The sequence below is a fragment of the Amblyomma mixtum genome, chromosome 1 (genome assembly GCF_055824585.1).
Source record: "Amblyomma mixtum isolate Tamu chromosome 1, ASM5582458v1, whole genome shotgun sequence".
NCBI classification, from domain to species: Eukaryota; Metazoa; Arthropoda; class Arachnida; order Ixodida; family Ixodidae; genus Amblyomma; species Amblyomma mixtum.
Genome location: NC_143012.1, coordinates 25,438,671 through 25,582,849, shown reverse-complemented (window position 1 = coordinate 25,582,849; position 144,179 = coordinate 25,438,671). Strand labels below are relative to the sequence as shown.

General features: G+C 48.0%; 4 protein-coding genes and 1 pseudogene across 22 annotated transcripts; 3 read left to right on the top strand and 2 right to left on the bottom strand.

Annotated features, from left to right (window-relative positions):
• The first annotated feature begins 20,200 nt into the window (after positions 1-20,200).
• LOC149365788 (uncharacterized) lies at positions 20,201-21,444 on the top strand (annotated as a pseudogene).
• A 6,491-nt stretch (positions 21,445-27,935) lies between these two features.
• On the bottom strand, positions 27,936-137,715 carry LOC149365785 (nucleoredoxin-like protein 2). 19 transcript variants are annotated; one of them, XM_089546193.1, is made up of 15 exons: positions 137,404-137,715; positions 134,782-134,905; positions 131,961-132,058; positions 130,434-130,718; positions 126,417-126,539; positions 125,482-125,573; positions 124,396-124,502; positions 121,468-121,613; positions 119,531-119,696; positions 117,332-117,458; positions 114,247-114,336; positions 112,783-112,840; positions 106,729-106,814; positions 88,382-88,405; positions 86,869-86,969 (listed from the first exon to the last, which is right to left on the bottom strand). In XM_089546193.1, exons 1-13 carry the CDS (start codon positions 137,473-137,475, stop codon positions 106,731-106,733), a joined length of 1,572 nt encoding a protein of 523 aa, XP_089402319.1. In that variant the 5' UTR covers positions 137,476-137,715; the 3' UTR covers positions 86,869-86,969; positions 88,382-88,405; positions 106,729-106,730. The 19 variants fall into 19 exon arrangements, with proteins under 19 accessions (XP_089402279.1, XP_089402342.1, XP_089402348.1 ...); XM_089546170.1 differs by lacking the exon at positions 88,382-88,405 and having other exon boundaries at positions 86,833-86,969; positions 125,482-125,576; positions 137,404-137,714; XM_089546186.1 differs by lacking the exons at positions 86,869-86,969; positions 88,382-88,405 and adding an exon at positions 92,347-93,355 and having other exon boundaries at positions 125,482-125,576; positions 137,404-137,714.
• Positions 74,521-76,008, top strand: LOC149365787 (uncharacterized). The gene has a single exon (XM_089544986.1). It carries the CDS (start codon positions 74,521-74,523, stop codon positions 76,006-76,008), a length of 1,488 nt encoding a protein of 495 aa, XP_089401112.1.
• Positions 94,219-97,439, bottom strand: LOC149365786 (uncharacterized). Its single transcript, XM_089546230.1, has one exon. The coding sequence runs from the start codon at positions 96,737-96,739 to the stop codon at positions 94,775-94,777; it is 1,965 nt and encodes a 654-aa protein (XP_089402356.1). The 5' UTR covers positions 96,740-97,439; the 3' UTR covers positions 94,219-94,774.
• Positions 137,716-139,930: 2,215 nt separating the features above from the next.
• Positions 139,931-143,886, top strand: PIG-V (phosphatidylinositol glycan anchor biosynthesis class V). The gene is made up of 2 exons (XM_089546090.1): positions 139,931-140,083; positions 140,524-143,886. The coding sequence occupies exons 1-2, from the start codon at positions 140,024-140,026 to the stop codon at positions 141,748-141,750; spliced, it is 1,287 nt and encodes a 428-aa protein (XP_089402216.1). The 5' UTR covers positions 139,931-140,023; the 3' UTR covers positions 141,751-143,886.
• Positions 143,887-144,179: the final 293 nt, after the last annotated feature.

The following is a 144,179-nucleotide window of genomic DNA, read 5'->3' as shown; positions in this document are numbered from 1 at the left end:
CTGACCCGAAAGACGCGGGTTCGATCCCGGCCGCGGCGGTCGAATTTCGATGAAGGCGAAATTCTAGAGGCCCGTGTACTGTGCGATGTCAGGGCACGTTAAAGAACCCCAGGTGATCGAGATTTCCGGACCCCTTCACTACGGCGTCTCTCATAGCCTGAGTCGCTTTGGGACGTCAATTCCAATCAACCAAACCAACAATTTGGTTGATGTAAGTATAAGGTTGTCCTGACCCTATTAGCATATTCTAATTTATTTACACAAGAAGCTTGACAGATGCCGGTGCTAAGTAAAAATTAAATTTCAGATGTCCAAGCATGCGGTCAGCGGAAGAGATGACAGATGTAACGTGTGCCTTCCAAGTTAGATCTGAGGTTAGAATGACGACGAGATGTTTGTAAGATGCTAGGGGTGTCAGAAGAGAAAAAGAAATAAAATAGGAAACGTAGCATGAATTTCTGCGACGCAAAAGTGCATGACATTACACATAGCCGCGTTAAGCGTCTTTTGCCACTGCGAACACCAATTAGAGATAGTTATTAGCTTTGCCAGGAGTGATGGAACGTCATTAGTATTTTTTAATTCACTGTAGACCACACAGACGTCTGCAAAGAGTCCTATTGAAGATGTTACATTTTTAGGCAAGTCGGTAATGTATATAAATGGATTAGTGTGCGTGCAGTGGCACATGGTACGAAAACTCCCAACAATGGCAAGAAAAATAGGGTAACGTCACACCAGAACCCTGAGAAGAACGCGAACATTTTTTCATAGAAAAGGAGCCGTCAAGGACTTGAAAAATTACAGGACGACTTGAAGATTACAGTCCGTTGCCTATAAGGTATTTACTAAAGTAACCGCTTATAGTCGGTACAACCTTAGATTTCAGTCAACCAAATGATCAAGCAGGCTTTCCAAAAGAATTCTCCACTCAGGTCATAGAGAAATGTGCAGAATATAACCAAACCCTATATATCGCGTTAATTGATTACGAGAAAGCATTTGACTCCGTGCAAACCTCAGCTGTCACGCAGCAATTGTGGAATCAGGGAGTTGAAGAGTGTTATGTGAAAATATTGCAAGATATCTATAACGACTGCAATGCTACCATAGTCGTAAATAAAGTCAGCAATAAAATTCCAATAAGGAAGAGTGTCGGACAGGGAGACACGATTCCGCAAATGCTATTCACCGCCTGTTTGCAGGAGGTATTCCGATGCCTGATTTGGGGAACAGTTGGGGATAAGACAGGGTTAACTTGAAGGACATGGGAGAGGCCTTTGCCTTGAAGTAGGCGTAGTCAGGTTGATGATGAGGATGTATGAGACCAAAAATGGCTCAGAATACGTCTCTATGAACAGGACGTTAAAATTCGAGAATTGTAAGTCGTGAGCATACATAAGTCAGGTGGGAATTACAGGCGAACTCAGTGTCAAGTAAGGCATCCGAGTATTTAACAGATGAGCCATATGGAACGGGCGAGCGAGTGCAACAGTAGTGGAAGAGTTAAACGTTCTTCAGATGGTTGTGGGAACAAATAAGCTGTTTTAGCGACGTTTACACTAATTGCATTTTGCATTTGGGAGCTTGCGTCTGAGAAGCGGCAACCTTGAGACAAGATAACCGTATCGTCTGCGTAAAACCAAAGTAATGTTCAACAGTCTAGCAAGCGAAAAGCAGTTCACAATTCGTAGCAGGGTGCTGTAAGTGGTGATGGAATACGTGTACTTAGGGCAGGTAGTAGCTGCTGATGAAAGGGAAAGAACTAGAAGAATAAGAATGGGGTGGAGCGCATATGGCAGGTCTTCTGAGATCATCAACGGCAATTTACCATTTGATACCGCACCAGAAAAGCGTTCAGTTTAAGGAAAACGCGGCGAGCTTGGAAAGAAAAATGATTAACGTTAAGACTCCTGAAGCAGGAAGAGTGGGTGAGGGAACAAACGCGGGGTAATGACATCCTAGTCAGAATCACAAGGAAGAAATGGGCTTGAGCAGAGCATGTAATCCGAAGGCAGGATAACCGCTGGTCCTTGAGGGTAATGGAATGGATTTCAAGAGGAGGCAAGCGTAGCAGGGGGCGGATGAGATGAAGAATTTTGCGGGGGTGTGGTGGTCGCAACTGGCAAAGGACAGGGCTCATTGGAGAGACATGGGAAATGCCTTTGCCCTGCCGGGGGAGTAGTAAGACTGATGATGATTAAGCGCCCTTACGACGCACACAGCAAGCCAAGCACCGCGCTTTGATACAATAATATACATTTCGTAAAGACTGGAAGACGTCTATAGCAGCTGCACAGCTACAGTAGTCCTCCATAAAGTCAGCAATAAAATTCTAATAAGGAAGGGCGTCAGGCAGGGAGACACGATCTCGCCAATGCTATTCACGCCTGTTTACAGGAGGTATTCGCAGACCTGGATCGGGAACAGTTGGGGATAAGAGTAAATGGAGTATACGTAAGTAGTCTACGATCCACAGATGTCACTGCCTTGCTAAGTCACCCAGGAGATAAAGTGAAAAGCATGATCAAGGAGTAAGACAGGCAGAGGAGAACGGGTCATGAGAGGGTAATAACTCGAAGAATAAGAAGGGGGTGGAGCGCATACGGCATTTTTTCTCAGATCATGAATGACAGTTTACGAATATCCCGATAGTACAGTGCTGTCAACCTCCAGAGCCGCTTCTCCCCCAATTCGCAACCAAAAATAGTGTTCAGTTGTATATTGAAAATTGCATATTTATGCATCGTTCAGTAGCAAGTTTTATCACGCAGCTACACTATTACCAGACGTTGGCAAGCAAATTAGCTGTAAGTTTGAAATGAAGGATCTAAAATGAAGATCTTCTAAATGAAGCTATAAGATAAACCCTGGCGCTCTTTGAAAATAACAAAATAAACGCTCTATATCACATGTTTTTTTCGCTACGCAAGATAATAGTAAACATACATCGGCATGTGGAATTGACTGAATTTTTTTCCCTCATGTGTCGGTTTAGACTTCTGCCGAAGGATACCACGTGCAAAATGTCTGGAGTTTGCTTGAGGAGTGTACGGGAACTGTGATATAAAAATTACTTGTTCATTTGTTGCGATTGCTCTAGAGGGTGGCTGACGTAACATTTGGAGTCAATTAAAACAATGAAACAGTGATTGTTACAGCTTTTATATGCCTCATGTGACCTGCACTCACTTTGTTCGTCGTGGTGGAACTGGGAATTATGATTTATAATATTGGAGGGTGTAACGTCCCAAAGCGACCCAGGCTATGGGGGATGAAATGGTGAAGGGCTCTGAAAATTTCGACCACCTGGGGTTCTGTAACGTGCGGTCACACGGGCCTCTAGAATTTCGTCTCCATCGAAATTCGACCGCCGAGGCCGGGATCGAAGCCTCGTCTTTCGGGTTAGCAGCCAAGCGCCATAACCACTGAGCCACTGCGGCGAATGAACGGAGCATTGTTCCCCTAGTTAGACAAGCTCAGATTTCCAACACGGCGCTACTTTATCAAAAAAATGGCGCCCTTGTTCTTTCCTGGTTATCAAAACAAACATGTAGATATGCTTACTAAATATGAATTTCACGTCGTGAAGCGAGCTGCAAATACAGCGTGAGGAAGGGGCGCGCCAGATCGTAGCAGCGGGGCCGCTGGCCACGTCAGGTACCGTACACGTCCGACTATGTCCGTGTAAAGGCTGGTTCAGATGCATGCAAGCGAGTAAATTTGGGCAGCGCAACGCGACGAAAAATTTGTAACATCGCCGCGATGGCTCTAAAAGATTTTTGCGCCGCAGCAACAAAGCGTTTTCACTTGCATATGAAACAGGCTTTAGTCGATCGCGTGGCGTTGTGCGGGCCTCCGTCAGTTGTAGAGAAAAAAAAAGAACTCTCCGAGCAAATGAAATTGCCCTAGATTGTACATAAAATCCCTTTTCGCCTAAACGACGTCCAAATTCTCTAGATCCAGGGAAAATCCCTAGGGTTGGGAGCCCTGCGATGGTACAAGGCGCAAGAGTGGACAGGACGAACGAAGAACGAACATGGACGACAAGGGGGGCGGGAAGAAATGAAAAAAGGAAAATTGGGAGATTGAGAGAGAAAAAAACTTTATTGGAAGAGAAATTCGCGGCACGCCTCAGGGACCCCGCACGACCCCACTGCACTAAAGTTTTATGACCTTAAGTTCCAGAACACTGGCAGTCCGGTCGGGTCCTCCATGTCTTGAGGTTGTCTAGGTCCCGCGGGGGAGGGTCCGCCGGGCAGAGGCGAAGGGAAGGAGTGAGGGTGTCTGTAGTCTGTTATCTAGGGACGGGGCAGAGCTGGCGTGAGGCCCCGTAGGCCTGCGTCAGCTCGCTGAACGAGTGTATGCGCTCCCTCGTAAATCCCCGATCCGAGGCCACCTGAGCCCGGGCTAAATGGTTGGCGGCCTCGTTTCCGGGATTCCCAGAGTGCGCGGGCACCCATATGAGCTCCACTTGGCGGGGTGGGGGTGCATCGAGTGAATCCAGTATGCCAAAAGCAGGGACTTAGACCCGTTATTGAGCAATGTAGAATCGCAGTTTCCGAGTCACTTAAAATGTACCGGGCTTCCGTGCGGGTGATAGCAAGTGCAATGGCTGCAGCCTCTGGGGAGGTGTCTGGAGGGGGGATAAAGAGGAGTCCATCACCCGTGCAGGCAGCGTCCACCGATACGGCGTCTGGCTCTGAGCTTCTTTCGCTGTTCTGACCGGTTTCATTACTTTAAACATATCCGGGGACATCTTTTGTTTGTGAAGGAGAGATCTCATCTGATTGTTAACGTCGATTTCGAAGTCTCCTATGGGATCGCTAGTGAGTTCAGCGTAGAAATGTTTATGTTGGAATCGTCAGAAACCTTCCTTTAAGTATTGGGTCTTGTCCTTAACAACGATAGCGTCGCCTTTGTCCACAGGCTTGAAGAGTTAAGGGGTTGGCGTTTGTTGGATAAGAGGTCCTTGTGGACTGCTTTTGGTTTTGAATATGATGATAGGATATACTATTAAATGCGAGTGATGTAGAAATGTAAATGTTTACCTCTGTGTTTGTTTGGAATCCATGACTTGCCGGGTGTCCCTGGCACGTTCATTTCACGGTCCGTTTTGCGGTTTTGGAAACACTCACGCAGGCGTAAGTTCCATGCGAACTTAGCTGGATCCTGGTATAATTGAAACTGACTGAATTTCTCCCATCATCGGGGAGATGGTTAGACCCGTAGAGAGTAACTCTCAGTCCGAAGATTTGAGTGGCAGGCTGGATACGTTCACCACGTTACCAGATCTAATGGAAGACTCGCTAGTAATAGTCGCGCAGTTCTTCTCAGGGCTGACGTGTTTCTAGTAGGAGGCAGGGAACGGGGCATTGTTGTGACACAAGCCTGCCTGGGTTTCCTAAGTACTTTCGTTCTTCGAATCTCTTTTGCTTAATTATTTCTGTCGCCGTGAGATCCGGTTAGCGACGGGTATGCTCCAAATCGAGAGTTTTTCGTTGACTGTTCCGTATAAGTAGGTCTGCAATGCATACTGAACGGTCGCGTAGAATACCTCTCCACTCAGGCTTCTCGTCGGCATTAAGAGCGGGGTTATAGTTGCAACTGCAAACCGTTTGGTACGTTTCCCTCTCATCATCATCATCGCTGATTCTCGTCTTCGGAGGTGTGGCCGCCATTCTTGCAGATTGTGAATAAGAGTATTTCACCTAAAACTCTACACAGTCTTTAAGACTATGCTTTTTTAAGCTAGAGGAGGGCTTCTACCCGACAGCACCTCGTGTCGGTAATAATCGGGGGTTGCGTAAAAAAAAGAAATCGTGTCATGCCAGCCGTTTGCCGCGGAATGTTCCGGATGGTGTCATACGATTCAGCGTTTCGTGCAGCATAAACTCACTATTATTACTATTAGTATTGATCGATTAAGTAGTTGAAACAATTAAAAAAAATGCAAAATCTGTTCAAAGGTGCCAAACTGCCCAGAATGGAAAGCCTAACCAACTATATCCTATCGCGCCACCTTCAAGGTGGAGCTGAAGTGTCCTCTGCAATGTTAGTGGTGTAGCGGCTTTTATCTTTCAGTATCAACCGGCATGCTGCTGCAGGTACCGTAGAAGTCCGCAATAGCAACCAAACACCGACAGGACATCCGAAAGGCACCACGTAGGCTTTTTTTTTTACTGGACGTTTTGTTTATCACGAACGTTCATGGAACGAAACGTCCAGTAAAAAGAAAAAAAAAAGAGCGTGTGTACGTGGTGTCTCTCGGACGTCTCGTCGGTGTGTGGTTGCTGCGGACTTCTGCGGTGCCTGCAGCAGCGTGCGCACTCCTCCCTCGAATTCGGAACGATGGGAAAGAAAAAAAGAAACTTCCTCCCCCGGGGACACCTCCGCAGGAGCAACGGGCATCCGCCCTCTGGATACCCGGGGGACAGCGAGAAGAAGAGCTGTGCTTTTAAGCACAGATCCTCCCCTTGTCCTCCACACACGGCGGCCGAGCTGTGACGCTGGTGGGATCACCAGGCACCGTTTGTTCTACAGCGATCCGCTGTGCCGGCGCTGGGAATCGAACCAACGTCGGTGGGGATATTCGCCCAAGCATTGCCAACTGGCGCGCTAACCACTCGGCTACCGTGCGGCTCTGGCTTTTGACGGCGTTGGCGAGTGCTGATAGAAGGGAAGCGAAGAAGGCCGAAACTGAGCATGCGCGCGGGATGCGGTTATCTCGCGATCAGGCGTGGGAGCAGAAACGTGCTACGCGTCGAACGTGGAGCGGCCGCATTAGTGCGGAAGTGCGATATCGCGTGGGGCCCCAGCCCCGTCATGGTATTTCGTCCGTGCAGATGAAAGAGAGTTGGGAATGCGAATGCCGCAACCTGAAACTCGATTGGTGCCATGTAAGCGCTGATGGCACCAACGTGGCACGGAATACATCGCTGTACACATTCCCCCAAAGCGTTGAACCACTGTGTACTGTTTATTAAATATAATACGGATTTCTGGCCCTTGAAGCCGGACCGAAGCGGGAAAAATATCGCGTGAAATGAACGCTCACACGGAATCGTGTTGCACTAACCCAAAGAGACAACAAAACAGGAAAAGAGCAAATTGGTCGAAAGAGACCAATTACACTGTCCAGTGTTTGAAATGGAAAATGAATAGCGTATACAGATTGAAAGAGACCAGTTAAACTGTCTACTGTCTGAAATGAAAAATGAAGAGTGTATACTGATCGAAAGAGACTAGTTACACTGTCTAGTGTCTGAAGAGTGTATACTAAATACATGAAACCCATCACACTGTCTAGTGTCTGAAATGGAAAGTGAACAGTGTATACTGAATAAATGAAACTCACCACACTATCTAGTGTCTGAACTAGAAAGTGAACAGTGTATACTGATGAAAGAGACCACTTACAGTGCCTAGTGTCTGAAATGGAAAATGAAGTGTGTATACTGAATAAATGAAACCCACCACACTATCTAGTGTCTGAACTAGAAAGTGAACAGTGTATACTGATGAAAGAGACCAGTTACACTGTATAGTGTCTGAAATGGAAAGTGAACAGTGTATACTGAATAAATGAAACCCACCACACTATCTAGTGTCTGAACTAGAAAGTGAACAGTGTATACTGATGAAAGAGACCACTTACAGTGCCTAGTGTCTGAAATGGAAAATGAAGTGTGTATACTGAATAAATGAAACCCACCACACTATCTAGTGTCTGAACTAGAAAGTGAGCAGTGTATACTGATGAAAGAGACCACTTACAGTGCCTAGTGTCTGAAATGGAAAATGAAGTGTGTATACTGAATAAATGAAACCCACCACACTATCTAGTGTCTGAACTAGAAAGTGAACAGTGTGTACTGATGAAAGAGACCACTTACAGTGCCTAGTGTCTGAACTAGAAAGTGAACAGTGTATACTGATGAAAGAGACCACTTACAGTGCCTAGTGTCTGAAATGGAAAATGAAGTGTGTATACTGAATACATGAAACCCATCACACTGTCTAGTGTCTGAATTGGAAAGTGAACAGTGTATACTGATGAAAGAGACCAGTTACACTGTATAGTGTCTGAAATGGAAAGTGAACAGTGTATACTGAATAAATGAAACCCACCACACTATCTAGTGTCTGAACTAGAAAGTGAACAGTGTATACTGATGAAAGAGACCACTTACAGTGCCTAGTGTCTGAAATGGAAAATGCAGTGTGTATACTGAATAAATGAAACCCACCACACTATCTAGTGTCTGAACTAGAAAGTGAACAGTGTATACTGATGAAAGAGACCACTTACAGTGCCTAGTGTCTGAAATGGAAAATAAAGTGTGTATACTGAATAAATGAAACCCACCACACTATCTAGTGTCTGAACTAGAAAGTGAACAGTGTATACTGATGAAAGAGACCACTTACAGTGCCTAGTGTCTGAAATGGAAAATAAAGTGTGTATACTGAATAAATGAAACCCACCACACTATCTAGTGTCTGAACTAGAAAGTGAACAGTGTATACTGATGAAAGAGACCACTTACAGTGCCTAGTGTCTGAAATGGAAAATAAAGTGTGTATACTGATGAAAGAGACCACTTACAGTGCCTAGTGTCTGAACTAGAAAGTGAACAGTGTATACTGATGAAAGAGACCACTTACAGTGCCTAGTGTCTGAAATGGAAAATGAAGTGTGTATACTGAATACATGAAACCCATCACACTGTCTAGTGTCTGAATTGTAAAATGAAGTGTGTATACTGAATACATGAAACCCATCACACTGTCTAGTGTCTGAATTGGAAAATGAAGTGTGTATACTGAATACATGAAACCCATCACACTATCTAGTGTCTGAATTGGAAAATGAGGTGTGTATACTGAATACATGAAACCCATCACACTGTCTAGTGTCTGAACTAGAAAGTGAACAGTGTATACTGATGAAAGAGACCAGTTACACTGTATAGTGTCTGAAATGGAAAGTGAACAGTGTATACTGAATAAATGAAACTCACCACACTATCTAGTGTCTGAACTAGAAAGTGAACAGTGTATACTGATGAAAGAGACCACTTACAGTGCCTAGTGTCTGAAATGGAAAGTGAACAGTGTATACTGAATAAATGAAACTCACCACACTATCTAGTGTCTGAACTAGAAAGTGAACAGTGTATACTGATGAAAGAGACCACTTACAGTGCCTAGTGTCTGAAATGGAAAATAAAGTGTGTATACTGAATAAATGAAACTCACCACACTATCTAGTGTCTGAACTAGAACGTGAACAGTGTATACTGATGAAAGAGACCACTTACAGTGCCTAGTGTCTGAAATGGAAAATAAAGTGTGTATACTGAATAAATGAAACCCACCACACTATCTAGTGTCTGAACTAGAAAGTGAACAGTGTATACTGATGAAAGAGACCACTTACAGTGCCTAGTGTCTGAAATGGAAAAGGAAGTGTGTATACTGAATAAATGAAACCCACCACACTATCTAGTGTCTGAACTAGAAAGTGAACAGTGTATACTGATGAAAGAGACCACTTACAGTGCCTAGTGTCTGAAATGGAAAGTGAACAGTGTATACTGAATAAATGAAACTCACCACACTATCTAGTGTCTGAACTAGAAAGTGAACAGTGTATACTGATGAAAGAGACCACTTACAGTGCCTAGTGTCTGAAATGGAAAATAAAGTGTGTATACTGAATAAATGAAACCCACCACACTATCTAGTGTCTGAACTAGAAAGTGAACAGTGTATACTGATGAAAGAGACCACTTACAGTGCCTAGTGTCTGAAATGGAAAATAAAGTGTGTATACTGAATACATGAAACCCATCACACTGTCTAGTGTCTGAATTGGAAAGTGAACAGTGTATACTGATGAAAGAGACCAGTTACACTGTATAGTGTCTGAAATGGAAAGTGAACAGTGTATACTGATGAAAGAGACCACTTACAGTGCCTAGTGTCTGAAATGGAAAATAAAGTGTGTATACTGAATACATGAAACCCATCACACTGTCTAGTGTCTGAATTGGAAAGTGAACAGTGTATACTGATGAAAGAGACCACTTACAGTGCCTAGTGTCTGAACTAGAAAGTGAACAGTGTATACTGATGAAAGAGACCACTTACAGTGCCTAGTGTCTGAAATGGAAAATAAAGTGTGTATACTGAATAAATGAAACCCACCACACTATCTAGTGTCTGAACTAGAAAGTGAACAGTGTATACTGATGAAAGAGACCACTTACAGTGCCTAGTGTCTGAAATGGAAAATGAAGTGTGTATACTGATGAAAGAGACCACTTACAGTGCCTAGTGTCTGAAATGGAAAATGAAGTGTGTATACTGATGAAAGAGACCACTTACAGTGCCTAGTGTCTGAAATGGAAAATGAAGTGTGTATACTGATGAAAGAGACCACTTACAGTGCCTAGTGTCTGAAATGGAAAATGAAGTGTGTATACTGATGAAAGAGACCACTTACAGTGCCTAGTGTCTGAAATGGAAAATGAAGTGTGTATACTGATGAAAGAGACCACTTACAGTGCCTAGTGTCTGAAATGGAAAATGAAGTGTGTATACTGATGAAAGAGACCACTTACAGTGCCTAGTGTCTGAAATGGAAAATGAAGTGTGTATACTGAATACATGAAACCCATCACACTGTCTAGTGTCTGAACTAGAAAGTGAACAGTGTATACTGATGAAAGAGACCACTTACAGTGCCTAGTGTCTGAAATGGAAAATGAAGTGTGTATACTGATGACAGAGACCACTTACAGTGCCTAGTGTCTGAAATGGAAAATGAAGTGTGTATACTGATGAAAGAGACCACTTACAGTGCCTAGTGTCTGAAATGGAAAATGAAGTGTGTATACTGAATACATGAAACCCATCACACTGTCTAGTGTCTGAACTAGAAAGTGAACAGTGTATACTGATGAAAGAGACCACTTACAGTGCCTAGTGTCTGAAATGGAAAATGAAGTGTGTATACTGAATACATGAAACCCATCACACTGTCTAGTGTCTGAATTGGAAAGTGAACAGTGCATACTAAATACATGAAACCCGTCACACTGTGTAGCCCGTGCAATACTACGCACTCCTCGCGCGATGGCACTGCCGTTGCAGGCTTGTGTTCCTTGAAGTCCCTTATATCCTGCTCTCCCTTCGTGCAGGTGTGGAAGAGCACTGCAGGCTGGGTCGTTGCCCCCCCCCCCCCCCCCCCCCCCCAGGAGTCCACGCACCTCCTTGTCCTCGGCCTGGGACTGAATTCTCCGCTCCTCCCATCCGTGCCACTGCCTGCGAGGGTGGAGATTACATACGGTCGTTACAACTCCGATGACACATTCCCCATTCAATGCACGTGACAGTGCCATTATTAGTGCGGCAGAGTCTCTGTGCGGTATGCCACGCACGAATCAATCATTACTTATCAGGAGGTTACATACGTTTTGCTCCCATAAACAACGCGCATTTGCGCGCGGCGTTATTGACAGGTCCCTTCCCGACCTGTCAGTCTCTGCGATATGGTGCGCCGGGAATTTCAAAGCCTATGTACCAACCCTCCAACGCTGTTGCGTGCTACTGTATACGTGCGCTAAAGCATCCCACAAATTTTTGGGTTGCGCTTCTACACCTACAACAAAGCCGTTCGCGTTCAAAAGTTTCGCGGCCATCTTGCTTCGCCGCGCGGAAACTTTTTTTCACCGCCGAACATCGCACCGATCAAGTTTCAGGTTGCGGCTTTCGCATTCCAGACTCTCTTTCATCTGCGCGGACGAAATACCATGACGGGGCTGGGGCCCCACGCGCTATCGCACTTCCGTGCTAGTGCGGCCCGCTCCACGGTCGACGCATAGCACGTTTCTGCTGCCACGCCCGATCGCGAGATAGCCGCATCCCGCGCGCATGCTCAGTTTCGGCCTGCTTCGCTCCCCTTCTATCAGCACTCGCGGACGCCGTCAAAAACCAGAGCCGCACGGTAGCCGAGTGGTTAGCGCGCCAGTTGGCAATGCTTGGGCGATTATCCCCACCGACTTTGGTTCGATTCCCAGCGCCGGCACAGCGGATCGCTGTAGAAAAAACGGTGCCTGGTGATCCCACCAGCGTCACAGCTCGGCCGCCGTGTGTGGAGGACAAGGGGAGGAACTGTGCTTTTTCGCACAGCTCTTCTTCTCGCTGTCCCCCGGGTATCCAGAGGGCGGGTGCCCGTTGCTCCTGCGGAGGTGTCCCCGGGGAAGGAAGTTTCTTTTTTCCTTCTCATCATTCCGAATTCGCGGGAGGAGTGCGCACGCTGCTGCAGGCACCGCAGAAGTCCGCAGCAAACACACACCGACGAGACATCCGAGAGACACCATGTACACACTTTTTTTTTTTTACTGGACGTTTCGTTCCATGAACGTTCATGAAAAACAAAACGTCCAGCAAAAAAAAAAAAAAGAACAGCGTACGTGGTGCCTTTCGGATGTCTTGTCAGTTTGGTTGCTATTGCGGACTTCTACGGTACCTGCAGCAGCATGTTGATTGGTACTGAAATACATCCGAAAACGCTACGTACGGGTTTCTTTTTAAATGCTCTCATATCCTGATGTTCCATAAAAAACAAGTAAAAAGGGCATACGCAGTGTCTTTCGCATGCCTGCCCAGTGTGTGCTTGCTGCGGTCTTTTACGGCACCTGCAGCAGCGTGCCCTTTCGTAAACAATATCTAGCACCTTCATCAAGGTATGGAATATACAGCGGCTGCACTGTCAACATCTTCGTGTCTTGTAATGTTGCTGTATTTGGGCGCGCACTGCACAATGTAAAATTCACTAGCTCTAGTTATTGCTTTCCCAGCAGATCCATATCGCCTTGCTACAACTGAGCAACGTACGGTGAAGCCTGCAGCCATCCGTTGCAATTGACTCCCCTTATGCGAATGGTTCACCACTTCCAATTGTCAAAGTCTCTTACACCTGCCGAATTGATGTTCAGTTGCCGCAAAGGACTGTGACAGTCCGCTAAGTGGAACCGTTCACACATAGTGAGCCCTCTAATTATTGGACCCAGTCTTCATCGCGCTGTCCAGTGGCAGCAACTAGCGCTACGCAGTTCTAAATTGTGCAGTGTGCGTGATGCTACAGCAGCATTACATGTCACAAACATGAGGAAAGTGCAGAGAGAAAATATGAAGACCGCAGCCATTGTAAACAATGTTTCTTTTATGTAAATGCTTTTACATCGTTATACGAATAGGCATGCCGCTGCAGATACCATAATAGTCCGCAGCGAGCACACATCCGACAGACGCTAGGCGGCCTTTTTTTTTTACGGGACATCAGGATATAAGGGCATGCTAAAAAAATTAGCCAGGAACAAAAAACTAGACGCGTACGTCGCATCTCCGGATGTACAGTCGGGGACAAAAGTCTCTGGACCACGAGTTCCTCTAACGAAGCCGATAGCTCGGCGGCTGGAGACCACACTTGCGGAGGTAAAAGTTAATTTCTTTTTCTTTCATCTCCACAAGTGCAGTCTCCAGCCTCTGTCTGATAGTAGAGCTATAAGCTTCGTTTGAGGAACACGTGGTCCGGAGACTTTTGTCCCTGACTGTACGTTCGCAGCTGTCCTCCACGGCACCTAGAGCACCGTGCCAATCAACGTCCTACGGTCGCAATTAGTAGTTCCCCGCTGAAACTACTCATGCAGCGCAGTCGTCCACATACACCGTATCTTTGGTTTGGCCCGTGGAAACTCCTTTTTCTCCCGCCGACGTTCTGCCGCTCCGATTTTGCAGTTTCTGCATGTTTTGATCTCCATACCGATTACTTCGCTCTAGAGAAGCCTGCAGGCAGCGGTGCGCAGCTGCCGGAGAACTAGCAAAACCCGACCGCGAAGGATGTATATAGTGAGTGTTCAACTTCAGACTTTACACATTTCTTTTTTTTAAGTAGGCTATTACTCTTACAAACCTCGAATATTTAGAGGTCTGCAGCCCACAGTAGCATCCAAAGTTCTTATCATAATAGCGGCTTCCCTCAGCGCTGTGGCACAATTACCGTTGGCTGTTTCGACGAGTTACGTGCACTAGATAGTTTGCCGTGCCTCCAAGCTTCTTGAAAGCGCATGTATATTGGATCGATGTAGCCAAAATTTGTTGGCCCACAGCGTCGAGTGTAACCGTATTTTCGAAATTATAAAAACTGATATAGAGGTTACGATAGGCTACAGGCGTCTCATTAATTAACCAGCCCACTAGTTATAGTTAAGAAAATAGGTAATGCATATTTGTTAATCAGCCAGTATTAGCTGCATTCTGATGTACTACCCAGCTGACAATTCTAAGGTGAAAAAAGTGCTCTTCGAACTCAATAATTTCATTTTAAAAGAATTCTATAAAGTCCTCGGTGAATCGCCCTGTATACAGGCGGGGACACCTCGAAGTCCAGAGTCACACACCACACTAATGGCCTAGCCTTCTAAAACGTTTTCTGCGTACAGTCGTCCACACACCTGTTGAAAGCACTTGCATCATTTACCTAGGGCCTAGGACTGAAACTTCACCTTCCATCACCTCGTAAATGCTCTCTGTCAGCAAATAATTCTTTCTCCGTAGTAAGTACCCGAGGATGTAACATTAACCAGATTGCTGGAAGGAACGTGTACAACGGCCCGTCGATGTCTACGAACAAATCGCTCGAAAGGACATACTGGAACACCAGCTACCAACTTCAGTTGTAGATGATAAAACAAGCAGCTAACTAACGAATCTCTGGCTTTACATCTCACATACAAGGCGCTACAGTTATTCCTCAAAGAGAGCATACTTCGAGCTAGATTGTCCTATTTAGGCCTAACAGTTTCGCAGTACCTTCCGCCCTATACCGGTCTGTGTGTCTCCGCAACAGTCAATGCAAGAACCATGCTCATTTCTTTTTTTCACTAAAGTTCATCCTGCCCTCGAAATATAAGATAGCCCTCTTGTACTTTTCATAATACTCACTCTTCACCGAAAGCACAGCTGTGCACTTTTCGAAAATTCAGTTCGGAGCTGACAGTTAGACTGACCCGATTATTCGGGCTAGTTGCTATACCATTTTCGAACTGGAAACACCAACTTTGACAAAACGAGCACTTAGTTACAACTATTTCATTCTTCAGGCGGGGAAGGCATTTGTAGCATAGCGTTACTAACAACTTTATTTTCAAGCAAAAAATAAAAGATGCTCCGCAAGGATGGGCTCTTGTGGAACACACTATGATTCTGGGCCTCACGGAGAGTTCCTTCCACTAGCCAGGTAGGTGGGCAAACACTTTACTAATGAACCAGGTAAGGGAAAGTGTTAGGGGTGGTTTGATTGCCTTGGTACTTAATCCCGGGAGGCGGTCATCAGTCCATGCGTTCTGGCGACCTTCTCCGCGCATTCTACCAGCCTCTGCTGTGAGGCCGGCTCTCAGCTAGAGGCCGCGATCTCCCAACCTTCTAGGTCTGTGAGGTGGCTGGAGTTCTCGGTATAGGTAGAGTATGCGCTCGAAGTTTTCTCTAGGAGCCCCACAAAGAAAGCATTCGTGTTTGTATTGACCCGGGTTTATTAATGGCGGAATGGATCTGTCCCTTTGAAAAATTTCTGATTGTGGTTTTGGAGCCGCTTATTACGAGTGTGGCATTGGAAGATGTTATGGTCGCCCTTATCGAGCCCGAGACTTTGTGTTTTTGGTCATATGACGCCACGCTTAGGGCGTAGGCTAGGTTGCATGTATATTCTGTCGCGTCTACATGCACTGCGTCTTCGTTGTCCGTGTGTCTTTTATACAGGACTTTGGCGCGCGCTACGCATCTTTCCCGGCTGTGAGTTGCGTGGACGGTTAGGTTTTCCTTGATTTGCTTAGGAATGCTGTGGGAGTTGTCCAGAGGGAGAGCCGTTGGTTGAATCTTTAATGCGGCTAGGATGTGTCTGCCCGCGTTTGTGGAGGATAGACAGTCCAACTGTGCTGTGCGGTGGGCTTCAGTCGGTTCTTGTGGGGTGTTATGGACCCCCAAGCGGAGGAGCCTGTTGGTTGAAGTCCCTTGAGGGAGATTTAGAGCCGATTTCTAGGCCTGTCTTATTAGCACGTTTACTCTTTCCTCTCTTCTCTCTTTATGAGTTGAAAATTAAGGCAGTGAGTAAACCACTTTTCAAGGGGTTTCTCTTTTTGTGGCGGTCCGCGGTCGGCTGGAGCAGCGGAATTCGGTCAGCGAGTATGCAAGGCCTATACAGACCGCACACTCCGCTACTGCTTGGAGGGTTTCATCCATTTCGCCGACATTTGCCGTGGTCGTCTGGGTAGGAGTGGGATCCGCTCTAATTTTCGCCCCATGGGTGTGAGGGTGATGTCGAAGAGTAGTGGGGATAAAACAGCCTTGCGGTGCGCTCCTGCTTTCTAGGGCCAACGAGGGGGATTCCGTGGACTCAAACCATGTCTCCGCCGTCCTGTTATTCAGAAAGGCAGTTATATACGCGTGTGTTCTAGTTCTGCTGTCCACGACTTTAGTTTCCCGATTGTTCCGGACTCGGGATGTGGCCCTTCCGACGTCATACGTGAGTGTATTCACCCGGATCCCACAGATTACAGAATTTATCCCAGTCTGTGATTTTTAGTTGCCTTTTTACAGAGGGGCAGATTGACTTCAGTGCGAAGGTTATTTGAATGATGCAGTGGACGCTGCCTAGGGAGGCCTGCGTGTTGGTTCACTGACACTGTGGGATTGGGTTGGTGTTTAGCTGCGCGTGTGCTGTTGCCTATCGTTAATGGGTTAGGCCCTCATTTCGCATAAATGTCCAGAGTTGCGATTCCTTTCTGCAGTTGTGCTTGTAACCCCAGCTTACATGTCTTGCGTTAAAATCTCCTCGGGTTTTACGCGCGGGTAATTCGCACTTTTGTACTGACCGCGACGAGGGAAGCTCCGCCTTTTTTGTCGCAGTGTACGTGTTGAGGATGACCAAGCTGGGGCTTTTTCTGTTTTGGGAGGGACCTCTATCAAGGACGGAGGGGGAGATGCAGCGGTTTGTCTGGTGTTGCCATCAGACCTCGCTGTATTTTGAATCCAGTGTACGTTGAGGTGGAGGGAGGATGAAACGTCTGTTTTTTTAATAAGTGATGATTTGATGGTATACGAGTAGAGCCCACATAGCTTCCTATGCGATTTTGGATGTCCAATCTTCACAAGCACACAAGCACTGGAGGATAGTTCTCAGGACAGCGCGCTGTTTATCAGGGATCGAGGTATGCTCGTGAGGATTACTTCCCGAGTAAGCATGCACCTTGATGCGAGAATGCATCGGGCAGTTGGTGTGTGTGTAGTGTTATATGGCACATAGGCAACTAAGGGCGATCATGCACCAAGCACAAGGTGCTACGAAAATTTTTCCGCTGAACTTTATAGAAATGTGAAGAATCAGCGGTGGTGTAGGGGGCCTAAAACTTCATTACTACGTAGTGATCACATAGGAAAGAACTACTAGAAATGACTAAAAGTAAAAACTTTAAAGGAGGTTGCTATCCTTGGATGGGAAAGATTCTCGAAGCTCCCAACGAATCAAATAAAGACCTTAGCCTTCTTCTCAGGAATGAGAAAGTGGCTAGTTTTACCAAATAGAAAACCAACGAAGCAGTCGGTGAGAATTCTTCGCAAACAGGTTTGTCTTGTTTTGTTAGCAGGAAGTTGTTCGTAAAGTGCGTGTGGCCTATTCGGAGATGACAGAGAACCACTTCGTTGCAACATTCCTAGTGCACACATGACTTCCACTCACCTAATGTACTTTGTTATTTATTTCGTTGTTCCAAAACGACTGCCAGTTTTTTTCTTAATTTACACTGTACTAAATTCATGCAATCCTTAAAGTGTACATTGTTTTTTTTTCCCACGAGCTTCAGCAGCGCACAAATCTGCTCTGTCGTTGCCTTTCATTCTGATATAACTCGGGACCCAGCAGAATTTTATGTTCTGCCCTTGAGCTGTGGCTATGGTGTGTCACCAAGTGACGGAGTGATTGCACTACTAGAGTGAAGAGATGTAAGTACCTTTAGGGAGTCTGTGTAGGTAATACTGTTCGTGAGGTTCTCGTGTACTATTTTTTTCGGCAGTGAAAAATGGATACGCACTGAGGAAGTCTTAGGGTTTCTTTCCAATTTCCTCGTACCACTGCGCTTCCTATGTAACCGCCCATTTTTGAACCATCAGTATAAAAAGCTACTGTATTTTTTCTTGGTGTGCAAGGAATTCTTATATAGTGCGTTGCTGCGGAGTTTCTTTTTAGAGAGTGAAATTGCAAATTGCAGGACAGCTGTAACATGGAGGTGTACATCTCATCTTTGGGCAATATCAGGTAATGTGTCCTGTGTATTTAGATTCTGGCATATCTCTTCGAATCGCAATACCAGTGGCAGGTAGCTAGCACTTTGTTGGTGAATAATACTCGACAAAGACATTTCGCTACAAATGGATAGTAGATATATTTTGGTAGAGATCTTACTTCAAAGACATATGCACAAGTTAAAGCTGCTCTTCTGTATTCAAGGGAGGGTTCATTTGTTTCTGCGTAGAGGTTGACTATAGGAGGTGTCCTGTATGCGCCACATGAGAGCCCTAGGCCTCAGCTTTGTACTCTATCAAATTTTTCAGGGCATGACAGACCTCCTGAACCGTACACAATGAACCCATAATCTAATGAGGAACGTACCAAACTGACAGTTGCAGCCGGAGTGCTCAGGTGGTCGCATTTCTGATAAGAACATCACCTTTATCTTGTTGCATTTTGATGAGCAAGTGGTAGGAAAGGTGATAACTCAATCGGCTGGTGATTAGGGCGACTGGCATGTTAAGGGTTCCCCTCTCCGACAGGCCGTGGTACGTTGCATATAGCAAATCTGCGAATAAAGCCTGCCGCGAATTTTGGTTTCCTTGTCTAGGAGTTATTCTATATAAAGGTGGCACCCACAGTGTCTTAATATGATTGAAACAGCGCAAGGCCGAAAGCCAAGAAAAGAGAGCGGAGGAAAGGAGGAAATGGACAACACAGCGCTGAACTAGCAACTGACATTATTTGGCACGCTGCGCGTATAAATACATTCACGCACCAAAATAGAAAACAACGCATAGAGCAATTTATGCACCAGGATCCCTGCAAGCAAACACAAACTAAGAAGTGCGATTCAGGAAGCGAAGTTCTTTTTGTGATAAAGACACTGATGCAGCACTTACACATGTATCACCATACTTCTTGATATTCGAAGCCTCGATAATTTCCCGGCAAAGCTGCTCTTTATTCCTAGCAACCACTCGGCAAAAATTAAACTGTGGTGTGCAATCACATTCACGGCAATGCATGCTAAGGTTACGAGACTCTTTGTTATCTACATTGTTGCGGTGCTGCCTGAGCCTATCATTTAAGCACTGTCCAGTCTGGCCAATATAAAACCTATTACAAGCGTGAGGAATAGAATACACGACATTTTTTTTACACTTCACAAATTTGCATTCATGGTTTTTGGGGCAATCGGGGAAAGTTAAATTTCCCTGGGTTGTTGACACGCATACACAAGCTTGATAACTTAACGGGGGCCCAAAAAACAACATCCACTCCGACTCTTTTACTAACACTTTTCAAATTATGTGATATCTTGTGGATGGGAGGGCGCTGCGGTCGCCGAGGTGTGTGGACGTGCTCCCATCGGCTTCATCGTCTTCACATGATTCCGCAGCAATTTCTATCTAATTTCGCCGAAATTCTTGCGCCAGCAGTTCCGTGAGGTTGCAAGGAATCCGTGGATACCAAATTTTGAGGTGGGCCATCATTTCTGACGAATCTACAAGTACTTTTCTGCCGTGTCCACGCCGCCGTCGAACTGCGCCTAGGTGCGCACGCCAGACGCTAGCGTCTGCTGCGCGTCGGTCCAGGAACGCGCTAGCTCGGCGAGACGCCACCCGCCCTTCGCGCCGGGCGCGACAGGAAGATAATGGCAACTTCTACCGAGGAAATGGATAGCTCTGCGGTGGATTTACCAGCAGCGCCGACTACTTCAGCAACAGCTAATGGACAAGAGGACGAGACGGGCTGGAAAGTGGTGACCAGCCGGAAAACGAAGAAGAAGGAACGCGCCCCATCATCCACTGCGCAACTTTCACAGAAAGCAAGCGACGGCAGGTGAGCTCTTCTCGCACGTCTCCTAACATTATGAACAGGGTGATAAGAGCCTCACGCATGCCACCCCTACCGCAAGACAACATCAAAATAGTGCTTCGCCCAAAGGGCGGCTTGAACTTACAAAAGATCGGACTATACCTTAGTGAGCAAAGCCCTCATGGAAGCAGTTGAACTTAATCCTGAGCAGACTACGGAGGACATTATATGTCCCAATATTACGCAGAACATCATGGTGGCGAGCACGCCCTTTCGAGAGAATGCAGACAAGTACGCGGATGTAAAGGCTATCCGAATAGCCGGAAAAGAGTACGCAGTCAGCGCTTACGAAACTGCCCCAAGCGACACCTGCAAAGGGGTAATCAGATACATTGACACTGCTGACGATCACAGAACGATTGAAAGAAACATCGTAAATGACCGCAACCCCTTGGCACTAGCGGCGAAAAGAATCAAGAACTCAGGGTCAGTGATCATTGTGTTTGATGGCCTTCGCGTCCCAAACTTCGTTAGATATGGCCCCGAGTTGGTACCCTGCTACTTGTATCGCAGACAAGTAGACGTATGCTACGTATGCGGCAAGCTCGGACATCGTGCGGACGTTTGCCCCGAGCCGGGCTCCACCGAATGCAGGGGCTGTGGCCTTCCTAACCCCACCTCATCCCATGTGTGCGATCCGAAATGCAAGCTGTGCGGGGGCTTGCACGCGACGGCGGACAAGGTGTGTAGGAAACGTTATCTGATCCCATACGTAGTACGCGCTCGACGACAACGAGCGCGACTGGAGCAACAAGAGATAGCACAGCTAGTCGCAGAAGACAAGCAGCACGCGGAGCGAGGCCGATCTGTGTCCAAGACGTCGTCACACAGCCGCTCCCGCTCTCAATCGCGGAGCCGCACACCTGCGGGGCCAAGCAGCAGTCGTCCACAGGTGCGCTTCGGTGGAAAGAACAACGCAGGTGATGGCACGTGGGCGGACAAGGTCAGAGGCGCTATGACGACCACTCCAAAGGAAAGTGAGTCCCGCAACCCAGATAAAGAACGGATAGCTATGTTAGAGCAGGAACTAAGAGAGCTAAAAGCCGCTTATAATAGGCTAAAACTCGAACTAACTGAAATAGGTAAAGCGAACAGCAGTCAACCAGCGCCGACTTCCGAGCCATCAACCGATATGGAAACTCCCCAACTCATTGAGGATGAGAGACAGATATTAGTGTGGGCTTAAAAATAAATAAGAAAAAAAGTGCCCTGCCCGCACCGTCAGGAAGAACAACGCGAAGAATGCCCGCCTCCTAAGAAGCGCGCTGTAACGCAACCGCGAATAGCCGTGCGATCAAATGTTAAGGATGCCATGGACGCCATGAGCGAAAATATGAGGCTAATGCACGAGAGCATGGTGCGAATGAACGAGAAAATGGACATATTTAGCACGCGAGTACAGAAAATGGAAATGTATCTGAACAATACGGTAGTACCGGCGATGGAGAGGATGAGTTCACAACACATCGGAACGCAAAGCCCACCTCGCGACGGTCTCACTGCAAGCGGAGGGGGCTACAACGGTCAACATGGCAGTGCCAAATAAGACACGCAATCTCCGCGCCTGGCAATGGAACTAATCATCGAAAGCAACGGGTCCAACTCGGCAATGTTGGACAGCATCACGATCAAGATTGCAAACGCGATCCGGATGTTTCGGCGCATCATGAATAGACACAGGGGATTGAGGGAGGACAACGCCATTAGAATGGTCCACGCTTTTGTACTCTGTCACATCACATATGTGGCTGCGATGCTCAACTGGAAAAAAGTACATCGGAAAAGGCTCGAAGTACACATACGTCGAGCTTTCAAGACAGCGTTGGGGCTTCCCGATAATGCCTCCACTGACCTTCTCTTACAGCTAGGAGTGCACAATACCCTTGCCGAAATCATCGAGGCACAGCACACGGCACAGATCGCACGACTATCAAGCACTAAAGCGGGCAGAGAGATTCTCGTCAAGCTCGGCCTGAACACCATAGCAGAAAGGGACAACGTCCTGCAGTTACCTAAAGTCGTGCGAGAAGCAATTAAAGTGTTCCCCTTCCCAAGAAACGTGCACCCGATCCACAATCAAGGAAGAAGACTCGCCCGCGCCAAAGCCCTCGCTGCGGACGCGGCAAGGTTTCCAGACCAGACAGCTTTCGTGGATGCAGCGTACATACCGGGAAAACATGCCTACTCGGTAGCAGTAGTCGACGGACACGGGCAAACGCGTAACTCACTCACACTTTTCACGAAGAAACCAGAGGTAGCTGAACAAGCAGCGATAGCACTAGCTCTCAAAGACTCGAGCTTCACAACTGTGTACAGCGACTCTAGAGCAGCCACTCGAGCTTTCGCCAAGGGCGGAATAGACAAGACGACGCTACGAATTTTAGGCGGAAGTAACATCACCGATCACTCCATCGTATGGTTCCCGGCACACATGGGCAGCTTAGGGGGTGGCCTGCGGAATCTCAACGAGATCGCACACGAGGCGGCGCGAGGGCTCATCGGCCGCGTCCCTCCGGTTCCCCCCGCTATCGAGTACAGGGATCAATTATTCACCTACAACGAGCTCACTAAGCACTTTTATCTAGGCAGACGAGCGTTTCCCCTCCCGGATAAGAAATTAACCCGCAGCCAGTCGGTCACGTTACGCTTACTCCAAACGAACTCATACCCCAACCCCTGGCGCATGAAGCACATCGACCCAGACTACGACGGACAACATGTGTGTGACCAGTGCAGTGAACGTGTAGACTTGACCCATATGCTGTGCGGTTGTGCATGAAGTGACGCCTACGCCCAGAAAAAGGAACACTGGGACAAAGTACTAAAAAGTGCTTCACTTCACGACCAGCTTCGGGCTGTCCAGGAGGCCCGCGCGGCGGCGGAGAGCTTCGGGCTCTCTGTGCCTACGTGGGAGCTGCCCTCTACACCCGGCGCCTAGCCGAGTGTCCTTCAGGACCCCTACTATGGGAAATAAAGTTTTACCACCACCATATCTTGTGGATATAGGGAATGGCTGCTACTCGCTTACTTGTTTGACGTTCAGAACTGGCGGAGCATTTCAGTTTCTTCAACAAAACTTCGGCCACAGAAGAAAGCACGTGAAGCGGATACCACGTGAAGCATGCATTGCCGTGAATGTGATTGCACCCCATAGTTTAATTTTTGCCGAGTTGTTGCTAGGAACAAAGACCAGCTTTGCCGGGAAATTATCGAGGCTTCGAATATCAAGAAGTACGGTGATACATGTGTAAGTGCTGCATCAATGTCTTTATCACAAAAAGAACTTCGCTTCCTGAATCGCACTTCTTAGTTTGTGTTTGCTTGCAGGGATCCTGGTGCATGAATTGCTCTATGCGTTGTTTTCTATTTTGGTGCCTGAATGTATTTATACGCGCAGCGTGCCAAATAAATGTCAGTTGCTAGTTCAGCGCTGTGTTGTCCATTTCCTCCTTTCCTCCGCTCTCTTTTTTGGCCTTCGGCCTTGCGCTGTTTCAATCATATCATGTACAACCAACTCGCCCATCAGCTCGTGCTTCCACAGTGTCTTGTATATTGTGGGAATTTCGGAATGCCGGCGAGGCGCGCCGTGGAGACGGGGGAAAGCGTCCTCCTCATGGGTGAGCAATCAGATGGTCCGCTCGAGAGCACTGCGCTCTTCCCCAAATTGGTCGCAATGGCGCGCCTCCGAAGCGGTCGCTGATTGGCCGAAAGTGACAACGGACAAGTGCGCCGAGATCGCCGGGGACCGGCTGCGGCCGGAGAGCGAACACAGCGAGGGGACGTCAGGTGAAAACCTAGCATTTTTTCCCTCCGTGTTGTCGTCATCTAGCCCCGTCAGCCGCACGACCACGCCAGACAGCAAGGGTCGAATGTCAAGCATCCAGCAGCCAGCGTGTGGAGGGCAGGCGTGTTAGTGAGTTTTTGGCCAGTGGGCTAACGCTATTTTCAGTTGGAGGGAGGTGAGAACTGCACCTTGTGGAGTGTCACCTTTATTTACCCTCTGCATCAAGAACACTCCACAAGATTCAGTTCTCACCTTACTGAAAATAACCGTAGCCCTATCCTGGCCACACAACTCACCAACATCCCTGACCTAGATGGGGAGGGGTGATAAAGGTGATGGTATAGTGCTGGCTTGGATGTAGCGCCATATGCGCGACTCACAGCCATTGGTGGCCATAGTGCGAAGGATATGGTCGTGGCTAAAAGCGTCCAACGCTTTTTAAATATCCAGGGCGAGAATAGCATGTGTGCTGGCTGTGTGCTTCTTAGTGTGGAATATAGTTTCCTTATGGAATAGTGATATGTCTTGAGCCGAGGGAGTGGGATGAAAGCCACACAGGTTGTCAGGTAGGAACCGTGAGGCTTCTGGAAAGGGTTGCAGTCTGTTGAGGACGATATGTTCGAACAGTTTTCCCACGCAACTGATGAGGGATATAGGGCACAGGTTTCGGAGGATGACTGCCATGCTGAGTTTGGGAATAAAAGTGATGTGTGCATGTTTCCAGGTGGAGGGCACCGGTCCATCAATTCCTAAAGTGAGGTGTCGTCAAGGTTGCGGAGGACTCTGCATGTCATGTGGTCTTGTCCGGGGGCTGTAGGGCGGCGTATGGTAATCAGTTGATCATTCGACTTCATCAAGGGTGGTGTCTTTGTCGAGGTTCGGGTAAGGCGGAGGGGCAAGTGGTTCCGTCCCAACTGATAGAATTGTTTTCGCAATGCTTTTTAGTGTTCGGTTGATGTCAGTGCCCTTTTTGTAGATCAAGGAAGAGAGACGGTTCTCGCAATCACAAAGAGAACAACGAAGAGGAAAGCCTCAGGTTGCTTGCCAGCGTTTCGACAAGAGGACTTCGTATGGTCCAGGTGAACACAGGTCCTCTTGTCCAAACGTTGGCAAGCACCCTAAGGCTTTCCCCTTCCTTGTTCACTTTGTGTCTTTTGTAGATCAAATTGGATAAAACGTTGGGTGTTGTGAGTTTGGGTTTGGCGGTGGTGGGGTCTAGGAGGGCTCAGAGAGTGGTCCAGGTGCGTTTTGAGGCTGCTGTAAAAGTAAGCCCGGCTGTTTCAAGCGAGGGTGGCTGCGCCTGTGTGTAGACGGATATTCGGAGGCGGAGTTTGCGGTTGAGGCGTTGGCGGCGTTCCAGAGATGTAAAATGTGTGAGTCTGCCTGTGACGCTGTAGGGACACCGTGGTGAAGGGCTCCGGAAATTTCGACCACCTGGGGTTCTTTAATGTGCACTGACATATCACGGAAGAGAAGAGTGTGGAAAAGAAACATTTTGGTTTTGGATTGAATGTGCGGGTAGTGTTAAAGATGGGGAGGTTGCTGCCGAGATAATCTGGTAGGACACCTGGCTTGATCAAGATGTGTGGGCTTGAATATATATGCAACGTCTGTGGTGGGGCCCCATGTAACACTTGGTGTGGGTGCAGTCACCGGATAACCTTTAAATGGGTTAGGACACCATTTTTCAGACTCAAGTTGTTCATTACATTTCGTTCGCTATGCATCTCGGAGCAACTGGACAAAATATGAGCTCAATTGGTGCAGCGAGTAATTTGTAATTGATTTTTTAAAACTTCTGCTGTACCGTGTGGTAGTCAGGTAAGACTAACGCTCTCGCGATTCATGACGCCGTAGGCCAACGCTCGCGTGCTTTCTCTCAACTGACCGAGTGAACTGCGCACTCCTCGTAACGAGCGTAGGGGAGTGGGTGGATCGCTGTTCGAGATAGGGGTGCCGAGGGGTGAAGTCACGACAGGGGAACAAAGGCAACAAAGGTCCGTGTCCTTCCCTTTTCTATCTACTGGCGATCTCGGCGGCTTTACCGTAATGCGTGAAGGTGGTTTTGCAGCGGTTTTCCAGCAGACGGCGGCGCTGTCGGGGAAGCGGCTTAGAGCCGATGACTTCAAATTGCAATTTTTAGCTAAAATGCGCACGTCCAGTCCTGCTTCTTTTTCAAGTATCCATAAGAACGGTCGTTGCTAGAAACCCCAATTTGTTGGGAGATCATGTCATGACCCCTTTAGTAATGTACAGGTTGCTTGTTCCTGCGTAAATGCGTTCGGTGTGGAATTCTTCTGTCTGAATGTATTGTTGGGCTCCTTGGTGAGTGGTATATGGTGTACGTGAGGCTGGAGATGAGCCTGTGGGTTGTGAATGGCCTTTGAGGTGGAGGTGGGGAAAGCTGTCTGGACCACGTATACCTTCGTGCGTGTCCAACTGACGTGCATTGACGGATGAATATGTCAGCAGCGCATCCGTCAAACTCACCATGAAAGAACACGCCTATATGATATCACAACAACCATAGCCGTGTGTGCCATTCTGCCATTCCTACAAAAGCTTTTCCCGCCTAAAAAATAAAACGGTTGAAAGCAAGCGCTCGTTCTGTTTGTCGTCTCTCCGCTCTAGGCCTTTGTGTCAAAGTTATCGCTTCGCTGCAAGAACCACACACAAGCATGATTGCTCTCTTATTATACCAAAAACAGGTTTCCTTGTGATACTTCATAAATATCATGGCTGCAACACAGCTGTGACAGTATGCATGAGGAGCACATACTATAGACATAAATAAACTGCGCTTTCCGCGGTCCTATCGCTACTCGCCCCACTGTCAGAGTTTGTGTTTCGTCTACAGACCATTCAGTAAACGCTGCTGCATTCTCGCGCGGCCTGAAATGAGTGATGTGCTCACCGTGCGCCCGTCTTCGGTGAGCTCTGCCATCCGAAGCTGCACTTGGAGCTACGTGGAGAATACGTCTAGCACCTCCAGGCATCCAACGCCGCGCTCGTGTACAGTCGGGACCTGCGCAGATTCGTTACGGGGGCTTCAAACAGCAGCCTCTTGGCAGCCCTGACGTCACACTTCTCCACAGCACATGGTTAGCCCGATACGAGCTACGGCAAGCCCCTACTGCAGCTGCGTCAGCGCGTCTTCCCAGTAATGCAAGTGTGGATAGCATCGTCGCTTGTATACTATATGGTAGCATTTGAGAGAAAACGCTAGTTCTGTTCGTCGTCTCTCTGCCGCAGGTACTCGTAGTTCTGTGAAAATTAGTTCTTCCATTGCAAAATCACACTGACAAGCATGATTGGTCCATTAATACACCGAAAATGGCTGCCTTCTGAAAGTTCATAAACATATGGTTACAACACAACTGGGACAGAATAGGGAGTGCATACAAAACGCATCCCAGAAAAAATGACAGGGTTTTAACTTGGTTAAACCTACTAGTGCGAAAGGTTTAGCTTTTGGCTATACCTGCTTGTCTTAGATCCAAATAGGCTAAGGTCAAATTTCGGGATGGCCCGGGTCATATTTTGGAAATGACCCGATTCAAATTTGGAGGTCGCCATCGTGGTTGGCCCGGTCAATTATGGTTGGACATCGATTTTGGTGCAAATCAGCCAAGGTTAAACTTCGGGGGTGACCCGGCCCAAATTTGAGCTTACTATGTATTTTTATGCCTAGTTTGATTTAACATGGCGTCGCTGTTGCTAGGAAATGGTCCAAGAACGAACGTACGCTCGGTGCTGGCAAGCGTATGAGTTTCCGCACTAAAATTTCACTCTACGCAGTCCTGCTGTTACTCGCCCAACTGTCCGCGCTCGTGCTTCGTCTACAGACCGCATAGCTGAGGGTGCGGCATTCTCGCGCGGGCTGAAATGAGTGAGCTGCTCACCGTCTCACTGTCCTCGGCTACGGGGAGCTCTGCTGTCCGAAGCTGCGCTTGGAGAACACGTCCAGCACCTTCAGTCATCCAACGCCGCGCTCGCGTACAGTCGAGACCTGCGCAAGTTCATTAGGCGGGCTTGAAACAGCAGCCTCTTGGCAGCCGTGACGTCACACTTTTTCACAGCACGCGGTCAGCCCGGTGCCAACTACGGCGCGCCCCTGCTGCAGCTGCATCGATGCGTCCTTCAAGTAGCGGAAGCACGGATAGCACAGTCACTTGTTGTACTATATGATAGCTTGCGACTTCAATCTGCTGCATTGCAATCTGTAGTATGTAGATTTGTGACCAGCGATACAGGACGCAGGTGGTATTTGGTCGGGTAAAAATTGTTGCAATAGTTCCTTAGAGTCTGGCACTGACGAGCTGTGGTAGCCTTTCGAAAGGATACCAATCTCTAGAGGGCATGGGTCCGTGCGGCACAGCTATCTCGATCGATATGGACACACTGCTCGGACCATTTCGTCAACGTCGCTACAGGACAAGTCTCGCACTGTTGAGGACCGTCGGAACATCAGTGAAACGAGAGCACTTCAAACCTGATGTTGGGCCTTCCATGTTCTCAAGAAGATCCAAGCGACTAGTGGTACGCTTCAGAAGAATAGATGGAAAGAAGTGCATGTTATTTCATCCCTCAATGGGGTACAAGCGAAAGCGCTGTAAACAAGGGTTGATTCCTCTGCCGCGGGAAGCGCAGGGGACACTGCAGTGGCCGATGATTTATTAATGGACACGTCTCGGAACCCTCTAGATGGCCATCATACTTGGCCAGCAGCCTGCTTCCTTGATAGGAAATAGATTGGGTACCATGCTAATGCAACTAAATAGGACGACCATTGGTCAGGTGGCTTGGCAACTCTTTGGCCACCGTGCACGATCACATATGTTCCATTCGCTGAATACGCAACATATCCCGGCTAAATACAAGTGTACGCTGTGGGGGCCTACTTTTGCGACAGTTTTGCGTCGGATGTAGTGCTTTAAATGCTCACGACGTGCATCCTACGATTGACGCCTCTCGCAGCGATTGTTTTTGGCCGGGTCACCACATCGAAAAAGCGTTGGCGTATTCTGCTCGAGCTGCGAAAGGTAAGCCCCAAATTTATCTTAGTGTAAGCACGCCATGTGCAAATTCTATTTGTTTTAAGCTGGAGGACACGTTTGGAAGCGGCAGCCAGCTTATTTCTCCTGGGCTGGCGAAGTTTGCAATCGCCACTTTTCGGACTTCCGTGCGCATGTACTTTGATTCATGCTTCCTGCAAGAGCATGCAATATGGTCACGCGCCAACACTTCTTTTTCCCCGTCCAACTACTTTTCATATTTATGTGCCAGATTTTTTTTAAATCCTGTCTATTGGCCTTATCAGGAGCAAACTTCGCTGACAAGGTAACGCGTTATGATCTTATTCTTTGAGATGAAATTAAACATAAGTTATTTTATCCCCCGTGCTATTGCATTTATGATGCAAGAACAGATATGCACCAATGAGCCATGTTATTAAAAATGAGTAAACGTAAGAATGCCCTCGTTAGATTAATTGACAGATAAAGCAAACTGTGTGTTAGAACGACTAGACCAATGGCCCCTGAAAAACGCTTACAAACCAAATATTACAAAGACGAAAGTTGTGATTTTCCGATCTAAAAACAAATTAGTTCACTCAAGCAAAACTGTATTTTTAAGGTTCTGTCCTTTAGAAGTAGCACCACCATTCAAAACAGTTGTGCTTAATCAAAATATTTCTTGGGGCGACTATATATTGCACACAACTACAAAATTATCCCAAATTCTTGGTCTTCTCTACCTTAATCAGCACATGCTCCCAAACAGTGCGATGGTCCTAATTTATCATTCCCTATTTAATTCTCGCCTTAGTTGCTGTGGTTTGGTCCAGGGGGCTACAACTGAGGCAACATATTGTTACATTAGGCGGTGCGTGCATAAGGAAGGAAGAAGAAGACGCTCTTGAGTTTTGTGAAGACGACGACGGTCGAGCAGTGTCGGCTGGTGCCTGCAGTAAACCGTGTCCGCTCTCTGCAGTCCCAAGCGGAACTACCCCGTAACATCTTGGTGGAGGTGCGGGGTAGTTCCGGGGTACAGAAGTACGCACCGACGCAAGTCATGGAATTGGTGCCGTTCTCGCACAACGTCAGCTCGGCTCCCCTCGCGTCATCGCCTATGACAGCCGACTCCTCTCTGCGACCGAACAGAATTATTCCATTACTGAACGTGAGTTCTTAGCCCTAGTCGCCATTACGAAGTTCCGCCCTTACTTGTATGGGCAGCCATTCACAGTAGTCACTGACCACCACGCCTTGTGTTGGCTTTCTACACTCAAATACCCTACTGGCCGCCTTGGACGTTGGGCCTTGCGCCTTCAGGAGTACACTTTTTCAGTAGTTTATAAGTCTGGCCATTTGCATCGAGACGCCGATTGCCTGTCCCGTCATCCAGTCGACCCGCCAAGCCAACCTGAATGTGACAATGACGATTTCGTGCTCTCTATTTCTGACTTTTCCAACATTCGCCGTGAGCAACGCCAGGACCCTCTGCTTCCTTTTGACAGCCTGCTCCCTCCAGTCGCCACTGCCAGCTCATATGCCCGTGACGCCATAGCCCGAGCTGATGCTGCCCGCGTTGTTGCTCGCAACCCACTCACAGCCTCCCAGCACTCCCAGAAACGTCGCTATGATTCCTGTCATCGCAACACCCAGTATTCTTGCGGCTCTCTCGTGCTGCTTTGGACCCCAGCTCGCCGCGTTGGCCTCTCGGAGAAACTTTTGCCCCGTTATACAGGCCCCTACCGTATTTTACGACAAGTGACTCCAGTGACATACGAAATTGCGCCCTTGCATCTCGCACGCCATACCTCTACACCTCGCACCGAGACGGTCCATGTTGCACGCCTCAAGCCGTACTACAGGGACCCTGGTTTGGACGCTGGTGCGCACCGGGACGGTGCTTTTCAGCCGGCGGGGTAGTGTTACATTAGGCGGTGCATGCATAAGGAAGGAAGAAGAAGACAACGGTCGAGCAGTGTCGGCTGGTGCCTGCAGTAAACGCCTGTGGTTTTAAAGCCCTGTTTTCCGTGTCCGCTCTCTGCAGTCCCAAGCGGAACTACCCCGTAACAATATAATGCAAAAGAACTTTCTGCGCCTTCTTGAAAACGTCCCGCGGTCTCACCACACCTCTTCATTTCATTTTCACTTCATTTATTTATACTGTAAGCCCTGTTCACGGATAATGGATAATGGAGTGGATAATGAGGTATAAAAATAGCAATGACACAAACAAGCATTCCCTAAGTGATTGTGAGATGACAACAGAGTTTGGTAGCATATTCCATACCTTAGTGGTTCTTGGGAAAAAACTAAATTTAAAGCAATCATTTCGGTCAGTGGGCATTGGTGTGTACAAGCTGTGACGATGGCGTGATATTTCTCCAGTTTTAATTTCAAGCTGCGATTAATAATTTGGAAAAGAAACTTGAGCCTCTCACATTTGGTTCTAAAATCGGGCGCTTCCAAATCAGCACGTTTACACAAAGACGTGGGGAGATTACATAAGACCGTTTCCATACCTCCAACACTAGCTAGATTGCAAAAACGAATTCAAACACTAGCTAGATTAAACAGAATTCCGACGTACGCAACAAGAAGAGGGGATCAATGAGAAATAAAAATCTTTCGAACTACCTATGGTCTGCACCCGTTAGAAAACAGGCTGCCACGAATACTCTTTCAATTTCAAGAAGAAAATATTAATCTAGAGGACGCGTCATAGAAATGTTTAGCGGAACTAGTTTTCTCGAACACATAACCTTTCTCGCTATTCGCCCGTGCTTTTTTCTATTTTTTTCCCTTAAGACCACAATTTTTGAAAGTTGCTATTCTGTTTTGCTTTTTCTGCTTTGCCACCCGTCCTTTGATCAAAAAGATGTCAATGGCTGGCTGCACTCTATCCTATATTGTAGTGTCTTCTGATGGTGTAAGTTTCACCTTGAAGCGCTATTTTATGCTCACTTGTGTTGCCTTTTTCCCTCTTTTTTCTTCTTGTAAAGAAGAAAAAAGAGATACCCGGTATCTCTGATCATAAGGCCGTTCTACTAACTCTTTCCGGCCTGACTATCGATAAAAATTGCTCTGAAATGCATTTTAGAAACTTCTCTCGAGCTGATGATGTTTCCATTGTCGACATTCTTTCCTTCAATTTCGATATATTTTGTAATAACAATGACAGTGTTGACAAACTTTGGGACTGGTTTACAGCTATGATACATGAATGCACTGAATGCCACGTGCCGGTTATTGTTAAAAAGAGAGCAAAAAACCCATGGATTTCTGGGGCGACACTGCAGTTCAAAAGAAAATTGAAACGGATGAAAAAGAACAAAGCAAAGTGTCATTCTCCAGAATTGGAATAAAAAATAATTTTGCTTACTTCTCAACTAAAACAGAACACTGTCACTGACAAACAGGTTTACTTTAATGAATGTTTTGCCCAACTTTATATCACAGTACCCCGAGAAATTCTGGCGTTTGGTCTCCCCAACCTCAAGGATCAATAATGAGTTTGAAATCAAAGGTGTTCTGGTCAAAGATGCACAAACGATATTTAATGTATTCAATGAACACTTTAAGTCCGTATTTACTAATGACAATAATATCTTTCCAAAATTTGAAGCTTCCCTGCCGCCTCTGGATGACCTTGTAATTAGTGAGCATGGCTTTCTAGTAAACATGTTACTTAACCTTGATATAAAGAAATCACCTGGACCAGAGAACATACCTAATGCCGTTTTGAAAAGATATGCCCAGTGGACATCTAAATATTTGTTTGTTTAATTTGAAACCGCTTTTAGAGTGAAACCGCTTCATAAAAGTGGAGACAAGCGATTGATCAAGAACTACCGCCCTATTTCACTTACATCAACTGCTTGTAAACTACTTGAACACATAATTCACAATCACATATCAAACTTTCTCGAAGCTAATAATTTTTTTTCTAAGTATCAGCATGGATTCAGGAAGGGTTACTCAACTTGTACTCAGCTAGTCAAAACTATACATGATTTTGCCTCGTCAATTAACAATGGAACACAGATTAATGCCGTATTTATGGACTTCTCGAAAGCTTTTGATAAGGTTACTCACGAAAAGTTACTTTAAAAATTGGACGCAGTACTTCAAAACCAACAATTAGTAAAATGGATTTCAGCCTACCTTTCAAACAGAGAACAATTCGTCGTTTTTAATGATCATTCTTTTGACAGGCTTACAGTTCACTCTGGCGTCCCTCAGTGCTCTGTTCTTGGTCCTCTGTTGTTTTTAATATATATTAATGATATTGTTGCTAACATTCCTGTAAAAATACGACTTTACGCTGATGATTGTGTTATTTATACAGAAGTAAGAAAGGTTTCCGATGAGCTATTACTTAATAGTGCGTTGCAAACAGTGTTCGCATGGTGTGAAGCATGTCAAATGTCAATTAATTTTTAAAAAACTGTACTAATGAGAATCACCCACAAAAAGAAAGTCTTACCTTTCAATTATTGTATTAACAGCATGACACTGACAGAAGTAACAGAATATAAATATCTAGGGCTCTGGCTAACTAACACTCTTAGTTGGAATAAACATATTGACTTCATAACGTGTAACGCTTTTCATAAACTCTTTTTCTTGGGACGGGCATTGCGATTGTCTACCCCATCTGTACGCCTACTTGCTTACAAATGTATTGTTCTGCCTACCTTAGATTATGCTTCTATCATTTGGGACCCGTTCACGCAAACTCACATGCATAAATTACAGAAGGTTCAAAAGAGGGCGGCACGATACATATATAACAATTACCGACGTACATCAGTAACACATCTTTTAATCCAAGCTGGCCTTCCGACAATATCGGAGCGAAATCGTTGTGCCCGACTTAAATTTATGTATCAGTTAATGAAACGACACTACAGAACGGAACTCACCGATTAGCCTGTTTTTTCGTCCGGTTATGCGACGCGACAACGACACCAGCTAACTTTAACTCCTTATCGCGTTCGAAATAACTGCTTTAAATACTCATTCCTTCCACGAACTATTTCCGATTGGAATAACCTCACTAACACTGAAGTGCTGCAGCCGTCGCTGACATTGTTCTCGCAACATATCACCTAGATTTTATTGCATTTGCTATTTCACTGTTCCATTGTATATGTTTAATTGTTGCATTCCCAACGGTGCAGAAGAGCTTCAACTTGCACTGTTACTTTTTGTTTACTTTTGCCTGTTTTGTTCAACTGCTTAATTTGTATCCCCACTCTGCTAAAATCCCAACTACGGGATTGCAGTATCAATAAATAAAATAAATAACACTCCTGCTCGACCTCCTGTACTAATGCCAAAATGTAAGGGGTCCAGGGCTTTGTCAAGATGTCAATGGTCCGCTTTTACCTCGGGCCCCAATCAGCATGCACGACGTGATGGTCGAAAAAAGATTATCTTTATTATTTACAGCTCTTGTGTTATACCAGTGCCACACGGGCGAATGTAATGGCATCGAGTACTTATTGTCATAAGTTTTAATGCCATTTGCGCGCTGCCACACGCATAAATTTAATGGCATAAGCCTTACTGCCAATCATGACCTACTGAGTTCGCCACAACTCATCGCCCGATCAGGGCGTACTCTCGCCTCATTTCAAACGCAAAAAAGCATGCGAATTTGTTAGTAACAACTTTCTAACCAGTAGCAAGTGGTTAACTGATGACTTTAAGTCAGATGAGGCATCTGCACTGCAGTTTTGATGACAAGGGCGCCGCAAACGAAAAAGTAAAAGAGAACTGTCTCTATTTTCTTGCGTACCAAAGATATTGATGTACTTGATGCACTGGAGAGCTCGTTTTGTACATTTCAAGTTATGTGTTAATCAAATGAACATTCAATTAATGACCTGCGGTGCTCTTTCAAATGCCTTGTCTAAGAATGTGTGCAAAAGTTTGTTCCGGTTAAACGAAAAGTGCTGCGGAAACGCAATCCCTGGGCAACAAAATAAATCGTGCGGTTAGAACGTAAGCTAAAAAAAACTAGAAAATAACACAAGCAACGCCCCACTATTTCCACGTGTAACAGGTTGCTTGGCCTCCGTGCATTATTAGCTGAAAAAAAAAAACGCAAAAGAATATTTCCAGAACATTTACGCTAAAAAACTACCTGATGCCTTCCCCGGCGAAGTTCTGGCAGCACTTATCGCTGAAAGCGAAAGTTGCACCCAAACTCTGTATCAGTTATACTCTTATCGCTGACAATTCAAATATCGCAGATGCGCTCAACCAGTACGTGGTCTGTTAGAAAAGTATCCGACTTTATTTTTTTTTTTTTGCGATAGATATGAAACAAGCGCGCTCATATCAGCCGACCTTGAACCTTCGTGTGCATGCACGAATTTTTTCCCGCCTGCCGATAGCATCAGTCGCTGGGACGCAGCGTTTGAGTGAGGCAGTGCCCAGTGCTCTCGTCGGTTTTTTATTGCAAGGAAAATGGCGGAGCGACAGGAGCAGCGCTACTGCATCAATTTTTGCCAGAAACTGGGTGACAGCTAAGTGGAAACCATTCGGAATATTCAGACGGGTTTCGGTGACGATGCTATGAGCTGCACACAGATTAAGCAGCGGTACAATTGGCTTAAAGACGGCCGCACATCGGTGGAGGGAGAGCCATGCTCCCGTCGGCCATCAACATGCCGAAACGACCAGGTCATTGCCGAAGTGAACGCTGTGGTGATACGGGACCGTCGTGTGACTATCCGAGAAATTGCGGAAGAGGTGGACATCAGCAATTTTTCTGCATATTCCATTATCACCGAAGATTTGGCCATGGAGAGAGTTGCGGCGAAATTCGTGCCGAAGCTGCTCACGGTGGAGCAAAAGCAGCTTCTTGTTGAAGTCTCACAGGACATGCTGAATTCCACAATCAGTTACCCCGGCTTCATCGACACCATAATCACTGGTGACGAGTCTCGGGTGTACGGGTACGACCCGGAAACCAAATCCCAGTCGTCACAGTGGAAGCATTCCACGTCGCCAAGACCAAAGAAGGCCCGCCAAGTGCGCAGCATTGTCAAAGTGATGCTGAGTGCTTTCTTTGACTATTTCTGTGCGGCACACAAGAAGTACGCACCCTACAGGGTCAAACAATGACCAAAGAGAACTACAGGGATGTCCTCCGTCGCCTACATGGCGCTGTGCGGCGCAACAAACCGGAGTTGAGGTCAACAGAAAATTGGAGCATCCATCACGACAATGCTCCTGCGCATTCCACGCACTTGATTCAGGCTTTTCTGGCGATAAACCACACTCCTGTAGTTCAACAGACTCCTTACTCTCCTGATATGGCCCCCTGCGACTTCTGGCTGTTTCCCAAAATCAAAAGGCCATTGAAAGCAGCCCGAATTCAGACAAGAGAGGACATTATGGCTGCAACGACAGCTGAGCTAAACTCCATTCCGAAAGGGGCCTGTTCGGAATGCTTCCAACAATGGCAGCACCGCTGGGAGAAGTTTGTGGAGTCCCAAGGAGACTACATTCAAGGTGACTAGGTTTCTAACGCTCCAGTTATGTCAGCTTTTTTTCTTCGGCCAAAGGTCGGATACTTTTCTAACAGACCTCGTATACTTCTGCTCGGTGTTTACGCATGATGACGATATCAGCTCACATTTCCCAGTCTATGAGCCCATTCTGCCAATTGGTGACGTCACGATTACTCAGGAAGGGGTGTTAGCGCTTTTACTCAACCAGACACGAAAAAGTGACCTGGAACTGATGAAATTCTCAACGCATTTTTTTTTCCGGTACGCCTAGTAGTGTTCAAAATATCTAACTTCAATATTCAAGAAGTCATCGTCAAGTGCGGAGCTCCCAACCGAATAGAAGTATGCAACGATCGTTCCCATACCAAAAACAGAAAATCCGTCCCTCCTCACGTCATACACGCCAATTTCTTTCCTTTGCACATGCGCTAAATTGCTCGAATGTATAATATTCAAACACCTCCCTATCTAAAATACAAACCTGGTGCTCAAAATGGCAGATGACTATTAATCTTTAAAAGACCGTTGCAATGACCGTTATACGTAAAAAGATCCCCTTAACATTTGCTTATAACATTAACAACCAGTGCTTATCTGTCGTTTCCAGCTACAAATACTTGGGAGTAATAATTTCATCATATCTTAGGTGCAAATGAACATGTAACACACACCTACAATAAAGCAATGAGGAAACTTGGCTCTTTAAGGGGTGCGTTAGGGAACGCTTCGCCTGAAATTAAAATTTTTGCCTACAAAACATTTATCCGGCCCGTCCTAGAGCATGCCGCGATTGTCTGGGATCCACATACACAATCTAATATTACCAAACTTGAGAAAGTTCAAATAAAATCAGCTAGGTTCATCTGTAACTCGTACAGCGGGCGCATGTTCCCATCGTTACTTCTAGAAGCTGCAGAACTCGACAGTCTCACATTCAGACGTCACCGGGATAGGATGAGATTTTTCTATTTACTCTATAATAATCAGTTGGGAATAGACACGAGTTTATAGATTCTGTCAGCTAACCGCCGCTCTATGCGCTCGTATCACACCAAAAAGGTCCTAGATTTTTCGTGCAAGACTAACGCATTAAAAATTCCTTTTTTTTGCGCACTATTTCCGATCGGAATGTGTTATCCGCCGACACGGTCGCCTACACAACGGTTTCGTCATTCCTCTGCGCACTTTCGCATCAATCCCAAGTGACATATGCCTCAAAATGACATTCATATTGTAAATAGTATTTTGTGTTTTTGTTCTGATTTATCATTCAACGTCCTGTATCCTGTTTGCTGTTTCCGAATTTGTTGATTTGTATTGTCCACTGCTGCCTAAGTCCTGATAATAAGGCTGGCAGTAACTGTAAAATAAATAAATTTTTACCAGCACTTCTGACAAATATTCTCGGCTTGTATGCTGACACGCGAGGTTACGGCTACTTTTTCGATTTGTCAAGCAAGAGTCGCGGTATTTTCTGCAAAGTAATTTTTATATTGCATTTGAAAAACATTTCGGAGATAACCTCGGGTAAAATTTTTGAATGCCTTGGTAGCGTTATCGTCATCGTGACTTTTGTAAAATGAGTGATTTAACAGTTCTTGAATTTAGGGTGCCTCACCATATTTGATATGTGCTGTAAATGCGAAGCAAAAAAAAAAGAGATGCGTGTAGTCTTTGGCAGATTTACAAAAATGTGTAATTCTTTAGATGCCTGGCCCAAATAGTACTTTAACCTTTCTTTACAGAAGTCTTCTGCAGCAATGCTGTTAGCTCCTTACTGCTGCATTTCACACCATCCGGTCAAATGGTGATATTGGTGTTTTTTGAGAGCGTGATCTTCTAGAAGGGATTGTATACATTTGAGATATTTGGCAAGTGTTGGCCCCAAACTGCTTCTGCACACTTAACAAATCTCCCAGAATGGTCCAGGGAGCTAGAAGCAGCTGCAGTTACTGAAAAAAAAGGTGCTAGAAAAAAGCTAGAACATTCATTGACCAACATGACTGGCCTACAATCAACGAAACTGCTTGGATCTAACGTTATGTTAGAGTGAAGGCCTTATGATGGTCCAAGGCATTTCCAATGATTGTGCATGCTTGGCCTTCCTCAGAATGGCCAATGTTTGGCTTGTCACCACATCTACGCACAAACTTTGATTGGTGTCCAGCATTTTGCCAATTATGGAAGCATTGGCCACTGATGATTCGCCTTGCTTGGGCCAATAAAATTCTGCAGCTTGAGTGAAACCGCAGTTTCCAGAGCGGTGCACACAGCTACCATTGCAACATTCCGAGCTGCTTTTCTTCTCTTTTATTGATTTTCTGACGGGGATCGTGTCTGAGGCAAAGTGTTCGAAGGACGGAAAGGGCAATAAATCGAACGTGCTTTGACTTGCTGCAATCTATACTTTCATTTTAGTGTCATAGTTAAGTTTGGGACTTATGGAATAAAGATTTTTTTTAATCTTTAGGGCTTTTTATATGTTTATATATCTTCCCTCTCTGTGCACAATCTTTCTGACGGTCATAGCTTCTGCAAGACGCTATGAACCCAGCAACGGAAGAAGCAACAGTGCCTGTATTCGTGTAATAGTGCTTCCCTCTTGGCATGCCCACAAATAAATAGAAGTATGCGCTGCATATTGTGGTTGTCTTGGTTAGTATACCAATACATTTCCCGCTGCCCAAGGCTGTGGGGCAGTAATACGTCAACTGTAAGTATTCAAGTTCCAGTATTTCCCGATTCAGACAGTACAGCTGTAACGGAGGGTGCTTTGTTATGCGCGCATAGCTCGTAGTGACGCTTTGAACTTTCAGTTCCTCTTTGTAGCAGGGAGCGTCTTTTTCTGTCAGCATGTCTCCGAACCTAGCACCATACTGACACCTGATGATGAAATAAAACTCATTGGTTAATAGACTGCAAACAACCGAAATTGAAAAATGAGAAAAGAATTTCCTACTGATGGCTGGAGACTAAGAAAGAAACTTCACTAGCGTTTACGTTGAAAAGCGTTTGTAATTTATCTAAGGCGGCCATGTTCAGGAAACCAAGAGAAAATCCCATTCACAGAATTCCTCATCAACGCATGTCGCGCTTACCAATGACAGAGCGCCTGTTACGCATAAAACGTAGCATATTTTGCATTGCGTCCGTGGGCACCAGCTGGCTAGTTTCTGACTCCGTGCACTGAATACGTTGTTTGTGCTTTCTACGTGACGTAGGGGTCCTATTTATATTCCTTTTCGTCACGATTTAGACACCCGCGGTTGTTCTCTGTCCGTACGGAGCGACAAACAAATGCAATGCCATCAGTGCCGAAACTTGCTTTCAATTCCTCAAAACAAATTTTAGCGCCCGGTGAGTTCTTTTAATGCGTTATGCACGCTTCAGCAGTTTTCGTCCAGCATGCCTACGTGGACGTACAGTCTTTGTCAAAAGTAAACAGGCTGCATGGTTTGGTTCTAGCTCGTACAGTGGAGCCCTTAAAGCTTCCCTGAAGCTGAAATAGTCGTTAAAGGTAAGGACTTGGGGGTCTTCTTACCTTCCAACACCTTTTGATCTCTAGAACAGCCACAAGGGTTCCACTATACAAGCTAGAAGCAAACCATGCAGCCTGGTTACTTTTGACAAAGACTGTACCTGTAGGGAATCTAGGGTTTCTTTCTTTTTTTCAGAAACTCATAGCGTCAAATGCATTATAGTGGGAAAAGAGGAAACAAAAAATATTTAAGAATGAACCTTCACAAGAGTGACAAGAAAGCATTATTTCATGTAACCCACAACGCATCTTGAACGCACCTCTGCTATACAAGATCCTATCCTTTCTGTAATATTGAAAGCTATCTGAGAATACGAGGTCTGTTAGAAAAGTATCCGACTTTATTTTTTTTTTTTGCGAACACCTGATGGATATGAAACAAGCGCGCTTACAGCAGCCGACCTTGAACCCTCGTGCGCATGCACGAATTTTTTCCCGCCTGCCGATAGCGTCAGTCGCTGGGAAGCAGCGTTTGAGTGAGGCAGTACGCAGTGCTCTCGTCGGTTTTTTGTTGCAAGGAAAACGGCGGAGTGAGAGGAGCAGCGCTACTACCTCAAATTTTGCCAGAAACTTGGCGATAGCCAAGTGGAAACCATTCGAAATGTTCAGACGGCTTTCGGTGATGATGCTATGAGCAGCACACAGATTAAGCAGTGGTGCAACTGGTTTAAAGACAGCCGCACATCCGTGGAGAGAGAGCCACGCTCCGGTCGGCCATCAACATGCCGAAATGACCAGGTAATTGCCGAAGTGAACGCTGTGGTGATGCGGGACTGTTGTGTGACTATCCGAGAAATTGCGGGAGAGGTGGACATCAGCAATTTTTGTGCACATTCCATTATCACCGAAGATTTGGCCATGGAGAGAGTGGCAGCGAAATTCGTGCCGAAGCTGCTGACGGTGGAGAAAAAGCAGCTTCGTGTTGAAGTCTCACAAGAGATGCTGGATTCCACAAACAGTTACCCTGACTTCACCGACGCCGTAATCACTAGTGACGAGTCTTGGGTGTACGGGTACGACCCAGAAACCAAATCCCAGTCGTCACAGAGGACGTATTCCACGTCACCAAGACCAAAGAAGGCCCGCCAAGTGCACAGCAATGTCAAAGTGATGCTGACTGCTTTTTTGACTCCCTCTGTGTGGCACACCACGAGTACGCACCTCACAGGGTCAAAGAATGACTAAATAGTACTACAGGGATGTCCTCCATCGCCTACGTGTGCTGTGCGGCGCAAGAGACCGGAATTGAGGTCAACAAGAAATTGGCGCATCCCTCGCGGCATTGCTCCTGCACATTCCTCTCATTTGATTCAGACTTTTCTGGCGAAAAACCAGACTCCTGTAGTTCAACAGGCTCCTTACTCTCCTGATATGTCCCCCTACGACTTCTGGCTGTTTCCTAAAATCAATAGACCATTGAAAGGAGCGCCATTTCAGAAAAGAAAGGACATTATGGCTGCAACGACAGCAGAGCTAAATTCCATTCCGAAAAGGGTCTTTTCGGAATACTTCCAACAATGGCAGCACCGCTGGGAGATGCATATGGAGCCCCAAGGAGACTACTTTGAAGGTTATTAGGTTTCTAACGCTCCAGTTATGCCAGTTTTTTTTTCTTCGGCCAAAGGTCGGACACTTTTCTAACAGACCTTGTACTTAGTCAGCAACTTCACTACCTAGCCATTATCCCGTGGCCAGATTAGCGGACGGCTTAACCATGTCAACCAGTGCACCAAATTCATAAACTTTTTTTAATGCTTCGGAAATTAATTTCGAGAAAAGAAATCAACGCTTAATTATGCTGACTGTGCCGTGACCGGTGTGACCTCGCTTTTATTTCCGCCGTATACGTACAGTCTTTGTCAAAAGTAACCAGGCTCCATGGTTTGCTTCTCATTTGTATACGAGAGCCCTCACGGCTTCCCTAAAGTTCAAAAAGTTTTTTGAAGGTGAGAACAGGGGTTCTTCTTACCACACAGAGATTTAGAGCTTTAGGGCTGGCATAATAGCTTTAATATAGGACTGAGACGAACAACGTGCAGCCTGGTTACTTTTGACAAAGACTGTTATGAAGCATCGCGCGTGAGATTGACCTCGACAACACTGATTTCCTAAAATTCGCGAAACTCCATACACCTTATTTTCCTTGCGTACCCCTTCGCCAAAATCCTCTGAAATGCTAACTTTGCTTTCTTTTTGTTAATTAGCACTCCTTAAGATCTTCTGCTTTTCAGTATAGGAAGCGAAAATCTCTATTCATCTCGATTCAAAACTCCAGCTCGATTTACACGTATAACTGCGACAGATATAACGAACGCTCGGCTATTACGAATGAAGGTGGCGCTACCAGGGGTAGGAAACTCCGGCTGGTTTCGGTTTTAACTACTGCAACGCACCTGGCGACTGAAGGCATACTAATGCTTAAAACTGAATGATTTCTGCTTACGCACGTAGCGCGATAAAGATGACGGCCTTGGCGAATTGTCTGAGTGACCGGAATACGAAGCTGCTCTTTTCTTCGATGGCAGCGGTGCGAATCCCGCTCGGAGATAGTTTTTCTTTAATGCTGAATACCGTTGTCATGACGACGACATGACGCTCTAGTTGGCTTCCCTCCGGCCGCTGTACGATCAATTGGCGCTGATGTTTGTATTTACTGGACAGTGGTGTATATGGAAGTTTCCTGGCGCTACCGTGAAAGTAGGCATTATGACACTGGCAGCGCATCTCAGAACGAACTGTGGTCGCACCACTCGGTTATAGCGACGCCGTGAACTTGCCCCGGAGTAAAAGAAACTCGCACTTCCACGAAGCGCGGAGACCGAAAAGAGTCGCCATTCGGAACACCAGCTCGGAAACAACAAGGAGACACGAAAAAGCTGCAGGCGGGATGGAAAATACTATAAGTAACGCCCCTGCGAGTCAGTGCCGGTTAGGCCAAGCGTTTAACGTAGAAGGAGAAGTGACGTGGGAAGCGAACCAACACTGAGCACGAGCGAGGGTCAACCAACGGGTGCGATGTGAAAAGCCTTGCTGGCACCGCTCTTCACGTTGTATGCGACACCTGGTCTGTCGGCTGTCCGCCTTTTCTGCTGTTCCCGTTAGAGTTACAGTAAATCTAGTTCCCGTTCTGTGCCTACGTGCACTACACCTCCTTCGTAGGTGCTTGAGCCCAGGAAAGCACAGATGTCGCTGTCGAAAGTAAACGCGATTAGACGTAGGTCTAATGTTTCTCAACGCGTAGTTGATGTACGATCAGGAACAAAACTCTCCTGGACGTGGAAAAAGCGATCTAGGTCTATAGGCTTGCCAACAAACACCTGCTTTTGCTGCACCACATTGGAGCATGTCAGTCTATCACTGCAGCAAGTTTAGCTTTGATCATCATCATCATCAGCCTGACTACGCGCACTGTAGGGCATAGACCTCACCCATGTCCCCCCAATTAACCCTGTCCTTTGCGAGCTGCGGCCTCCGTATCCCCGCAAACTTTTTATTATCTTCCGCCACCCCCTGCTACGCTTGCCTTCTTGGAATCCACTCCGCTACCCTTAAGGACCAGCGGTTATCTTGCCTTCGCATAACATGCCCTGCCCCAGCCCATTTCTTCCTCTTCATTTCGACTAGGATGTCATTAACCCCCGTTTGTTACGGAATACTCCTTTCTTTTCCGCGAGAATCTCTCTTTTGGAAAGCCAGTTACCACGCTCTGACTAATTCAGAAAACAGCTGATAACCCTTACCTTCCCTCGTGGGGAAACCTGTGCAGTGCCCCTATACGAGTAGCAGTCTGTTCAGGCACATTGATCACCTCAGCAACTTCGTTACTTTACTTATTAGGTCCTCATTCTCACCATCACTTTTAGGGTGTCCATGAATCTCTAGGTTCATGCCCCTTCCTCGCCTTTCCGGCTCAACAGTTGCACGAAGATCAGCAATATCTGCAGTACTTGAGTACGTCTGCAGTGCCTTAAGTATATCCGCATGCTCATTAACTCGCCGCCCCTCGTGGCAAAGAACACCCATGTTACTTTTTCTGCTCCATTGTCAAGTAGGCGCCACCACAGTTTAAACATTTCTCCACTTTATGCGCGGACTGGCACACATTATTACAGCATTATTACAGCTTCTTCAGTCTGGAGTCTTATGTACCCAGGGCAATTTTCAGAAAAATGCGCAAACTGCGAACTTAGGGCCACCTTGGACCACATACTATGGGAATGTCCTCATGCCCCCGGGAGGGACGAGGTATAAACACAAAAGATCAATGGGAGACCTTACTACTGAGCTCCGACCCGGCGACTCAGTTACAACTCGTCCGACTGGCCGAAGCCGCCGCCGAGAGTCAAGACCTTTCGGCCGTCGTCTAGGCGGGTAGCCCTCTGGCTACCCTCTTTCTGTTGGACATTAGAAGTTTTCCTATCCTATCCTATCCTATCCTATCCTATCCTATCCTATCCTATCCTATCCTATCCTATCCTATCCTATCCTATCCTATCCTATCCTATCCTACACGTACATTCGAGTGCTGGAACTCCGGGCCCGGTGAAAGTCGTTCATTTCCATTTCCGAAATTTTCGGCTGCCATTGAACGTCACTGACACTCTGTTTTGTTCATTTTATATTGTATTTTGTTTGTATTTTTTATTTTTGCATGCTTGTATGTATGAATATATATCCATATCCCCACTCCTGCCATAGACCCCGCGCAGCTGCAGTGTGTACGAATCAATAAAGAACCATTTCTTTTGTTTTAGTGAGCAACCTGAAGTGAAACGCTTGCCCTTTTCTCTGTTCTCAAATGACTTTATTGTGTGTTCTTGATGCATTTGTTTTTTTTTTCTTGTTTTCTTTTAACGTTTTTAATTTCCTATTATGTTACTGAACAGGCAAAAAAAAAGATTTGCCGCCTGCTGCCGGGTTGTGCCCAAAAAGCCATTGATGTCTTTGGCATGCATGGAAATGTGTACTGTACTGTCTCATGAAAAATAAATTATTGTTATTATTATTATTATTACTGATGTCATGAGGGAGCGATGCCTGGAGCTTGGCGTAATAGAACAGTCAAGCACTGACGAACAGATGACCCTTTTCACTGCAAAAGTCTCCGCAAAGCAAGTCATTAAGTCGAGGCCATAGCGTTTTCAAGTTTTTGTTCGATGTAGTCCTAATGGAATCGCCCGCGACCTCGAAATCTGTAAAGGCAAGGAGGAATGGGAGGCCCTCCTTGCGTCGCAGGACCCGGACACGCAACTTCGCTGTGTGAACCGGGGTGCCCGTGCCATGGCCCTACGTGGCCTGGACACTTGAGCGTAGTGTGAAGGCTGTGCGGTGGCCCTGAGACCTTGCACTGTCCAAACTCGCTTGCGTAATAAAGTTTTCCATCCATCCATCTATAAAGGTTCGGTTGTCCACCGAGATGACACAGAATTACTGCGTCTTAATTAGCGAGCTGCAGGCAATGACTACGCTTAGGCACAAAATGTTTTGTAGAAACTAAAATTGATTTAGTTCTTCGTTGATGACAGTAGATTGTTATCGTTTATGCAACTTCGTTTATTGCAAGAAACAAGAAACAATCAAGCTGTTTGTTAGGAGGGGAACAAGAGCTCGAGAAATTACATGCTCATCGTTGGGGCTCCCCGCTCGTTCTGCCCTTTCCCAATGCCCCTCTAGACGGAACAGCCCTCCCCCCGTCTCAACCTTTGGCCCCTCTCCCCTCGGGTTCCCAGAGTCCCGTCGCCCGAGGGGAGCCGCCGCCGGCCATAAACAAGCGAGAGGTGTCTGGTTTTCGTCTCGGGAGGCGGGCTTAAGAGAATGACATACAAAAGACACACAGGGTAAACATGAAAAGAAAACTGAGTTTCAACATAGGCTTCGCTGTGGTTAAGCGATGTAATGCTACCGATGATTTACTTGGGTAATTTTTGACGTCATCAAACGGATGACGGGTGTCCACAGAGATATGTGAGACAGTTACTGCATAATTTCCTTTCCTGAAATTAATTTCGTTCATTACGGTCCTTCTTTCTGTTTCTTCTTTCACTTCCACTCCCTCCCTTCCTCTACAAACGGATGACGGGTGTCCACCGAGATATGCGAGATAGATACTGCGTATTTCCTTTCTTCAAATGAAGGGCTCCGGAAATTTCGACCAACTGGGGTTAAAGAACCCCAGGTGGTCGAAACTTCCGGGGCCCTTCACTACGGCGTACCTCATAGCCTGAGTTGCTTTGGGACATTAAACCCCAATAAACCAAACCAAACCAACAATTTTCATTTTCTTCGTTACGGCCCCTTTCTCTTCACTCCCACTTCCTCCCTTCCTGTACGGTGCGGTAAGTAACACTCATGTTACTTTTTTATTTATTCAGGTACCTACAGCGCCCGTTGAGGGCATTTTTGTAGGGGGGCACAGTTTAAACATTTCTCCACTTTACGCGCGGACTGACACACATTATTACAGCATTATTACAGCTTCTTCCCACGTACCATCGAGTGCTAGAACTCCGGGCCCGGTGAAATTCATTCATTTCCATTTCCGCAATTTTCGGCCGCCATTGAACGTCACTGACACCCTGTTTTTTTTTTTTCATTTTATATTGTATTTTGTTTGCACTTTTTATGTTTGCACCCGAATCGCACCGGTTGCTAGGCAACGGCTCAAATTCGGTGCGACCACGGCCGAGGTGCAACCATGCTGAAGAGGCCAAGCGGCTGGCGTAGCTACAGTAGTGTAGCTGTCGCTATAAAAGTCTATAACAGAGGAGAAGACACGAGAGTTGTGAAAGAAATAAGATAGGAAAGTGAAAGATGGAAGGAATGACAGGAAAAGGCGACTGCCGATTCCTCCCACCCATCTATCCCCCCCAACCCCAGCCCCACCAGAGAGGACTGGGAGGCGGCCCTGCTCGGCTGTCAGGACCTAAAGACCCAAAAGGCCTTGGTTCACCGGACGCGGGCGGCGTTGCTTGCCAATGGGGCCCGGAATAGGGGCTCCACCTAGTATTGTTAGGGGAAAGGGCCAATAGGGCCTACCCCAATCACCTCTCTGTAAATATTTATTGCACTATAAATGTTTTTCACCACCACCATCCCGGTCGGGTCAGGCAGGAGGTGCCGTCTAGAGGAAGCTGGGACCAAAGTGGTGTGTTGCCTCCGCCGAGAAGCCTTGAATGTACAAACACTCGGCATCGGCTCAACGACCAGGATCCCCTTTACCCCGACTGAGCCACGCACGGCTAAGCGCAGGTGCTCGGGCCCGTGGTGACGCAGTGCTCGCTGTCATCCCCTCGCGGGGATGTCCCTATGGATATTTGCGAACCCGTGGTGTCGCCGCTCACCAACATCGGCATGTTGTAGAGGGAGGGCCCTGCGGGGGTGCTGTGAAACATGATATATTTTAGCGTAAATAACTCCGATTCATTGTTTATTAAACAACCTCTGGTACCACCCACTCTGTATTGGCAATAGCATATTTGCGGAATTCTACATGGTAGCGGCAGTTTTCTCATCGAAACGGCCCGCCATCGCATTGCGTTCAGTGCAGCCGAACGGGAGAGTAGGACACATGCCGCCGTCGAGAGCGGTGTCCTCACCCTGAAAGCGGAAGCGCGGCCATCGAGGCACCCCAAGTGCGAGCGGCGTCCAGCATCCTTGCCGACCATAATCCTCTAGATTATTCATTAATATATTTTGATCCAACACATTCAGACGCACGTGCCTTATGCTGATAGACATGTATGGTATTCATTATGCAGCAGACAACGGAATGCAGAGAGGGGCTCGTTAGCACCTCCTTCGGAGGTTGTGGGTTCGGGTCCCACCGGTGGCATGTGGTTGTTTCTTCCTCTGCCTTTATTAATTCCCCATTGATAAAAACTACAAAAAAGGCATCCCCTATGCTCCTTTCTTTCGGAGGCTGTTGGCTCCCGTCATGTATTCATGCATGGTTTCATGTGTACGGTTTCGTGTATTAGTGTTGTTGTTGAAGGAATGTAACCTTGACCTGCGTAAGTGCAACCCTGTGCGGTATCAGATTGCATTGTAATATATATGCCGCTTACTAATCGTTATTTTGAAACGCGACCAAAGGGTCCCTTCAGAAAGTGTTCAATGCGTACAGCACACTTCCCCACTAACAACCGACTTTGTATTTGTGCTCGGTTCTTTTAACAAATCCACGGGAAGATTGGGAAGACGTTTTGGGAATTAGCGGACGCCCCCCCTCCCTGCATAACCGATAGTTACAAGCTCTCCGTTGCCACTTTGGAAAGTGCCCCCAGCGTGGCCTCGACAATACTGTCTCATTACCGTCAGTGCCCACTTCAATGCACATACCATCCAGACAAACGGTGTCCCGTCCTCATCGGGGTCCAAGGTAACGTGAAAATTATCAACCTTAACATTAACCCTTAAGTCGGAATCGCGTGAAGGCCACGGCCACAAGATTGATGAACGCGTCCTTGTTAGCGAGGTAATGAACGTTAAATTTTCTCACTCCGTTCATTGAAAAAAAAAAAAGTGCATAAGAGTAGACGAGCCATGTGAATCAGCCCGGAATGCAAAAATGAAAAGGTAATGAAAGAGCGCTCCGACTTCCTGTGCTGTAGCGGTTGCATGCACGTTCACGGCCGCTAGAAATCACTACAGCACCGCGCAGCATCGCCCTGGCCACGTGTTCACTCTTGCAAAGCGCCGTATCGCGGCGGCCGCAAGACATCGACGCAGCAGGCAGAATGAAAGCCGCACTATGCGTTCACTGTTATCACTAAGAGCCCGACAGTGAGGGGCATCATTTTCTCGCCCTCTATCCTCGGTGCCAGCCAGCGGCGGTATGCGCCGGAGCTGCTCGCGGCCCATTCAGAGCGGCCTGATGCATCCTGAAGTCCGTTCACTTAGACTGCATGCGAACCGCACATCTCACAGCGCGGTTAGGGTGTACACCGAGATTTGAGACCATTACTGCGCCATTTCCTTTCCCGAAAAGCGAACCAACCAAGCGCATGCCACTTCATGGTCGTGGCGCCAAAAGCACGCGCCGAACACAATGTTGTATGCAGTCTGGCGCTAACCGAAGATGATTGTTCGAGGCCTAATCTACTCTAAATAAAGTGCCCTAAAGCGGTTCAATATAGCAGTAAGACCGAACAATACGCAGGAGCTTAGCTAGCCGCTTAGCTAGACGATCACCCCACTGTCCGCACTATCTTGCAACGCCATTTTTATGGAAGAGTAAGTGAACATCAAAGCAGTAGAAATTAATTGCTGCAGTTTGGCCTAAGCGACAGGGAACCCTCATGTTTCGTTACACTGTACAGCCGTCGACGACGAATATACAGCAGGAAAGGTGCGCTTCTAAGCCGAGTATATAGTGACCCCCTGTCACTCTAGGAAGTCCTGAAATTCGAGTAGATGAAGGCGAGATTTCCTTTTGCACAAGAGAGATTTGGATCCAGCGATCCATACTGCATTGCTGGGAAGCAAACCTGGCGGGGTGTGTATTTTTGAAAAAGGCTCTACACTTTCGCGAACAGTCCCGAACAAAGCGAAATCGCCTGCGAAGAACTGCGATATCTTGCCGGCCTCCTCGTTACTTCTGGCGGGCGCATGAAAGGCGTGACGAAATGACAACGCAAAGGCCGCACGTTGGCAGCGATGAACAGCAGGAATGCCGAGGGCGAAGATAAACGCCACAAGGCTTCTCTCTCATCTAATGATTCCCATTAGCGTTGGCAGTCCATCGCGTCTACGATAACATACAGGAATGCAGCTGTGCTTCTTGAAGTGACCGAACTAAAAAGGGATAAAAAAATACGAGCTCAAAAACCTTTTCTAACGATACCATTCAATACCACCTTGTGCGACATAGGATACGGTCATGTACGCCAATGCCGAACTCGTGGAAATTTCACGGCAGAGGGTTAACTGGGACAACGTAGCGAAGGCTCTCTGCGTATGCACGCTAATTATTGGATGATAAATGCGGTGCGTGTTCACTGGCGCGAACTTAGAATGATACATCAGACTTAGGCAGGCAGTCATCAGTAACATCAGTACGCTCAAGTCTCGGCGAAACAAGGAGCCTGCTTCTCAACATATGAGTGCAAGTGTGAGAGATATGGAAGAGGGTGCAACCGAACACATGCAGATGCGACCCGATCGCGCGCCAATGGTTGAACTAAAAATTGAAGGCTTCTTCGATGTGGATGAAAATGGCTTTAGAGAACACTATCTTTTCTCCCTTCACCTCAGTATCTGATAACAAAACGACTACTTCGTACGGTTAAAGCCTGTTTCACAAGCAAGCGAAAACGCTTGCAATTTCTGCTGCCCCCCCCCCCCCCCCCCTCCCCAGCGGAAAAACGTGTTTCGAGCGGCCGCGACAGCTATACAGCGGCCAATGTGAAGATGTTCCAAAAAGTACGAAAGTTTTCGCCCCGTCGCGCCACTCATTCGCTTGCATGTAAGACATCCTTAACCGCCCCGGGTTAATCACTGGCAAGAAGAGTGCTTCTAAACTCAAAACCTGCAGTACTCGCTGAGTGAATGACTACGGCGCTTACTTCCATCCCTGCTTTCTAGAAGAGGCGACCCGTGATCGCGTCAAGGCCTGACTTTTACTTCTACATCGGCCACAGGCATGGATGCTACCACCCTCAGCGACACATGACTGTATCTGTCACTTGCTTTCACCTGTGCTTCCGCGATTGAGGCAAGAAATCTCTTGGGGTAAGTATAGGTCGTTACGGGTTCTTCGCATGAGCATTCAAAGCATTTTCGAGGCTAATAAAATTCTCGACTGTTGCAAGGCTCGCGTATTCACCAATGCCAATTACAGAACTGACCAAATGCCATCGCACTTACCGCTCTTGCTGCTGAGGCTGAAGCTTTGGGGAAGGCTTAGTTGATGCAAGCCGATCGTGTTCACACATTGAAGATATGACGCCAACAACATCGCACTTCGAAGACAAGCCCGCACTGGCACGTTGGCAAGAGTTCTTTCTTCAGCCGCAGAAGAAAAGATCCACCGTGATTGGCGACGGTCAGGCGAACAGCTCACACGAACACGACGTTGTCAGGCGCCGGTGGCTGGAGCTTCGGAATTTGTCAAGCCATAACTTGACAGAAATGATAGAAACGGGGCTTCAGCTGAGGTCACATTACGACGAGAATGGCATAAAAGGCTCATTAGTCCAAATAATTAATGCCAGTTTCGAACTACGTCACTAGTAATTAACGAAATGACATCCGAACACCGCTGTGATGGCGAACCGCCGCGTTGTCTCGGCCAGGTAGGCTTAGGCCCAGTCTCGCTAATTCTCGTCCGCTGGCCGGGAAGAAGCGGGAGGCCTGATAGCAGAGTTGATAGCGCGAGCTTAGGCTGACGTCGTTGCTGCTCATTTTTTTGTGTGTTTTTTAGCTCTCGTTCAGTCGCTCTCGACTGCTTTGCTGTTTAGCAGCCGGGAGCATGCGAGTGCCACGTCACCTTTTCGTCGCGATTGGAAAGACGGCAACAGAGTATGCTCGGCTCTGCGCGTTCGCTTGACTGCGCATTCCGTAGCGTTACCATGCCATCACGAGAACAGAAACGGTGGCAGGAAGGTTGGAAAATATCCATTTCGACCGACTAATTTACCTTTGGCAGACCTCTAGCGGTCGAACTACTATTTTCTAGAGTGAAGATCACTTTCCTTAAACAATGTAACGAAGGTTAGGGGTATACGAAGGGGTCAGCTATGCTCATATATTTTTCCGACCTCCTTGGAGAAGTGAATTGCGGCAGAACACTTGAATGTGTTAAGCTCAAGAAAGAGAGCGAAAGAACATTACTGCGAGCAGCACCAAGCCTAGAGTAAAGCATGCGTAGACACACACGTAAAGGCGCACTTTTTTTCTAGATTTTGACCAGGTGCGGTCCTTACACGAGGGAAAAATTTTTCCATTCACTTTTTCCGATTACAGAGGAGCCCATATTATGCATGTGTACCCTGTTTGTGCGGCCACCCGTGTTTTCTGGGGGACCCTTTATGGAGCGAGCCCATGGAAATTATGGATGATACGTGACGTCCAGCGGGAACTGCTTGCAATAAATTAACGAGACTGGTATATCTCTTTATTGCCTAAATTCGCGTAACCTCAAAGCGAAGGCATATACTTATAGCTTTGGAATTTGGCGTCGGACCGTAATCACGGTTTGGCTAATTATTCGAAACGGTGCTTCGCTCGCGAGACCAACGGCCGTCGGTGAGTGGCGGCTCTTACCTGCTGGCCCGGTTTTCCGCTCGCTGATGAAGGAACTCAGGAAGTATGGCACCTTCATTATCTTATGAGGTTAGGCGAGTGCATTGTTTGTAGCACGGAAGTGCTGAACGAGGAAAATTATACAAAATGTCAGCGCTGTATGCCTACTTCCTTTCTTTCAGTTGTCCGGGTTCCAGGTTGGGTGCAGCAGCATTTACACGTGCGGTCCAAACGCGGCTGTATACGGTATTCTGCGCAATAGTCACCAAGCTGTCAACTTATAATCGTCGTCTCTTGTTGGCATAATGCCTACAGAGGCGACAATACTGCATGTGCACACAGAGCGCATTCCCGCTTTCCACTGCGTTTGCTGGGCGGATAGCGCGTGCAATCACAAATATGGCATTAGCGTGAATTAAGCGCCCCGAGAGGTGAGAGATGGAGAAGAAAACTCGCACAACGGTTACTATACTGTGAAATGCGAAATTCAGCGATCATTCCCATTGGCTAGAGGTAAGTGAAGTCGTCAGAAGGGAGTATTTCCATTGGCTAGAGGGAACTGACGTGACAAGATGGGAGCATTCCCACTGACATTGGAGAGGCCTTTTGCCCTGCAGTAGGCGTAGTGAGGCTGATGATGATTCCCACTGGCTGCAAGGAAGTGACTTCACAAGACCAGAGCGTTTCCATTGGCTGGAGGGAAGTGACGTCACCTGACTGGAACATAATCACTGGACAGAAGCGACGTCCCCAGTCAGAAGTTACGTCGCTTCCAGTAAACGCATCAACAGCTTTTAATGCTATCTCATAGCTAACAATGTAAATAGGTTAATAATAACAGGTAAATGTAATGGGTTAATAATAACAGATAGGTTCACGGGCATTTTTTTTTTGCACCCTGGCTCCAGCAAGACCGCATCCGGCGGTGACGCAGCACTTGGCGACGGATTGACGCCGTCAGAAAGATCACATTACGCGAAAAGCCGTTACATGGAGATTACCCGCGATGGACTTAATTTAGCTTACCGTCACAGCACCAACTGGAGCACTCCTCGTGCCGTATCAAATCGTGCATCGTGACCTGCAAGTTATCTGGGTACTGTGCAGTGCCATGCGCTTTTCCCATGCCCTCTGCGTGCACTAACCCCTTCCCACTTTCGGGTATAAATAACACCGAACAATAAGTCAGAGTTCACTGTTTCTTGACAACCTGGCTATTCATTCTTGTCGTGCCACACAAGGACGATACATGGCGCCAGAAGTGGAATGCTATGGAGCAAGTAAGGCCGCGTGAACCCCTGCGTTTGACAGCGGATGGAGGACGGAAGTGGAAGCTGTTTCGTCAGAAGTTCGAATTATTTCGTCAAGCCACAGCATGCGGTGAGAAACCAAATTCAGCGGCGTCAAAGACGGCCCTGCTGCTCAGCGTTGCGGGTGAGGAAGCCTTGGACGTTTCCAACAACTTCGTGTTCACACTGCAGGAGAAGCAAGCAAGAAAGACTACGCTACCGTGATTTCAAAGTTTGAAGTTGCTGCCCGACATGACAGCCAGTTCGGTGATCGACAGATCGGGCGCAATATTTTTACGATTTGGCATTCCAGTCGAAGTTTGCACAGATAACGGCCCACAGTTCAGCGGTCACGAGTTCATTCTTTTTGCACGGCTTTGATTTCAAGCATGTTACATCCAGCCCGAAATATCCCCAATCTAACGGGCTTGCAGAAAAGGGTGCGCAAATCGTGAAGCGGATTCTATTGAAATCGAAAGCAGCAAATGAGTTTCTGGATGGGAATGTTGAATTACAGGGCCAGTCCTACTGAAGACTGCCGGTCTCCAGGCGATCTGCTGCAAGGGAGGCGGCTGCGCACACCAGTGCCGGACTCCAATCCCATGCCGGTGATACGGGTGAAGAAACACAGCCAGACAAGACGCAACGAGCTCGCTGTACCTCTCCTCAGCAACGACGACTTGGTGGGATTGAATGGAAAGTCCTGAGCCCCGAAATCAACAGTGATAGGACCGGTCCGGCCACGATCCTTTTATGTGCGCACAGTGAACGGCGCTGTTCTTCGGCGCAACCGACGCACCTTTTCGCAGCGAGGGAACGGTGTAATAACAGTCCGTCGGACGACAGTCGCTGCGCCTACATCGAGAACACCGACGCCCTCGCGGCAGCATCAAGAGGCATTGGCAACGGGCAATCCGGCTGAACTAACTCGGCGGCCATCGGTCCAACCACCGCGAAGGACGACACAACAAATGCGGCCACCGGAGCGTCAGGGTTACGACCAGCAATTCCAGCAGACAAGCCAACGATGTCAAGTTTGGTGTCGAACAATTGCTGAGTCGGAGGATCTATCATATCAGATTGTGGCCTGCAAATCATCTGGCTACTGTGCGGTGCCACGTGCTTTTTCCTTGTCCTCTGCGTGCACTAACCCCTTTCCACCTTCGAGTATAAATAACACCGAACAATAAATCAGGGGGTTCACTCTTTCTCGGCAACCTGGCTGTTCATTCTTGTCGTCCCACCCAAGGCCGATACACCCCTCACGAGTACGCGGCCGCTTCATCTATGCGGCTCAGAGCAGAGGTTGAGCGGAAGGTGGCGTGAAGCTCCTTCGCCACCATGGCAGACGCGATACAATTGTCTCAGTAGCAGTAAGGAGCCGAGATTCGGCGTGCTCGTGGGCGTCGGCCAGGACAAAATTCAGCCGAACGCGGAGCGAAACGGAAACTCGTTTAGTTTCGCGGTTAAACCAAACATCGTCTCCAGATGGAGTCGCATATCTCCGCTACTCTTAAGGACCACCGGGTTTTCATGCGAAGGGAAGACAACCGCTGGTCCTTAAGGGCAACGGAGTGGATTCCAAGAGAGGGCTAGGGTAGCAGGGGGCGGCAGAAAGTTAGGTGGTCGGATGAGATTAAGAAGTTTGCAGGGACACAGTGGGCGCAGCTGGCAAAGGACAGGGTTAATTGGAGAGACATGGGAGAGGCCTTTGTCTTGCAGTGGGCGTAGTCAGGCTCATGGTGATGATGATGATCGCAAGAGTAACTGAGAAGCATCCGTACCAGCTAACCTGTGCTAACGGGTGAACACCGTGCTCGCAAAGCCAAACATCTGCCGGAACGTCGCAGCGTGGGTAGCTGTTCGCTTAATTGTTCGTGTTATTTGATAAGCCGGTGCAGTAATTTATTGCAGCAGAAGCAATGCTACTGTCACTGCGAAAAAGCCGGCCCGGGTGGCCGAAGCCTCAGCGTAGGCAACATCGCCCACCAGAATTGTCGCATTAGGTGTGCGATCATCCCCCCTTTTTTTATCTACCCTGTGATCGCTCTAAGAACGTGGATAAATTATTGGTGTAGCAAACACACTTTTTTCTTTATTCGAGGTGTTTGCCATTAGGCATACTGTAAAAGGGAAAGGAAGTTATAGGAAGGACTGTAAACAAGCCTGACCTTGACTTCTGACCTTGAAATTTGAGTTGTGACAGTGGAGACCATGCTTCACAGAGCTGTAACTAGGTTCAAGCCACGTTGAACCCAACGCACTTTATTTTTAACGTCTGCCAGCCTGGTACGCCTTGCGAACATTAAAAATGCGCTATGACGAAGTTTCACTGTGCTGATTTTATGCTTCAACGTTTGTTTATTCAACATTATGGGAACATTTTAAACACATTTATCAGCGATGTACCTAACGATAAAAACCCGACAGGCGGACATTCTAACTGAAAACAGAAAATATATTATAGGTATACAAAAGCCAGTGTTGAGGTGTACAAATGGATAACGATAATGCGCGCCTAGCACAAGCACATTCGATAGTATTGGGTACAAAGATTGCGTCTGCAAGCTTCCGCGAAACCTGCATAGAAAAGGTTTTAGCACAGTTTTAGTAGTTCTAATATATTCTACAGCTTCGCAGGCTTCGCGAGTTTTGTACGTTAAAACCCAGATGACGTACAGGAAAAAGTGCTGCTTTTTATGCTGTTTCCTGAACTTGCCAAATACAAGGTGTACATAACGCGTCACCCAGTTGCGTCATTGCATGTACCACAGCTCTGTTGATATACAGGTGACGCAACGCAACTCATTACATCTTACGCAATGTTCGCGGGCACGTTGAACGCGTTGGTCCCAGGTAAGCGCGCTAATTGTTGCATTTATTTGACGAGTTGGCTCATATGCAAGTGAGCCAGTCCCTGAAGGCCTGGCTGCCCTTGGTCTGGACGTCGGGCCTCCCGTTGGCGCAGATGAGCGCCCCGTCCGCCTTCAGAACCACCAGCGTTGGTATGCCCGCCACCTTGTAGCGAGTCTTCAGCGTCCTGCGAACAAAGTAACTTCGCATCCATTACTCTGTTTCGAGACAGTTTTTACGTATATACGTGTATAAAATGCACATTTTTGTGGCACCTGCGATACGCTAGTTAGCGCAATATCCTGACTTCAAGCGAGCAGCACATTTGTACGACCAACGCATTGCACCTTGATGCGCTAACTCCTTCCTATCGCTCGCCTACTGAGTTCGAACCCGGCCATGGCGGCCGCGTTAATGAATGCGAATAACGATAAGGAAAAAGGCTATTCGGATAATGACAGCGCCCATCATCCCGTACCTCACCTACCGACTTCTGTAACAGATATCCCCATAACAGATATCAATGACGATAGAACGGGACCAAATAAACGCGTTAAGATTACCCCCATGCGCCTCAGACAACTTGGACGATCTGGGAATCTACTGCACTTTCGAAGAACGTAGAAAAGCTATATGCTCGACTCCCAGATCAGAAGACAAACGAATCAGGATGGGCCGCACTCTCCTCAATAAACTCAGACTTCTCAACCTATAGAAGACAATAGCGACCAAACCACAAACATCGCACCAGAAATCAGAGACACCTTCGTGGTTAGACCGCTGCCCAGGGATATCGACCCGGCAACCCACGAGGGCAAAAGGAATGCCGCAGAGGTAACATCGTGGACAAGTGTTGTGTCCCCTTATCGCTTTTGTGTGTGTGCGCCCCCTCCTAACGACCACTCGCATTCCCCTCCTAACGACAGTTCGCATCCTCCTCCTAACGACCACTCAATCCTCCTCCTAACGACCGCTTGCCCTTCGTCGCACGCTGTCACCAGATGCCCCCCCACGGTGCGCCCCCGCACCCTCCTCCTGTTCTGGGAAGCCACTCCCTCCCGTGGACGCTTCTCAGCTCCCTCCTTTCTTCGGGCGGCCAGTTCGGCTCCTACCTCGGTCGACGCTGGTCGCACCCTCATCAGCTTTAAAGGGCCACGGACCACCCCAGCTCAGCAGACACTCTCTACCTCTCTTTCAGCGAGCCTCCTCTCCTTCCATTCCCTCCTCGAAATTCTTCTCTCCCGCTCCTCGTCGAGTAGGCTCGGCAAGGCAAAATCACCCCTTCCTTCTCCGACGTAAGCCGGAGGCGTGGTGTCTGTGGAGTGCGTCACGTGGTTACGTCATGGCCCCGCCTTCAATAGAATTCTTTTCTTGGTTTTTGCTGCTGGGGCTGAAACAGCGTCGTCGCATTTTCTCCGCACACTGAACGATCGAGAGGCGCGATCGGCTCGACCACCTAGACTTGTTAGCGAGCGCACCCTTTCATACATCTGTTTGTCATTCCCAGTTAGCGAGCCACCTTTTCATTTTTTTTTTAGGCTTCCCCACCGTTTCACGAGCGGATGGGCGGAAGTCGTTTCTGTTCGAAACACACGGCGAAGTGCGGACCCGGCAACCGCCCGTTTGCTTTTCTTCATGTGTGTTTGTGTTCTGTGTGTTTGTGTCTTTTCTCCGCTCCGAAGCCCATGTCGTTCATTGGAGTCAGGGCGTACGCAAGATGCATGGAGGATAAGCGGTGTCTATGCGGAGCGCTCAAGTGGACGAGCGAGGGAAAGGCTCTGCTGCACTACTAATTAAAACCTTGTTTTGGGGGGCTCGCATAGAAGAAAAGAAACTGAGAAGGGAGCGCGCACGCAGAGCTTCTCGTGACGTGATCACGGCGGGGGGGGGAGGGGGGGGGGGCGAACCAACTCCCTCAGTTTTACTATTTTTTACTTTTTATGGCAAGGGTTCAAGGCTGTCGCCGCACGCTCCCTCCGCAGTTTTTTTTTTTTCCTTCATGCGGGTTTGGAGGCATGAGCCAGAACAGAAGGCGCTGCGGAAAGCCTTGTGCAGACGACGCGACGCCAAGGCTACGCCCAACCTTCTCCCGTCAGTCAGAACGATGCACCAATGGAGTGCCTTTAGCCAAAGTAGCCACCCTTGACGTCAGCGGTGTGCAGAGTAGTGGGCGGGGCCCGTTTTTGAAGGAAGGAAAGAACGAACGGGCTTTGATTTGAATTTTCGCAGCTTTTCGGGGCGCGCATGGCTCTAGTATTTTGCAGAGGTTATCTTCGATGCCTCATCTATGCAGTGGGCTTGTTTTTCAAAAATGTCCGGACCCTGGTCAGTGGCCCTTTAAATAAACAAAGTCTTAAAGTACCGTGTGCGTCTTCGCTGCATTCAACACAGCGACCGGACACGACAGTGGCGACGAGAAAGTGGATTCGACCCGCGCTACGCAACGCTATTGACAAGCCATGGCTACGCGAGGGTTTCCCAATCAGATACCAGAGTTCAACGGCTCATCGTGGTCATCGTGGGTTGGACGCCTTCAGTTCTACTTTGAAGCTAACAACATCACAGACCCAGCCTTGAAGAGGGCCAACCTGCTGACGCTGTGCGGGGAGCAGACCTACGATACTGTCTGCGCCCTTATTCAGCCAAGCACACCAGCGGCAGTGTCTTACGACGACATCGTAAAAGCGCTGCAAAAGTACTACGACCCAAGGCCATCCGAGGTCAACAGCCGGGCTCGCTTCCAACGACGAGATCAACTGGAAGGAGAAACAGTGAGCGCCTACGTAGCAGCGCTCAAGAAGCTCGCTGCCGACTGCAATTTTGGAACGCTGTCGACAACAGCTACCGGGCAGGAAATGGACGCAGCTTCTTCTGCTAACACCACCATGCTTCCCTTCGACGTGATGTTACGCGACAGATTTGTGTGCGGACTGAGTGACGAGTCACTGCAGCAGCGCCTGTTCGCTGAGAAGGACCTCACATTCAGCAAAGCTTACGACATCGCCGTTCGAGCGGAGAGCGCCGGTCACCAGCAGAGAGGGATTCGCCGGAACACCGAGCCGGTACACCAGACAAGCAACCAGGTGCGCAAGCCTTCTGTTGTTGTAAAATCGGTCAAAAAGGCACAACGCTGCTGGCGGTGTGACGACCAACACAACCCCCAGGGATGTCGATTCCAGTCAGCCACGTGTAATTTTTGCCACAAGCGAGGGCATATCGAAAGAGCATGCATTACGAAACGGAGACTTGCCAAGATAAAGTCACCTTCCCAGCCTAATCACAGCGTCAACGCCTCAGAGAATACGCCGCTATCTGATCTCCATGGAACAACATCAGCAACACCATCTGTGTTGTACGACCTGAACACCATGAATCTCGGCACGCGACCGAAGATTTTTACAGAAGTAAGCGTACATCACCAGCTGATTAAGTTCGAGGTGGACTCCGGCGCAGCCTGTACTCTGATCAGTGAGGACACGTTCCGAACTTCATGGCCATCTGACGCACCCGCCCTGCAACAAGACGACACGCACCTGCGAACGTGGTCAGGACAGAATCTGCCACTATTGGGCTCTGCCAACGTGCAGGTTAACTACAACGGCCAGACCCATACGCTACCTCTGCTTGTTGTGAAGGGCACAGGATCAAGCCTTCTAGGGAGAAACTGGTTTTCTCCACTAGGCGTGATGATATGCGGCATACACCAGACGCCGAGCCAGAACATGGTTGAGCAACTGCAAGAGAAATACGAAAGAGTATTCTCGGAAGAGATTCCAGGAAACGAAGGGCCCCCGGTCACACTGGAGTTGTTGGACAACGCGCAACCCAAATTTCTGAAGGCCAGGCCGGTGCCGTTTGCTCTCCGAGATTCAGTTGAAAAAGAGTTGGACAAACTGGAGCAGCAAGGTGTCATCGAGCCGACGCAGCATTCCATCAAACTCTCAGCGTACGACTACGCTCTGGTCTACCGCAATGGGAGTAAACATCAAAACGCCGATGCGCTAAGCCGTCTGCCACTAGACGCAACTGTTGACGAACCATTTCCACCAGGAGACGTTCTGATGTTCGAAGCACTGCCAGAACCTCCGCTTACAGCAGGCACAGTTGCAGCATCTACGCAGAAGTGCGCAGCTCTCCGGCTAGTTTACACAGCTGTTCAACAAGGCAACGTGCATAAACTCAAAGGGGACAACTTCGACGCTTACCGCAGGCGAGCTACAGAGTTGAGCACCCATCGCGGCTGCATCATATTTGGGTCCCGAGTTGTGATGCCGAGAGAACTACGCGCACAAGCTATGTCTCTCATCCACGCCGGACATCGGGGCATCGTTGCAATGAAAAAGTGTGCCAGAAGCTACATGTGGTGGCCTGGCATTGACAACGACATCGAAACAGTGGTGCGAGAATGCAAGCCTTGCCAGAGCAGCCGGAGCGCCCCGCCGAAAGCTCCTGTCCCAGAATGGGAAAAGCCAGACACACCATGGCACACACTGCACATTGATTTTGCAGGACCAATTGAGGGCTGCACTTTCCTTGTGGTCGTAGATGCCTACACAAAGTGGCTTGAGATAAGGCAAATGGGACAGACGACTTCGGCAGCAGTCATTGACAACCTCCGATCACTATTTGCAACGTTCGGCCTGCCGCGCAAGGTAGTGTCGGACAACGGAACACCGTTTGTGTCTGCGGAGATCCTCAAGTTTTATCGCGACAACGGGATCTCATCAGTTACATCGGCCCCCTACCACCCAGCGACAAACGGACAAGCCGAGCGCTACGTAGCCGAGCTAAAACGCGCCCTTGAAAGAGATCAGACAGGCTCGCTGCAGCGCCGCCTTGCGCGCTTTCTCTTCAAGCAGCACACGACGGTTCAGAGCACAACAGGCGAGACCCCCTCGAAAATGATGTTCGAGCGTGAAATGCGAACCCAGCTCACAGCCATCCTCCCCGAGCCAAAGGCAGAGACGTTCCGGGAAGAAAAAGCAATTCCGCGCTGCGGCACGCTTAATGAGGGGCAGCGCGTCCTCGCCCGACAGTTTCTGAAAAAGCCACGCTGGGAGGAAGCTACAATTGTCAGACGCATAGGCCTGCGCTCTTGGCTCGTCAACATACATGGCACAGTAGCACGCCGACATCTCAACCAGCTGCGTAGATTTACGACGCCGTCTGAGAGCTGTCCGCCAGCGGAGAGAACACGTGCACCATTTTCCCACATAGCCTGGCACCTTTTCCCGGAAGAAGAGACTTCGCCCAGGACAGACCTAGGAGACACAGCGAACAACAGCCAGCCTACAAGTGTTTCTCCCCCGAGCGCACAAAGCCAGCGCGCCTCCACGCGTCAGCGCCGACCCCCTGCACGATACCAGGCAACTTTCTAAGGGGGAAGGAAGTGTTGTGTCCCCTTATCGCTTTTGTGTGTGTGCGCCCCCTCCTAACGACCACTCGCATTCCCCTCCTAACGACAGTTCGCATCCTCCTCCTAACGACCACTCAATCCTCCTCCTAACGACCGCTTGCCCTTCGTCGCACGCTGTCACCAGATGCCCCCCCACGGTGCGCCCCCGCACCCTCCTCCTGTTCTGGGAAGCCACTCCCTCCCGTGGACGCTTCTCAGCTCCCTCCTTTCTTCGGGCGGCCAGTTCGGCTCCTACCTCGGTCGACGCTGGTCGCACCCTCATCAGCTTTAAATAAACAAAGTCTTAAAGTACCGTGTGCGTCTTCGCTGCATTCAACACAGCGACCGGACACGACAGTCTCAGACTGACAAGACGCCAATCGAGCCTTCCAAAACAATAAGGGTACCCTCATATAAAACAAACTCCTGGCCTGCCGGCCAGAAGGAACAGACCCAGAAAGGCAAAACACAATCGTTTTGGGTCCCCGATGATGATGATGACGAAAGACTTTTATTGGTACAGGGAGGTATTGTTTGGTTGTTTATGGGGGTTTAACGTCCCAAAGCGACTCAGGGTATGAGGGACGCCGTAGTGGAGGACTACGGAAATTTCGACCACCTGGGGTTCTTTAACGTGTGCTGACATCGCACAGCACACGGGCCTTTAGAATTTCTCCTCCATCTTGAAATTCGACCGCCGCGGCTTAGTAACTGTAAAGGGCTTAGTAAAGGGCTTAAAATAAAGGGCTTAGTAACTGTCAACATTGAATACTGTCGCAAAGCTTTGTAACGTTCATTAGTCTTTCTCTGTGAACCAAGATGCGACCACTTTGTCTCGAATGATCCCAGACAGGCGGAACAGATTCTGCGTTGTTCAGACTGTTGTGGCTACATTGCACGCCTTATTTCGAAAGTTAGCTGTCAGCTAAACTGAGCACGGCCGAGAGCGGCGGGCATTCTGTTCGACGACCGCTGGGCAAGCTTGTGCCTATTGCCGCCGCCGAGTCATTCAGTTCTTTGTGAGCGCGAACCAACCAAATACAGAGATTCTTTTGGAGGTCCACTCTGCTACTTTCCTGGCTAGCGGACTGCCGACACTACTATGTTACAATACTGAATACTGGTTTTCAGGAAAGGACATGACCTAGTAACTGTCGCACTTCTCATTGGGCCCCTCAAACACACCGCAAGGGAAGGGATGAAGGTGGGAGTGAAATGATAAAGTGACAGAGGTGGCAATGCATGGAGCTCCGGAATAATTTAGGCTCGAACCCGGCCGCGGCGGCCGCGTTTCGATGGAAGCGACACGCTCAAAGCACCCATGTGCTGTGCGATGTCGGAGCACGTTAAATATCCCCAGGTGGTCGAGAATATCCCGGAGCCCTCCACTAACTATGGCAGCTCTTTCTCTCTTCTTTCACTCCCACCTTCATTCTTTCCCTCACAGCGAGGCGAAACGCGGGTACTCCGGCTCGGTAGCCGACAGCTCTCATCACTGAGCCACCGCGACGAATCCGAAAGCCAATATGGCCATTCTTCATGTGTGGAGTGGACAATAATTAATATGGTCATAAATAATGAGTGCGAATAAACGTAACATTTTATGTTGGTAATGCGATAGCATTAGAAGCTGCTTATGCCTTTACCGGAAGTGACGGCACTTTCCGGTCTGGTGACGTCAACCCCCCCCCCCCCCCCTTCACTTACCAGTCAATAGGCGAATTTTATGTCTGACAACGTATTTTACATTAAAAAATATTGAGGAGCGCGTCACTCACAACTGCAGATTATCGCCGAAGGGAAGCGAAAGCCATTCTGCGTGGTGGTTCTTCACGTCGTCCTTCATTTCCTCCGCAGTTCGGTTCTGCGAGAGGAACACGACCTGCGTTGGTGAGAACAGTCTCCCGTTGGCTGCCTGCCGCGTCGCAAACACGCCAATTCACACCGAGCAGCCAGGTGTCTTTTACCCCGGTGTTGCTCTTAACGCCTTGCTAATCATTGCATTGAACATCTACACTGTGGTGCACGGCTCGATAACAAGCGCACTGTATAAAAGCAACCTTGTGCCTTGCTCTTTGCTGCATCAACATGGCAGTTATCAGTAAAAGCTACTAGCTAACTAGCTTCAATAGCGATCATTCACTTCGCCTTAAATCTTCACGGGTCCTTGCCCGCACCAGTATAGCTACCCGCTGAATGGAAGCCGTGCGGATTTTGCATCGAATATCTACCAGGCCGAAAGGAACTTGGCGGTGTGCGGTGCTCCAATCCTAGCTGCCTTTCACTGTAGACAGAACAAGGGATACGAAAACCAACCCATCAGGTGGCGCTGATAAAACAACAATGCACTAGGGAGGAACGGCACGTCCAGACACAAAAAGACAGTCGATATGTTTGCATGCAACATACGCTTAATACAAGTGCATCATGACCGCCTGAGACGAATTCACATTATTCGGCCGGGACCCCGACGAAGTGTTCAAGCACTTGTTCCCTTAGAGAACCAGTCCTGTCACCACCATAACTGCACTGGCCATATGGCCTGGAGATTTAGCAGCAACGCTATACTCGTCCTTGCGTTTTCTGAGCGTTCTGTGCAAAGCATGGATTACAAACGAGTCCAAACCCACACCTTACTAAGCTCAGTCTATAGCTGCATCGTATCCACTGATTACGCCACCAAGTTAGCATCCTCAGTCCAGGACTTGCGGCGCAGTTAAGCTTTCGGGCGCGTACACGTACCTCGACAGGGAGTCCCAGTTGCTTGGCTTCCCGGTACGCCTGGGCCAGCAGGGGCGTGAAGGAGCAGCAGGGCGGACACCACTGGGCCGAGAAGTAGAGGCAGATGATCCGCTTGTTGCGCAGGGCCGCGTCGGCCGAGATGCTGGTGCCGTCCTTCGTCATCAGCACTTTGCCCCGGAACAGTTCCATCCACGACCCACTGCCAGAGGGCGGGCCGAAAGGCGAGGCACGTTGCGCTGCGCAGAAGGCAAATCATGACCACGTTCAATTGCTAGGTGCGAAGCACTATTTTGCCGGCAACCACGCGAAGCCCATTACTGGCAATGGGAAGGGAAAGCCGAGACATGGTAGCTGTTGTACATGTGGTCATGGTTTCAGTTTAGTGTATTGTCTTGTGACTTGCCTCTGTAGATGTGTGTGGATGTGCCCTTAACACGTGTTAATGACATCCTAGCTGAAATCAAGAGGAAGAAATGGGCTTGGGCAGTGTACGTAATGCGAAAGCAAGATAACAGCTGGTCCTTAAGGGTAACGGAGTGGATTCCAAGAGAAGGCAAGCGTGACAGGGGATGGCAGAAAGTTAGGTCAGCGGATGAGATTAATAAGTTTGCTAGGATAGGGCGGCCACAGCTGGCACAAGACAGGGTTAGTTGGAGAGGTATGAGAAAGGACTTTGCCCTGCAGTGGGCGTAGTCAGGCTGATGATGATGATGACTTTAACTGTTATGTGACCAAAATGGCAATTATCGGTGTCCTCGTCAAATAAAGAGTTTTTTGTCTTCCACTCGAGCAATGAGCCTGGTCTCCATTTCTTCGGGCCCTTCGCCCCACCGCAGTAGCTAAGAAGAAAAGCGGGAACTAATGATGTAATTCGGATTTTCGCATACGACAATCGTAAATTTGGCATCAGATCACTTCGCATTAACAGGCGAAACCGGACCCACTGGGGTTTCACGGTACAGAACATAGCAGAACGACGACGGGACGTGCGCAAGAAGTTGAACAGGAAGCGCCGACGTATGGTTTATTGAAGTCGAGGCGCAGGACAGAAGAGAGAGTTCGATGGACAGGTAATAAAATATTTAATGTGCTGTGAGGTAGAAGGCTTGAGGGGGTAGTGCAGCTACGTAGTGAACAAACGCAAAGGAGTACAGCATTTGGTAAAAAAATAAAACAAGTGTTGGGAACTCTTGCGTTCCAAAGCCACACATCCGCAAAGAGTAACGACGTAGGGCTGGACTGGCGACCATTTCCTCAGAGGATATATGCCGCACACGAAGCTTCAGCGCACTGTTTTCGATTTCACCTCTACCGAAATCCGGCTGCCGTAGCCGTCAATTCGAACGACGAGCCCTCGTCCTCAAAAGGAGCACAACAGGGCCGCTGAGTCTATTGAGAGCAACAATTTAAATAAAATTCGCGTGGAAAGGAGGGGGAGCGGGGGGGGGGGGGGGGCGCAGGCAGTGCTGATCAATGTCCAGATAAGATCAGTAACCTAGAACCCTGGGCCAGTTGGTAATACATTCTGTAACACATGCAGCGCACAAAAAGATAGAATGCTGCACCGGACAGGACGAACAAGCGCACTAACACACCGCGTACAAAAAGACAAACACATAAAGCGCACTAATTTGCTCGTCATGTCCTTTACTAGTATTCCGTGTTTTTGAGCTCGATGTTTCATAATGCATCTCGATAAAAGAAGACTCTAGTGGGTCAAGTCTTCCTGTAGAGGTACGTATTCAGCATACCGATCTAGGATTTCCTCGCGCCCTTCGTTCAAGATTATGCTGTCGAGAATTCCACACAGCCGAAAAACTACTGTCAACAACATAAGCAAGTGCTCTATACATGGTGGATGGTTGATGCGGGTTTAACGCCCAAAAGCAACACAGGCTATGAGGGACGCCGTAGAGAAGGGCTCCGGAAATTTCGACCACCTGGGGTTCTTTAACGTGCACTGACACCGCACACTACACGGGCCTCTAGAATTTCGCCTCCATAGTAATTCGACCACAGCGGTAGGGATCGAACCCATGTCTTTCGGGTCAGCAGCCGAGCACCATAACTACTAAGCCACCGCGGCGGCCTAAGTGCTCTCACATCGAAAATTCCGCCATCCAGGTCTGCATGCACTGGGGACGTGCACAGGACAAGCGTTTTCCCAAAGAATCCCGTCGTGCTTTACATGGCTTCAGCATGAGCAAGATCGTGAAGGTCGGATGACGTAACCCACCCGCAAAAACAATACGCTGAAAGCTTGGCTACAGCGGCTCAGCGGACGTGAAGGTATACACCCTGTACAAAGCGGGCCAATGTTCGCAAGGTCTACAAACTGACCTGGTAAAGCTTCGGGTCGTGGCTAGACTCGCGGCCCAGTGTCCTGCGTTCTTCGTAGAGCGGACGTCCACAGGGCGACGTTTTCTTCACTGGTTGGCACGAGACTTGAGCCGCGCGCCCGTGTTCGGTTTTGAGGCGAGAGAACAGCACGAGGGCGTTGTTCTTGTTAACCTAAAGACACGTGGAATACACCCACACTGTGGGAGCGGCCAAGAATCGGGAGGCATAGATAGCTAACGTTTACGCGGTCAAAAAAAAAAAAAAGAAAAGGCACATGATAACGTAGCGGGAGTGAAACACCGTTGGGTCCTAATCGAAGTACGGCATACCCTTATAAAAGTGGTCTATAGACTGTCTACAGACTTCTTGTAGACTATAGCCTTCCTAGAGATACTTCATTTTGTCTATTGCTTTTTAAGCGATACGGGCCTTGACTCCCGTTTGTAATGTTGGCAAGAGTGCCTTGTTTTTTTTTTTTTCCTCTGCCTCCTTCTCCCATCATCATCATCCCCCATCGTGACCCTCCTTTTCTACTCTCCAGTGCAGAGTAGCAGGCCAGATATTCATTTTTACGGCTAACCTTTCTGCCTTTCCTGTCAGTAAACCCCCTCTCTCTCTCTCTCTCTCCTAGACTACAGACTGTCTGTAGACAAAAGTCTACTACGAGGTCTGTTAAAAAAGTATCCGACTTTTTTTTTTTTTTGCGAACACCTGATGGATATGAAACAAGCGCGCTTGCACCAGCCGACCCTGAACCTTCGTGCGCATGTACGAATATTTTCCGGCCTGCCGATAGCGTCAGTCGCTGGGACGCAGCGTTTGAGTGAGGCAGTGCGCAGTGCTCTCGTCGGTTTTTTATTACAAGGAAAATGGCGGAGCGACAGGAGCAGCGCATTTGCATCAAATTTTGCCAGAAACGGGATGACAACCAAGTGGAAACTGTTCGGAATATTCAGTGCGGCTTTCGGTGAAGATGCTATGAGCAGCACACAAATTAAACAGTGGCACAATTGGTTTAAAGATGGCCGCACATCGACGGAGAACGAGCCACGCTCCAGTCGGCCATCAACATGCCGAAATGACTAGGCCATTGGCGAAGTGAACGCTGTGGTGATGCGGGACCGTCGTGTGACTATCCGAGAAATTGTGGAAGAGGTTGTCATCAGCAATTTTTCTGCACATTCCATTATCCCCGAAGATTTGGCCATGGAGAGAGGAAATTCGTGCCGAAGCTGCTCACGGCGGAGCAAAAGCAGCTTCGTGTTGAAGTCTCGCAGGACATACTAGATTCGACAAACAGTGACCCCGACTTCATAAACAGCATAATCACTGGTGACGAGTCTTTGGTGTACGGGTACGAACCGGAAACCAAATACCAGTCGTCACAGTGGAAGCATTTCATGTCACCGAGACCAAAGAAGGCCCGCCAAGTGCGCAGCAATGTCAAAGTGATGATGACAGCTTTCTTTGACTCCCTCTGTGTGGCACACCACGAGTACGCACTCCGCAGGGTCAAACAATGACCAAAGAGTGCTATAGGGACGTCTTCCGTCGCCTACGTGGTGCTGTGCGGCGCAAGAGACCGGAGTTGCGGTCAACAGGAAATTGGCGCATCCATCACGACAATGCTCCTGCACATTCCTCGCACTTGATTCAGACTTTTTTGGCGAAAAACCAGACTCCTGTAGTTCAACAGACTCCTTACTCTCCTGATATGGCCCCCTGCGACTTCTGGCTGTTTCCCAAAGTCAAGAGGACATTGAAAGGAGCGTGATTTCAGACAAGAGAGGACATTATGGCTGCAACGACAGCTGAGCTAAACTCCATTCCGAAAGGAGCCTTTTCGGAATACTTCCAACAATGGCAGCACCGCTGGGAGAAGTGTGTGGAGTCCCAAGGAGACTACTTTGAAGGTTATTAGGTTTCCAACGCTCCAGTTATGCCATATTTTTTTCTTCGGCCAAAGGTCGGATACTTTTCTAACAGACCTCGTAAAAGTGTATTGCCATAAATCTATAGATTGTCTATAGACTGTCTATATGATTCGTATTGCCTTTAGGCTAGTCTGCAGGATTTGTCTACTGAAAGCCTACAGACTTTACAGGCAATGATCTGTGGATAGACTACAAACTGTATAAATTTTTGTAAGGGTAGACTGAAAAGGAAAAAGAAAAACTAATTAATTAAAAATGTAATAATAAAGACAGATAAGGCGATATTATAACAACTTAGCAAGGTAGCCAATGAGATTCCAGCAAGAAATTTTGAACGGCGGAACAAACAGATTTGCGGCTGGAACCAAGTGTGGCGGCGCCAAATGACGGCCAGAGCGGACGGCTCAGAAGAGGGTCTAATGCTGGTGGGGCTCCTCCAACAACCATCTTCTCAAAGAGGTAATGCGGCGGCAATAGAGCCGAAAACAATAAACAGATTCAGGATTACGGCAAAATGCGCAAAAGGAAGAAAGTGCCAGACTATGCCTGTGGCGATAGATGTTTTTGTGATGTTTATAGATGTTTTTTTTATAGATGAGGAGGGATACGGCAGCAAAGCCTCATCGAATAGACTTCAAGATTTCGTGTTCGACAAGATTTCTAGCTGTACGCGGAACTTTCTCTGGTCAATTTAGGTTTCGTTAACTGTAATGCAAAAATGCGCTCTATTTCTTGTACGCCAAACTGGGCAACCCAGGTCCACGTTCACTCGGAAAAATAAAAAAAAATCCGCTTTCATCTTTAAAGTAAGCACTTTACTTAATTTTTAGAAATCGACTTTTTGAATTAGAAGAGCGCTCTTTCTGGCATATCATTGTCATCGGTGTAGTACAGAGTCGATCCCACTTGTCTATATAGAGTGCTCGAGCGGTGTGCTGGGGAGCAAATGAAGTTAAATCTTATCGCAGCTGCTTTGCTGGGGGGTAAGGCGCTGGCGCCTGTGTGATGCACATGTCTGTTAGGCTTCTCCCCAGCGCAGGTATTATCAGTGAAAGTCAATGCCTTCTTTAGAATTTCGCAGTATTTCAACCGGACGGCACCGTTCGAGCACTCTAGACAAGTGTGATCGGCTCAGGTCAGAATACATTTAAGACGTACTAACTAGCGGGCTGGTTAACGAATATTGAATAGTCAACTTTTTAACTACCACTGTTAGGCTTCTTAATTATTTAGAGGCGAATAGCACACCGTAAGTAATATCCCTATCAGTTTTTGCTGTTATCCTCGGCGCTGCGACCTATCAAATTTTGGCTGTTTCGACTAGCTAAGTTCACTGGACAGGTTGCTTTCCTGCAAGCTTCTCGAAAGCGCATGCATTTTGGTGCGATGCAGCCAGAATTTTTTGGGCCAAGTGCCAAGGTCAAGCACGTTTAAAAAATTCTAAAAACATATGCAATTACTTACGGTGGGCTACAAGCCTCTCAATAATTAAGGAGCCTAACAGTAATAGTTAAAACGTTACCTATTCGTTATTAGTTAAGCAGCCTGCTCGTCAGCACTTCTTAGCAGTATTCTGATAAACTAAGCCACTTACAATGCTATGCCGAAAAAAGCGCTCTTCTAACTCAAAAAAACCTATTTCTAAAAATTGTGTAAAGACTTAGATGAAACGCCCTGTACATGCGGTGCAAAGCGGCGGTAGCGTATACCGCTGGCCACGACGGAGGTGAAGCGATAGATTCAGAGCAGCCGGAGCAACTGTTAATCTACTTTTTACGGTATTGACTGAGTTCTAGAAATAGACTTGGGTGACAGTTCGGAAAATTGGAAGCTAGCGAAGGTAGACATTTCTTGATGACTCTTCTAAGTGCAATGCTAGCCGTGCTACATTTCCTGAGTATGAGGATTATTGAGTAATGAATGGTTATGAGGACCCTCCGTGATCTATGAATGGAAAGCACAGAATGATCAGTTCCTCTTATATGGGCATGTATAGGCAGAACCTAGGCGACAGAGAAGGACTACTTGAGCGGGAGGGATATCTAATGCTGTTGGATTGTCTTAAAGGGTCAGTCTACTGAATTTTATCGACCATATTTTCTTTGCGGCAACCGATAGCTCTTTACTCAAATTACCGTTTAGCCAGCTGTGGTGCCAAGGAGTGCGGTAGAACATTTTAAAATAGAATTTATTAATGTGGGAACGCATCTGTATGAGATGGTAGTCTCATCTGGCAACCATCTGGATTTCCGCCGCGCGGCGACAAACATGGCGGCGCCCGTCGAAGCCGGACCTCGCTTCGGACTGAATGCTCGTTGTTGCTGCCTTTTTCAGTGCGTTCACTGGCCATAAATGGGGCGCCTGTCTTTCGCTTCGTTTCATCTGGCCTATAAAAAAACATATAAGAGATAAATTTGGTTTATTTTAATAATTAGAGCGACGATTCTGCCGCTCCTCGGCTTAAGTGGAGAGTCGGTTTGTTTACAGCAATGGTTCCCGTCCTGACGACCAGATAGCGCCACTATAGGCTGAGTTTATTTTTGCGTCTCTGCTAGCATACGCTGAACTAAAAGTGGGAATGTGCCTGCGTTTTGCGTACGTGTAACTATAAATATTCACGTGATTTACAGAAAAAGCGAGCGGTACGCCTTCTACAGTTTACTAGAACAAAACGTGCGTTTCTCTGACATTGGGGCATACAAATGGTACGTAGTATATTCACTTATGGTTCCACAAAAAAAGACTATCACTTTCTTGAACAAAATGAACGTTTGGGGTCGCCACCATGCATTTTTGCGCGACTTTTAACGCCAAAATAAAATATAAATTCCTGCCTAAACCGGGCGCAGACCCCTCGTTATTGATGTTATAGGGTGCCAACTACCAGAATATGCCATTATTTATACACTCATCTCGGTGAGTAGACTGACCCTTTAAGGGTAGGCTAACCGTTATATGGTCGTGAACGAAAAAAAAACACTGTCCGTGTCTACGAAGTGATACGCTAAGAAGACCCCAGGCCGCTGCAGGTACCTATTAATGCTATTGCGCCAGATCCTTAAAAGCCCCTCCAGTTATTTCGTTGCCCTTTGTGTTCCAGCCATAATAGCTCCTTCGGAGCTGTTGACTCAATCATCCTTATTTCCCCCGAAAAACAGCTAACGGGCCACCGGGAGCAAAATCACCTGAGAGCTTAGCAAGCTTGAAACCCTATGCAAAAAAAAAAAAAAAATAGGAGAGGGAGTAGTGGCAGCGGAAAAAATAACACCGAGCAAGAATGTTCTGTAAAATATTTTCTACTCTCATGTATTGTCGTTTCTCTTAATACGAGGGACGACGTTCGGAAATTTCGCGGCAGCAGTGTCGTTACTGAGATCGTTCTTGCCTGCAATAGGACACAGCACCAGGCAGGACACATAATTATCGACATAATCATCATAATCAGCACACGCCCACTGCAGGACGAAGGCCTCTCCCATCAACTCCCAATTAACTCGCACCTGCGCCGGCTGTGGTCGCTTTAACCACACAAACTTCCTTCTCTCATCCGCCCTAATTCTCTGCCGCCTCCTGCTGCGCTTGCCTCTTCTTGGAATACATTCCGTTACCCTACGAGGGACCACCAGTTATCTTCGCATTAAATGCCCTGTCCATGTCCATTTCTTTTGCTGGCCATAAGTGCAGCGTAGAAAGAACATTCACAAGGTAGGACGCATATAGTTAAGCGGCCTCTTTTGTGCACGTCTTTTTCATGCTGCAGTTGTGTCCCCAAATATAAAGCAACTCGCCCAAACTTGCTTGCTTAGATAAGTACACCCCATATATCTCGTTCTGCACGCTCAACAACTTTCTTTTTTTTTTTTTTCACGTGCGCTGATACCCCCTTCAGCACAAACTAAAGAAAGAGGTAAAAGCCGGTTCCTTGCGAGGATTCCAGCACGGCTTAATGCAGAGGTCCACGTGTCGACATGCTAGAGTCGACGAAGTTCAACAATTAAAACAGCTTTCTCATAGACGGGTGTAAACGTGGCGAAACTTGTTTGGAGTAGCGTATATATGCCGTAACAAATACCCTAGATCAATATTGCGGCAGAATGACGCTTTGGTTCCACAACAATCGCTTTTTCGTCTCATTGTACAACCCCAGCAGAAAAACGTCGCGAGACATCCCAGTCGTTATCAGGCCCGTTATCATCATCAGTACCATTCTGCCTCCGCCATATTCTGTCTCTGCCAGGTAAGTCGCAGCTCCCGGTTTATCGAGGCAATTCTCAGTTATTGAGCTAACCGTGGTGTGTCAGACTGTGAGTGATAACAAGCTTAGTGGTGCGGTCGACTACGATAGCTCCTAACGCGCCGAATCGAATTGAGGATCGGTGTCCCATGCCCTTCCGTTCTATGCCTTCCACCCCGGGGACTGCTGTCCGCCTACTTTAATACTGACGCCCTCTGGGCCAGTAAGGAGTTGGTTGGGACGCTGGTATTGTGTCTTACGGTCAGCTCACTCCATCAAAATTTCAAAACGGCCAAGTTTCCCGAGGTCTGTATCCACTGATGGGAGGCTCGTCCCACTTCGAATTCTAACAGCGTCGTTTAATTTCTGGAAAGAGGTGGGCTCTTGGGCGTGTATGAGAGCGGTTGAGCAGTATTCTGCGGTAGTAACCATCCCAGTCGTGGGCCTAAAGAAGCGACTTATCGAGCGCCACGACCCTACACTACAGGTAATTAAGCGTCCACACTCCTACAAGCCCAGTCCCCATCCTCAGACGGTATGAGTGATGCTGTTAAAATTCGAAATGCACTGATTTTCGATGCTGTCGGGAAAGGTCGGGTGGGTAATACGTTTTGCAAGTTCAGCAACTTGCGCTTCATTGAATATGGCGCTAGACCAATGCCTCCCGCCTCGACGTCTCGGAGGACGTCAGAGCCGACAGGGAATTGCGGGAAGAAACATTACAGTGCAGGCGGACGGCGGCCCAAAAGATAGATATTTTATTATTTTCGCCATCGTAGTCGCTGCCTTCTTTAGCCTGCAGTTCTGCTATAGGCTGCCTTTCTCAACACTCCACCAGGCTCAGCTTAAGACAGTGTTAAAGCAGACCCGAAACCTGGTCCCGGCTTGGCTGACGAAACGAATTGATATCTCGAATGCGCACGGCACTCTGAAGCTGTTCTGCATACGTGCTTGGTTGTATGGTTTTCTGGGGTTTAACCTGCCAAAGCGACTAAGGCTATGAGGGACGCCGTAGTGGAGGGCTCCGGATAATTTTGACCCTCTGTGGTCCTTTAACGTGCACTGACATCTCACAGTACACGGGACTCTAGCATTTCGCCTCCATCGAAATGGGACCGCCGCGGTCGGGATCGAACCCGCGTCTTTCGTGGAGCTTCGCAGAGTATGGGTAATTAAATACATACCCCTCGGTTCAACAGTTTTACACTCCATTCAACACTGTATTTTTTCCACTTTCTTATTGATTTTAATGTTCAGCGCCATATTTCTTTCTTTCTGTTCCATGCTCCCTCTGCATTCCATCTGCTGTCAACAGGACTTGACGCGAAACGCGGACGTTTGCCGTTACGTTGTGAAGATTACAGATCAAAGAAGCCCAAAGTTCCGAGCCACTTGCCGAAATGCCCATCGTGATGCACTGCTCTCTAAACACAATGCCAAATCCTAACTCGGCGAGGTCGTTGTCGTTCAGGAAGCTCACGCTGAAAACCTCCGGGTGGTATAGTAGGTTCGCTTTCGAAAGAGTGCTCAGGCCCATCGCTAAGATGGCGTCCCTGGAACAGCTGGACGTGATCCTGTCTCCACACAGCATCAGAGACCTCGCCCTCATCGCCAGAGTGGTAGCGCAGAACAGCAATCTTCGCCGCGTCAGCGTTGTCTGTGGCACCGGGCCAGCCCCCCTGACCATGGAAGACTACCACTACATACGGTTCATGAACACCGGCAGGGCCTCCGAGAGGATGCAGCCGTGGCTGTGGGCTCTGAGGGAGACCTCGTGGCTGACGAGGCTCACGTTCGATCTCCTGTCCTTCGCGGAGGACGAGTGCCGCAACTTCTTTCGGACCGTGGCAGAGGTGAAGAGCCTGCGAGACGTGCGAGTCCGCAACCTGCCCCCGAGCGTCAACCTTTTTAACATGTGCCAGACCATCCGGGAGTGTGGCATTGCGGACAGAGTCGCCCTCGAGAACTACTACCTGAGCGGCCCCAACGTGTCGGTGCTGTCCGGCTGCCCGGAGGTTAAAATAGTCACCGTCCATTCCTCGTACTTCCCTACCGTCGCGAGCCTCTGCTGGGTGCTCGGCGTGCTGGGCGAGTGCCCGCAGATCACCTCCGTATGCGCCATCTTCCGACACGGCGAGTTCGGGGAGCGTGTTCAGGACGCCATGGCCAACTACGTGGCGAGCGCACCGCCAAAGCTCGAGCGCATCGACATCAGGACTCCGGACGACCTCTACGACTGGATGGAACCGCAGGCTCCCGACGCCAACAGTAGTCTGATCTCTGCGCTGTCCACCAAGTCCAGCCTGAGAGCCATCGCTCTGAGCGTCCTTCGACTGAGCGAGAGGGACAGCAAGATGCTGGCTCAAGCAGCCATGAAAAACCGGCTGGAGAGGGTATCCCTGAGCACGACTTACGGGCTCATGAGTGCCGCCTTCCTCCGATCTCTGGCGCCGTGTGTGGACAGGAACTACCGCCTGCTTCATGTGGGCTTCTCGGGAATGAGCAGACCCATACCCATGGAGGAAGCGGCTGTGCAGAGGGCCACTAGCCGCAACCGGGGCCTGGTCGAGCGAGCAGCTCGGTTCGTGCTCGGTCGTCGGAACCGCGACTGCGCATGCGCACTGGAGATGGTCTCGCGACACCCCCGAGTGGCCGAGATTGTGCGAGAGCAGGCGGTCGTGAAACCCATCGAAGCAAAGTGGATGGTTGGGCTCGCCGTTAAAAGCCTCGTCGGCCTGCACAATTACATGAAGGTCACTGGTGTGGTGAAGTACAGCGTGCAGTGCAGCGGCCCACGCGAAGCCGGGATGCAGCTGGACGACCTAAACGAAGACTGCTGGTGGCACGTGCGCAAGTACCTGAAGGTCGCCGACGTCGGAGAAGCTTGACTCTCTCCAGAGGCACCGCTGTGAGCGAGTGACGCTGCACAGCTTGCAAAACAAAATTGCTTGGGTAAAGCAGAAATAAATGATTGGCTCATGCGTCTGGCGCCGTGTTTTACGACTGCAGCTGCGTTAAGCTGAACTGTGCACACAGTAAAAAAACATTGCACCCTTGAAGGTGTACATTAATGACAGCACCCTTTCCACACCCTTATTTTTTCCTATTTTTGAAAAAGGGACGCTCAGCAGGTTACCACTTTCAATGCACCCATGCACCCTTCAAATGTGCTCGGCTGCAAGGGTGTTGTAGCTCATTCGAGTGCAAGGGTGCGTAAGGGTGTAAGGTGTTCTTATTGTACAGCACTGCAGTAGTTCATCCAAGCGTGCTTTTAAAATGATGTGAGCTATTCGAGCTTTCTATTGAATGGCAAATGCAGACTTGATGCGAGCAGCTATGACTGAGAGTTGCGCCCCCATAACGTGATAAGTAACAATTACTTTAGCTGAGGTAGTAAGCATTACTGAATCCCAATAGGAGCTCGCTGAAATTGCATGTATAAACTTGGAAGCAAGTAAGTAGTGCGTGCATCAGTGGTGTCTTGTGCGTTGGGCTCAGTCATCTCGGTGGTTTTGTATCACTCATTCCAGTTATGCTTATACCTGCTTGTTTCATTGGCAAAAATACGTAGCACATTATAGCATCGTGGTAGTGTGAGAGCTGGTTAGCTGAAGGATGGCTTCATTTAGCAAGCACTTTTATGCGTAGAATATTGCAATCACTCAGTTCAGCCCTTGGGCGCGGCCGGGCAGCCACCAAACCACGTGACGTGACGTCACGTGGTTCGGTGACGTCACGTCACGTGGTGACGTGACGTCACCAAACCACGTGGAAAAAAAAAGAAAACGAAAAGAAAGAAAGAAAAGGACGGCTGAGCATGGTGGCGGTTGCCACCGCCCCGTTTCAAAGGGGGTGCTCCTATCCATCCATCCATTCATACGTCACGGAGGAAAAGCTGCAGCTTTTCCTGCTGAGAAAATCGAGTGCCGCCAAGCAATACCTCGCGCAAAAAGACCGCGCAATATGCAACGCATTCTTGGCTTAACCAAGCTAAGCCTGGGCATCTTTTCTTTTATTTTTTGAATATATTCAGAAAACCGTGCCGAGAACATCATGCATACTATACAAATGTGACTCCGCAGCAAAGTTGCAGAAATACCGTGGAAGACACATCTGGGTATTATAATTATAGCTGGGGATGCCGTAACTGTAGTCTTTGTCCTTCGTCTTAGCGCTGTTTTTTCCAAGCAACATGTACCAACTAGCTCAACTCTCCGTTTTATTGAACTGTAGTCACTGTAGCAAAAAAAAAAAAAATGATCAGCATCTTTTAAAGCAATCAAAACCCATGAAACTGCACTGTAAAGCAGTTGGAAAAATCGTGCAACTGTAACAATCCCACCCTTACTATGGGTGTGACAAGCATACCTTGCACCCTTTTAGGAGGGTGCAAGGGCGCGAGTTATAGACACGGAAATGCACTCTTAATGGTGCAATATAGTTACCTTGCACTTGTGGACATAGGCCGCCGGGCTCATTGGCCGACTCACTCGGGCTCACCCAGGCTCACATGAAGGTCATGATCGGATTGGCGAGTCTTGACTAACATTCAGATCATGATCTGAGTCGTGAGTCCGGACAAACATCCAGGTGATAATCTGAGCCGTGAGTGAGTCCGAACTCGCATCCAGATCATGATGTGAGTCGAGTCCGGGCTCAGGCTCGGATCATGGTTTGTGTTTTCGCGGCGGTAATGTGCGCTTAGTTTTTTTTTTCTCCTCCATGTTCGGTGACAGTGGAGGGGAGGAAATATTTTCTGCCGCGGCCAAGAACGCTCGAGAGCGAAGCGGTTTGGCGACATCCATGGGCGACCGAAGAAGATTCAGAGGAAGCGAGGAAAACGGCGTTTTGTTCCTTTCCCTTGGCTAGTTTACGCGGGGGCGGTAATGAGCAGCGTGGGGATGTATGTGAAGCTCTGACCGGGTTCTACCATGTCGCTGCGCGGGGGGTCCTTTGTCGCGCGTCGGCTCGGACACGATTCAGTGGGCCCATGTGTATCTTGAGTAGCAACGAGTGAATGCGCCCAAACGACTCGCGATTTGAGTGAACCCAAATGAGTCATGAGTTGAAAGAGTGAGTGAATCCAGACGAGTCGTGAGACTAAATTAGTACAGATGGGTCTTGAGTAGAAATCAGTGAGCCCAGGTGGGTCGAAGTGAGTTGCGAGTCGTAAGAGTGGCTGGCCGGAGTGAGTCCAAATGAGCTGTGAACCTAAATGAGTTTGAGTGCATGAGTTCGAGTGAGCCAAGGCCTGTGTAAGTTTGAGTATGAGTGAGCCTATAGATTAATCGAACTTTTGTGAGTGAGCACTAATATTTAGTCGAGGTATGCTTGTGAGACACAAAGGCGCTCTTGCATTACAGCAGCATGTTGACTCAGGAAGAGGGGAGCAGAACAGAGGTCATGTTACTCAAACCGTAACCTTATTTCAAACAGCTCGGACACCAATGGCCTCGTAAATTTTTTGCTGCGGACCTTCGGTTTTAAACGCCGACTTACGATGAACCTGATATTTGTCGTTAATCAACTGGATTAAAAATTCACCATTGCAGCCGAAATACGGAATACTCGGCCGTCATTTGTAGATTTAGGTAAAGGTGCCTATGACGATTCATGCTCCATTTGTGCGACAAACGTAGGGAGGGTTGGCAAGAAGGGGGAGGTCAGCGGACAGAGGGGGGGTGAGTCAGCCTACCCGGAGACAAAATCCATGAGCTGTGGCTGTGGGAAGCCTTACGACACCGAATCCGGCAGACGCGTGCGTCTCCCCATTTGCCCGGAGAAGCCTGCGTCGCATGGCTGGCGCAAACGCACTGCTAGGACCCAAGAGCCGGGAAGGTGTATACAAATCCCATCCCAATTCCGCTGCCGTGGTTGGGGTGGCGTCGAGCCCCGATCGAAAAGAATAATCGTATTGTAAAAGTCAGGATTCCGTTCTCTCAACGGTACAGGACTTCAAAGGTACCTTGCCTCGTCGGGTGGACAGCTTGCCTCGTTCACTCATTGGCTACATCACTCGGCACTCAATAACGCCGTTACCATCACTTCCGAGAGTATCCCCGGGAGGTATACCTCATCATGGAGGTCACGTGTGCTACATTCGTATGACGAGACCCCGCGCTCACGGCACACCACGCTGAAGGCACCAAAGGTCTGAACGAATGCGCTGCTTTCTCGCGGACACGACCAGCCATCGCATTCTAGAGGCCAGGTGACAGCGTTTCAACATTTTGATGCACTACAATTCACTCTTATGATCCCCATCATCATGGCCGACGATGACTGCTCACTGTCCAGCTCTGGATAGGTGCTTCGCTGGAAACGACCAGAGGCAAATTGCTGCGTGCTGTAAAATATCATATACTGCAGTTATATAGTGCTCCACCACCCCAGAGAATTTTAATAACGCCGAGACTTGAGCTTGTTGGTTCATTTGTTTCGGTGATACTTAAGCTCGATTAAACGTTAGTGTAGTGTTCAGGCACGCGTGAGGTTGTGTTATCAAGCACGCGTGCTGACGTATAGCCTGATCAAGACGGTTTGCACGTGTCGCACTCTGACAATTCATGAACCGTCATGTGACCATCGCGGCTTCCTTATAAAGCCAGTAACACCAAGCAATAAACGCTCATTGTTTGGTCTGCCATGCACTACCAGCCAGCTACGTTCCGTTATTTCAGTTAGTTCCTTACAAAAGAAAAACTTCAGCGAGCACCACACCGATTAGCACCAGTCCAGTGACACACTTGCGTACTGAGATGTGCTATACGGTTACGAAGTACACATACACACGATGGTCAGAAAAGGTGTCCACTTTAATCTGCTAGTGCACGCCTGTTCTGTTCATTGTGTCTCTGTACTTGTCGTAACTATAGCGTAATTAAGAGTAAACATGTCTCACTAACTATAGCCCAAGCCGAAGACTCATTAAGTTGGACAACGTTCGCTGGAAATGCGCATGAAGCTAAGGCGGCATAGATTAGGACAGAGACGAAGCGCCGGATTGAGATTTTGTTTCGCTCAGCACACAACTGCTCAATATACGTCGCAAAGTAAGCGACAGGCCCAAACATGATACTAGCGATATACACTGCCGTCCTAACTACACTATATATAGGGAGCTGGATGTCTGCAACATGCAGCACACATGCCCCAAGTCACAGTTAGCGGAACACACTTGGCTCCCTTCCAGCCATTTCTAGCACGAAACAAAAGCTGTAAAAAACAAACACAGATAGTTTGTCGTTTGCACGACAAATTTCGCCAGGCGGTTAGAACGTGCTCATGCAGGTGAAGTTAGACGGAGTCAGTATGGGGACAGAACATAAAACAAACAGAAATATGATAACGAATAGCGATATAAACGAGAGCTGCGACTACAAACAATGATTGAAAGCTTGAGGGATACGTAAGTTAAGGTTCAAACCAAAATTATGGAACCGGAATTAAGCGCTAAAAGGATGGCATAAGTTAAGTAATCGTGAGAATTATTGTGCGCAAAGTATCATGAACTATGGCGTACAGAGGGCGGTTCTTCGTCCCCGCGGCTTCAAGCACTTTGTCCTTCCTGACCAAAGAGCCGGCACTTTTTCTTGGGATGCATGGGTGCATCCTTACCACAGCGAAACGCCACCGCGAACGCCTTGACATTCTTCACGGCCGTGTTGCAGGCGAACTCCGCGGTCGCGGCCGCGGGCGGATCGCGACCGTCGCACAAGATGTAGCACATCGTCACGAAGAAGGACTTGTCGCTCGCGAAGTTCTTCAGACCCCGCTGGTCGCCGACGCCGAGGAGCGCCAGGTTTCGGAACGCCTCCCACACGACCGGCAGCGAAGCGGCGAGGGAGACCCGGTGAAGTAAGTAGGCCGTCGAATTCTGGAAGGGCCGCGGAGCATCGCCGGAGGCGTAGCAGGCGAGTTTCTTGTGGGCTTCGGCCAGGAGCGGAGAGGCCAGGGACTCGTTTCGGGAGAGCCTGGCCATCAGGAGGTGGATGGCGGCTGCGCCTAGGATCGTCCCCAAGGCGCCGTAGTTGGCGCCGTCCGTCAGGTCCCGGTGGAACACGGGAACCATGGGGAAGTAGGGAGGAAGGCGAATAGACTCACTCGCCGGGTCGTAAGCCAGGAAGTGGTGCCTGGCCCTCATGTCTGCCACGTAGCTGGAGGAAACCTACGGCGCAGAAAGGCAGACTTGAGCGACATACAGCGCTCCCGTAACTGCTGCCGTCCAGTCATGCCGCTGCCTCACTCAGAACATTTGTTACTCTAATCACCGTACGTGAAACTTCACCAAGAGCACCTCAGCAGCATTCCGCAAGTGATGACTTATTCTGCTGAATTTATGACAGCGCAAAACAAAAATTCGTTAGAAGTATGTAGGGTTCTTTCGTGTTTCAAGACGTCCATTTGTCTTTATTCTTTTGCTCTCTCCTGGTGTGAGCACAATATAAACTCCCAGACCACATGGGAAAATTGGGAGATCCTACTGCGCTCGACGGACCCGGCCAGACAGAAGATCGCCACTGACCAGGCCGCCCGCGTCATGCAACTTCATGATCCCACGAACGCATAGTGCAGTGGGGTCGTGCGGGGACCCAGGGAGCTACGTGTCTCTAATCTCTAGGTCAACAAAGTTATTTCTCTCTCTCTCTCCCAGATCATGCCACCTTCGTCAAGCTAACTGCATCACTTGCCCACTAAAAACAGCTTACATTCATCGTGATTATCAGCCTGACTATACGCCAACTGCATGTCAAAGGTCTCTCCCATGTCTCTCCAATTAACCTTGTCATTTGCCAGCTCTCATCAACCGACCTACTTACTGCCGCCCCCTGCTACACTTGCCTTCTCTTGGAATCCACTCCGTAAGCGTTAAGGACCAGTGGTTATCTTGCCTTCACATTACATGCGCTGTCCAAGCCCATTTCTTCCTCTCAGCTTACATTGCTAATGAGTAACTGCTGCCATATTTCAAATCTTACACCATATTGGGGGATTCTCAAACACATTGAACCAACAGCTTACATCTTCCGGAATTTCAAATTCTCCAACTTGCAACCGTGAGCCCACGTCATGCCATGACAGGCCACGTGGCAGCTCCTCACAACCTGATCCCAGCCGTCGCAATGTTTCAGTCCAGTAAAACTTGTTGCTGGGCTATAGTTGGTGCATATTTCGTTTACATTTATCGCCTTGAAGCACTTATACGTGAACTCAGTGTTTCATCGCTTTTTACATCGTTTATGACGCTCACTGCAACTGGCATGTTCCTGCCTACCTAATAGTGCGCCGTCTGAGCCGAGTGCAGGTATTCGTCTTGAGTTGCGCCAACTTTTTACGTGAAAAAATATAGTTCAATCGCTTTGACGTCGACCTGCTAAGTGATCGCGAGCTCTATCTCAGTCTGGCGAAATACAAAATGCATAATATTATCAGAGTTTGGCTGTGGAAATCAGTTGGAGTCATTCAATGTACCTAGCCCGAAGTGTTGCTCTGGCAAGTAGAAAACCACAAATAAACCTACCTGCTCCCACTTTGCTTTCGGAACACGGGCCATCCCTGAAACGGCATTGATCCAGTTGGCGAAGAAGGACGAGTACTGCATGGCGGTCACGTTCGCCAGCAGCGCATCAAGCCCCTCCTCCGTCGGGAACCTCGTGATGTGGTAAAGCATGTCCCCGAAGTCGGCCTTCGTCACGCTCGTTGCGAGCAAAGGCGACGGCTTCCCGTTCATCCACGACGCGGCTTCGAGTCTCTTGGCGAGGTCTTCGGCAATGCTCTCCGCCATAGCGCTCACGCCGTTTTGAACAGCCGGGCCTGCTTGCGCTACCGCGAAGGGTTGGAAGAGGATCCAGCCAAAAAGCGACTCCGTCAGCTGCATGCAGTCTGCGACCCTCGGTGAATCGGAAGGAAGGCCTTTGCCCTTCTGCTCCGGTTTTGACACCGAGTACCACACGTCCGAGAGGGACTTGCTCATAAGTCGCCCCATGGCTTGCACCACGGACCAGCCGAGGTAGAAGTGCAGGTCCTTCTCTTCAATTTGGCCTAAAAGGTCGTTCAAACGCTTCAAGTAATCCGGGTTACTGACTTCCGCCAGTGCCGACATCGCAAGTCCCAACTCCTTGGTGATTGCAGTCTGCCAGGCTTCTGTTCTGATGTTCGGCGTGAGGGTCTGTAGCTGGCTAATCGTCCCTAGGTGTTGCACGTCTGCGCGGCTCCTGTCGGAGTAAACCAGGTTTTCAAGCACCACGCGTTCCAACTCCAAAAACTTCTTTATTCCCGTGGTGCCGGGCGCCACGTGCTTGCTGCCTAGTTGACCGGTATACGCCACGACAGTAGCTATGTAGAACTCTTCGTAACGCCCGGATCGCAGCAGCCAGTCCCGCTGTTCCATCCAGGCCGGCATCACAGTGCCGGGACCCACAATCAGGTACGGCGGTTCACCGTCGCCGCCGTCTCGACTCCTCTCGATCTTCAGCAAGGGAGCGACTCGAAACGTGGCAAAGACCTTCGTCGCTGTGCCGATGACGTCGGGAGTCTGCGACACGTTCGGCCATAAGACACCCAGTTCTGTCAGCTTCCGCCGGAATTCGGGCACCTGACTCTGCTCGTCGTTCGTGACCGCCAGCAGGCAGGATCGAAGGAAGAGCGCCACTTTCTGCACAGCCGTCTGCTCGGTGCGGTTGACAAGGGCGTCGGCGGTGATCGAAATCAAGGAGCGACCAAATCTCTCCACGTGCTCCCTGTAAACCGAGGATCGACTTCCGGAAGGAAACCCGCCGCAGACGTACTGGTAGAAGTTGTCGCACGGCTTGACGGTCGCGTTCACGCTAGCGTTGAGCAGGTCGCTTAGCTGGACGCAGGCCTCCGACGCGCAGACGGCCGGATATCCCTTCTCCGACGTGAGCACGAGCACAACGGCGACGATGACCAGGAAGGCCACTACACAGAGCAGCGAGCAAGCGACAACGAAGGGACTGTGGCGGTCATGTTCCGACATTACGCTCCTTTCAGATGCTAAGCTGGCCCTTCGGGACAGCGGAGTCTTGCCGCCGCCGTCTTGCTTCCGACGAGGCGACGCTGAGCCTTTTCCCTGGAACTCACCCGATCCGGAGAAGTCTGGCGCCGGCTGTCCCAGCGGAAGCAATGGTGGTTCGTCTCCTCGCTTCTTGCTGGGCGTGCCCCTACCGCTTTTCGTTGGAGTAGCCATAGCCGGTGAAGACATCTTGTCGTGGTCACTGCGTATTGGTGACTGTGACGTCGGCGTCTCAGGGGGTTTCTCGGTCTGTCTGTGACGGGTCGGGGAAGACGCCTTGGGCGGATGTGACTGGGAAGCTACGCTGCCTGGCGCGGCTCGCTCGGAAGGTGGACGCCCCTTGCTTTTCGAAGATACGCTGTCGCCTTCGGTTTTCGACGGGCAACTTCTCGACGAGACGCTTTCCTTGGAGGGAGAGACAGCCTTCCGGTCTAAAGAATGTCTCCGCGGAGATCCGAGGTCTGTCTTGCTCCGCGAAGGACTCTTCGGAAGGGCACGTGAAGGCTTGCTTCTCGAAGATGCTCTATCGCCTTCGGTTTTTGACAGGCGACTTCTCGACGAGACGCTTTCCTTGGAGGGAGAGGCAGCCGTTTGGGCTAAAGAATGTCTCCGCGGCGATCCGTGGTCCGTCTTCTTCGGAGACGCCAGTCCATCGTCGGCAGTGACCTTCGAAGTGCGTCTACTGGAAGTCGGAGACTCGGCCACGACTCGCTGAACGCGCTCAGAGGACGATGACCTTCGAGCGCCCTTTAGTGACTCTCCGGGAGATTTTTGCTCGCTGTCAGGACCGCTCTTGCCGACTTCGGACAAAGAAGGTGCGGTTCGCGGCAGGCCTTGAGTTGTTTTAGAAGGAGCTGAGGCAGAGTCTTCCTGGAGAGCATTATTTGCGGTCTCCTGCGCGAAGTTCAAAACGCTTGAAACGGCGGCGTCTTCAAGTTAGCGCCCCGGAACTAATTACGTACTTTTCAGTAGATTGTTTCACAATATATAACACTAATTTTTTTAACCAGCACTACTAAACGGTGCATTTTGATGGTGCGATAGGATGACCTCGCAGCTAGGCAAGAACACCTAAAACTGAGTCCGCTTCCTTGCGATGAATGAAGAATGCCTCCAATTAAAGGTGTGGTCACACGACCTTCAAAAAGCGTTCACGTTCACAAACTCTTGTCGCAGCATGAACGCGAAGTGGCGAAGAGTCACCATTTTTTACGCTCATGAACCGTTAATCTGTGCCGAGGCTTGCAGGGCTTAGTTCAATGTTTAGGTACATAGTAAGGTACTCCGTACCTTTTGTCCCTGACCTTTTAATCTTCTTTAATGAATAAAAAAATAAAACATTCCAAGGAATCTTCTCTTTACCGCTGATCATTTTACCTGAATGTTTCAGGGTTCTGCCTCTTCGTTAGAATAATTATTGAACAAAATACTGAAGAAATCCGCAAAAGAAAATGAAAAATTGAAACACTGAAACCTGGCTGCACTTCTGAAGGCGGTGCTTTGTGGGACGTTAGATATATGCCACCAATGTTATCCACAAATCTCTGGAGCGCGCCGCATGGCATAAAAATAGCGACTGTAAGCGCCTATTTCGTGGTATGTCCGAAATGATCGAGAATTCAAACCTGGAAATTTCTAGCAAGCAACGTTTGTGAGGTGCCGAATGCAAGGTTGCGAGTAGAAATAAAATAAACTTTTGAAATTGATCTGCGAATAAACAAAACTGAAAAAGGGTGCGGCATTGTATTTTAAGGTGGGAGACACCAAATTTTCTCTAGTGTTGCTTTCCTCTGGAATTATGCGCACATTAGTAAATGGATAACCATGTTTAATTTGTCACCATTCAACAAAGAATTTGTAGCTGAACTTTTTTTTGCGACGTCACAAGTATAAGCCCACTTGAGGCATAAAAAAAACTACAATATAACTGCTGCTTTTCCATTTTAATTCATTCGAACTCTTATGCTAAACTGCTCCAGAAGCCGGAATGGAAGCAAGTAAACAAAAAGATTTTTGTATGCCCCACGTGACCTGGTGCTCACTTGTGATGTCGCAACCATCTCTCGAGTGCTGAAACCGAAACTGCACGAAAGAATAAATTCAATTATCAGTTAGCTACTGAGCATAGGCAAATTCCAAGCGGCGATTTATGTGCATGCTTGCATTACGCAAGTGTTAAGCATCATTTCAAAGCAAAAATACACTAAGAATATGCTGGTGTGTATACCCCTTTAAATAACGTGGACAGAAAGGGCAGTTAAAGAACGGCTAAAAAATGAGAAATAGAGAGAGAATAGAGCATACCGGAGACGTATTAGCGTAGAAGTTTGCCGATTTACCGGACGCTGCCAGCGCATGCGCAGTGGCAAGTGTTTCCAACATTCGTGCACAGTGCAAAGGTACTGCCAAGGACATTGCCCTGGGACGGCAGGTGCCGCCACCTGTGGAATTTGTGCGATCCAGATAGCTCTCGTCCAGACAGACAGACAACCGCTAGACAATTTTGCTAAGCTCTTAACCCCCGGATTAGTACTCCCGCACTAAAAGGCGCAAACCTCGCAACATAACCGTAGGTGCCCTTCGAGGTATACGTACCTGAGCGGACTGCAAGGGACCAGCAGGAAAGCTGGCGTCAGGGCTGTGGGCATCGCTACTCGCCGCTCTAGCTCGCAGCGAAGACGAGCTCCGCCTTCGGGGGGCGGCGCGGCCTCGCCGCCGACTCAGCTGGGACGGCGCCATCCCGGTGGACATGACGGTACTGCTCTCGGATGTCGGAAGCGTGCCCTCCGGCTCTGGACTGGCCCCTGACGGAGCACCCTGTGTGGACGGGCGCATTGGGCACGCATTCGGGTGCTTGCGCGGTAGGAAGAATTCAGGGCCTTTGCGACTCGAAGCGTTGTGCGCTGAAGCGACGGAAGCTGTAGTGGCCATTCTATAACACTATAGTTGTGGCTCTCAGCTGCTTCGGAAAGCACAGTGGCACAGTTGCACAGTCTACACCCGTGGGATATAGAGAAAGCCTAAATCTCACCGCAACTGCGTGAACCAGCTGATCAAACTAAAGTTCAGACCTAGTTAAAAATAAAACAATATGTGCTAATAATAAAACCATCCCGATAAAATGCGACTGGAAAAAAGGAGGGGGCACTTAAGCTCCGCATTAAGGGTATGATGCCATATCGTTAATGGGTTAATGCCCCTATTTGCGGAATTGGTCATTCTCTACTTTGCATTAATAGATCCCTGGGAGTTCTCACACCAGTCCTAGCTCAGTGGTGCAGCGGTTAAGTGATACGCCAGTGCCTTGCGACGGCAGGTGCTCCCACCAGTGAGGTTTATGCTACTCAAGTTGCTCTTCCCGAGCAAGGTGTCGCAACCAATCGTTAACTGCACCTGCGCCTGCCACGGTGGTCACTGTGCACAATCCGGTGGGCAGGTTTTGATGACGCCATAAGGTCACGTGATCTAGGAGGCCCACCAAGGTTGCTTCTCCGGGAATTTTTCCGCTTACAACGCCAACGACGACGCCTGATGTATAGTTTTGGTCATGATCGATATCAAACAAAAATTTTTATCGCCACTTTTGAGCGCAGCAAGGCAACTACGGGGGGCATCCATGTTGTTTTGACGTCACGAGGCTTCCAATACGGCGACTCTTCCTTCTTTCACTCTAGCCAGCCTTTCCCTCACGGCGCGACTGCAGTAGTAAGATAGCTAAACGCCTTTCCTACCCTCGTAATCTGCATTGTCCTCTTCTCACACTACTAAGAGCTGTCTCAATTTATTACATCTTTTCCAACCTTCATACTCTGTAAAAGCCAGAAGGGGCAATTTTGAGCGCTAGGAAGGCGGCAAATGGAGAGTTTTAGCATAGCGCGACTGCTTCCGCGCACCGCCAGTTCGAACGTGCTGATTCGTACCGACGCGGGAGGCGAGCGCGCAGTTCGGGACATGGCGCCATCGGGTGCCCTCAGGACGATCTGCGCATGCGCAGTGGCACCCCGCGGATGCGAATCACGGTAGCGGTTCACGCTACGCTATACCTCTCTGATAACGCACGGTCCCAGATTCGGAGGGTGCCGCCTCCCCCCAAGAGCACCTGGATACTGAACGCGAGAGTTTGAGGTTGCGACGTAGTATGCCGAAGCGCTTTAAGCTTCGCTATCACGTTTCAGCTATCACTGTAGAAAACCAGCAAAAGGGAATAAGAGACATCAATGCGAACTTACGCTGGTTGTCGTCCGCTTCTTGCTCTACAAAAAGAGAAATGAAAAGAATTGGGGGGCACAATTAAGCTTCGCCTTTAAGGGCAGCGGTTCCTCTTGACCACGCAGACACGGACTCTGTATCCTCTTTCACAATCGCAATCAATATGTAAAAGACCACACGACATGCACATAAAGCCCCGCGTTAACCAAGCTGTATGAACACGCCTGCGCGGCGTAGAGGTAGCGTGTCTGACCCGCGACCCGGGGGTCAAGGGTTCGACTCCTGTGTAGGCTACAAAAGTGCGGTTGCTTGAAATACAGCGATGGGTCTGCTGCGTAGCAGCTTGAGAGGCGACGCTTATAACGAGTCGTCGTCTGCTCCGGGTTTATATAAGTGTGAGGAGGAAGATGGCGGCCGACGGAACATGCGCTTGGCGCAGCGCTGGCGTGGCTGGCGCCATCTGTGAGAGCCTCTTGTAACATCCACCTTTTAAACCAATGCGGATTTTTCTGTCACGCCGACGGCAACGCCGACACCGGCTTTTCTGCGACACGGGCCCTTCTCAATGGCACCAACACTCCATGGGACGTCCTAGGGGCGTTTGGAACGTTCCGCGGACGTCCAGTGCAGTTTCAGTGTCCACTGGGTTACGGTGTCGCATAAAAACGGAGTTGGAGTCACACACAGCAGCTCTCTACGATCTCCACGAGGTTAAAGGGCGACAGATGAGCTTTACGAATTCGACGGGCTCAAACACCAAATAGGTGAAATTTGCAGGTAACGCATGCGAACTCTTTTTGTACTAGCGTTCGAAATGGTGACGTAATCTCCCCATAAAGCTTTGACGACGTTTAAACTTCTCCGCAGCGCACACCGGGTAGGGGGCCCCCCATCTACGGCGGCGTGGTATATATTTCCAACGCATAAACGTTTGCTCGCAGGAAGAAAACGAATGCTCCTGAAAATATACCGGCTGTTTCAGGAAAGCTCGACGTTAATTTTTTAGAAATAGTGTTTTTGCGGTAAAGAGAGGCTTTTTGCAACATAATAATAGCAGTGTTGGCGGACATCAGATAACAGGTGAACCATGCCAACCAGTAAATTGTATAACTGAATTCTAATAGCGAACGTTTTAACGATTATCTCGTGTTTCGCAGCAACAAGGTTCCTGCAGTGGTTGTCCTCAAGCTGATGACGGTGGGCAGAGGCGCAACGACGTAAGAATTAGTTCACGCCGCTCACCACAGAGGACGCTACAAATCTACGGTGTGGTGAGCAGCGCCATTTCTCTTTGCGCCTCGCTTCTCCTTTGTCCTGAGACAGTACCGCTCCTTTACGTTATTCGTAACCACCTCCTAATCTCGGTATTTCGTTCCCCGCGAGAGAATGTGAAGGCAATGGAATTTATATCAAGTAAACGCACCAGTTTCGAAACAGTTTCAAAATCTGGGCAGCTACCCACGCAATTTGTTGGAAGCTAAGAGACGCCTCCCGTGAGTATTGGAACTTCTAAGCAGTTTGACTGCAGTTTGCAAACGCGAATGTTAGTAAATCTGCCCAGTTCCGGTCCTAACAGTGCACGCGACGGATTTTGAAGCACGGGGTTGATGGACGGCTTCGCAACTGCTACGATTAGTACGAGCTCTCTAAGGAAACAACGCAACGTCCGCTTGCCTTGTGTTTGGGAGGCATTGCTGACCGCTCGGTGGGGCGAACGTAGCACAGATCCTCTAGACGAATGAACACGAAGTTGAAAAGCACAACGGGCGGCACTTAATCTTCTTCTTCTTCTTCTTCACCATATGAAAATGGCACATGCCCACGCGGGGGGATTGGCCACGGTGGTGAATGCCAAGGAAAAAAAAAACTGGAAATAAAAAGCTAAGTAAAATAGTAGAATGTTTGAATTAGAAAATATGTATGGCTTGTTAAAAATCTTTAATAAATAAACAAATCAGATATTTCAGGAATAAAATAAAATACGCTTTTTGGACATTCGGTGGAACTTTATATGGATTAACAGTCAAGTGAAAAAACTTTATTTCCGCCAGAAGAAGACCCGTGCCCCTCCGGGTCCGCACGCAGGCGTCCGGGGAGGGGCAGCGTCGCAGCTCGAAGACTAGCAACGATATAGTCGCGCAGCTTCTGCTGCCAGGCGGGTGCGTATCGTTGTATGCTAAGGTCAGCACTTCTGAGTATGGTCTCCCATTCCTCTGCATTATTAATTCCGCCATATCCTGGGGCACTGGGGCATCTCCATAGTATGTGTTCGAGTGTAGCGGTATGCCCGCAGAACTCGCACACCTCCGCATCCTCCCTCGTGTCACCTCCTGTCCAGCTCCTCCAGAGCGGGGATGCGAAGTTTCTAGCTTGGAGTCTTCTCCAGTCATAGGCCTCAGCCGAGCTAAGCGATCTATCCGGAGGAGGATAGATCCTTTTGTTCTTTTTCTGAATGTCTGTGATGCTATTAAAGGTATTGGTTTCCTCTTTAGTGCTGAATTCGTATGGATTTAACAGGGTAAGCGACCAGTAGCAGTGATGTAATCATGAAGGTAGCCGCAAATAGTGCTTAATGAGAATCCCGTGGCGCTCGCACCAAACGAGAGCAGAACGGGTAGAGACAAAGGGAGTCCTAACCTCGAAAGAGGGACTTCCAAATACTGTTTTCTCCTAAATGCGAACCGCCGGCAAGAGAGGAGGTGATGGTCAATTGTTTGGTTGGTTGGTTGGTTGGCCTCAAGTAGAATGGCACATACCCACTACGGGGGAGTGGCCAAGACACACAACCACTCAATCACTCGCACTGTGCTCCTTTTCTTCTTCTTCTTCTTCTTCTTCTTAGTGCTTCTCAATAATCTACTTCCCTTCCAGAGGGGCAGGCGGCGTGGGCGTGATGGTACGTCATAGCCAAAAATTCCGGCTGTGACATTATGGACAATGGCTAAAAGTGACAGCCACTGCTGTCAGTTCTCCCTCCAGAGATAGGGAGACCCAGTCGGAAAAAATGACGACTTTTTCCCAAATTACGACAGGAGGTTTTGTCGTTTTGTCGTAACGGCAGGCTCTTCAGTAGTATTGTATTTTTATGTAGTTCTGAGCCTACGACAAGGGACACTAAAATACTAACGACAATGTTGTTACTACAAAAATGTGTTTTTACTATAAGTTCCTGGCCCAAAATACTACATAAATTCTGTTGTGATGACAGAACTATTTTCGTTGCGTTTTTATACAGGAAGGCTGGAAATTTTTCTCAGTGTGTCGTAGCTGTTGGAGGAGGAACTTCCATCATGGATCATGGATATCCTCTGTTAATACGCCCGCTGATACCGTCTTCATTTTGGCGAGTCCTCTTCGTCTCCCTACCTGGCGTATCGACCACGCTACAGGGGAAAGCTGGCGAACTTCGTTCATTTCGCTTCAAGCAGTTGCTTTTTCTGAGGGCAACCGACCATTGATTAGAGGCGGACGACTTCGACAGAGAAGGCTCCTGGGTGTAGAACCAAGACGTCTCTGAAGATGCCCCAAACCGCAGGAATAAGCATTAGTAAAAATAAAGTTTTCCCTTCCTTCCTTCTGAACCGCGTCTTCGTTATTCTTGTCCGATGATTCCAAGCGTTCGAGGCACAAGGGGAATGCGGGTCAATATTTTTCTCATCTATGCGAGGTGACTTTGACAAGTTTTCGATGCATGATTCCTCCCCTAAATTTCTACCTTCACAGATCCCAGTTCTCATTATCAGCCATATGTGTTCTTTCTGTAATGAACCTGAAACGCTGGATCCCGTCCTACTTCACTGTCACCGATTCTCCTCCCTCCGCGAACCTCTCAAAATTCCTTTCCCAAATTTGAGTCACCCTTTCAGTACAAAATTTGCTCTCGCTTAGTGCTACTCGGCCGGGCTACCCCCTCAGGGCAGTCCGTTTGCTGTTCATAAGTTCACCTTTGTCTGTGAAAAAATAGCCTGCATACTTTTCAGGGAAAACATTCAATTTGCAAGTACCTGGACTTGAATTCTGCGCAGCCTGCATGTCACAAGAAATCGGTGGTAGCCTAACTAGTACATCGTGCAGAAAAACTCTGCTTTACGCTGGAGGACTGAACGCCAGACCTGGCCACCACACGACAGTGAAATATTGTCTTCAAGGTATTCAAGTTGGTTTATTCGAACCGTATACAAAATCGCCTAGGTCATTCAGCGCCACAGCAGTCCCAGAGACAAAGAAAAGAAGAAAAAAAAATGACGGACGATTTAGCCTGCTTAGGCCAAATGCGCAGTAAATGCACTTCCGTTTCGGTTCGATGCTCAGTTTCCGAGGTCAAGCAGGACAAAGGTCGGAGAAATCGGTGAGTGCGGTCCTCACTGCTAGCGCACTGAAAGTGTCCCGAATTTCGAAACGTCCCCGTCGTAAGCGAAACCTTGTCCACATCATCATCAGCGTAACTACGCCCACTGTAGAAGAAGGGCCCCTCCCATATCTCTCCAATTAACTATGTCTTGCTGCAGTTGCGGCCATATTAACACCGCAAACTTACTAATCTCATCCACCCACTTGACCTTCTGCCTCGGTTCTAGGAAGTTGACGTCGGGCATTTATCTAAGCGGAGTCTGACACATACAGCGAAGGAGAATTGTTCCCAGGCGTCCTATATAAGGTCCTTTCGCATAACGGAGAAACAGGCGATCTTGAAAATAAATAGAAACCAATGAAGCAGCACTGTAATGACGCCGACAAGCAGTGTATGGCAAAAAAAAAAACGCGCTTGGGGAGCATGCATTATCCTCGGTCTATCGCAGCAACTAGGGAGAATAAAGGACAAGACGACTTCCCTGTAATACCTTCGCATCCATGTATGACGGCGCATACGTTGAAAAAGAGGCTACAGAGAATGTTTACTCCATTCGAATCGGAGTGAAAGCACGGATTTTTGCTACGTAGAAGACGGCGAAGAGCGGGCAGTGCCGCTGGACGGAGCGCTCGCGCTAGTCCAGCTGCGAAGAAACAACAGAACAAACAACGGACGATTTAGGTCGGGGTCGGTACCCATCGGATTAGTGCTCACGCACTAATAGTAACGAAGGCGATCTATCCCTTGTGTAAGGTACACGCGCTGCTTAAAATGCATCATGGGAGGCGTATAATGGCTTCCGACATTATTACGCATCTAACACGAATGACGCCACAGCATTAACGCCTAAGAATTTTTGCCTCAGGTATTTTGTCGGTTGATTAAGCTGATCAACTGTGGCAACCCTATGACTATCACGCGTGTTGTAGTGCCATTTGGCTCCGCCAGAAGTGTAACGGGCACACTGTCGCCAAGAGGCTTACAGAAGTGGTTTGGTTTAGTTTATGGGGTTTAACGTCCCAAAGCGACTAAGGCTGAGAGACGCCGTAGTGGAGGGCTCCGGAAATTTCGACCACCTGGGGTTCTTTAACGTGCACTGGATCCATTTGCGCTCCCAGACAAGCTGACGCTGCTCACTGAAGCACGAAATTAAAATAGTGCCATGTTATACCACTGAAGAAGAGGTGCTCTCACTACATTAAGACATATGTGGTTCTTAACCTAGCGCAAACTTGATTACTGGAGGGAACGTAAGCGGCTGTACGTGTGACCGTAATATTGTCACGGGTCGTAGGGACACTGGAGGACCAGGACCACAGGAGAGCAGGCGCCAGAGACGCCAAGCGGTCGCGGTCGGACTCATGAGCGATTCCCGCCGATCTTCTTCCTCTTTGCCGTCGATCGGCACCCCGCTGGTTGAGGCAGACGTTGAGTAAGTGGAAAATCATAAGTACACTCATGACAATATGACCCAGATTTGGTGACTGTTTTAACGATGCATGACCGTAACGATGCATTTAGCGATGGGAGGAGGCTTTCAAACGAGGAACTGGAGGTCTTGAGGTTAGCAAATGAGGAGATTTAAAGCTCGGTTAAAATCTTCGCAACTGCTATAGCTTAATTCGAATGTTTTCAAGAAGGAATTTGTTTGCGATGTCAACTGTGTGTACTCCGTATACTTAGCGATGGAAATGCATACCCCAGAGTTTGGGCAGAATACCCTGCCCCTGAAAGGGAATGCGCTAAAGAACAGCTTACTTCCTTTTTACGCCCATATAGGCTAATTCCTGCTTAGAATGTATTGTCGAGATATTTCTTTGCGGAGTGACCTCTCTGCCACTAGAACGCAAACCCAGACAGTGTTTGGGCCACTCTAGGCATAGGCAAACAAGGAAAGAGCGGATCGCAAGAAATTTTATCGTGCAAATATATAGGTTGCACCAGTGCTTTCGTCGGACTATCCGGCGTGTCTGAAACCTATCAATATTGTTTTGCACAGCAGATGAATACGCTGCCAAAAATGCAGATGAATTGACTGGCGAGGCAGCGCCAGTCCTCAACATTAGGAGCGAAAAAGTTGAGGGCAGTTCTTCTCCTGTGTCGCGTCTATGTACTTGTTGCTAAAGAAATCCAGCACCTTTGCCACCATCTTCAGTCGGCTGAAACTGCCGAACCGATTTAGCGCCGAGCAGGTGTTGTCGCCATCCTCATACTCCAGGTCGAAAACTGCCAGGCCGAACACCGTTAGCGTATGGCTCGCCTTGACTTTGCAAAGTTTTTCGCCCAGTGCTCGCTCGTTATCGTAGAACAACATGAGGCGGCTCTGGGCGTCGTAAGCTCGCATGGCGTAAACATCAGGATCGTACTCCAATGTATTCGAAAAAGGCGCTGCGTTGCACACTTCCGTGTAGCTTCCAGACTGGCGGCGCGACCTCTCGTTGCATGGTGAGAATGCCTTCGCGGTGGAGTTCGGTAACAACTCGGTCCATCGGCCCTTCATTGTCACCGAGAGCGACATCGCCGCACCGCCAGCCTGCGTGCTGATCTCTGCTATTGCTTCCACAGCATCACGCAGGTCGTGGATGGTCTGCTGCGGGTGCGGTGGCTTGGCGAGCAACGTTGGTGGCGTGGCCAGGCACGGCGTTCTCTGCCAATCTTCGGACAATTGGTAGCCGTGAGAAATGAACAAGTGAGGCTTGAACGCGCTCGCCCTCCCGAACTGCCTTTTGAAATACTCGTTCCACGTGCTGTTAAAGGATACCACGCCGACCACCAAGTACGCGTCCTGTCCCCTATCTCTCACGGGCTGCAAATCTATACTCAACACTGCAATGGCACCGAAAATTTCGTTCATCTGAGACAACTCCACGCCGTGACCGGGACAGTCGATAACGCCCAAGTGCGACACGCCACGCTGAATGAACTGACTTAGGTCACTTATAGCGGCGAAGGCGCTATCCCGCACGAATCGGCGCAATTCTGTAAATGCGAACCCCAGGCCGAACTGCGTGTTCTTGTAGCCACCGCTTTCCGCTTGCTTAAGGACTGCCTCCAAGTCGGCACTGTACGGAGTGCTTTGGGCCAGTGTGTTGATGCCATTCTTATACATCGAGTCGTAAAAGATGAGGTCGCACAAGCCGTCCGAGGGGAATTTGGTGTTTCCAGTCGTGCCGTTGCCGTACGTGCAGAAGAGAGCCCGACTGAGAGGCCTCGGTCCAGCCGGAGTTGTGGATGACGCCAGAGTCGTCCTTGTGCTTGCAGGCGTGCGAACCGTAACCGTACTGGTAGGTCCAGCCGAAGTTTTGGACGACGTCACAGTCGTTCTTGTGCTTGCAGTCGTACGAACCGTACTCGTCCTGATAGCCGTGGTCTGCTGGGTGGGAATCGTTCGTGAAGTTGTCGGACGTGGTGTCCGCGATGTCCGGGGGGGCGGCGTTCTCCGCGTTACTTCCACTACTTCGACAGACACCTGCTCGGGCGTGGGATGCTCTTCACTCTCCTCCGTGCCGCCGCTGGAGAGGTCGGAGCCGTGAGTCCCCAGGCCGTCGTCCTCGTTCTCAACGATTGCCGTGAGGATCATAGCCCACGCAATGGCCGCGACGAATGCGAGGACGAAGAACACGACGATGATCAGGGCTTGGGTAGATTTTTCATCTCGCTCTTCTTCGTTGATGTCTGTAATCAGGCTATGCTGATCCCAGAGGGATTTTTCCGCCGTCTCGTATTCCATGGCGTGGATGAACGGGTAGACACGGCAATAAAGGTTAGCTACGAGCTGAACCCTGAGCCACACTGCTTCTTTGGGGGTTCTCGCGGATGGCACGCGATGATGCGAGATGATGGCGCTGTGTATGTCATGGTTGCTGACCTTTTTAATATTCTTCATGGTGGCCGGACCACGCGCCTTTCTGGGAAATGTAATATGCATTAGAAATTGGCATAAAACACTAAAAAGTAATAAAAAAGCAGAAAGCAACGATAAACAACAATGTGAAGACGATGGTCCCAATGGTACCCGTTTAACCATTTATTGCCCAGATTATGTAGGAGTAAAAAAAAACTCATTACCACTGCCTGCACTGTGCCAGCTAACGGGCCCACATTCAAAAGCCAGTGTCAAAAGTTTGTTACCGCCGCTATAATTTGAGCCATCGATATGTCGCGAAATCGTGACAACGGACATTTGTTCGACTTTGTGCAACTAGTGTGATTTATGCGCAGCACCAGATCGAAGGCGGTTATTTGCAACGAATGTAGTTTTTTTTTTTGCTTAGACAGAGGTAGATTCCATTTTTAGCAACGCAAATCCCTCTGGACATCACAGTGCGGTCGTATTCACCGTCAGGTGGCAAGAGAAGGGTTTTTTTGCGCAGCCTATTCTCGCTTATTCCACATGTTCTTTCCTACAATTCAGAAGAATAAGCTGAGACAGACTCCCGCATCAATACATGCTGTGGACCTAGTTGGTTCATTAATATCTGCAAAGAAAAGAAAGTTGTAAGGCATGCGCTCTTTATTAAGCATAGTTAGGCCCCTACCATTAAAGTGCGCCCGTGTTCGTCCTTCAAACATTAGCGCTGAATTTTTCTGTGTGGCGTCCTTTTGCTATTGCTTTCAGAAACCATTCCTGCTAACTCTATTCAACGACTGACCAGTTCTTAAAACAGTCATGAAATCTGGGTCATATTGTCATGAGTGTTACTTATGATTTTCCACTTACTCAACGTCATCCTCAACCAGCGGGGTGCCGATCGACGCCAAAGAGGAAGAAGCTCGGAGGGAATCGCTCGTGAGTCCGACCGCGACCGCTTGGCGTCTCTGGCGCCTGCTCTCCTGTGGTCCTGGTCCTCCAGTGTCCCTACGACCCGCTTCGTCAGAACGACCCGGGACAATATTACGGTCACACGTACAGCCGCTTACGTTAGAAGAAAGCGAGGAAGATGCTTCTTGAAGCACGAACTTCAAAAGTAGGGGCGAAGTTTTCATGCGCTCACCAAAGTTTTCACAAATGAAATGGTCTTCATGTCTGGGTAACTGCGGTCATGTCGTTGGCGAAAATCATACGCGCCCCTTCATCTTTGGCGGAAATCCGTCTGTCTGGGTTTGTAACACAGAGAAACTCTGGCACCAACCATACACTGAAAACGACATCCCAACGTATTGAGAACAACTAAGTCTCCACTTCAGGGCCGACTAAATGGAAAGCATGCAGCAGGCAGCAGACCTCGCTTTTTCTCCTTAGTCACGTGGCAGACTCCATTCGCACCGGCGGGACACAAAAACGACGTCCGGAAGGCGGACACCGAACGAAGTGGCCTGGTCGAGCGCTGCGAACGTTTTGACCACCCATTCACCTAGCAGTGAGCAAGCTTGCTGGGCGTGGAGCTTAAGAGGCTTCATCTCGAATCATGGCATAGCCATAACAAGGAAACGTGCGTAGGTGCCCGGAGTCTCTGCACTCCGTCCACGTGAATGGCCTCCGTAAGGTGACCACGAAGTAGCGAGTAGCCTCGAACCCTTTGACATGATTCTCCTGCTTGGATTCAAGAGGCTGTGGAAAACGCGCATGTTGGACTGGCATGCTGAGCCTATCGTCTCCTCCAGCACACATTTCGGCCAGATGGTGCGCCAGCTGAAAGACATGAAGACAGCGAATATCAACCGGACTGGTTCCTGTTATTGCTGTCGTCTTTCCTTGCCGCCGTTTTAGTTGTGTTCAGGCGTGTGTTTTAGTTTTGGGGTGTTGTGCTTTCATTCAACTTGTTGGGCTACTGGCTGATTACTTTGTGAATGATGTATATAGTTCTTTCCTGCATATAAAGGCGTGTAATAAACACCATTACGAAAAAAACCCCCATCGAGTAGCAGGTTGAGAAACAACAAGGTAGCGCACACCTGCTACTCGATGGTTTTTTTCGTAATGATTGCTTCCCAACCTGACTCGAACCCTACATGATATGATTCTTCTGATTGGACTTCATAGCTTTTGGAAAACGCACATACAAGACCGCAACCTTGAACCTGTCGTTTCGCCCAGAATTCATTTTAGCCGAATGTTGCTCAGTAGCACGTGCCGCCCACCAAGCCTCAGTAGCACGTACCGCCTTGGTGCACGCCCGACAACTTTCTTGTATGGCAGCCACATTAAACAACCATTGACTAGAAATTGTAAATATGGAGAAAACTTAATAGAGAAACAGAGTTTCGAATGGCCGAATTTTTTGGTGTATAGTGATCGTGCATTGTAGAAATGTGTTCAGGCTTAGTTTTCAGCAAAAGCTGCATTATATATGTTGGAATAGCTGGCTATTGGGTTATGTGTCCTTGGCCTTTTCCCCGCATGTGGTAGTAGAGGTACAGTATGTTACATGGCTTGACGAAACGTCACAGCAGCCAGGACGACACAGGCTTTCAGTAGCGCCATTCGTCGTGCTCACGCCATTTGACGTGCAGACGCTCGCGTGGCGGGCGCATACACCGCTGGCTTCGTCGTTTCTGCATCACAGCTTTCTGGGTTTTTCAAAGCCGCATCACTCTTGAGCATGGTCACTGCTTCTTACGTCACACCGTCATGTTCGAACTGAAGGAAAGAGGGCGCGGGAGCGGCGCCTCTTCTCCCCGCCAATTCTCGTTCGGAAGGAGCCAGAAGTGAGTTGCAAACTCTACTCGCCTGTGTGAACGAACACTTCATTTCGCTCGGTGCCCGTCGCCAACCAACCAGAGCAACTCGCATCGTCTTCGCCACTCGCCAGAGTGAACGCGCTTTAGCACTCCACTGGTCAATTTGAGCGTATCGCTGTCACACGACGGCGCGACAGTATTTCCAGAGTTCTGCAGTACAACGGAATTACCCTAGACAGGGACCTGTCGCACGACACATCCTTCGACAGGAATCTGTCGCGCGATATAACTCACGACAGGTTCACGACCTTCTCTGTCGGACGACAGTACTTGCGACCAAAACCTGTCACGCGACAAATCTGCGACAGGCACCTTCTTCGCACGACAAAATACAGGAAAGATGTCTGTCGTGCGACAGAACCTACTGGAAACAACTTTGTCGCGCGAAAGAAACCACGACACGAACCTCTGTCTAACGACACAATGCACAAGAAAGCTTGTCTTGCGACACAAAATTTTGTCGCGCGACAGACAAGGAGAACCCTTGACTCCCTTATGTGGCAGCGCGAGAACCATGGATGTTGAAAAACAGCACGGGAGGTAGGGGGCGCAGGCGCCCGCATCTCCCCCGTGCACCGTCAGTGTGCCCTGCTGCCTCGGGAAATGCGGACTCGAACACTGCATGGGCTCGGACCAGCCCGGAAGCCCGGGCCTTACTACGGCCCGTACATAGATGGCCTGTGCCCGCTTTCGATTGGTTATTGCAGGGTGAAGTACACTCGAGAAGTTCTAGCAGTCACACGGATGAAACAGGGCCATGGTGCGGGCTGAGAAAAAAAATTATTCAACGCTTATTTGCAGTTACTTTTTGGTGTCTGCTATAGTTTTATTTTTAATCAATGTTGTCCTGCTGGTTGTACTGGTGCCAGCTAGGTTTCTTGTGGTTGAACTGGTTCGAACCATGAATATCTTGCTGTTCAGTTTGAAAACCATTTTCTTTGTTTCTGTGGTAATAATGGGGTTCTTTGTTCTTTAGAGTGCACTGACATCGCACCGTACACGGGTCTCTACAATTTTCCCTCCATCGAAATCGACCGTCGTGGCCGGGATCGGGATCCCCGCGTCTTTCGGGTCAGCAGCCGAGCTCCATAGCCACTGAACCACCGCGGCGGGTCGCTTTAAGAAATGCAGTTTGTTGTTAACTTCATTGTCCCATGAAGCTTGCCATTTTCCTGTTTATTTCTTACAAATTTCATGCAGTCTTTAAGAGGTATATCCACGTTGTATTTGTACATTACAGGCATGTGCAGCACATGCATCAGCGCTCTCGTTCCCGCTGATTCCCACGCAACTAGGGACCGAGCAGATATTATTGTGTCTGCGTTTCAGCTTTTATTATGTATTCTCTCCTATTATGGGTAAAACTGCATTTCTGGAGTTCAGCGCTGTATTTATGCTGAGGGAGTCTGTGTAGATAACACATTTTTCTATGTTTTTCTTATTTCTTCAACTGCAACAGCAACCCTTCTGCCGTGAAAACTGATGTGTACTCAGGTAGCCTATTTTTTTCTCCTTTCCCTTGTATTACCGCATTCCCAACTTAGTGTGCGGTTTTAGAGCTGTCTGTGTAAAAATCTCTGAATCTTGTACTTTATCCTTCACTGCCAAAAACTCCTGCAGTATACAATCTTGTGGAGCTTGTTTTTTGTGGATGTGCATCAACTTAAGATCGCATATAGAAGGGAAGGTACGTGTACCAGGTGGCAGTGGGTGGGGCCTCGGGGCAATACTGGGCAGTGTGTTCAGTACACCTACTTCTTCGCATTTTTCTTCAAGGCACAGGAGGAGTGGTCTGACTGAGGTTTGTTGTTAAACATTATTTCAATAGGCACTTTGTGACTATGGGGTAGCAGATATGTTTTAGTAGTGAACATGTTTTTAGGACGTATGTGCATATCAGCATGGCAGCGGCAAGGGGTGATAAACTGATCTCAGAGGCTATTTATGGGTGACTTCCTGTATGCTTCATTTGCAAGCTGCAGACCTGAGCTATGTATTAAGTCCAGTCTCCTTAGGTAAGATAGCCTAGCGGAGCCACACACTACGCACCCATAATCTAGGAAAGATCATACTAGAGCACGATAAATGTGCAAAAGGCATGTCCTATCAGAATCTGAACGAACAAACGTAGCGTTTAAAACAGGACACAGAAAGATGAGGACAGGACGGGGCTACATGTCCTATCAGACCCCCACCGTTTTCGTGAGAGGACCTTTAGGACATTTAAGAATCGGGAAGCTTTTTCTTCCGGTAGTTTATGTGTGGATGGAATGTGGGCTTTTTGTTCAAAGTCATACCTAGAAATTTGAGTTCTTTTACTGGTAATTCGGTTTCTCTTAGGTGTAGGGTGGGATTGCTCTGTACACCTCTTTTGAGAGAAAACATGACAAGCAGTTTTCTGGGGAGAGAACTGGAATCCATTTCTGTCTGCCCACATTAGTTATTTATTGTCATCTGTGTTTGTCTCTGACATGTTGGTTGGCGTGCAGGCAGCCTGGAGATCCTCAACATAAACTGAGTACATAAGTGATTTTAGGATTATTCGGGCTAAGGAATTCATTTTTACGACAGCGTCGTGCTTAAAATACACCCCTGTGGTACTCCGTTCTCCTGAACAATGTTCTTTGAGTAGGCTGAACCTAGGCGTACACGAAAGGAATGGTCAGATAGGAAGTCTTTTGTGCAGTTCAGTATCCTTCCTTAAATGCCACGCTCTGTGAAGTATCCCGATCCGCCAAGTTGTGACTTACGCCTTTTCGAAATCGAAGAAGAAAGCAAGACAGTGCTCTCTATGCATGAAAGCCTCTCGGACAATATTTTCAAGGTGAACTAAATGGTCTTTTGTCGAGCATGCTTATTTAAAACATTGATGAATGTCAAGGAGTTCACGCAATTCAAGCTTGAAGGTTAGCCGGATATTCAAAACGCTTTCAAAAGACTTGGCAAGGCAGCTGGAAAGAGCTATGGTCTATAAATACCAGGGGATGTTGGCTGCTTTCCAGGTTTCTGGAATAGTACTATTATGGCTTTCTTCCAGGCTTCCAGAATTTTTCATAGTATCCAAAGTTTACTGCACAAAAGCAAAAACAAAAATTAAGATCTCCAGAGGTATCCTATTTCTTTTTTTGTTAGCGATATTGATACGTGGCGGCTAGAAGCAGTAATGGAAACAGCAGAGGTAATCTGCTACGCAAGGGACCGACGGCTTGGAGTAGTCTCACAGCACACAAGCTCGCACCTCAGCGTCGTCTTCTTAACAAAACCACTTCGTCGTCCTCCCAGCGTCCGTAGCATGACCCCCCTCGCGGCAAAAGCACCGTCCCGGTGCGCACTACACAGGCCAGCTAGACGGCGAGTTGTAAGGTTTGAGGCGGGACACATGGACGATGTCGGTGCGGGGAGCAGCGGCCGAGGATGGCGGATGTAGCGGGGTGATCTCGTACGTCACCGCGGTCACCGGACGTACGACCCGATAAGGGCCTGTATATCGGGGAAGCAGTTTTTCACAAAGGCCCACACGGCGGGAAGGGACCCAGAGTAAAACAAGAGAGCCAGGAGAGTAGGTGACTTCACGACGGCGACAGTCATGACGTCGTTTCTGATTGACTTGGGAGGCTGACAGCCGCTGGCGGGCGACAAGACGGGCAGCGTCGGCGCGAGCGATGGCGTCCCGAGCGTAAGGACTCGTGGAGGCGGTGGCGGGCAGCACACTGTCGAAGGGCAGCAAAGGATCGCGGCCAAAGAGCAGATAAAAAGGGGAGAAACCGGCTGTATCGTGACGCGTAGAATTGTAGGCGAATGTAACAAATGGGAGGCTAATATCCCAGTCGCGGTGATGGTCGGAGACGTACATGGAAATCATGTTGGTGAGGGTACGGTTCAGACGTTCAGTGAGCCCGTTCGTCTGCGGATGGTAGGCCGTGGCGAGACGGCGGCCACGGCGGAGAGCCAGCTTGAGGTCGGGGATCGAATTTAGCAACCTCCACCAAATGATACGTGGCGGCTAGAAGCAGTAATGGAAACAGCAGAGGTAATCTGCTACGCAAGGGACCGACGGCTTGGAGTAGTCTCACAGCACACAAGCTCGCACCTCAGCGTCGTCTTCTTAACAAAACCACTTCGTCGTCCTCCCAGCGTCCGTAGCAATATCGATGGTGTGCTTACATAATTACCATACAAGACGATGTAGAATGCTTCTGTCACCTCTCTGGTAAGTCAACGCAGGTGAAGAAACAAAATTTGTTTCCTGAAATAAAGGTCGGCGGTTCCTGCATTCTCAGCTGTGCTGAGCTACTCCAGACAAACAATCATTCGTATGCTCTCTAAAGCAGTAATGTATTTCATCAGGGCCGAGAGCAGTCTGCTTGCCGGTAGATAAAACTATTTCTTGGATTTTAAGTGATCTATTGAATGATTCATTCATGCAACCGCTTGTTGGAAGTCTGTTTTTCTCAGCTGTGTTTTTGTATTTTAAAACTACTGTGTTTTTGTAGTGTGCAGAACTGGAAACACTTGAGAGATATTCGTCTGGGATGTCAGCTTGTTCCTCTATTCTTGTGTATCAGGGGCTGTAAGAAAAGGAATTGTGAAAGGGAAGAAGTTGCCATTTATTTTACGAGCTTGCTCCCACATTTTTTTGGATGTGATTAAACTCTTTACAGATGATATGCAATTTTTCCAGGAAGCTTTCTCGGCACTGTGACGGATATGCGGTGCATTAGCTCTCACCTTTTTAAAATTTGTAAGGTTCTCGTGAGTCGCGTACCTGCGAAAAATTCCCCAGGCATCATTTAGCTCCTTTTTCGCTTTCTAAATCCTTTGTGTTGTGGGAGTGGTTTGAACCACTCCTGAGGACTGAGGGACAGCTCAACATGCCGCAAGGATGATGCAGGGTGTAAACATTTGATTCAGTTCATCAACACTAAGATGGTCTGCAAATATTTTTTTCTAGAGAGGCCATTTCCCGAAACAGCTCCCAGTAAGCTATGTGAAGCCTTCAACGAAGTGGTTTATTTGGGATGATTGATGGTGATTACTACAGGCAGGTGATCACTTCCCTACGGGTTGTTAAGGGCATCCCATTTAAATCCATAAAAACCGATGGTGAACTAAAAGACAAGTCTATACAGATCATTTTCCCTGAGCTTGGAGAACAGTACGAGTTTTTACCTGCACTAAGCAGGCAGACATTTCACAGAATGAACTCTTCAGAAATACAACCCTTAGTATCTGTTTGCTCACTTCCCCAAAAACTGAAGTGAGCATTAAAATCCCCACCTACCAGATATGGCTCTGGTAGCTGCTCTAAAAGCGTTCCTAAGTCGTGAAGTGCAATTCTAATACGTGGCTCGAGATATATAAAAGAACATATTGCAATTGTTTTAAAATGAAAGATGGTGACTGAAACGGCCTCATATTTGGTTTTTTGCTTTATTTCACGGGTTGCAACACCACTCTGGACTATAATAGCAATGCCTCCTGAGAGCCGATTAGCTTGCTCTCAGTCACACCAAAAGACTTTACACTTCTAGTTTTTGGTCTCCTGTGGGCATAAAGCTAAAGGGGAAAGTGTGTTTAAAAGCTCTTTATGTCACTGTAGTTATTTATTAGTCCTCGGCAGTTCCACTGCGTAAGGAACGCCATGCTGGATAATTTTTAATAGTAGTTAAAAACTTAAGATACTGTTTTTGGGAGTGCCTTCACTACGGTCTTTTCTTTTTCACTCAAGGGAGCTATGTCGCCGCTGCGGGGGGGGGGGGGGGGGGGGGGGGGGGGGGGGGAATACTGCGTTGTGTCCATTGCCTCACTAGAGGCTCTGAAGACCCGCGGAAAACCTGTGTGGGTGTTCGGTTTGTGGGCCTCTCCAGACTGAGGGAAGCCTTACGGGCAGCTGACTGAGGGGCCGGCGGGCCCTTTGGCAGGGCAGCCTTCGCTGAGTCAGCCAAGGGCGGGCCTGCCTCAGGCTTTGCCTGGTCATTGGCCGAGCCCAGTGTGGTGTACTGCCCCTGCACACCACACCGGCGAAATTTGTTTTTGCTGTGAACTGGAATGTTGAGGGGAGTCCTTTTCTTGCTACTTGATATGCTATATTTTCCTTTGTCTTTAAAGTTATCTCTCTCTCTTTTCCAGGACACAACCTTGAATAGGTGGGGTGGTCCCCCTTCACAGTTCGCGCATAGTGGTGTAGCGTTGCGGTCCACAGATTCACGATCATTTAAAGCCCATTTGGCACATGTTTGGCAGATGCGACAGCTCTGGAAGCCACGGCCGAATCTTTTGACACTTCAAGCACTGTCTGGGATTTGGGATATATGGTCTTAGTTTTTTAAGATGTCCTACTTGTATGGATTCGGGGAGTTGGCTGAACGCAAAGGTCAGGACTATGTGCTTTGTTGGCGTTTCCTTGTAGTCTTTTCGAATTTTGATGTGATGGACATCGGTGACGGTCTTTTAGACCCTCCAACATTTCTTCTTTTGAAAGGTTGAGAAAATTGTGTTCGGATATTACACCATTCACTGTAGCCAAGGCCCAAGGCATCAGTCAAAGATTTAGAAACAATGAAAGGAGATATTGTTCTAGCTGGATGGTCATCATCTTCACCATGCACACGTTTGGAAAAATCAAAGCGAAAGAACGGGATGGAAGAAAGGGGACACGGACAAGCGCTTCAGTCCTGTTCTTCTTTTGCGCTGATTTTTCCAAACATGCATCCCCTCCAACTTGCCCAGTTCAGCATTCTTGTGCAGTTCACTATGTACCACATGGTACCTAGGAAAAAGTTTTCTTTTTTGCAGGAATTCTGCTGTTACAGCAGTACACACTTTTTGAGGGGGCTATTGTTTTGTGGAAGAGGGGGAGCCATGAAATGAATATGTTTTTCGGCTGTGGTGCCAGCCACCCACCAAGGAGCCCAACAAAGGGATGGGACAGGGACTTGCACGCAAGCCCTGCCCGCACCAGCTGTACACCTGAACTATAACAAAATATAACGCAACTCAGGGTAGCTGGCCACACTAAGTTAACCCTCGCTGGCAGGACAAATGGAAAAACAAGAAGTGAGTAAGAGACAGGAGAGTTGTGAGAAAGGAATAGGAAAGTTAAAGATAGAGGTGAGGACAGGAAAAGGAGACTGCCGATTTCCACCGGTAAGGTTAGGTGGGTGGTGCCGTCTACAGGAATCTGGGACCAAAGTGGTGTGTTGCCTCCGCCGAGGGGCCTTGAAGGTCTAAACACTCGGCGTCGGCTCAACCGCCAGGATTCCCTTTTCCCCAGACACGGCTGAGCCATGCACGGCTAAGCGTGGGTGCTCGGGTCTGTAGCTATGCACTGCTTACCATCATCCCACTGCGAGGATGTCCCTGCAGATGCTCAGGAACTCGTGGTGTCGCAACTCTCCAACATCTGCACGCTGCACACACCCCTGCGGGGAAAAATTTTAGTAGTGCTCACTTCTAACACTGAAGTGCTTATTGCCTGACTTTTTTGTCAGTCGCCTTATTAAGTAATCACTTTCATGCGAGGTAATCTCATTACTGGTTCAAATGGTGCACAGCGTAGTTAACATTTGTGGGTGTGAGGGTTAGCAGCGTAGGGCTGGGTTGTGCAGATGTTTTTATGGCACAGTAATGAGGTGCATATGGCACATAGTGGGACGGCTATGCAGGTTGCATGATACAGGAGTGTAAGGGCTTGGCATGCACGGATGGCATCAACAACACGATGTCTACCATGCAGCCATTGCTATAAAATACCGTAGAAAACAGATGTGCCTGACAATGACAATTCACAGGGCCCGATAAGAAGCTCCCAGAAAAGTACCGCAACAAACAATGCGAATGAAGATGTCTTTATTCACAACGCTATATGAGCATGAAAGGGAACAATGTGGTGCAGCCCGCATGCATTCTATAGTTCCAAACTATGTACTTAAAACTTTCACACGACAGATTTCGAGTCATCCAAATTTCACCATGAAAAACTTTTGAAGGGTGCAACAGCCGTTGAAGCAGCAAAAGATAAATGATATAAACCTACTACAGTTTACTACGCAGAATGAAATTTTTCAATCAATGAGGTTTATAGATTCATAGTACTTGTGCCTGCACAGTATGCATGCAGCAGTGCAATCGCTTCTGCTCGCAAAAAACTGTGAAGGCACAAAGTTATTGAGGCATTGAAATCTGAGAGCAGACTGGCTGATGAAGTAGTGAGTCATGCTGAAGGCCTCCGATATCAACCAGTCAAGTAGCAAGTAGGCCGCATGCATGTGGCTTGCCTCATGCTTTGCCTGGCAGTGGATGCACACCGGTCGATGGCGTTCATGACCCCAATGCATTGAGACATGGGGACTGACTGAAGGCTCAGGTGACATGGATCACAAAAGTCTGTACTCTGCCAGCTCCACCTCAACCTCCGCTGAGGGAGTTACACAGGCTATCCGCTTGAAGAAATGCTTAACTGTGCCTATCGGAAGTGGCTCTGCAGTTTTTCAGGGCTCACTTTCAGGCACTGATTGAAGCCAACACTGTCTGTAGGAGGCACCAGATTTGCCCACATTCAGATCTCAGTCCCCACTTAAAACGTGAACATAAGACAGGCCAGACACCCTTGAGGAACAGTTAGGCAGTGGAATGGTGAATCATTAAAATTCACTGTACAAGTCATACGTGTTCATCTCTGTCTTTTTCACACCAATACATTTTTTTGAAGAATGAAGCCAATGCCCCACACGAAAGTATTCAGTGGCCCAAGCTTTGAATGTAGTCCTTACCTACACAATCTCACAATGGAATGTCTAGTATCGTAGCAGGATCATAGCAATGCCAGTGATCATCGCAATCAAAGAAGTTCAACCCTTGCAATAAGCAGTGCTACACCACAGAAAGTGACCAGCAAAAAAAAGCTTCCTTATGGTGTACCAGGTAGGCAAGTTCCATGGGATCATTCATAAATCAAAACCACTAGCCACTTGTCTGTCCCAGAATTTTCTCCTCAATAAGCTCTCTTGCTTTAATACTTCACAGCAATAGAAACGAGAAGCCACAGAGGCCTTGTAATAGGGTAAATATTAAGAATGTAAAGCTAAAAAATGACTCGTGGTGCAAAAGACCTGCACCTGTGCAGTAAATGAAAACACTTCCAAACTGCTGAGATGCAAAGTTTTTTAAAAAGCTTTAATACAATAAAACCATAAAACACTAAGAACACCTGCTGAAACTTGCACTTACAAAAATACCACTTTATTAAGTATTCTCCTCTTTTTAAATTATAGAGCGCAGTCTGCATAAGGTAAAACAGCAAGCATGGAGCATAACTCTTGTGTACACTGAATCCAGACCTCGAAACACTGTCTGACCTTTTTAACCGGCTTGTTAGACACTGCAGCAAAGAACAGGACACGCTCCACCACCTACCTCCGCATTCCTAAGGCAGCAGAACTGTGCAGACACTTTATACTCCAATGTTGCATTTTCAGAACCATAATACAAGTAAAACCACAAACATTAACAAATAAAAGGTAAAAGAAAAAATAGATTCTGACAAACAAATTACAAATGCAGCTGCCTGGAAGCTCAACATTTTGTTTGCAATCTTGTTACAGGCAGAGCAACAATATGGCTTAAATTCGGTGACTAGCTTGGGAAGAAAAACTGGTGCATTCAAAAGTCCTGTTCTTCACCGGACGACAGCTTCTCTTCGTTTGCCTGTCAGTACATAGAAGGCGTGAAGAAAAAGCACATTCACTCCATTAATTCAAAGAGTTCAACAAGTCCATACAGATGCAGTGCCGATGTTCACATAGACTGCTTGCCCTTAAAGCCTGCCAAGACAGGTTTAGGATGGAAATGCAAAGAAGATGTGCACGCATTTACCAAGTTAACATTACAAGCTCGCTCGACTGTCTTGAAAAAGTGAATAGAATGCACTATATTAACGGTCAACCAGTTTCGGTGCTTGAGAATGCTAAAGGTAATCACAGTGGGACTAAACTTTGGATCAGGTTATAAGTAGACATACAAAAAATGAAGGGACCAGAAAATCTTTTCGTCATACCGAAAGTACACCTTAACAGAGGTGCCCCCAGAAATGGTATGTACGCACATTATGCATGTCCAAATATGTGTTACATGAAAACAATGAATGAAATGACCTTGCAATGAGAGGATAACTGCAAATGGGACATATTAGGTGTTTCAGGGAAGACTAAGTAATTTTTAAAAATAGGATTTTTGAGGTAAAATATGGCTTTCATGGCATGGTATTACCAGTGTTGGCGCACACGAGAAAACAGGTGAATCACCTTAAAGGGGGGAGCCTCGTCTTGAAAAAAAAAATTTTATTAGTATAGACCAGATTCTTTTACCCTCACACGCAGGCTGCTGGCGCGCCCCTACTCTCGACACCAGTCGCCATCTATCGGCACGCGTGGACCGATGGACTGCGGGTCGCGCCGGCGCCGCGCGTAGAATGCATGTTTACGTGTTCGCTTCTGTCGTTGTAGTGCTTCATCATAACGTATGAGGGTGTGTGCTGTGCGTCACTACTCACATTTTCCCTCTACCAGACAGTACTGCGGTTATCTTGCGCGCAGTTAGTCGTTAACGTGACATCTCCGAGTTTTTTTCCGTTCATTTGGATGTGAGTAAGTGCGGCGAGGCAGTGCGCGTCTGTCTCGTTGTTTATGGCCAACATGATGATATTAATATTGATGATTAGCGCTCGTGTCCTGTCTTCACCTTTTCTGTGTCTCGATTTTCGCACTACGTTTTTCAATGATGATATTCTGCTGGCTCAGGATTCTAAACGCTGGCACCACAGCGGCAACGCTGCTCCACCGAGCCGCTGGTGCGGCGGCGCTGCTCAGGGAAATTCTGGAATAGTATTGCAAACAGCAAGGATTTTTCCCGCGGAGTAGTCGGCCAGGTAGCGTACGGACTGGAAACCGGCACTTCTAAGCAGATTTCTGCGCTGGCGTGTCGTTTGTTGCCGTCTTTTACGTGCGCTAGCATCTATGATAATTTTAGGCGCAGGAATGTGGATTTATTGATTTCAATCAGTGGTGTAGTAACTGGATAGGCGAGCTGCAGACTGAAGGTTGTCCCGACGAAGCATGTGTTTTCGATCACCTCCTTGCGCTGAGCTTGCTCTAGTTCCCATTGAACACATTTCATGCACAGGATTGTAAGCACGACCGCTACCGATTTCAGTTGCTCTTTCGCACGCATGTCATAGGGATCAAGGAGGGGTAAAGAGTTTACCGTAGTGTCTTTCTGCTTTTGCTATCTACGTTAATCATAGGAAAATATGCGCGATTTTAATACATTCATTAAAATTTAGCCAAACGCCTACGCAACGCTGTCACACGCAGCGAGAGCTACCGAATAAAATGAACGCGACTTTGGACCTCAGAATTCGTGAAAGCTGGATTCGCTGCTAATATCTATTCAAGCTTTCATAATTTGAGCAAAAGTACGTTTTTATGCACCAGGTTGCATAAACCATAAAAATTTTGTTTTTTGTTGGCGCTGCGACTCAGTTAAGCTAACAGCGGTAATTTTTGATAAACTGGCGCACCACGCATGCGACAAGAAAGCCCTGTTTGTGGCTGATACTCTATGGCTGAAGGATTAAGAGTGCATGGGAGTTGGAACTGCATGCTAGCCGCACACCTAATACTTGATATTGAACAAAAAGTTTCTTTTTTTTGCAGTGGAGCACCAAGACGGTAACGATATAAGCATGTACGCGTTCTAAGCGTCAGCACAATTCACGTGAATGTCAAACTAAATTTCATTAAAACGCATCAATGTGCTCCCTCTGATAACGTGAATACTTCCTACAACACAGCCACGCAGCGGAAGTATGCTCGGCAATGTTTTTTTTTAGCGCCCGAAGCGCGGCTATATGCAGGCGCGGCCACGGAGCTGCCGCAGCCCCGCAGTCCCCAAAGAAACGCCCGCACCGCGGCGCACCAGTCGGCGGAAAATGGCCGCGCCCAGGAGCGGCTCTGGATTCTGGTCTATAGTCAGGAAATCTTCAGGGAACATGTATTTTTGTATGCCAATTCTAAATAAGTCATTTAATTTCATGTAAAACAATTCCTTGAGCACTTATGCAATTGTTATGAAAGTATTTTGAGAACAGCTTTCAAGAAATTTGTTGCGGGAAACTTGCTGAAATGTACGCCATTGGGTTCTCTTGACATAAGGGAATGCAATAAGGGCAAAATTGTCTTCCTGCCTACCACAGAATTTCAGTTACAGGGTTTTGAAGTTGTCACTTCAGAAATGCGAAGAAAAGTTTGTATTCCTGTTTCTGAAGTGGCAGCTTCAATGCCATACAACTCAAGTTCTATGATAGGCAGGATGGTAATTTTACCCTTATTGGATTCCTCAGTGTCAAGAAAACCCAATGGTATACATTTCCAGCAAGTTTCCTGCAGCAAATTTTCTTGAAAGCTCTTCACAAAATACCTGCATAAAAATTTTTTAAGTGCTCAAGAGTTGTTTTATATGAAATTAAGTGACATATTTAGAATCACCACGCAAAAGTACATGTTCCCTGAAGATTTTGCAATTGTGACTACAATAATAAAAATTTTTTTTCAAAACAAGGCTCCCCCCTTAACTAGTAAGCTGGTTAACTAATTTCCAATAATTAACTTTTTAACTTTTAGAGTCAGACACCTGGTTACAACTAGATTTGAAGCTGGTCCTTAGTAACCGCCATACCAGTTTTATAATTTCGAAAACGCAATTACCCTCAGCGCTGCGGCTCGACCAAATTTGGCTATTTCGACTAGTTATGTGCAATGGAGGGGTTGCTTTGCCTGCATGCTCTTCGAATGCGCATGTATTTTGGCACGATGTAGTCAAAATTTGTTAGGTTCTTCTCCACATTTACGACATGCCTACTGTGGCCACAGAAATGAACAGCTTCTCTGCACAAACAAGGATCTACTGTGGCATAATCAAATCTATTAAGAGACATATTAGTCAGAATTCCAAGGTCTACCTAGTTATCACAGCCAGACAGAATGGCAATGCATTACTTTAAACTAAATTCAACTAAAATAGGGTGACTTGCTGATGAATTTAATTTCTCGTGCCTAATTCAGCTGTGACTGGAATTAAAGTCACAAAGTATCACAGTTTGTACACCAAGTGATGTTAAATTTCATGCACCAATAGCCAGAGGAGTTTCTAACTTCCAGTTCCTTCCGAATAATACTTGAGGCAGGTTGAAACGTTCTTTCAGCAGAGGAAGAGCATGTGAGATATGATTCCATGAAAATTTGTGTCGGGGACATGGTAACTGCAGTGCTGTGTCAAAAAAAAAAAAAATGGACAGTGATCCTTCGTACCCTGAGCAGACAAGGCAACACTTACGTCCTCGGAATCGGCCAGACTCAAGTCAAACGGCGGTGGCGGGAAGGCAGACCATCTCCTGAAAACAGGCACGGTCGACAACAATGTTGCAAGTGCAAGCACAAAGCTAGATAACGTCAGGATGGGAAGAAGGCTCATGCACCAACTCTGCCAATAAGCCACAGCAAAACTGTCCATTCGGTGCAGCTGGTGGCAGCTGCGCATGCTTTGGTGAAAACTCGACAGCTCACGTCAGAAAAAAGCCCCTCAAAAACTGTGGCTAGTGTGCATTGATGCCAGCCGTTGCCAACAAGTGGCTCCTGGCACCTGGTTATGTTACTGTTACGTTACAGTTACGTCATGCCGCAAAAACTGGAATATGGGTCGAACTTTTTCTCAAAAGAAACATGGCAAAAAGCCGGCCCTCGTCTCATATACCCGTCATTTGCGGAAAAACTAAGAAAGTCTTGCAACAATGGGCGGCTGAAGTCAACAGCCTCCATCACCATCGCCATCAGCAGCAGCGCAGTGTGGGGACGTTGTGGCACCGCCGTTTTGCGTTTCCGTTGTCACAAAGTTATTTTGGTTTGTGGCTGGGTGGTGTCGGCGTGCAAATCTCTCCCCGCAGAGATAGTGTGCAAGTCTTTTAGCAAATACAGCATAAGCAATGCGCTAGACGGCACAGAGGATGATGCTCTATGGGACGTGTGCAGCGAGAACCAATCGTCCTCCGACTTGAGTTGGGACGACTCTGATGGCTCGGAGTAACGCTTCCACACTTTGTGCTCTTCTCTGTACTGTACACCTGGCCAGTTTTTTAACACTATCGCGCGACCATCGCCTCGCGTGTTTGTCAGTATCTCATCACGGCACGAAGCGGCGAAAGAAGCGAGAGTATGCACATGTGTACACACGTGCACATCTCGTTTGTTTCGCCGCTCAGCGCCGTTAATAAGGCGCTGACAAGCACACGGGTCAATGTCCGCGCGCCAGTGTTAAAAAATTGGCCAGGTGTACAGACGAGCAGCATCTAAATGAAAATAAATACTGTCACCATTGTGCAACCGGTTGAATCGCATATGTTTCAAGGTAAGGGTGTGACTCGGTACTTTGCCACTGAAAAAGATTTTTTTCGTTTTTAGGACTGGTTAGTTGGGGGTTCGACCTATATTCCAGTCCGACCTATATTCTGGCTTTTACGGCAGTTAATTTACGTCACGTTAAGGTTAGGTTATGCAGAATAGCAGCAGATGCAAAAGAGCTGCCCCTCTTCAGTTTTGGAGCTATGAGAGTGACCACTCATGTGCATAGGCCCAAGCTTTTTACTGCCAAACCACAGCTACTGTACAACCGGCGTGCTCAACAAAATCTAGGAATTCAAACGTTTTCCCCCATAGGATATTAATGTGTGGCTGAAGGGGATATGGTCTGTACGCTGCTGGAGAAAATAGACTCAAGTGCGATGCTCAAGGAATGCTGGCAGACCTTGACTGGACTTTCTCAGACGTGGAGAGAAGCGTCGGTGTGCTGTGCATCCGCTTGCCAGGCCGGTGCCGAAGTGGCTTCGGTGTTGACCTGTTGCCAAGAAAAGATGTACAACTGCTGTCACACGAAGAAAGAACAAAAAAATACTGCCCTAGGAGTAAATAAAAAAAACACTGCCAAGAATGGCCCAATCCAAAAAGCGCCAGCATGTTGAGTGCCACCAAACTGCCTGTCATACCATTATTTTCAACAACTGCACTACCCTCTTTGTACGGTGTTCAGCAATTACATCAGAATGAAGAGCTGAACGCAGGTTTTGCACCATGCAAGATTTTTACCTGCAGCAAAATATTTGATCCCTTGCAAAACTCACACTAAAAAACACCATAAGAATTTATTTATTTATTTGTACTTCACAGGCCCCAAACAGCATTGGGTGACATTACAGAAATGATAGACATTATAGAGCAAACAGACTGACTGCAACATATGTGCTGCTGAGCTGCTGAAGTATGGAAGACAAGTGATTCTTTTTTGCTGCCTTGCACGTTTAATACAGTACTGACAGTTCACGAAATCTATCCTGCAAAGGTCCTGTTTCTATGGTACAAAATTTAAGTGCTTTGTATTGACGGGCTCTTCTATATCTGCTCTTTGGTAATTTACATTCTTGTAGTACTGCACCTACAATTGTTACTGGCATCTTCTTGTGCAGTACCATGTGACAATTATTTTATGTGCATTTGACCCGCCCTGCTAAATTGTATGCGAGGTCCCAGGCATTCTTTCAAGCTGCTTCATTAGCACCATCGTCATCAACAATAATGAAAACAACTACACTAACTCCACTGCGATCCAAAGGCTTCCCACATCTCTCTTCAATTGGACCCAGTCCTGTGTGCCAGCTGTGGCCATTCAACCCCGCAAACTTCCTTATCTCATCTGCCCACCTGATTCTCTGCGGCCCACTGCTGTGTTTGCCTTCCCATTGAACGCATACCCTGAGGACCCACCGGTTATGGTGCATTCACATTACATGCTCTTCCAACGCTCCTTTCTTCCCCATTTCGACGAGGATATCAATAACTTGTGCTTGTTCCCTGACCCACACTGCTCTCTTCCAGTCTCTTCACTATACTCCGTTTCATACATAACTGTCAACGCTGCCAAAGGTACGAAAGTAGTCCGCTGCAAAAAACAAGCAAAATGTATCCGTCCGCCTCGCGTCGTGGTACAAAGCGTGCGCCTGTCTGTTCATTTTACAAAGGGCCTAGGTTCGACTTCCGGCTTGGCTGGTTTTTTTTTTCTTTTCTTTTTTATTTTTCTTATAATTATCATTAAGTAGAAACTCGAAACTGTCAAACTCTAATGCCTACTTTGAAAAACACTGCGCTATTTACTTGCGCTGCTTACTTGTTTCCAAGGGAAAAAGCAGTGTATTGGCGATGGATGTGATTGCTAAGTGCTGTTCTCGGGCGTTCAGTGACTCTTTTGCATGCGGCACACAATGAATCATTAATTGTGTGGTGATAGAATTCAGTGCGGCATCGATTATTCCGAGCAGCCTCGGCTAGCGGCAACCCGGCATTGATCGGCGTACTCAGCGGCTTTAAAGTGAGCGGCGTCTGATTTGGGAAGTCTCCACTTTTGAGCTGTTGTCACAAGGAAAATTCTTTGAAGAGCTTCCGTTCCTAGTAATGTTTTGTATTAGATGTCGGATTCGGTGTGTTATCGGTGTAAGCTAGTGCGATGAGACGGGGATTGTTGAAAGCTGTGTATTTGGGCCGTGAGCAGAGATTCCGCTGCGCAGGTCATCGAACGCAACAAGTGGTGTCGTATATTAGCGCACTTGCCGCTGCAGTTGATATTGTTATTGTGAGAAGCCAACGACGAGGTTCCATGGTTCCTGAATAGGGCGCAGAAAGAGGTTGACGAAGCTCGCTGTTCGTTCTCCACACAGTAGCTTGTCACCATCCTCTCGCGGTAACAATATAAACGAGTAAAAATTCGGACTTCTTACACACCAATGAGATGTAAGCGCAGCGTGAGTGAACGTTGCGGCTGGCATTTAATTGTTGACATCCGATTTCATGTTTTTAATCTTTGTAAATATCATCTTTGAAACAAAAGTTGTCCATTTGCTCGATCGTAATCTACTATCGTTGTTTTTCACTGCTGCCACAACTCACAAGAGTGTATAAACTGTGCTGTAGGTTATGGAATGGTATATATAACATTTGCTAAGCGTATCATGTGAGTGGCCTACAGCGGTTGTACGGTCGGTGATTTTTACAGACAAGAAAACAGCGCACCAGGTCTTGGAGGAAAGAAATGCTTCAGGTGATCCACTCGAGCAGACGACATGAACGGCCGGCCTGCGTGGCCGGCCTAGCTGCGAAAGCCTGATACAGGAGGGACCGGAAAAAAACCCAAAAAACTAAGGCACTTTATTTTGCAGAACATAAAAAAAAAAGCAATCTTTTTGCAAAACAAAGCACCGTTATCGTTATACTGAAATATCAACCAACATTTACTTCAATTTTGAGTTCACTGCGATTTTTACTTTTGACGCACTACATTACGATCCGGACGAGGAGCGCGAACAGGCGCAGCAGCCTTGGCTGCGTTGACTGCTATGTATGAAACGGAGTATAGGTGCGTGCGAAAATTCGAAATTTCGATTGTTTGTTTGCTCATCCTGTGGAATGACATGTAAACCTACAGCAAATGACTGTAAACCTACTGCAAGGGTAGCAATCGGCTAACTGGCTATGGATATTTCGCTTTGCTGCTGAGTTCACATGCTACTAACATCCAGAAAGCCACCTCTAGGCATGACAAACATCAAGCAAGCACATTATTAATGTAAGCTCTCCTCCATGAAGAGGCTTGACAAAGAAAAGTTTTTGTATGTGGCAGTTCTTTACAACGAAGCGAGCCAAAGCCTAAGCCACCCCAAAAACAGCAATTCACACCAAGTGGCTGAAGAAAAGACATTATGACAATAGATAAACCTGTGAATGAGGAAAATTAAATCACCCAAAACCTCAACCCCACGATTCCAGCTGCATCGCGACAAACCAACCTTTTGGGCGAGTAGTCACAGTCGAATAAACCAAGCGCAGACCCATTCGATGAGAAGTGCATTCTAAGTCTGTCTTGGTGTGCTGAGCTGGGCCCTTGGCTCAAAATGGAATCCTCGAAGACTTCATCTGCAAGGATGTGCAATGAGAAGCTCAGTTTGGCAGCATTTATTCCGCCCCCGTCCAATTACATCTCGGGATAAACATGACCAGCACAAGTACTGATGTTGTTCCAGATGGACTGAGAAGCCAGTGAAACAAGGAACTGCCTCCAGAAAGGAGAAACCAGGCAGACAGAGTCACAGGAAGAGGAAGATGGCATTAACCCTTTCAGGCGCCATTTTTTGTTTTGGCTGAAATCAATTATTTTTTTACCTAAGTAGTATATGCAGGCCTCAAGAAAGTAAATTTGTTAGTTTTCGAGCGTGAAAGACCAGCATGTCAGTTCTTACAACGACGTGGAGAATTCCGTACATAGTGTCAGATTTGTTAGAAATACAGTACAACCTCGTTAATTCGAAGTCATCGGGACCGCGAGAAATCTTCGAATTAAGCGGGTTTTCGAATTAACCGAACACACCAAGAAATAAGACTTAGGCAAAAAAATTCGTTGCAGGAACGTGCTACCTTTATTCGGCATATTTTGAATTACTACTGAAAGTAATCAGAGATGCTGGTTTGCCGCGTCCGGTAGTTTGCGGCTCCTAAGGTCATGCTCTCGAGTTGGTCAAATAGACGAAACATCTCTGAACTTCCACCGCGGCACTCAACAAAACTGCGGATAACGTTCAGCGATCCGATAACTTCACCTAGAGCAGGTGCTCGGGGAGGCTCGTCGGTGTCGCCGTCGCTATCGTCGCTGTCATCGCGCATGTTCGTATCAGCAGTGATCTCACTCTCCAAGTCAGAGTAGCCAGTCTGCTCTTCGCTCTCAAAGTTGATATACTCGGCGAAGCCGACTGCGTTGGACTCATCCTCTGCGCAGAGCGCATTGATGCGGTCGCAATACTCTGCTCTTTCTTCGTCAAGAGTAGTAGTACATGTGTGGTCTGCATCGGCATCAACAGTGCTTTCACTGGAAAAACCATGCCTTTTGGCCAACTCGGTCTTCGAACAAGCGCTCTTGCCTGCTTCCTGGATCAAGCAGAACTTCTGCTGCAGCGTTAAAGTCTTGTACTTTGGCATTTCTTCACTGCTACGGTCACGAAGCTAGCACTTCTGCACAGTCCCGCCCAAAAAAACGGCACAGTACCCGACCCCTAACCACAGCGCACAACACAAAGAAATGGCGCAGGCGTGACCTGCACGGCGGTGGTGGCGGCGTACTTGCAGCGTCGGAGGCACGGGGGAAGAGTGGGCGAAGCACACCAAGGGATGGAATGGGGGCGAGGTCACGTGATAAAAACCGGTATGCCCGCCGTGTTGCAGTGAAGCACGTCTTCTCCTCTGCAGGCGCGTTTCGGCGGTGCACGAGGCGCACTGTGGACCGATTTTTGTGCAGAGAGTGCTCCGGCTGGGGCGCTTCGCCTATAAATCATCACCATTACTATGTGGCTTTGCCTCGCGGCTCCGTAGGGCCGTCGTTTCGCCGGGTTTGCGGCGAAACATGGATCAGGCATTGCCGCATAGCAGTCCAAATTTTCGAATTAACCGGGCTGGCGCAGGCCGCCTGTTCGAATTATCCGGCCAAATTTACATTGGAAAATACGGGACCGCAGAAAACCTTCGAATTATCCGGGATTTCGAATTAACCGAGTTCGAATTATCGAGGTTGTACTGTACTGCCATCGAAATGTTCTCGTGTGTCAGGTAAACACCCTAGGGATCGTGGAATCACTTTGTGTTTTGAAGATGCACATTACGCTCGAAACTGAGCAAAAATCATTGATGTTTTCACTCGCGGCAAAATCTGTCTGCACAAAATTGGCAGACAAAGTGCTACCTAGCTCACTCTTATGTGAAATATTACTTACTGCATTCGCTACATGGTACCAAAAAACAACTTATTTGCAATAAGAAGGGTGCTCAATACGGCTGAACTAATGGAATCGCTGTTAAGTATTCCATTTTCTCAGAAAAAGCTTTAAGTTTGCCGCTTACGCAATTGTGTACAAAGTGCCTGAAAGGGTTAAAGGCCTGCACTTCCTCCAAAGCCTTGCACACGCGCGTGCATGCACACACAGCTGGAAGTAGCCACACACCGTCTGAGAAGCACTCGGAGTCCACGAGCGACCGCTCGGCAGAGGCACGGGGCTGCCACCACGTGGAGAGTGCCTTGACTCCCGAGGCGGGAAACCTCCAGACTGCCAGCAAGAACGACCGGACCCAGAACACGCCCAGCAGGTACAGGTCCTCCACCCAAGCCACCTGCGGAGGACGAGTAACAGTGCACCCCTTATTAAGTCTCTGCAGAGCAGGCGCTCCGCTTGTGGCAATGCACTGAGAGACTGACACACTCACGGTGTGGGTGGCGTGCAGACAGTACACTTGCCATCCCTACCGTTTCCATTTTTAGGCCAGACCATTAAAGGGGCTGCGAAACACTGCCTGGGGGAATACCGGCTATACTTCAGGTGGGTTCTTTATGTCACACAGATGCTGACTTAAAAAGAATTACAGGAATCGATGCACAGGAACGGGAGTTATTCAGTGGAGAAATTTCAAAATACAAGCAAACAAAACGCTGCCCTCAACTCGATTTTGGCGGGGCTTCCCACTCCTATTTCGCTCTCCCAATGACGGCACCTGGCGCAACCAATCAAAACAGCCAGCCAGAGCACGTCGCGGAAGTTTGTACTCCATGGTTGCCTGCTGCCTGTAACTCGTTCTTGCTGAGACTGGCAGCGTTGTTTCCATGCCAGAGCGCCCCTGGTGGTGTATTTTTATTTTACTTGCTATGCAGGGCTTTTATCTAAGACAAGCAAGTTGTTTTTGTTGATCTAATATAAAACGCAGACAGGTGACAAAATGTGTCTCTATTTATTCACAGAATTTGCAGTATATTTACTGTTTGTCCGGTCATCAAGCTCGCGCCAGGTGATGTCATATCCGCTGCTAAGAACCCGCCACTGTGTGGCGACACCATCAGAGCCATGAAGTTGTTTTTGGGAGGACATTAAAATATTAAAAAACGGAATGTACGCGGTATTACAGACGCTAATAGCACCATTATAACTCACTGTATGCAATCAACAGGCAAAACAGTTAACTAAGATTGTGTTTCTGGGCCCCCTTAAGAGCTTGCCGCACTGCTGCTGCCAAAATCCTTTTCACTGTTAACGGCGGTGGCCTTGGCTCCCACATCTGCATCCTTTGTAGTGGAGCGGGAGAGAGCTGCTTGGTCTCTTCCAGTTCTTCATCTACGTTAGTGGCCTACCAACTTGTGAAACCCCCTTGCCCATCTCTCCACAGAAGAGAGAGTGGCAAAGTGACAATGATAACCGAACCATGCCTCCTCCCTGTCAAGGGCCATATGACCACAAAGGGCCAATCATTAGCTGGGAAAAATGCATGCAGGAGTTCCAGTTCATGGCATGCACCAGTGACATCGCTCGACCCAGAGAAAGTTTCAATGCAGCCATTGCTGCAGTACAGTCACCAACCAATTTTACAGCCCAGCTGTTAGACTGAATGGCACCCGATGGTGGTGTAACCGTAAGACCGTGAGGAGGAAAGCAGAGAAAGGTAAACGAGAGCTAAAGAGAGAGTGGCAAGACGCAGCAACATTGGAGGAGAAACTGCATGCGTGGGTTTTGTGGTGGGGATGGTGACAATGTACCCATAGGAACGTGAGGGGAGAACGTGAGGAAGTGGGTAACGCAGGGAGAGGGGGGCAGGACAAAAGAGGTGGGAGAAGGCTGGCACGAAGGGGATGGGGGGGGGGGGGGGGGGGGGCAGCTCTGACTCACATGATCTGGACCTATCCCACACAACAAAACACTATGAAAGCGCTTTTTTGGGATAGAAGGGAGCAGTGCAGAATAAGCAAGCCCAGCTGACAAACACACACTGTTACTGGGAGTTCTGTGAAAGTGAACAAACTGCGATGTCTGAATGTCCAGTGCTCGAAAGATTGGTCGGTGACCGTAAATGCTTCCAATTGGGCAAAAGAGGCAAGAGACAGAGGCCAGTTTCTCACCGCCCTCTTCGACACCACATAGGGCCTCCTCCAGCGAAGCACGCTCTGGATTTCTGGCAACTCCAGCAGCTGATTCACTGTGATGCGCTGCTTGGGATCCGGGTGCATCATCAACTCAATCACTCTTCGCAGCGCTGGCGACAGTCCTACAGTTGAGTGCAAACAAACAAACAAAATCCAAGTTACCGTCTCTGCTAATCACTCATCAGTCTATTTTCACTCATCATTCAATAGCGTGCCTGCATCAAGCCACCCTGATATGTCTACGTCAGCTGCTCAAATTTTTTCTGCCCACATGCTGGAACTTCCATACCAGCCTTCTATATCACTTCGCTACTGCTTACCTTGTGGGGACGCCTTCGTCCCCTGCGTTCGCTTTCCCGCATTGCACCCCCTACTGTAGTTAGCTCCTCCGCGAGCGCACTCCTCTCGGTTCGGTTACTTTCAACCAACAGGGGAGGGCGCTCGCGTCGCAGCGACACCAGCGCCAGCACACTGCCAGAATCGCAAGCAAACGGCGCATTTGGCACCACAAACACAGTTTCAGCACAGCTGTACGGCTCGTACAGCGATACGGTAACATGCTATCACTGCTACCAACACCGCACTTGCCTAGTTGCATAGGCCACATGGCTGCACTTACCATAGCTAGAGTAGTTACTACCATAGCCTCCTTTATACTTTCTGTGCCTGGACACTCCGTGCTCCGCAGCCGTCGTCGCTGCTCCTCCCCCCATGAGAAGTTACGCCGCTGGCTGCCGAGAGATGGCGATAGCGACGTTGGGGCACCCTCACCAGGCAAGAGCCAGGTGCGCCGTGTTGCACAGCAGCCCGGATAGCCATGTGCCGCGTGCTGTTGCTCTGTCGTTGTTACGTGGGCTGTTCTGCAGTGTTTGCAGTGTTTGCAGTGCTTTTTTTAAGCTTTCATTATTGCCACGTCTTGAAAAACATCCGCTCTAAGTTCCTTGCACGCGACTTTGGAAGGAAAGGAGAGGTTTCGTCATCTCACTTGAAGAAACTCTACGAGATGCAGAAAGATTGCACTGTAAAACCTGTGAGAAGTCTAACCAGAAAAAATGTTTTTCTGAACAATATTGAAGGAAATGAACGTCTAACGAGCTGTCCAAGTTTTTTCTCCAGCCATTACATCTGCTCTGGAGTTTTTGAAAGAGCACGCAGGACAGAGCTGCCATACATCAATTGCCTATGCGGAACCAACCATACTGTTTATGAAAAACATCCATCAGTGGTTCCTACTGCCCGACACCGGCAACAAGTACCAACATATCGGGCAAAATTTCCCTGACATCAGGCACTTTGACGACAAAAATGATTCTAGGCTGGAACGGCTGGAAGTTACATTTCCGCTATATATCGACCAACTAAAGAAAGATGCAATTTATCCTTGTGCCTCTTTCACAGCCGAAACGTACGAGGCCCTTCTGCTCACAACTTACTCGACTGCTTGCTGCATTTGCTATTTGTTAGCTGAGGAGAAGTTCTGTTTTGTACTAACGCGGAAATTCAGCAGTGACCCAATTGAAGCGCTGTTTGAAATCCCGAGGCGGTCACTGGGATGCGACGACCAGCTTGGCGTGCGGTCAGTACTCTCAGGACTAGAAAAAGTCTTGAAGACTGGAATTGCCGTGACATCTGAACACAGCAACGTGCTATATCATGAGAGTCACCACAGCACCGGACTTAGGACTGCAGGGCTATGTGCACTTGGGAGCAGCGATGAGCTTCCAGAGGCTGCTTTGGAAGTCTTGGGACGCTTAGATGTGCAGCATGTCCCTGCTTCTCTACCTACATTGCAGCTGTCGGCCACGTTCTATGTGGGTGGCTACATCGCTTGTGTGATAAGTGAACATATGGAATGTGAGCAGTGCTGTTCACTCACAACCAAGCCACCTACTGGTAACCCACTCGAGCAGTTCACGCGAGAACAGGACCGGGGTGGGCTGCCTTACCCATCTGACGAATTACTCTATGTCTTAGACACGCTGCGGTTGTGGAGACAAGCTTAAAAGAAAACCCACGATTTCAAAACCATTGAAAAACCTGACCATAACCTGACCGATGCAGCTGTTCCAGCCATCTCCAAATCAAGGTTGCTGAAGTGCTCTGTCAGTGACAGCAGTCACCATGAATATTTTTCTCTACTTGTGGCAACTAGATTCATCAGACCGCTGCTGGTGAACTACGCCTCCTCAATAACAGACAAGAATGATTTGTATAAGCCGCTGTTTCGGCAGAAGCCACTCTCACGAAAAGTCTTGAAGCTGTAAAAGTAGTTACTCTTGTAGCACATCTGCTGTTGTGAAATGTGTAAATAAATGCTGGTGCCTTTCTTCTCAAATTTTGTTGTAGCACAGCGTAGACTAACATTGTAACTGTTCCACTACCATTGACGCTAGCGGAGCAGCCAAGCAGTTTTTCAGCCATGCCCACATATCTTGAAACTGCCTCACATAACATGTCATAGCGTTGGTGTTACTGGCTAACAACTAACGTGATCACTTGCTATGCTTAGAGGATGTCGGCCTTACAAGTAAATAAAACGAATATATACGATTCATGCTTAGTAGCAGTTATCCCGCGAGCGAATAACAGCGCTCCCATCCTCGTGCCGGCATTCACACCAGTGCACCTCGACACCTACGTCAGTGGCGCCCTCAGCGACAGGTGCGGCAGTGCCGCGCAACTTTACCCGACGGCGCCGCTGTATAGTTCGCGCGGCGCGTTGACAGGCACAGAGAGTATAAAGGAGGCTATGTTACTACATGACTATAATAAAACTAATAGCTCTGCGTGAATCTTTCTCATAGCCAGCACCTCAGTGCTATGCCTATTCTAGCAGTACTGCATTCATGTGCATCAGAAACCAGCAGCGAAAATGGGCAAAAAACGATGCAGCATGGCACTCACGCTGCACGACGTAGTCCGGCAGGGTTCCCGACCGCAGAGCATGCCAGTTCCTGCCCCTGCCAGGGAGTTCCAGGTCACAAGCCAGCTCGAGCACAGTGATGCCCAGGCTGCAAGAGATGGCACACATCAATGGGGACCCGTGTGCATTCCTCACTGTCAATTCACCCTTTTCACCAGGCCACTTCGTGCATGCTCGCCTCCCCTCTCCTCCTATACCCTCTTCCGAGCTCCACAGGCAGAAAACAAACTGCCAGCTTCTAGTGCAGATGTGCAGTCCATTCTGGTTACAGGTGCTAGTGACAGGTGGTGGCAACAGTCAAGCATGCACCTGCCACTCCGCATGCACAGTTGGTACCTTGCATTGCATGTGTGTGCAAAAAGTATTTAGTAAGAGCTTGATATAGCCAATAATTTGTAATATCAGTGTTCATTATATCGAGATTTAACTGTATAAGATGCCTAACAACACATGACGAGTTTGAACTCCACCTTAAAATATTTCTCTTGATACGGTCCCACGAAATTCTCATCAGTGAGCCAAGATGCGATGCAGATACAGTTCAGCAACATGTTTGATCTAAAAAAACTGGCGCCAAAATTAATTCTGGTCTACATTAGACAGCTCAATATTTAAACAACACGAAACGATACTCAAGTCAACTGTGCCTGCATATACTCCCATCTGTAACCCGCCTTGGTGCTTGTGCAAACAGGCATGCAGTATAGGGAAGTGGCTTGCTAAAAACTGCAGGTCTAAACTGGACAGGTGCCCACAAGAAGCTAGCAAGCTGAACAGCTTTCCATATGGTTACATTAGTAGCCCAGAAATGCGCCAACAAACGGGGGCAAAGAAATGGCAGCAACAGCTTTACTGCCCTAAATGAGGGTTGGACATCTACGAGGCATTTTTTGTTTGTTTTGAATGAGGTGAACTACTTTTCAGGTTTTGCAATGAGTCTTCCTGCAAGCGCTGGGGTGCCTCTACTCCTAGAACTCAACAGCCCCTATGCCCTTTGGCCAAGCAAGCACAGTGGCGTAAAAGACGACGCAAGACAAATGGACTTCTTCATAGCGAAAGGGAGGTACCTGAAGATGTCGGCAGCCTTTGTGAATTGGCCATCCATCAGCTCTGGAGCCAGGTAACACGGGTCACCGTCAAGTGGATCCCAAGAGTCATCCTGCTGAGGTGGTGAACAGACAAATCTAATAAGAGCGAATTGAATGTGGTGCAGCACTGAATCCCCAGTTCCTGATGAGCAATAAAGAAGAAACAGCTTCGACTGCAATACTGACAAGCATAACGCTTGGATACCTATCATTATCACTAAGCAAGGAACAAACAATAACAAAATAAAACAAGAACAAAACAAACAAGAACTAAAAAAAAATTAATCAACTCTTTAATGTTGTTAGAACAAGGTGCACCTATGCCACATAATCCTATAATCCTCTATAAAGTATTGGAGAGAAAAGTACTGAAGTTAAAGCCCAGCAATGCGTTCCTAAATGCCGCACCTATCACTATGGCTAACATCCTGCATAACCAATGGTGAAGATAGGAACAATGCAGTGGCTCAGTGGCTATGGTGCTCGGCTGCTGGCCCGAAAGACGCGGGTTCGATCCCGGCCGGGCGGCTGGAATTTCCTTGGAGGAGAAATTCTAGAGGCCCGTGTACTGTGCGAGGTCAGTGCACGTTAAAGAACCCCAGGTGGTCGAAATTTCCAGAGCCCTCCACCACTACGGCGTCTCTCATAGCCTCAGTCGCTTTGGGACGTTACACCCCATAAACCAACCAACCAGGAACAATGCAGCTTTCCTGTCCTATGCACACCAATATTTACAGGAGGCAGCTTTTCACAAGGGAGCTTTCAGTGCAGTTGGTCTGCAGTATTTTGAAATAAATAAATAAATAACCAAACAAATCAATGTTTAATGTGCTCTCCTCAAACACCACAACTTGACCATTTTCACTGGTAAATGCACAACAAAAACAGATTTGTGGTGACGACAACCAACGTACCAGCTTGAGGTCGAAGACAAGGCCGAAGTCCCCTAGCTTGCAGTACCCTTCCCTTGAGATGAAGATGTTCTCTGGCTTGATGTCCAGATGAACCAGGTTGTGGTCGTGCAGGTGCTTGACACCCTGCCCAGTAAAGAAAAGAACAAACAAAATGTGTTACCAATGAACATCCTTCACCCGCTAGGACATTAATTCCAGCTGAAAGTGCAGCTGGAAATGAAGTGCTCCAGCTGCATTTCCAGCTGGAGCTGAGGCAGTTCGATCTGCAAGCAAAAAACGCTCCAGCCAGAACCACCTGAAGATGGCATGTGGAAGGCATTCTAGTTTTCACTGAACACTGTTTTAGCTGGACAGATTTCCACTCCCGTAATGCAGCTGGAAATAAAACCCTTTTTTTTTCATTTGGAATATCAGTGTAGGTTTGAAGCCTGCGGCAATGCAGCACCCAGTCTTCAGGTTCTGTGCACTGTCATCTCATGTACTGCAATACCTCTTTAAATGAAGTGCCTAGCCAGCACTTTCCAGAATTTGTTGCCAAAACTGAATGAAAATGATGAAGAGGGAAAGCACTGCAATGAAAAGTTGAGGGCAAAGTAGAGTGAAATTTGCATTATTGTCTGCAAATACTGGTCGAGACTACTACATGTATATTTCCACAGTGCAGAACGAAAGCTTACTTGTTTTACTTTTTTCCCAAAAAACAACAACCAAATTAATAGGCTTTCATGTTACACGTGGGTTCCTTGATAAATCATGAGTCCCTGTGATCTGCTGCGACATCATTTTTAAAAACCAAGAGCATTTGTTTGCACTCATTTGGTGCTTGCGTCTTTGATTTGTGCATCACTGATGCACAGTCATGGATAAAATTTTGCTGGATAAGGATTTGAGGAATAAAATTTACTTCTGTGTGGCCGGGCAAAGAAGTTCAATGAAAAGCGCTGAAACGCGAGGGGACATGCGTGCCCCACTTTCTGAAGTAATACCAGCTGACTCACTAGCTAGGCAACACAGAAATAATTTTTTTTGTGCGGATCTGCATCCCACAAATTTTCGTCCTTGACTGCATGCATGCTTGGAAAACAACTGCCTCGGCTACCAAAGGCGGCTAGCAGTACTGAATAAATAAATTGTAATGGGAACGACCGGCAGCCGTTTACACAGTGCGACAAAGAGGTGAACAAAGTGCTGTGCTGGTTCCTGAGTGACTCCTGGGTGTGCACCTGCCGTGACGCGTCTTTGATCAACGGCCTCCGACCTGAGCTGACCGACCTGAGACTGACCTGAGACGGACTTGAGCCAACCAGTTTGGCTAACAACCACTGGGTCATCATGGCCATTGACCACCTAACCCGCTACGTAGAGACGTCGCCTTTCCAATCTGCTACAGCACAGGATGTTGCTTCTTTCATCCTACACCGTCTTGTTCTTCGTCACGGCGCCTCGAAAGAACTGCTCAGTGACCGCGGCCATGTTTTTCTCTCGGAAGTCGTCGCGGCGCTGCTAAAGGAATGCCAAATCGTTCATCGCTATACCAGCGCCTATCACCCCAAACCAACGCATGAGTGAGCGGTTCAACCGCACACTCAGTGACATGCTCGCCATGTACGTTGATACCGCCCACTCCAACCGGGACAAAGTACTTCCTTTCGTAACCTACGCGTATAATTCAGCTACGCACACAACGACGGGATTCTCCCCTTTCTTCTTCTTATATGGTCAAGAGCCTACATCCACCATGGACACCATCCTTCCCTATCGTCCTGGGCCTTCGGAGACCACATCCCTTTCCGAAGTTCACATGTATGCCGAAGAATGTCGACAACTTGCAAGCTCTTTCACCACACAGCTCCAGTGGCAACAGAAGCACCGTCGGGACCCCTCAGACCCTCCCGCGTCATACCCCTCCGGTGCACTCGTTTGGCTCTGGGTGCCTTCCTCCACTCCCGTCCTCGCCAAGAAACTGCTTTCCTGCTATCACAGCCCTTACCGCGTTCTACAACAAACTTCTCCCGTGAATGACATAGTTGAGCCCCTTGACCCATCTCCGGATCATCGTCGCCGGGGGCGTGAAACTGTACACGTCGAGCGTCTTAAGCCCTACTATGACCCGACCACTCTTTCGTCCCTGTAAGTCGCCAGGATGGCTTCTTTGCGCCGGGGAGGTAACTGCAATGGGAACGACCGGCAGCCGTTTACGCGGTGCGACGAAGAGGTGAACAAAGTGCTGTGCTGTTTCCGGAGTGACTCCTGAGTGTGTGCCCGCCGTGACGCGGCTTCGATCAACGGCCTTCGACCTGAGCTTCGAAGATGCATCCGTACAAAATATATATTCACTCCATGCTATGCAGCCAGCCTACCAACGGAGTGACTATTGAATAAATAAAAAAAACTACTTCACGCAATGTAGCCTGCCTATCAAAGGAGCGACAAAATTTAAATACGGTTCTTCATCACCACATGGTCTTGCCCCCACTTCCTCTGTCAATTTAAAATATGATTTACTGAAAGAACTGCCAGTTTCGCACTCATTCCTACACCTTCAAGGATGAGCCACCAGAGTATATGCCAGTATTCCTTCACTAAACTCCCAACTTCAGACCAACACAAATACATACACGATTCACCCCGTTACACCAAATAACATACTTACCTGAATGCAGCAAAATTACAACTGTAAAGTGAGTGCTGCTTTCGCTGGATGAAGTCAGAAAAAAAAAAAGAATAATAATATTACTCCATTATACGATGATACTGAATCGTAATGTAAGGGGCGACTTTTCCCTTAAATTAAAGGAACACTGAAGCCAATGCCATGCAATTTTTGCTACACGTAAAAATCTATTCTGTGGCTCCTTCTTAGTATATACTGACAAGGACATCCGCAGAACTTTTTCCAGGGGGGGGGGGGGGCACCCGATGTCCGGGGATGGGGGCGGCGGTAGGTTAAAAACAAATAGGAACTAGTGCATAAATAATATCTGTAATTCGTGGGGGGGCAACCCCCCCCCCCCCCTTGCCCCCCACTTCCGGACGCCCATGTACTATACTGATGTTTGTCCAGCAGCAAAAGACATTTACTGCTGAAGAAATTGCAACTGATTTTTTCCCCACACTCCATTCAAACTCACGATGTCTGCACCGAAGAGAACTCCATAATCGCCATTTTCGAAGGGAATGCTGTTGTAGCCTGGCCTCAGGGATCCAAGCTCAAAAACTGCGATGATGCACTGTAATTTACTTACCAAACTGCCCAGAGATGGCAAAACAAGTATTTTATTTTCTGGCTTTTTCTGGCTGACGAAAGCTGTTTTCAGGGAAAGCCTTGTCTTAATTGTCATAGTGCGGCACCCTATCAATACAGGCCAACTTGAATTTGTCCTTGGTGTCCCTTAAAGAGACACTTGTATTACATCCCTTAAACAGTTATACCGACTTGTACTACATTCCTTAAACAGTTATATAGCCTTTTTTTTCTGTTTCTTTCTTTCTTCCCCCCTCCTTTGTTTCTGCTTTGTTCTATACTACTGTTCACTCAAATGTATACTCTGCTCTAGGCATTTTGATTCCTGTGTTTTTCTCTTTCCTCTTTTTGTTACGGCTGCCTGATGAAGTTTATTTTGTATTGGACAGTTGACTAGCCCTATGGCAGTCTGTCCAGAAATTTCCATATGTATTCCTCCGTTTATGAATAAATATTTCTTTGAACTCTGAACTTTGTATCGAATGCCTTAGAACAGTTATACATTTATATTAAACCCATTAAAAAATTATATATTCTCGCATTAAATCTCTTAAACAGTTATATAGGCTTGTATTACATCTCTTAAACAGTTATAGAGACTTGTATTACATCCCTTAGCCAGTTATACAGGCTTGTGTTACGTCCCTAAAACAGTTAAACAGACATACAGGCTTGTGTTATGTCCCTCAAACAGTTAGACTTGTTGTATTACATGTGAATAAATGCGGTACGTGTCCCTGTTGAATGGAAGAAGCACAAATGGTCTGTCCCACCAGCAGCAGGTCCACGAGGAACTTCCAGACGAGGTGCTCGGGCAGGTCGTGGTGGCACTCGGTGTAGGTGGCCAGGCTGCGGTCGCACAGCTCCGTCTGGATGTGCAGCCGGTAGTCCTCCTCCCAGGCCTTGACGAAGCGCACGCAGTGCGGGTGGGGGGGCAGCTGCTCGTGCTTGGCCACCTCCTGCAACTGGTGCTGGCGGTCCCGGGGTCCCCGGAACCGCCGGTGGGCCACCTTCACCGCGTACCGCCGGCCGTCATCCAGGCTGCGCACGCGGTACACCTGCACACACGCCCCGCCACCAGGTTACGCCGTCCAAACATCCACTCAGTCGCTCACTCATAACCTTCGTTGCTAGGAGCAGCCACAAACACGTTAAGTTGCCTTTCACACTGAGATCGATAAGTGGCATAAAGTATGACAGAAGAGGGAGCTCCTGTTGCAAGGTACATCATCATCAACAGCCTGAGTACGCCCACTGCAGGGCAAAGGCCGCTCACATGTCCCTCTCCAATTAACCCTGTCCTGTGCCAGCTCCGGCCACAGTATCCCCACAAACTTCTTGATCTCATCTGCCCACCTAACTTTCCGCCGCCCCTGCTACGCTTGCCTTCTCTTGGAATCCACTCCGTTACCCCTAAGGACCACCGGTTATCTTGCCTTCGCATTACATGCCCTGCCCAAGCCCATTTTTTCCTCTTGATTTCGACTGGGATGTCCTTAACCCGCGTTTGTTCCCTCACACACTCCTCCCGCTTCTGATCTCTTAACGTTACACCTATCATTTTTTTTTTACCATACCTCACTCCGTTGTTCTTAACTTAAGCTGAGCCCTCTTTGTTGGCCTCCACGTTTCTGCCCCATAGGTGAGTACCGGTAAGATATCTTACCGGTATCTTATTTTACCAGTTGCAAGGTACAAGCTAAATCTAAAACAAACTAAACAAACAATAAATAAGAACCTCTAGATTTCCCTGGCATAAATTGATTGAGCCGTGTAATTTCTCTCCCCCCACAATGATGTTCTCGAGGATGACTTGTAGCAGTAACAAAAAAAAAGCTCTGGAAATCTCCTGGCTACGTGGACAAAAAGCCAGTTCCAGGTAAACCAGTTCCAATATTTTCTCGTGCATGAAGTTCTATTGCCAAACACTAGTGAAGCGCACAGGTCACTGACCAAGTCAAAATTATTCGCTTCCATAAATGACTGCACTTGAAGCAATCATTCTAGCTTTAGCTGTGGCTCTGAGCTTGAATCACTTGATAAAACAAAAGCAAGTGCTTTCTGTGTAGCATTTTACTATGGTGCCCTCACATTTTTTAACGCCCCACGGTCGGGTATTACTACATGAGGGTCGGGTTGTCAACAGTGTATAGATGATTTTTTTCAACAAACACCTTGAAGTATGCAGGATTAGAGCAGTGAATCCTAAGCATTACTATGGAGACATGCAGAGTGCAGCAGGGAGCCCACAGCACTGCCACTGCAGCAAGCAAAACTTTTAAAGGAAAAAATGCACATACCACACCAAAAGAACCTTCCCCCAGAGTCTGTTCCACAAGGAAACACTGGTGCAGGTAGGGAACAGGAACCCGTTCGTCATAGTGAGAGCTGCCGAACGCTGTGTAGTAAGTAAACCTGTAGTCAAGGATGAATCTCAGGATAGCAAGTGTACCCAGGCCCACCCAGTAATGGGACATGCAAAAGAGTCTATAGAAGTTTTTTATGCGAAGCATATTACCAGAGCTACACTACAGCCCGTCGAGCGCGGCGGTGGAGCTACCATTGACCTTTAGCGTGACCACGTGGCACCACGTGACAACATGACGTCACAGCAGAGGAGAGATGGGCTGCCGGCTCGCGCGGTCGGCCGCGGCGGTGGAGGCTCCACATCAGAGGCGCTGAAGCTGACCACGTGACGCTACAGCAGCGGTATAAAGCTGAGCTTGCCTCGCTCTCCGGGCACTTACGAGGCGGCCAGGTGTTGGGATGCCGCCTAGAAGCAGGGCTGATTTGAACGAGAAGCGAAAGCTTCAGCGTGCCACAGAGACCGATGAAGAGCGGGATGAACGTCAACCAAGGAAAGCCATGTATTACCAAGCCTAGCCATCAATATGCTTCGCATCTGACTAGGCTTAACCTTAGCTAAGCCTCAGCCATTTTTTTGGACTGAACATTCAACATGGTCAACTGAAGACTCCACAAGTAGACTCACAGGTAGTTTTGATACCTTGAGCTTCTTAAAGTGCACAGACATATCGGCGCACTTGGCCATTTTTTACGCTCACGTTTTGTTTCCTCACACCACTAGCCGAGACGACGCTAGGAATGGCTACATCCATAACAAGGAAGATGCTGACACATGCAAGGATGGCGAAACCCACTCCTAATAGGTACCAGGCATCAAGCTCATGGGTGTCAGTGTCCGACATGAAAGAACATGCTGTCAAGCGTTAGCCCGCCACCAACGGCAAGGCAAGCATATTCAGATATTAGGCAGACAAAAAATTGGCCAGATTTTTACCACTGAGGTAATGCGAATTTAAGTGGCGACTTGGCTGGTGTCAAATGCTGATTCCGGTTGAAGTGTTTAGTGGCTCTAGGCATATACGTACAGGATGTCTTTTGCGTTTATGCTGCAACACCCATCCGTGCCATAGGTGAGCTCTACAACGTTCTCCTAACACTAACGGTTTCCAAAATGTGCTGAGGAGTCATGCATATCTTGATTTCCATAATTTCCTGGCCGACATGCTTGCAGAAAGGAATATGCAGACATGTGGCCTGTCAAGAAATGTCCAAATATAATTAATAATGACTGGGTGTACAGTCATGCGATTAGTCCAACTGCAGTGCGATTAGTCCAAAAACAAAGTGGGTAAAGGAAAGGCAGAAGTTCAGGCATGCTTTGATTTAGGTGCTTGGGAAACCAAAAAGAGCTCCAAGGAACCCAGGCGTTCCACGAAACCCAGTTCGAGAACCCTTGCTCTAGTAAATACCTTACGATGTCACAAGTGATGTCGCTGTGTTCAAACTAATCAGTTGTGTTATTCAGATTTTATGGCACATAAGCAGCTAAAAACACATCAGTGCAAACTGCATTTTCTCCCAAGAGTAAGCTGGGATGTAAGGGATTATACTGATTGTAAAATATAGCAAAACGCTTCTTCCGTAGTTTCTCAAGCTGTTACCACGTAAATAAAAAGTGGTTTACCGTAACATCTCCTCATATTTCACATGTAGGCTTGTTTTTTTTTGCGAGTAAGAGTAAAAAGTAGTGCCTAAGGTGGGTGTGTCCAATGAGAAGGAAGAATGAAATCACATCAATGAAGCGTTCTTGGTGTCTACATAATTCCTATTCACCGAAGATTGGATTTACTGTGTGGCGTTTGTTATTAACTTCACTGCCCCAATTAATCTGGCATTTGGTTCTTATGTTCTAACTTTCTGCAAACTTTGAAAGACATTTACTTTCAGAGCTATTTTATTTTTATAGCTCGTGTTGCATATACATCAGCTCTCATTCTCAATGATACATACATGACCCGGGACACAGCGTAATAATTGTTTTCCTTGTGTTGCGCGTTATACTATGAATAATACCGTATTTACTCACATAACTTCCGCACTTTCTTTAAATTAAGGCTTCAAAAAGGGTGGCGCAAATTAAGCAGAGATTCCGCAAACACACAGTGAAAAACTCCACAAAGGTCATATCATGCAATATACACTGTATATAGATGCCTATATGTCGCCTCGCCCCCCCCCCCCCCCCCCCCCACACACAAAACTTACACCCTCTCGCTTGCCAAAAAAAAGTAAAGAATATAAAAAACAAATACCCCCTCCTGTCCCACCCACGGCCTGCAGTTTCCAGAAGCATGGCATGATGGCATATGCACAGCTGAAAGCAATAAATGATTAATCATGCAACCACAAAGTTAGCAGTATGAGGCAAATAGAGATAAGAGGCAATAAAACTACGAGCAAATCTAGTTCACGGCATATGTCTGCAAACCGCACTACCAATGATCTAACTGCTCTGGGTTTATTAGAGTACATTGTTCTGGAGGGGCAGTTGGTGAAAACGGAGTAACAGAGGTAGACCAATCAGTGATTGGCATGCTGGCTAATCAGCGTAATGCATAAGTGATGACATCATGTTTGACCGCAATACGTTTCAACAAATCTACATGGCATGTTGCCTTGATGTCATGCGCAACGTCATTCCATCCTGACCAATCAGTGCCACACAATGTACCCGGTGTGCTATGCTGACAACATCGATGACGCACGATGGCAACGTAATAACTGTCACTGCGAAAAACTACGCCAAAGGGATACAGTGTTCAGAGCCATTGAAGCTGACTGCCTGGGCATGCTGAGGCTGGGACGAGTGCCAGATGCTTCGGTCCGGAGCCCTCACTCGAGGTAGCCGTGAACGGAACCCTCTTCGAGACTGGCTGTCCTGCAAGATGTCAAGGAAAAGATCGTTCAGACTTGACCAATGAAACCTTTGCTAGCACAAAACAGCACCTGTGACCATTTTCAGTTAGACCAGCCCCACAGTGCTCAGCATTTGCAAAACCCGCAACAAACAGGGCAAATGAATCACGTGACACATACTGCAACAGACCCACACATTTTCGTCAAAACAGTTATATGGAGTTTAACTGCGCAAAAGCAACGAAATTCAAATAAGCGAACGAAAGCAGATAGCAAAAAAAAAAGACATGCAAGCAGTGCTGAAAGTTAACAGCAGACAAGACGAGACATCGACGGAAGCAGCCATATCTGTAATGTGCGTCTTTCACCCCAGGTATGCTCTATTTTTTTTTTTTTGTAGCCAAGGGTATGTTGCTAGGCAAGTTGGGTCATGATTATTTTGGGCGAGTACAAGGCCATGGGAAGATTGGAAAGGCACTCATTCACAACCAGTTTAGTCGAAAGGAGGCAATGCACTAGTGTACAGAACCCAAGGTTGGATTTTTTAGTTGAAGCAAACAAAACAAAAGCGATAAACTTATATCAAATTAGTTTTTCAAAATTTGGTTTTAATAAGAAAAAGTAAGTATACCTGAAATGTACGCCGTAAGAAGAAGCAAAAATACAGGAAAGCTCGGTTAGCAACACAAACTGAAGCAGTTCAGCTCGAACACACATTTCGGTCTAAAACGCAGCTGCCGCAGCCTTGAGTGACCTACCACCGCTTGCGGACGGAGTGAAAGATGAGACTAGAAAGTGCTGTGCATGATCAGAGGTGCACGCTGGATTCATAGCTCCGTTCTGCATCGTGAATTGCCCCTTTCAATCCTTCCTTCCCGGCACAGTCCAGGTGTTCACCAAGTGCGAGACTCCAAACGAGTTTTTTCTGAGAATCTCGCACAGCCACTTGGTGTATTACAGGAGACCGCCAAGTTCGGCTTCTCAGAGACCCATTCAGGTGTTGCAGCGGGTCGTCTCCTCCATGTGAATTTAAACCAAGGTTAGCCAGTCTTCTTTTCGCGTCTGGCATGTCCGCAGCCAGTGTTATTTGGTGTGCCCGTGGTTGTGTCCCCTTGCTAAATACCAAGGGTTACATTTTGATTGCTAAACACCAAAGGACTGACTGCCACAACACTGTGCAAATACAGGGCAACAACTGCTTGTAAATTCCCCAACAGGTTTTCCCCTTCCCAACCTCCCACATACTATGACCCACCACCTTCTCCACCTATTCCCTCATCGCACAGCTGAGGTGTCCACAGAAATTCGAGATAGTCACTGCACTTTTCCTTCCCATTTCCCAAACCCACTGGTGAGAGGGAACCACTCTATGGTACTACTTGGTCAAGGCCGCCAATGAGCCATAGAATGCTTTCGCATTTAAAGGAGGCACTGTCATAACCTAACCCCTTCCCCTTTACCTATGACAGTCACTGCACCTTTCCTTTCCATTTCTCAAACCCAAACCCACTGGCGAGAGGGTACCACTCTATGGTACAACTTGGTCAAGGCCGCCAATGAGCCATAGAATGCTTTCGCATTTAAAGGAGGCACTGTCATACATTAACCCCTTCCTCTTTCCCCACGGCAGCTCTGCCCATGCAAATGCGGACGCGTGTTCCTCGTGCCGGACATGCGTTTAGAATAGTTCAAACCGCCGCGGTAGCTCAGTGGTTATGGCGTTGTGCTCCTGACCCGAAAGACGCGAGTTCGATCCCGGCTGCGGCGGTCGAATTTAGGCGAAAATCTAGAGGTCCGTGTACTGTGCGATGTCAGTGCCCGTTAAAAAAACCCCAGACGGTCGAAATTTCCGGAGCCCTTCACTACGGCGTCCCTCAGCCTGAGTAGCTTTGGGACGTTAAACCCCCATAAACCAGAATAGTTCAGAGGAAGCACACGGAGTAAGCTAAGCAAAGCGCAGATTGACACTGCATGACGAGAGCACATAAAGGCAGCAAACAGTGGTCCGAAAACAGCGATCAGCGCGTGCGCTTGTGCGCGCGCCTTGCTCTTTCAACTTTCTAGCGCGGCAGGCAAGCACTGCGCAAGGCCATTGGCATAACGAAGCGAATACAACTCGCACATGAACGCGTCTTCGACCCTGTCTAATTAATGATTTAAAAACTGAAGCGGAGCTGGACGCACGAAACACGCTTGAGCAGCTATACGGTCCTTATTACGTTTGTCACCGCGGTTTACCAATATAAGAGACATCTTGCACGCACCTCAGCTATTCATTACAACTTCGGGATGTAAAGACAAGCTTGTCCGCTGTGCAGCTGCCACTGTCAGTGGCTGGCAAACGCACGCAGTCAAATCAAAATCTCCTGAGACGTTGGTTACACACCGCTGCTCAAGAGCGTGGCTGCGATGAACGCTAAGCAAAACCAGGCACTGACAAAACACCAACAATGATTCGTAGTGGTAACAATATACCGTTTTCCAAAGGAACAACAACGGCAGGAGAATGACACAGCTTACCTTCTTTGTCAGCAGCGGCTGCGAGTCTTCAAAAAGTCCGGGGTCTGGCCTCGGAGGCGTTTCTTGAACCATTTCTGCTTCGCCAATGCCGAAACAATGTGAAACTGCTGGGCTACACCGCGGGATGCCAAAGAACACTGTATGCAGTCACCGAACACATTGAACCTGGTGCCGTCGCATGCAAAAGCCACATGCGCACGCCGGCACAAAAACAATAGCCATATTATCGGAGTAAAAACCAAAAAGTTAGTCCAGAACGCGGCCACGTGATCCATAGGCAGCGCTGGCATGAGCGCTGGCCAGAGCCGCCAGAGTTCTTTGACTTCACCAGTTGCGAAACCAGCCTGAGATTTAAAATCACGAATTTACAGGAGGTTAACGGATTATCGCGACGCTTGTGGACAATAATGTAACCCTAGCTCGAGCTGCAAACACCTATATTGTTGATAAGCGCGGACAAAGTTTCTATGTAAGCGCTCAACTACCTGACTGCGAAATGAGTGGAATAGATGCAATAACAAAAACCAGATATAACAGTCTGAGAGATAAAGTAATAAGTAAAACAAGAAGAAAAAAATCTTCACAAGGCGACAATTAGCAACAGCTTTTATTTGACGCTTCTAGATGGCGCAGCTATGAGTAAGTTCTCGCAAAGCACCCGCTAGGGGCGATCACATTTTGAAGCAGCGTTTCCCAACTGATATGAACTGAGAACGCTGGCGACGCCAGCGATGCCGCAGTAATATGCTGTGTACTGAGCACACCGTGGTACTGAGCCCTATTCTTTTTTCACTCCTTGTTCTTTCCAATAGCAATCCATGGCCATGGAACTGCATGGAACGACATGTGTCAACGCCAACGATGCCCACAGCGGCAGTTGTGGCGCTACTGTTAGGTCAAATTTTGTGGAGCTGACTAATCATGAAGGAATAACTGTCTGTGGATTGATCCCCCATGATTGAAACAAATCGAAATAGGTGGTTCAGTTTTGATATGTGTTCGAGGTCATCCATTTGAGCGGAAACGCCAGAGCGTCTGCGAATGCCACAGAGAACCAGAGGACTACGTCTGTTCCGTTTCGTGCCTAACGAATCTGAATTTTTCGTTCAGATAATGTGATAATTTTAAGCTCAAAATTTATTTGGCAGGCAATGGGTGTTTTGATTCGTGATTACCAAATAATACTTGAGACACAATACGAAACTTATCAGTCAAACAAAACCTACATATCGAACCGCATCAGGGTTGCCAGGTTTGGCTACTTTACGCCAAATTGGCTACATTTGGGACCTCTTGGCGACAAAAATTTGAATTTGGCTACTTGGCTACTTTTTGGCTACATTTGAATTCGAAGTTAGGACTGAATAGTAGACCTATTTTTTCGCCAATGGTCCCTGTGCATCTTTGGTGAAGTCCGTTAGAATGCCACACGTAACACTATTATTCTACGGTGCCTGCCCTCTTGTTCAAAATTTACCTGTAATCATCTCCTAGACATAAAATACTTCTCGCTCCTGTGTTCACTTAATGCTCGCCAGACTTGTTCTCCCAGTCGAGACTCCGATACTCTGGTTCTGCTAAGCAATGCGGATATGTAGCTTCCTTAGAACTAGGAATAAGAATGTCATATCTCCAATCACTGAATTCACCTCAGGTAAATAGGGAAGTGTCTTGCTACTTAGCTGATAAAACTGTGTCCTCAGTTGACTATTGGTTCAAAGCGAGTTGATAGGCCGCACATGCCAGCCCGACAGCCACTTGTATGATGCTGTGAATTACAGTCCTGATTGAAATTTTTCAAGGAACATGGTTTTTTTAGCCCATTAGAGGCGAGCGGGGAATACCAGAAAGTTTTGAAACGTGATGACGAAGGATCTTCGTATCGCATAGCGATATAAAGCTGGGGAGCCATAAGTGGCTGAAAAGCAACCCATTTGACCTGAAAAACTTTGGCCAAGGCCGCGTGCTTTCTATGCCTTCAGTACATATGAACTACACGTGGCGATCAGTCTGTTATGCAATAGAAAGCTGAAAAAAAGATCGCAGGAGAAAAACCGAACAAGAAATAGGCGCATATGAAATCATGCCATTGTTTACAGAACAGTGAAAAATTTTCATTAAAAAATTGCCATGCATGCCATATTTATATGGGAATGCGAATTGTTATGGCAGCTGCTTAGGAACCCCAATTATTTCTCCTCTGCACTTAAGAAAAACTCTTCTGGTTACTTTTCCCACACTTTCACTCCCTTTAGAAATTCCTGGCGCGTTTCCGTGCTCCTGCCCCATGATGTTCATGTATTTTCTTCCGTTTGATTTGTTGCTTTTATACTTCAGTTATTCGCATCCATTGTTAACCTACATTCGGCAAGAATTACAAATTTATTGCGCTGCTTTTCTGCAACTTTGGCGCTTTTTTGGCTACATTTGACACTCCGGCGACACGTTGGCTACTTTTTGGCTACTTTGCGATTTTTGTGGCGCTTTTTTGAGTTTAGGACCTGGCAACCCTGAACCGCATGGAAGCCGCCATGTTGTCGAGTCCCGTCAGTTTCGTTCACGGGCGCGATGTTTGTAGGCACAGTGCGGCGATAAACGCCTCGTACGTCAAGCCGAGGACATGAGTTCGAGTGTAGTCGTGCTTGCACTCTTTTCTCGCTTCGTTATATTTCTGCTTCAGGTAAATTTCTCTGCACAGCATACCGGCAAAAATCAACCACTGGCTGTTGCAGCGGCTGCCAAGTGTATTGACACTTTCGTTTCACGAAACGACGTAGAGCGAGTGGCAGAGTTTTTGATTGTGCATTGAAGGCATTGTTTTGGGTTTAGCTGCGTTCAGCGAACTCGTGAGACTACAGGAGCGAGTAGTTCGGGCTGGAAGCAGCGATAAGGTGTTACATCTTCGAGTACGTCCTGATTAAAGAGAGACGAAACACCCAGGCTGTGCCGGTGCTGTTCGCACTGCACTGTAAAGCGATCACGCTATAGCAGAATCATTTTTGTGCACGCTTAGTTACATACGAATTTCAGAAAAAAAATTCAAATACTTCTGAAAATAAAGGTCTGAAACCGTTGGTTAGGGATTGATGTGGATATAAAAAGAAAGCATTTGTTTTCCAGGTGGCCTTCAACTGGGCAGTTCCCGACCACAACGCCGACGCGTTTCGGTCCCCCTGGCCTACGAGCACGGACCTGGGCGACCGGCTCGTCTCATGGCTGTTCGCGGGGCTGACGCGCTGGGACAGCCAGTACTTCCTGCACATCGCCGAGCACGGCTACACCTACGAGCAGACACTGGCCTTCTTCCCACTGTACCCATGGCTCGTCCGCCAGACGGCCGATGGACTGGTGGACCCGCTCACGAACGTCTACCTGGACCGCCATAGCGTGGTCGTTCTCAGCGGCGTTCTCGTGAACGCCGCCTTCTTTGTGGTGGCAGCCGTCGCTCTGCACCGGCTGACACACCAGCTCTTCTCCAAGGAACAGGCCGACGAGGCCGTCCTTCTCTTCTGCTTCAACCCGGCGTCCATATTCTTCACCGCGTGCTACAGCGAGTCGCTTTTTGCAGCGGTCAGCTTCCTGGGCCTGCTCCTTCTGGAGCAGAACAGACCCAACTTGGCGACGCTTTTCTTCTGTCTAGGAGGCCTGGTCCGCTCGAACGGGTTCCTTTCGGCCGGCTTCCTCCTCTACTCGGGCCTGGTGTGCGGTCTGACCCCCGTCAGGTCCATTTTCCGAGCGGCGTTCTGCTTCTTGCCGTTTCTGCTGTTCCAGTGTTATGCCTGGTCCCTTTTCTGCATACCCGACTACTCGCAGCAGTTCTCCGCAGCCGTCCTGAACCAGGCTGCCGAGTCGGGCTTCAGGCTGGCAGGTCGCAACGCTTCCAAATGGTGTTCCAACCTCATTCCATTCTCTTACGGATACGTACAGTCACACTACTGGGACGTTGGCTTCCTCATGTACTATCGTTTGAAGCAGCTGCCAAATTTTCTTCTCGCCTTACCGGTTGTCATTATTGTCCTGCATTCCTCAGCCAGTCTCCTGAACCGTTGCAACGACAGGCGACACATTCCATACTTTCTGCACGCTGTTGGTTTCCTCGCTATTACGGTTCTTTTTGCAAATGTTCAGGTGACAACAAGACTCATCGCTGCCGCTAGTCCTGTATTGTATTGGACTACGTTTATTGGGCCTGACCGGCGAGAGCGGAAGACTCGTTGCATTGTTTGGGCTGATGTAGCAGTCAATTTGTGGCAGAGCGACATCCATTCAAAGCGAATTGTCACATATTTTATGGGTTATGCTGTTTTGGGGACGGCTTTGCATGTTAATTTCCTACCATGGACGTAAAAGTGGTGTCTTCCAATTTCTTTTTCGCTCGCTCGGGTATTGTGATAAGTTAAACTGCACACAGCATTTTCATCTTGTGAGAAAAGACATCATTCTTCTTTTTTTCCTTTATCATGTGACAAGTTTTTGACCATACTGGATACCAAAATCAAAAGTTCATGAGCTGAAGGTTCAGTGCGATGCATCGAATTTTCCACTCGGAGTTTGAGATTTAAGGATGCTGAGTCTTGTGGCCGTAACAAATAGCCAAATTCAAATGCAGATCGTTACTGGCTTATCAATGAAATATGCCGCAAGTCCTTTGCCCAGCAACAAAGCCATTGTCTTGGTGTCAGAAACATGCAGCTTACTTACCCTTGTGACTGCAAAAGTATGATGCAAGTGCTCATGCCACAGTGGTGTACAGGGTCCGTCAAAAGTTCCCAGGCCACATGGTCCGCTTTTCATCAGTATATCCTGGCACTTAAGATTCCGATAGAGCTATCGAGGTTCTGAGATGGTAGAACGATCCTTCTATTCTCTACAGATATTTTGAGCTTCGAGGGTATCTCAACAGCCCGACTATGCTGCTCAAAAGCAAACCCTGTGGCCTTGGGAACTTTTGACGGACCCTGTACATAGTTACAACTGTTTATTTTCACCATTCCTAATCATATAGGTGGCCAGTTCAGAGGTTTGACTGCTGCCTATGTTACCATGCTAGTGGTTATAGATATGGCTGTGTATGCGTTATACTGTAGTGTTAAGATATATGTAGAAGAGCATGTCGGGCCCCTGGTTTTTCTGTGTACTTTCAGAAAGCATGCATTGCTGCTAGATGTAGCTTTGCCTTTGGTGACCTCAGTAAGCAGTTGCCTTGCTGTTCTAGGTGGAATTCAGTGAGTAATTGTAGGTTCATAATAGTAAATTCTTACTGGAACTGTAAGCTCAGCATGGCAGGGGAAATTCTCGCAGGGCAGTTACCATGCTGTAATACGATGTTCAGAGACAGCTGTTTAGAGGTGAATATCGCTTATTATTATTTGTCTTCTCTGTTAGAGTGTGCATGACATTGCTGCATTCGGACCACTCAGTGCGATACAAAGCCATGGCACGTTGCAGTGACATCATGGCAACCAGTCAGTATGGCACGGTGTTAGAAAACTGAAATCAACACCGCAAAACCTGAAAACCAGCCCTTAAACAGCTGCCGCTGTTAAAGTGATCCTAGTGATCATTCTTATTTTGCGTGGAGCTTTTACTTCACTCATTAGTAGTTTGATGTAAAGTAACAAACATCACGGTATCAATGTTTAACTGCTGAATAGGTAGGGGCATATTTACTTCTTGTTCTGTAAAGATTTATCGGCATTTTTGTTTATTTATTTCCCCCCCCCCCCCCCCTCTCTATTCCCAAGTCTCACTTAGGTGCTCTGAGTACAATAATGTACTATATGCATAAAATATCGGATTTCAATGTCTGTCTCTTCTAAAGTGTTGGGAGCTCAGAAATTCAGATGCTCCACGGTTTTTGGCGATTGGTTAAAAACAACTGGCCTCAGTCAGAATTCCTCTGTCTTCAGCTGGGTGTTTGTGCAGCTTTTTTTCCTCTTGCTTGCAACAAGCTGTATTCACGTCAGTGGAGCGCTTGCTCAAAGAAAGTGTTAATATGCTGCCCTATACCTAAGTGTGAAGTGTGAAAAACTAGTTGGTGCCAAAGCAAGCGTTCTTTGTGAGCGAGCATACGAAAAGGTCAACATCACATCTTAAAGGGACACTGAGGAGAAATTGAAGTTGGCCTGTATCGGCAGAATACCAGCTCCTGATTACAGAAACGCCACTCATACTGACAACAAAGCTCTTGTAACGTAGAAAAGAGCAAGAACCAAAATACAGGTATCGCCGCCACAGGCCAAACTCGGAAGTACAAGCGTGGTGACGTCATAGGACAAAGCAGTGTTGCTAGAACCAATGGTTGTAGCAACACTAAGACACGAGAATTTACGAATCACTGAGGCGCAGCCAATGCATGCGCAAATCTCCTTGACGTCGCCAGATGGCGCCACATGCCCGGCAGCTACGCGCGCACCTGAAGCATCGGGACCAATCAGCGCCTGCTTATCGGCGTTAGGGGGGGCTCCCGGTATTCCGCTAGCGGTAACATGGTACACGGTATATTTGCGAGAACTTCGTTGACGACTTCAAGAACGAGATCCATCGTAACGCTGGCAAAATGCCAGTGCAAACGTAATCGAAGCGACTCTAGCGACGGCCGCAATAGCTGATAGACGCTTTCAACGCGCGGCCGGCGGTAGCTTTCGTTTTGGCTGCTGCTAGGCCGCAGTGCTGGCCGCCAGAAATCACGGAGTCTGCGTTACGTCATGGTCACGTCATGTTTCACGTCACTTGGTCCTGTGTCGTCATAGGAGAATCCCAAGTTTGAATCAGAG

Coding starts and splice junctions, on each gene's coding strand:
- LOC149365787 (XM_089544986.1), top strand. CDS start 74,521: ATGCCCATCGTGATGCACTGCTCTCTAAACACAATGCCAAATCCTAAC.
- LOC149365785 (XM_089546102.1), bottom strand. Junction 85,047..86,747: donor GTCCCTTGCAGTCCGCTCAG/GTACGTATACCT, acceptor AACTTCGCGCAG/GAGACCGCAAATAATGCTCT. Junction 81,288..82,640: donor CGAAAGCAAAGTGGGAGCAG/GTAGGTTTATTT, acceptor TCTGCGCCGTAG/GTTTCCTCCAGCTACGTGGC.
- LOC149365786 (XM_089546230.1), bottom strand. CDS start 96,739: ATGGTTAAACGGGTACCATTGGGACCATCGTCTTCACATTGTTGTTTA.
- PIG-V (XM_089546090.1), top strand. CDS start 140,024: ATGAGTTCGAGTGTAGTCGTGCTTGCACTCTTTTCTCGCTTCGTTATA. Junction 140,084..140,523: donor TCGTTATATTTCTGCTTCAG/GTAAATTTCTCT, acceptor TTTGTTTTCCAG/GTGGCCTTCAACTGGGCAGT.